Source organism: Herpailurus yagouaroundi, unplaced genomic scaffold, assembly GCF_014898765.1.
Source record: "Herpailurus yagouaroundi ecotype Mexico unplaced genomic scaffold, PumYag 254, whole genome shotgun sequence".
Lineage (NCBI taxonomy): Eukaryota > Metazoa > Chordata > Mammalia > Carnivora > Felidae > Herpailurus > Herpailurus yagouaroundi.
In genome coordinates this window covers 2,850,049-2,983,702 of record NW_024412471.1, presented here as the reverse complement: position 1 = coordinate 2,983,702, position 133,654 = coordinate 2,850,049, and the positions used below count along the sequence as shown (strand labels likewise).

The 133,654-nt window shown below is 44.1% G+C and overlaps 3 protein-coding genes, 2 long non-coding RNA genes, 6 other non-coding genes and 2 pseudogenes across 20 annotated transcripts in view; 6 read left to right on the top strand and 7 right to left on the bottom strand.

Moving 5' to 3' along the window:
• Window positions 1–17,103: 17,103 nt before the first annotated feature.
• On the bottom strand, window positions 17,104–43,525 carry LOC121020966 (neuroblastoma breakpoint family member 6-like protein). Of its 5 annotated transcripts, none has more exons than XM_040461062.1 (9): window positions 43,092–43,525; window positions 34,115–34,323; window positions 32,107–32,206; window positions 30,230–30,465; window positions 26,164–26,215; window positions 25,059–25,222; window positions 23,400–23,555; window positions 22,498–22,617; window positions 17,104–17,576 (listed from the first exon to the last, which is right to left on the bottom strand). In XM_040461062.1, the coding sequence occupies exons 2-9, from the start codon at window positions 34,290–34,292 to the stop codon at window positions 17,566–17,568; spliced, it is 1,017 nt and encodes a 338-aa protein (XP_040316996.1). In that variant the 5' UTR covers window positions 34,293–34,323; window positions 43,092–43,525; the 3' UTR covers window positions 17,104–17,565. The 5 variants fall into 5 exon arrangements, with proteins under 5 accessions (XP_040316996.1, XP_040316995.1, XP_040316997.1 ...); XM_040461061.1 differs by lacking the exon at window positions 43,092–43,525 and adding an exon at window positions 34,706–34,838; XM_040461063.1 differs by lacking the exon at window positions 43,092–43,525 and adding an exon at window positions 34,706–34,838 and having other exon boundaries at window positions 23,400–23,507.
• Window positions 43,526–43,611: 86 nt separating this feature from the next.
• Window positions 43,612–56,210, top strand: LOC121021002 (uncharacterized). The gene is made up of 5 exons (XM_040461107.1): window positions 43,612–43,873; window positions 48,482–48,559; window positions 54,080–54,189; window positions 55,505–55,634; window positions 55,743–56,210. Exons 2-5 carry the CDS (start codon window positions 48,515–48,517, stop codon window positions 56,208–56,210), a joined length of 753 nt encoding a protein of 250 aa, XP_040317041.1. The 5' UTR covers window positions 43,612–43,873; window positions 48,482–48,514.
• TRNAV-CAC (transfer RNA valine (anticodon CAC)) lies at window positions 56,196–56,268 on the top strand. The gene has a single exon. It is a non-coding gene; the product is annotated as a tRNA-Val (tRNA).
• Window positions 56,269–56,579: 311 nt separating this feature from the next.
• Window positions 56,580–70,687, bottom strand: LOC121020968 (uncharacterized). The gene is made up of 2 exons (XR_005786381.1): window positions 69,861–70,687; window positions 56,580–57,658 (listed from the first exon to the last, which is right to left on the bottom strand). It is a non-coding gene; the product is annotated as an uncharacterized LOC121020968 (long non-coding RNA).
• TRNAN-GUU (transfer RNA asparagine (anticodon GUU)) lies at window positions 69,719–69,792 on the bottom strand. Its single transcript has one exon. It is a non-coding gene; the product is annotated as a tRNA-Asn (tRNA).
• A 4,615-nt stretch (window positions 70,688–75,302) lies between the features above and the next one.
• On the bottom strand, window positions 75,303–75,374 carry TRNAH-GUG (transfer RNA histidin (anticodon GUG)). Its single transcript has one exon. It is a non-coding gene; the product is annotated as a tRNA-His (tRNA).
• Window positions 75,375–76,078: 704 nt separating this feature from the next.
• TRNAN-GUU (transfer RNA asparagine (anticodon GUU)) lies at window positions 76,079–76,152 on the top strand. The gene has a single exon. It is a non-coding gene; the product is annotated as a tRNA-Asn (tRNA).
• Window positions 76,153–77,616: 1,464 nt separating this feature from the next.
• LOC121020967 (MARCKS-related protein-like) lies at window positions 77,617–78,733 on the bottom strand (annotated as a pseudogene).
• A 2,008-nt stretch (window positions 78,734–80,741) lies between these two features.
• On the bottom strand, window positions 80,742–80,814 carry TRNAV-CAC (transfer RNA valine (anticodon CAC)). The gene has a single exon. It is a non-coding gene; the product is annotated as a tRNA-Val (tRNA).
• Window positions 80,815–83,013: 2,199 nt separating this feature from the next.
• Window positions 83,014–83,085, top strand: TRNAE-UUC (transfer RNA glutamic acid (anticodon UUC)). The gene has a single exon. It is a non-coding gene; the product is annotated as a tRNA-Glu (tRNA).
• Window positions 83,086–101,207: 18,122 nt separating this feature from the next.
• LOC121021104 (uncharacterized) lies at window positions 101,208–101,972 on the top strand. The gene is made up of 2 exons (XR_005786428.1): window positions 101,208–101,407; window positions 101,790–101,972. It is a non-coding gene; the product is annotated as an uncharacterized LOC121021104 (long non-coding RNA).
• A 10,691-nt stretch (window positions 101,973–112,663) lies between these two features.
• LOC121021001 (thymidylate synthase-like) lies at window positions 112,664–114,611 on the top strand (annotated as a pseudogene).
• A 2,134-nt stretch (window positions 114,612–116,745) lies between these two features.
• Window positions 116,746–133,654, bottom strand: part of LOC121021098 (myomegalin) — a 48,975-nt gene continuing 32,066 nt past the window's right edge. For 2 of the 6 annotated variants that reach the window (XM_040461319.1, XM_040461320.1), the window contains exons 3-10: window positions 129,168–129,257; window positions 126,757–126,992; window positions 125,607–125,658; window positions 124,376–124,563; window positions 119,688–119,921; window positions 118,262–118,393; window positions 117,289–117,363; window positions 116,746–116,977 (exon numbers count right to left, since the gene is read on the bottom strand). In XM_040461319.1, coding sequence (XP_040317253.1) covers window positions 116,886–116,977; window positions 117,289–117,363; window positions 118,262–118,393; window positions 119,688–119,921; window positions 124,376–124,563; window positions 125,607–125,658; window positions 126,757–126,992; window positions 129,168–129,257 — 1,099 coding nt within the window. In that variant the 3' untranslated portion in view covers window positions 116,746–116,885. The other 4 variants (XM_040461321.1, XM_040461322.1, XM_040461323.1 and 1 more) reach the window with 4 other exon arrangements.

Genomic DNA, 133,654 nt, shown 5'->3' with positions numbered 1-133,654 from the left:
CCCCCCCCCCCCCCCCCCCCGCGCCTGTGCACCTTGCCGATCCACCCCAGCTAATACGCCAGATCCCCAGCACCACAAGCCTGGCAGTGTGCAAGTAGCCCAGATGGGCCATGCCACCCCACAGTGAATCCCGCCCCTAGGAGAGGGGAAGAAAAGGCACACACCAGTCTGACTGTGGCCCCAGCAGTGGGCTGGGGGCAGATATCAGGTCTGACTGCGGCCCTGCCCACCAACGCAAGTTATTCAAGACAGCACAGGGGAAGTACCCCGCAGTTCCGCACCACTCCAGGGACTATCCAAAATGACGAAATGGAAGAATTCCCCTCAAAAGAATCTCCAGGAAATAGCAACAGCTAGCGAGCTGATCAAAAATGATTTAAACAATATAACAAAGTGAATTTAGGATAATAGTCATAAAATTAGTCGCTGGGCTTGAAAACAGTATAAAGGACAGCAGAGAATCTATTGCTACAGAGATCAAGGGACTAAGGAACAGCCAGGAGGAGCTAAAAAATGCTATCAATGAACTGCAAAATAAAATGGAGACAACTACGGCTCGGATTGAAGAGGCAGAGGAGAGAATAGGTGAACTAGAAGATAAAATTATGGAAAAAGAAGAAACTGAGAAAAAGAGAGATTAAAAAATCCAGGAGTATGAGGGGAAAATTAGAGAACTAAGTGATGCACTAAAAAGAAATAATCTACGCATAATTGGTATCCCAGAGGAGGAAGAGAGAGGGAAAGGTGCTGAAGGTGTACTTGAAGAAATAATAGCTGAGAACTTCCTGGATCTGGGGAAGGAAAAAGGCATTGAAATCCAAGAGGCACAGAGAACTCCCTTCAGATGTAACTTGAATCAATCGTCTGCACAACATATCATAGTGAAACTGGTAAAATACAGGATAAAGAGAAAATTCTGAAAGCAGCTAGGGATAAATGTGCTCTAACATATAAAGGGAGACTGATAAGACTCATGATGGATCTCTGTACTGAAACTTGGCAGGCCAGAAAGGAATGGCAGGAAATCTTCAATGTGATGAAGAGAAAAAATATGCAGCCGAGAATCCTTTATCCAGCAAATCTGTCATTTAGAATAGAAGGAGAGATAAAGGTCTTCCCAAACAAAAACTGGAATTCGTCACCACTAAACCAGCCCTACAAGAGATCTTAACGGGGATCCTGTGAGACAAAGTACCAGAGACATCGCTACAAGCATGAAACCTATGGACCTCACAATGACTCTAAACCCATATCTTTCTATAATAACACAATGTAAATGGACTAAATGCGCCAACCAAAAGACATAGGGTATCAGAATGGATAAAAAAACAAGACCCATCTATTTGCTGTCTACAAGAGACTCATTTTAGACCTAAGGACACCTTCAGATTGAGAGTGAGGGGATGGAGAACTATTTATCATGCCACTGGAAGTCAAAAGAAAGCTGGAGTAGCCATACTTATATCTGACAAACTAGACTTTAAATTAAAGGCTGTAACAAGAGATGAAGAAGGGCATTATATAATAATCACAGGGTCTATCCATCAGGAAGAGCTAATAATTATAAATGTCTATGCGCCGAATACAGGAGCCCCCAAATATATAAAACAATTACTCACAAACATAAGCAGCCTTATTGATAAGAATGTAGTAGTTGCAGGGGACTTTAATACCCCACTTACAACAGTGGATAGATCATCTAGACACACGGTCAATAAAGAAACAAAGGCCCTGAATGATACATTGGATCAGATGGACTTGACAGGTACATTTAGAACTCTGCATCCCAAAGCAACAGAATATTCTTTCTTCTCGAGTGCACATGGAACATTCTCCAAGATAGATCACATACTGGGTCACAAAACAGCCCTTCATAAGTATACAAGAATTGAGATCATACCATGCATACTTTCAGACCACAATGCTATGAAGCTTGAAATCAACCACAGGAAAAAGTCTGGAAAACCTCCAAAAGCATGGAGGTTAAAGAACACCCTACTAAAGAATGAATGGGTCAACCAGGCAAGTAGAGAAGAAATTAAAAAATATATGGAAACAAACAAAAATGAAAATACAACAATCCAAACACTTTGGGATGCAGCGAAGGCAGTCCTGAGAGGAAAATACATTGCAATCCAGACCTATCTCAAGAAACAAGAAAAATCCCAAATACAAAATCTAATAGCACACCTAAAGGAAATAGAAGCAGAACAGCAAAGACAGCCTAAACCCAGCAGAAGAAGAGAAACAATAAAGATCAGAGCAGAAATAAACAATATAGAATCTAAAAAAACTATAGAGCAGATCAACGAAACCAAGAGTTGTTTATTTGAAAAAAATAAACAAAATTGATAAACCTCTAGCCAGGCTTCTCAAAAAGAAAAGGGAGATGACCCCAATAGATAAAATCATGAATGAAAATGGAATTATTACAACCAATCCCTCAGAAATACAAGCAATTATCAGGGAATACTATGAAAAATTATATGCCAACAAACTGGAAAACCGGGAAGAAATGGACAAATTCCTAAATACCCACACACTTCCAAAACTCAATCAGGAGGAAACAGAAAGCTTGAACAGACCCATAACCAGCGAAGAAATTGAATCAGTCATCAAAAATCTCCCAACAAATAAGAGTCCAGGACCAGATGGCTTCCCAGGGGAGTTCTACCAGACGTTTAAAGCAGAGATAGTACCTATCCTTCTCAAGCTATTCCAAAAAACAGAAAGGAAAGGAAAACTTCCAGACTCATTCTATGAAACCAGTATTACTTTGATTCCTAAACCAGACAGAGACCCAGTAAAAAAAGAGAACTACAGGCCAATATCCCTGATGAATATAGATGCAAAAATTCTCAATAAGATACTAGCAAATCGAATTCAACAGCATATAAAAAGAATTATTCACCATGATCAAGTGGGATTCATTCCTGGGATGCAGGGCTGGTTCAACATTCGCAAATCAATCAACGTGATACATCACATTAATAAAAGAAAAGATAAGAACCATATGATCCTGTCAATCGATGCAGAAAAGGCCTTTGACAAAATTCAGCAATGTTTCTTAATAAAAACCCTCGAGAAAGTTGGGATAGAAGGAACATACTTAAACATCATAAAAGCCATTTATGAAAAGCCCACAGCTAACATCATCCTCAATGGGGAAAAACTGAGAGCTTTTTCCCTGAGATCAGGAACACGACAGGGATGTCCACTCTCACCACTGTTGTTTAACATAGTGTTGGAAGTTCTAGCATCAGCAATCAGACAACAAAAGGAAATCAAAGGCATCAAAATTGACAAAGATGAAGTTAAGCTTTCACTTTTTGCAGATGACATGATATTATACATCGAAAATCCGATAGACTCCACCAGAAGTCTGCTAGAACTGATAACATGAATTTAGCAAAGTTGCAGTATACAAAATCAATGTACAGAAATCAGTTGCATTCTTATGCACTAATAATGAAGCAACAGAAAGACAAATAAAGAAACTGATCCCATTCACAATTGCACCAAGAAGCATAAAATACCTAGGAATAAATCTAACCAAAGATGTAAAAGATCTGTATGCTGAAAACTGTAGAAAGCTTATGAACGAAATTGAAGAAGATATAAAGAAATGGAAAAACATTCCGTGATCATGGATTGGAAGAATAAATATTGTCAAAATGTCAATACTACCCAAAGCTATCTACACATTCAATGCAAACCCAATCAAAATTGCACCAGCATTCTTCTCGAAGCTAGAACAAACAATCCTAAAATTCATATGGAACCACAAAAAGCCCCGAATAGCCAAAGTAATTTTGAAAAAGAAGACCAAAGCAGGAGGCATCACAATCCCAGACTTTAGCCTCTACTACAAAGCTATAATCATCAAGACAGCATGGTATTGGCACAAAAACAGACACATAGACCAATGGAATAGAATAGAAACCCCAGAACTAGACCCACAAACGTATGGCCAACTAATCTTTGACAAAGCAGGAAAGAATATCCAATGGAAAAAAGACAGTCTCTTTAACAAATGGTGCTGGGAGAACTGGACAGCAACATGCAGAAGATTGAAACTAGACCACTTTCTCACACCATTCACAAAAATAAACTCAAATGGATAAAGGACCTGAATGTGAGACAGGAAACAATCAAAACCCTAAGGAGAAAGCAGGAAAAGACCTCTCTGACCTCAGCCGTAGCAATTTCTTACTTGACACATCCCCAAAGGCAAGGGAATTAAAAGCAAAAATGAACTACTGGGACCTTATGAAGATAAAAAGCTTCTGCACAGCAAAGGAAACAATCAACAAAACTAAAAGGCAACCAACGGAATGGGAAAAGATATTTGCAAATGACATATTGGACAAAGGGCTAGTATCCAAAATCTATAAAGAGCTCACCAAACTGCACACCCAAAAAACCAAATAACCCAGTGAAGAAATGGGCAGAAAACATGAATAGACACTTCTCTAAAGAAGACATCCGGATGGCCAACAGGCACATGAAAAGATGCTCAACGTCGCTCCTCATCAGGGAAATACAAATCAAAACCACACTCAGGTATCACCTCACACCAGTCAGAGTGGCCAAAATGAACAAATCAGGAGACTATAGATGCTGGAGAGGATGTGGAGAAATGGGAACCCTCTTGCACTGTTGGTGGGAAGGCAAACTGATACAGCCGCTCTGGAAAACAGTGTAGAGGTTCCCCCCCAGATTAAAAATAGACCTACCCTATGACCCAGCCATAGCACTGCTAGGAATTTACCCAAGGGATACAAGAGTACTGATGCATAGGGGCACTTGTACCCCAATGTTTATAGCAGCACTCTCAACAATAGCCAAATTATGGAAAGAGCCTAAATGTCCATCAACTGATGAATGGATAAAGAAATTGTGGTTTATATACACAATGGAGTACTACGTGGCAATGAGAAAGAATGAAATATGGCCCTTTGTAGCAACGTGGATGGAACTGGAGAGTGTGATGCTAAGTGAAATAAGCCATACAGAGAAAGACAGATACCATATGTTTTCACTCTTATGTGGATCCTGAGAAACTTAACAGAAACCCATGGAGGAGAGGAAGGAAAAAAAAAAAAAAGAGGCTAGAGTGGGAGAGAGCCAAAGCATAAGAGACTGTTAAAAACTGAGAACAAACTGAGGGTTGATGGGGGGTGGGAGGGAGGGGAGGGTGGGTGATGGGTATTGAGGAGGGCACCTTTTGGGATGAGCACTGGGTGTTGTATGGAAACCAATTTGACAATAAACTTCATATATTGAAAAAATAAATAAAGCTGAAATTCTAGACCTTCTAGCAGCCATCTGGGAGCCTGCGAGACTCAGGATCATTCACTGCCCAGGACATCAAAAAGGCGACTCCCTAGAGGCAGTCAGAAACCGCCTTGCTGAGGTGGCAGCCCGAGAAGCTGCCCTAACTAAAAAGTAAAGGTTCTTTGGTGCTACCGATCTTAATAGTGCCCTTGCTTCTGCCGGAGCCCAGTTACACTCGTAAAGATTTAGAGTGGGTTTCAAGAAAAGGGGGAAGTATGATACCAGGACAAAAGTGGGTTCAGGATCCTGAAGTTACCTTACAAATTGTAACTTAACCAAATTGTGCCTTGAGACGGGGGAAAATTGGGTTGATGTTTTGCCTTTTGCCCTTTTGCGAACGCGTTGTACTCCATTTGTCAAGGGATTTTCCCCTTATGAAATTTTATTTGGCAGACCTCCACCTATCCTACTGAGGCTAGGAGACGACGTAAAGGAACAGCTGGAACAGGACCACTTGCTGGCTTCACTCATGGCCCTGCAACATGTACAAAAGGAAATAACTGGGGACTTAAAAGAAGCCTTCGCTCATCCTCCTGTTCTTCCCCACCCCTTTCAACCAGGAGACTTAGTCTAGGTCAAGAGGCATGAGCTTAAAACCCTGGAGCCGCGCTGGAAAGGACCGCACACCGTGATCCTAACTACACCCACGGCCGTGAAGATAGATGGTGTCCGAACCTGGATTCATCACTCTCAGGTTAAGAAAACTGCATGAGGGCAGAAACACCCCAGGCTGATATGGAACCAGAGAACGAACAGCAATGGAAGGTCCAAAGGCACCCAGAGGATCCTTTAAAGATAAGACTAATGCGGGCATAATAATAATTGCCTGGGTTTGTATAATGATAAGCTTGGGAAACTGTACGAGGTTGCACCCCCTATCTTTTTGGCCATACTGATGGGAACTCAGGGACACAGTCACGGGAAAGGTAGTAGCGTCTAATACCTCCTCCACTAGGCCCCGTTTTTTCTTTGACTTATGTGACCTAGTGGGTGAATCATAGGGAACTTTACTAATTATAAACAGCCAATGGGGTTTTTGTTCCTCCAGTCCCAGAAAACCCCTATATGACTACTTATGGATGTGGACACAGGGATCAAGAACAAAAATTGGCAGGTATAACAGGGATGTACGGCTGCCCAGCAGGTAAAAAAGATGAATGTGAAGGAGAGGGTCAGTACCACTGCGCCAAGTGGGGTTGTGAGACGCTAGCCCCCTGGCTAGCAGGACAGGGCCTTGACCCCCTAATTACTCTCCTTAGAGTCCCGAAACCCCAATGTGAGATCTCAGGAACCTGTAACCCAACAAAAAGTATGTTTAAAAAAGGTTTCTAGTTCCAGTACTTTCCCCTCCTTTTGGGACACCGGACACACTTGGGGTCTCCAGATGTATACTTCAGGAGTTGATAAGGGCACTTCCTTTACTATACAGAGGGTTAAGAGAAGAACTCCACCCAATCCAATAAGGCCAAACAAGGACATGATTTTATCCCCCCGCTCCTTCTGACTGTCCCTTCCCAACCTACCCTACAATCGGGTGCCCCCACAAAGTCAGAATTACCGACTACAAGTCATCTCCAAAACCCATTCTCCCCTGAGACACATTGGTTAGAGGTAGTAAATTCTATGTATGCCTGGCTGAATTCATCTCACACCGAGATTGTACAAGATTGTTGGCTGTGTTTAAACCCTAAACCCCCATATTATGTGGGAGTGGCTACAAATGCTAGCATTGGACAAGACATAGAAAAACATGTCATAAAATTGCAAAATCCAAGCATGTCATTGTGCCCTTGGGGTTCGCGACCAATTTTAACGCTAGGAGACCTCCAAAGGCAGGGTTGGTGCATAGTGTCCCAAGAATATAATTGGCAGACCTCCCCTTACAAAAACTCTTGTGCAGAAGTGTACATTCCAAGTAGTTCAGATACCGATAGCGCCCAAGATATAGCATACCGAGGCCCTACTGGAGCCTGGTTTGCTTTCTCATCAGGAATTATCCCCTGCATTGCAGCTGCGTACTTTGGAGTCGGCACCCGAGAGATTTGTATCCTAGTTCACATTCTCCTGCAATTATACCTATAGAGCGGAGAGGCAGGGAGAGAACATTTACTTCTATTAGAAGGACAATCCAGGACAAAAAGGGCAGCCCCAGTCCTTATTCCACTTCTGGTGGGACTAGGAATTGTGGGATCCACAGCTGTTAGAACTGCTGGACTCATCGTAGGAGACCAAAATTTCAAAACCTTGAGCAAGCAAGTAGACCTAGACCTAGGCTACTTGGAAACTTCAATCTCTAAGCTAGAACAACAGGTAGATTCTTTAGCCGAGGTTGTATTGCAGAACAGAAGAGGACTTGATTTACTCTTTATGAAGGAGGGAGGCGTTTGCATGGCCCTAGGGGAAACATGCTGTTTTTATGCCAATAATTCTGGAGTAATCCGAGACACTCTCAGCCTGGTCAGAGATAACCTTAGAGCTAGAGAACAGGACAGACAGGCCAAGAATAATTGGTACCAAAGCTTGTTCTCTTGGTCCCCCTGGCTCATATTGTTGCTCACCGCCATAGCTGGGCCGCTGCTATTGTTACTTCTTGGGTTAACTATCGGCCAGTGCATTATCAATTGGGTAGTACAGTATGTCAACAGACGAGTTGGTGAAGTAAAAATTATGATGATTAGATCCAATTATGTCCCCTTAGTCCTTAATAATGAATCAAGGGATTGATTCATTAACAAGACAAAGGGGGGAATGTAAGGGTTAAATTGTAGTTTAGGGTTAAACTGTAGCTTAACCGCTTTGTTCTGCTTCTGTAAGTAACAGTTCATTGCTCAAGGGATTAAAGAGATACTGGAAGAAGTGGCGCCAGATGCAGGGTCAAGAAGGTCAACCGGTTGCGCCTTAACGACAGAATGTCTAGAATAAACACCCACATCCTGGAACTTGTTCCTTTATGTTGTTCCCATATGCTAAGACAATGTGGTTGGGGCTATAAAAACTCTATATGCTGGCTGTTCGGGGCCGCACTCTGATCAAGAGTGTTGGTTCCGATCGGTCGGCCTTGCCTCTCGTTGCAATAAACTTTGCTGTGACTGTCACTGGTGCCCGTAGCATTCTGTTTCAGGAGTCGTGTGGATGCAACAACAGCAGGCTCTGTGCTGGCAGCTCAGAGCCTGGAGCCTGCTTTGGATTCTGTCTCTTTCTCTGCCCTGGTCCCCACTGGTGCTCTCTCTCCCTCTCAAAAATAAACATTTTTTAAAAAGTGACTTTATTAAAGCATGGGGACAGGACCCTTGGGAAGAAAGAGCAGCACTGGGGTTGTAAAGAGAGACTGGTTATATACTATTGAGTTCAGGGAGGTAAAGATGAAAGGGAGGCCTTTTGATATGCTACAAGAAGACTCCTGAGATGCCAGGGGCATTAACATTAGGACAATAGGAGTTCCTGGAGAAGTGTTATATTCTATATTTGCCTCACTGGGCTCAGGTTATAAAGAAACTTAATTTTTACCGCCATTTCCTTCTTGCCTTTGTTTCCTCACTAAGCAGAGGAAGGTGATATTAGGGGCTCCAGGAAACTATAGGTTTGTGGAGATTAGGCTATTGATAAGATTGCTGTTTTCTTGTCATTTACTACTAAGACATTTGTAAACTGATGGAGACGCATGTCCTGTATGACTGTGATTTCTGTTAACCATTTGTCCCCCCCCCCTTTTTTTTTGTTCTTGGGCAGCCAGGGGTGCCTGAGGAGAATCACACATAACCCACCTTGGGGGTGGGGGAAGTTGTGCTAGCTCGTGTTTGGCTCCCAGCTTGCGTTATGGTCCCTCATCAATCCTACCTGAAGCACAAAGAAAAAGAATTGAAAAATACAGAACTGTAGCAACCTATATAGGGCAATATCAAAAGTTCTAATATATTTAGAGTTCAAGAAGAGGAAAGAGAATAAGGCAGGAAAAAAATCGATATCTAAATGTGTTGAGAAATATGTATTTACCGCACAACACTGTTGGCTAGGGCGTACAAAAGTTTGTCCTGTTTCAGGAGAGGGGACAACCCGAGGACAACCGCAGCCAGCACCTGTGCGTGTGGATTTCACCCACCGCTCACCTCCCTCCCTTCCTCCGGATCTTCTCCGGGCACCTCTTCCCAATGCCCAATCAGCAGTTTACACGCAAAGAGAACCAACGATGGATGCTCGTGGACCAGCACATCTCCAGGGGAGGCACGGAGGCTGGGACTGTCATTCACGGCCCGCAGCGCGCCTTGGGGGCAGTGACAGCAAGAGCGCATGCTCGGCCAGAACCCCGTGGGTGTTTGCATCTCTGCGGGTGGCGTGTAAGTGTGGACACGCTGCCCGGTAATGTGGAATAGAGTGCAGCACGGAGATAGGAGAGAAGAGGGGGACCCCAGGGGGAAAGAGCGCTCGCAGGCAGGAGGGCCTCCTGCGGCGAGCCTGAGGACCTGGGTGGTTGGCGCGGAGTTTGAGAAGCGACCCTAGGATGACATCACCAGCATCCAGCCTTCATCACTGGAGCTTTGGGACTGGCCTCGGAGCCGCTTCTGCATCTGCGTCTTGCAACACGCTGGCGACCCAGGGATGAAGAGAATTCCTCCTTGAAGGGAGACATGGCCAAAACATGACCTTACCGAGAATCTAGCCCAGGCCAAGGTGGGGAAGAGCTCCAAGTCCCAGCCAGTGCATCGCCAAGGCTAGTTTTCTCGCACCCGCTGATTAATTGTGCCTCTGTTAGAGTTGAGCTCACCCACCCTTGGGGGGTGCCATCCTTCTGATGAGGGATCATGGGATGGACTGAGGACAGAGTGCAAGCTACCCCACTTCATTGGATGTGTGTGACATTTCTCAGGCACTCCTGGCTGCCCCAGGACAAAGGAAAGGAAAGAAAACAAATGGCCAGCTGATAGAGATCACAGTCATACAGGACTTGGGTCTCCATCCGTTTACAAATATCTCAGTAAATTACAAGAGAAAGGCCGTCTTCTCAATAGCCTAATGTCTAGAAACCTAGAGACTCGGTTTCCTGGAGCCCCAACATCACCTCTCCACAGTGATATGGGGAACAAAGGCAGAAGGAAATGGCAGGAAACTAAGTCTCCTTATAACCTGCAGCCCATTGACTGATACTTGAGGCCAGCAGAGTAAAATGTTTCCCAGGAACTCCCCACTGTCTTAATGCTAATGCTTTGCTAGAGGGAAAAACCACCTTAGCTGGACAATAGCAAGGCCTCAGGTATCTCCGGAGTCCTCTTTATCACAGCAAAGTCCCTCTGGAGGCCTCCCTCTTGTCTTTACCTCCCCAACTTCTTAGTATATAACCAGTCTTTGTCCACAACCCAGACTTTTCCAGACTGCCCCATGAGGACAGAAGATCTCTGCAATGAGGCGGGAGGGGAGGTGCTCCAGCATGAGCCCCAGCGGTCCCCAACATCCCCCAAAGGATTTGCAGCGACAGAAGTGATGACGGCTTTCAAGGAAGCCTCGGCTGCCCTGAACTGGATTCTGTGTCCTTCCCCTACAGCCTGCCGCCCCTGCCAACTCTCCCAACTTAGTTGATGCCGACATCCTCCCGTGTGCCCCGGCCAAACTCTGAGTTCATTCTGACACCAGCTTTCCTCAGACTCCATGTCCGTTAAGTTGGTAATTAGTGTTGTCTTGTAGATAAAGTGGGGACATTGATCTACACCAGGGATTCTCAACATTGCACCACTGATACGGTAATTCTTCGTTGTGGAGGGGTTTCCCATGAATTCTATGCCATTTTGGTGCACTGCAGGCTGGGGCTTCCCAGGCCTCTGTGTACTCAATGCCAGTAGAAGCCAAACACATCCTCAAGTCGTGATAATCCAAAGTTTCTAGACATTGCCAAATGTCCTAGTGGGAAAAGGGGTGGGGGTGGGCAAGATGACCCTCTATTAAGAACCACTGATAAACTCCTGCCCCTTGTCTGAATTGGGGTTAATAACCCTCTTCATAAATGCAGGAAACTGATTCAAATCTTGGCCCTGAGCTCATTCAGAGATTAAGATTTGAGACTTTAGTCTCAGCATCTTCGGGCTATGCTACCTTTGCTCCTTTTCTTTGCTTTTATCCTAAAATCAGCCTCATTCAAGCCTGGCCTTCCAGGCCAGGCTGGAGTTTGAGTCAACTCAGCAAGGTTCTTCATGACCCTTTTGGAACCTCACACTTCTTTCAGTTCAGCCTGCAGAGAAGATACAGAGATAGCACTTTGTTCTTTACCTGAAACCCAGGGAGCAAGTGAATGATCAGCAACCTCGCTGATTGTAGTCTCTGTGGCTTGCGCTGCTCTCCAGAGCCTTTCGGTCCCACAGGCAGGGAGTTATGTCGTGGGTCACTTCTGGTCATTCAAAACAACCAGATTGGGAGAGACACATAGGAGAAGCCAGCTGCTACCTTGGACATGTCCACGAAGGGCCCCAAAAGAGTCCTGGCCAGAATGAAAGGCAGCCATTCCCTCCTGTTAGAAGGGAAGAAAGCCTATGAGATGTCAGGACCTAAAGTTACCATAAATCAACCTCATCTGAATCCCTGTCTTCCCATGTCTGGTGAAAGTGAGTTGAGTCTCCTTGCCAAAGTAAACAGATGGACAGCCTTGGTCAGGCTACCAGTGAGTAGGCAATCCCCAATCTTGCCTTGAACTTCCTTAGCCAGGATTTCTATGGATTCCAAGGGTGCAACTGAATACTTTTTTCATTTGCCCTTACTTAAAGAAAGGAGGCCCCTGGCTGGCTCAGTTGAAGGAGCATGTGATTCTTGATCTCCAGGTCAAGTTCGAGCCCCGGGGTGAGTGTAGCAATTACTTAAACTTTTGAAGGGAGGAAGAGAGGGAGGAAGGAAGTAGGAAAACTGCTACATTAAGGAAAGCTATCATTCTTGATACCCTCACAACCCCTCTCCTTAATTTTAATTGCACTTTCCCAGGTACATTCCCAGGTGGGACCCATTTTACTCTCAATGTACAGTAGATAGGGCCATGTATGAGGTTAGGACGTTCACAGATGAATATTTGAAGTATAATAGTCATTTTTTAAAAAATATACATTCCAGGGGCACCTAACAGTCAGTAGGGCCTGGCACTCTCGATCTCAAGGTCATGAGTTCAAGTCCCATGTTGGGTGTACAGCTTACTTAAAAAATAAACATATACATTCCAGAAAAACACACTAAGCTCAACAGTATCACATTTACAAAGATGGAAAAGAAGAATTATATATTAGCAAATGAACACTGTCATAAAAGGGACCCTAATTATCTGTTGTTTCCACTAAGGAAAAGATCTCTTTTTCCTAGATCTTTTTTTTCTTTCTTAGTCTAGTCTCTCACTTTCTCAAAATCTGACATTCAGTGCCAAATCCTAACGTTAGTGTTTTGATTCCAGACTATTCTTTCCACTCAGCATGTTTGCCTCTCTTTCATCCTCTTATATTTAGAAAAAAGTCCTCTTTTTTTTTTTTAATTTTTAATGCATATTTATATTTGAGAGAAGGAGAGAGCACAAGAGGTGGAGGGGCAGAAAGAAAGACACAGAATCAGAAGCAGGCTCTAGGCTCTGAGCTGTCAGCACCCACGAACCATGAGATCATGACCTGAGCCGAAGTTGGACGCTTAATCAACTGAGACACCCAGGCGCCCCAAAAGTCAAGTCTTCTCTTAAATCTCCAATTTGCAACATCAGATCTCACACTCAGGTTAGCCAATTAGAGATCTTCCGTAGGCCCCTATGTTCCTAGAAAGAAAAAGTGTAAATAACACAAGGCTTTATTTCATAGTAAACGGTTCCTAAAATCAAAGGCCAGAAAAGTGATCTAAATTTTTTTTTGTTCAGGAAAAATCCAGACTCTGCTGAGTGTTGTAGACACTTAGCCTCTTCCTCAGACTGCAGACAACAGATTTATTCTTCCCAGAGGGTCCGATAGAGAATCTTTGACCACGAGAGTCAACCAGTGCATAGGAGGGCATGTGTCCTACAATGAAATGAGAGGAATGAAATGCCAGCACATCTTAATCTGTGTGATTGTTACATAGAGTTTTACATTTTTTTCAGAATTGAGCTGTTGAAAAAGAAGAGCAGAACTAGAGGACCTGTGCTACCTGATTTAGGACTTAGGAGAAGTTATGGTAGGCGAGGCAATGTGCTAGTGGCAGCAGGGTACACAAATAGGCTGAACTGAGAGCCCTGAAATTGACATCTACTTGGTCAACTGGTTTTCATAAAAAAATAGTTAATGAGGGAAGGAAATAGGTTCAATAAATGGTGTTAGAACTAGTACCTATATAGGGTGCCTGGGTGGCTCAGTCAGTTAAGCGTCCGACTTCAGCTCAGGTCATGATCTCACCGTTCGTGAGTTTGAGCCCCACGATGAGCTCTTTGCTGACAGCTTGGAGCCTGCCTCAGATTCTGTGTCTCCCTTTCTCTCTGCCCCTTGCCCGCCTGTGCTCTCTCTCTCTTTCTCAAAAATAGACATAAAAAAAAAAAAAAACAGTGTCCATATTGATGGGGAATGGAGACATAGAGACCTATGGCAAGGAGTTTGGATTTTAATTAAAACACTCGAAGCTCATCCTCATTTCTCCTAAAAAGCCCCCGTAATTTTAAATATCTCAACCAGAAAAACAGCTACAACAGCACCATTTCATCAACGGAAATGACAGACAAGACTCCCTGAGAGGAAGCATTTTGTAGTAGCTTCTGCACATGCGCAGACGTGGAGGCACAGCCAGGTGTCCCACACACCTGGCTCTAGGAGTGTTTACTGTGGGTGGGTTTTCTTTGCCTTCTGACCACGAGTCAGTGGTAAATCCCTGGTGGCAAAACAGGGTCACAGCCAGTGCTGGGGATTGAAAGCGAACTGAAAGATGAGTCAGTTGCTGTTCAGACAGACACCAGACGCTACAGTTTTGGATCAGAGCCGAGGTTACTGCTGCCAGAACACAGAGTGCTCACCCTGCTGGCAGATGCATTTCCTTTCATATTTCCTCTGTAAGAGTATTCACATTTTGTTGTTTTGTTCTTAGCTTACTTCTGGACAGGAGGCTATAGAAAACACAAATACTTAATGTGTTGTTCTTTTCAGAAATGTTGTTTGATCGGAAGGTAGGATATTGAGCAAGATAACTAGGCTGTCCTCTTCAAAAATGGAATGCCATCAGAAACAACAAAAACATGGGAATGCAAGCTGGTGCAGCCATTCTGGAAAACAGTATGGAGGTTCCTCAAAAAACTAAAAATAGAACTACCCTATGACCCAGCAATTGCACTACTAGGTATTTATCCATGGGATATGGGTGTGCTGTTTCAAAGGGACACATGTACCCCCATGTTTATAGCAGCCAAAATATGGAAAGAGCCCAAATGTCCATTGATGGATGAATGGATAAAGAAGAAGTGGTGTATATATATACAATGGAGTATTACTTGGCAATCAAAAAGAATGAAATCTTGCCATTTGCTACTATGTGGATGGAACTGGAGGGTATTATGCTAAGTGAAATTAGAGAAAGACAAAAATCATATGACTTTACTGATATGAGGACTTTAAGAGACAAAACAGATGAACACATAAGGGAAGGGAAACAAAAATACAAAAACAGGGAGGGGGACAAAACAGAAGACTCATAAATATGGAGAAGATACTGAGGGTTACTGGAGGGGTTGTGGGAGGGGGGATGGGCTAAATGGGGAAGGGGCACTAAGGAATCTACTCCTGAAATCATTGTTGCACTATATGCTAACTAATTTGGATGTAAATTTAAAAAAATAAAAAATAAAATTTAAAAAAACAACAAAAACAAAGACATCGGGGGACAGTTCCAGGTAGGAAGGATGGAAGTGCAATTTAGGAACTTTTATTAGATCCTGGGGAAATATCAGTACCACAATACACACTCTTAATCCTTAATCTCTCTCTCATATTTACATGATATAGACACAGATGTTAAATGCATCTGTATGTATACACATACATGTTTATATAGATAGAACATTTTTTAAACAAAGGGAAAATTATATCTGCAGCATATATTAGGTAACATCACTGGATTAATATTGTACTTAGATTTGATAATTGAATTGTATTATTGTTGTATAGGATAATGCCCTTAATATCAGGAAATACATGCCGAAGTATTTAGGCGCGAAGTGGGCTTACATTTACTAAAGCAATAGGAATGCAGGTATGGGTGCATGTAGACAGAAAAAGCAAATGAATGTTAATTGTTGAATTCAGATGAACAGAATACAGGTGTTAGTTGTATTCTTCCAACTTTTCTGTAGGTTTGAAATGTTTCAATGTGAATAATTTTGAAGGAAATGGACTGTAAAACATGGGAGACTGAACGGCTGAGTCCTGGACTCCCCCTTACAGAAGGGTGTGACAGTCCTCAATACTACTGGTACAAGAAAATGTAAGTCACTAGTCTGCTGTACACACCTATCTAAAGGATCCTTTCCTGCCACATGGGAAGGAAGTTCAAGAATTCCTTACACCTAGATAAATGGGTTAAAAAGGCTTAGGGTGGAAAGCTGCCTCCACAGGCCAAAGCACCCAAGGTTAGCTACCGAGATATTATAATGGGATCACGAGTAACTTGCTATCCTTAAAGGTGCATGCTCCATCAATCTTAAAGAAGACGGCTAATTAGTTATATCCCCTACAGGAAACTACTTTCCATCTGGCACTAGTATCTTATAGTGCTTTGATCACAACTTGAAACGCCACTTGCCCCCCAGACCCTTTGCTTCTTACATGTAACACAGGTTAATGGTTACTATGTGATGGTTTCCTTCTGCACATTCACCACATGTAAAATCTTGAGAGCTCAATACAGAGAGGAAATCCCCGTTTGGGGCTCTTGTCTCCTCCCAGACATTTGCCTCTCTCGTTTTCATTTCTGCATTCGTTCTCTTGCCAGATAAGAGAGAACGTAGAATTCCTGATCTGTGACACTGCCACCCAGGGTTTGTCCTTCTTACACAAATCAGCCTTCTAGCCTGGAAATCTAGTAAGTTTAAGGCTACTTTATGTGTTTCAAAGCTTCAGAATAAGATGTCCTGCTTTTATAGCTGCTTGCAAAAGACAAGTCAATGGGTACTTATTTTCAAATATAAGGAATTTTTCAGGAAAAACAAACAAAAGCCCAAATGAGAGCGGAGTTATCTGAAACCTACCAGTTCCATGTAGATACTCTGTTTCTCCCTGTGTATTCTAAACAGAGACCTCTAGGATGGAACTTCTGCTAGACCTGTACGGGAAATATAAGGGTGAACAGCAAACTCTCAGGATCCTTCTCTGGCAGAGATTATACCATTGTTTCTTTGGGTCCCCAACAATTAGGCATGTGAGACTGCTGCTCTACTTACAGACTTTACAGATGCCTGTGAAGGCAGAATTTTTGCCTGAGTTATCTCAGTTCCCAGAGTGTGAAACACGATGTAGTTTTTGTACCTAACACCAGGTACTCAATAACCTTTAAATTGTTAATATTTTAAGTAACCTCTACACACCCAACAGGGTGCTCGAACTCAGGACCCCAAAATCAAGAATCGTACACTCTTTGGACTGAGCCAGCCAGGCGCCCCTCAATAACATTTAATTTTGGAACGAAGTGATGCACCTGGACTTTGTTGATATCACTCTGGGATGTAAATATAGTGGACATACTGAGTTTCCTTTTAGCTGGAGACAGTTTTGTGATTTTGATTTGTTAAAAAAAAAATGACAGGCAACAGAATGTATATAAAATAAACTCTATTCTCTGAGATTTCTGAATCTTCATCTTTCAAGGAAAATGGCCATGTGCAGAAGAGCTGATGAATAGTCTGCAACGTCATTCTGACTTACTCTTGACCCAAATCCTTGACATTTTCTTCCAGCTGCTGCTGACTCCAGTTGTCCACAGAATGGGGGTGGGGAGAGGAGAGGGTTAGAGCATCTCGAGATTATCTGTGAATCTAGGTATTGGTGCCTCTTACGTAGTTATCAAATTTGCAGGCTGAAGGGCTGTGATTTCTGGAAACTATCTGTTGGGAGTAAAAACCCAAAGTGGCTGAGAAATCTGATTCTTAGAGGTGGAGCCCTCTCGCTTTCAGATTTGGGGCTTTCACTGTTTTGTTGTTTTAGTTTTTCTCATCAATGGGGGAATGATGTTCATGACTGAGCTTTGTTGAAATAAGAACTTTTCATATTTCCACTCCTAGTTCTTACCTGAAACAGAAGGGGGGAAAAAAGCTAAGTTAAAATGAGAATCTTCTATTGGTTCTGCTGACACCAGAGGCTGAAGTGACAGCTAAGGAAGAAAAGAGGCCATGTGCAACCTGAATGCAGTTGGTGGAGAAGCCATGGTCGGAAACTACAGTCTGGAAAGAGTTGTACTAGCAGACTAGCGTTCTAGGACAAACTGGGACAAGTATTCCGATATAAACCACTGCCCTGTGACGTGGAACACAAGGCCCCACCGCCTCATAGTGCTGAGAGCCCCACTCAATGCTGCTGCCAGTGGGTTAGCCAGATCCATACCACCTCCCCCCTCAGGATCAGTTTACTCTCCATTCTACTCTTCTGGAGAAAAATGAAGACCTTTCATACCTTCCAAAAGATGTGCCTTGCTTCAAATATGTACCGTCAGAAGCAGTCAGTTCTACAAATGAGAGGTTATTTTGCATGGAAATCTTGCTCCTAAATACATGTCTTTTTTTTTTTTTTAATAGGAGGGTGGTGCCAAAGGAAGAGCCCCAGAATGTGCAGGGTCCTCAGACACCATCTGTAATACTGTGGTTTATAATAAGAAATGTAAATTTGGTCTTTGTCTCAGTTTCTGGCAGAACTCCTAAACCGCTTGGAATTAGTCTTTTGATATATTAATACGGCAACATTTAGAAAGTGCCAGAAGGATGGAGGTTGATTACCAAGGGAACTGACCATGTGACAGGAGGGTTGTCTCATCCCCCCTGACCTCTGGGGATGAGAGAGGGGCTAAAGATGGAGTTCAACCATCAACAGCCAAGGATTTAATCAATCATGCCTATGTTACGAAGCCTCCATTAAAAACCCAAAAGGATGGGGATTTAGAGAGCTTGTAGGCTGGTGAACACATAGGGGTGCTAGGAGAGTGAAGCTCCCAGAGATAGCATGGAAGGTCTGCACCCTTTCCCCAAGCCCTGCCACGTGCTTCCTGAGTTATATCTGATGTGGGAAACAAAGGTAGAAAGAAGTATAAATAAAATTAAATTTCCTTATAACCTGCAGCCCACTGATAAATACTTGAGGCTGGCAGAGTGTGACACTCCTCCAGGAACTCCCTACTGTCTTAATGTTAATGCTTTGCTAGAGGGAAAATAACCTTAGCTTGACAACAGCTAGGGCTCCAAGTTCCTGTGAGTCTTCTTTAGCACATGAAAGTCCTTTCTGGGGTGCCTGGGTGGCTCAGTCAGTTCAGCGTCAGACTTCAGCTCAGGTCATGATCCCACAGTTCATGAGTTCAAGTCCTACATCAGGCTCTGCTCAGAGCCTGGAGCCTGCTTTGGATTCTGTGTCTCCCCCTGTCTGCCCCTGCCCCACTCGTGTTCTGTCTCTCTCTCAAAAATAAATAAACATTAAAAAATTAAAAAAATTAAAAAAAAAAAACATATGAAAGTCCTTTTGGAAACTTTCCTTGTTTTTACCTTCCCCAACTCCCAAGTAATAACCAGTTGCTCTTCACAGTCCCAGTGCAGCTCCTCTGGTCCTGTCCTCGTGCTTTAATAAAATCACCTTTTTGCACTGGAGAGGTCTCAAGAATTCTTTGTTGGCCATTGGCTCTGAACCCCAAATACTCCAAATCCCAATACTCAAAAAGTATTGAACCCCAGTACTTTTAAACCAGTAATCAGAGCGCCTGGTTGGCTCAGTCCGTAGAGCACGTAACTCTTGATCTCGGGGTCATGAGTTTGAGCCCCACACTGAGCACAGAGATTACTTAAATAAATAATTTGAAAAACATAAAATAGACCAGTAATCTAGTAAGTAAAATATCTCTCTAAGTCCTGTGAGCCACTGTAGCAAATTAAACCCTAGGAGGGGGTTCTCAGTCAACTCTGATTTCTAGTCAGTCAGATGTACAGGTGACAACCTGGATTTGCTACTAGCATCTGGAGTGGGGGTCAGAGGAGTGCAGTCGCACAGGACTAAACCCCTAACCTGTGGAATCTGGTGCTATCTCCTAGTAGGTAACTTCTACCTCTGGCCATTGAGGAAATAGCTAACTACTTTAGCTATTAGTATTAGCTAAAGCCACAGGACCTATAAATGAAAGACCTGAGGCTAAAATCCATGCCTCAAGCCTTTTCACTAAATCTCTAAATTTAAGAAAAGGGAGAAGAAAGGCTCCAATCTGGAAAAAGGTAACAGGCTCTACAGTCTATTGAGTACCATGTTTAGGACAGGAATAAGGCTTTATAGAAAGTTTCATTTAAGTATTCTTGTAAAGAGATTAGAGAGAAAGAAAGAAATCAGAAAGAGAAAAGGGAAAATTAGCAAATAAAGAGCAAAGTTAAACCTTGGACTGATCCATTTATACTCCGTATTTTCTTTTTTTCTAATTTTTTTAAAATGGTTATTTATTTTTGAGATAGACAGAATCCAAAGCAGGCTCCAGGCTTCAAGCTGTCAGCACAGAGCCAGATGTGGGGCTCAAACTCACGAATTGTGAGATCATGACCTGAGTTGGACGCCCAACTGACTGAGCCACCCAGGTACGTCCCTACACTCTGTATTCTGTATTCAGAGCTCCACATCTCTGCTGTCATTGCAAAGCCCACTTCAGGTCCTTTGTCTCCCTCTTTCTCTGCCCCTCCCCCGCTTGCGCGCACGTGCATGCGCCCTCTCTCAAAAAACAAACAAACAAAAAAAACCCACTAAAAAAACCCCTCAAATCTTATCTGATTTTCCTTTATCTGACTAGAGCAGAACATACCAAAAATACAGGTGCCACATGAAACCCTACTTCCAAGGGAGTTTCCTGGGAATTCAGCGGCCATGGAGACTGCCCATTACCAAGAGAATCAAAAAGTTCAATAGAGTTTTCCATACCTTTCCAGTGAAGCCCTTTGTTAAATTGGTACATAAATTTTTACCTCTGGGTGTTCTGGGAATTATTAATTACTAAGCAATTACCACATGCATGTGTAACTGAACCTTGTCTTTTCTCATGTTTATCTATTGTTAGTTAATTCAAGGTCCCTGGACCATTCAAACCTAAGTAGGTAGAGGAAAAATTCCCCCCCCAGTACTCTCTTTTAGGATTTTGCTTAATGAAAAGACTAATCAAAAGCAAAATTTTTCAAATTGCAACTGGTAACCATTAGTAGGTTGTCAAGTCAACACTGTAGACTTTACTACAGACTTTACTTAAAGAATCAGGAAGGAAAATACTAGATAAGACCCATTACATACAGTAAGGGCTTTTTTTTTTTTAACATGACACTGGATCACAAAGAATTGTTTTTTATTGTGTCTTGTGATCAGAAAAATCCGAGAAACTGCTCTAGATAGACTGGTTACAGGTCTAATCTATATATCTACCTCTTCTTTTCTCTTTTTTCCATGCTATACAAACAAGCCTGTTGAGAGAGGAATGCAAATCCCATCAATGACTAGTGTTCGGCTCTCCTAAGAAACTGTACATCTGGGATACTGCTGTATTGGGTGACCGTGGTAGACTGACGGTCCTTCCCTTTGGTAGCCACATATTTGAATCACCTAGGAGCTTTTGAAAACTAATATCCCAAACACACATGAAACCATTTTAATCAGAATCTCTAGTATGGTAGCTAGGCATTTGTGTTAGGCAAAACCAGGTTCTTATAATGACAAAGTGATTTAAAGCTACTTAGGAGACCTGCCCTATTTCCCATGGTTCTCTTTGTTTCTCTCTAGCTGTCCTACCATGGCTTCTTTCCCATTGGACCTAAAGATTTTAATCTTCCTTCTTATGGTCCAGGTGAATCTCTCTCTTTCTCAATTGGATTTCCAAGGGAAAAGTTTCCTTCTGTTTATCTACCTGGGCCTTTACAAACCTCGCCTCTGCATTTCCTTTTTCCAAAGCTAATTCACCACAAAGGCCCCCTCATGTCAAGTAGCTAGGCTTTCCTATGCCTGGACCTGTCAATCATGGGTAAATGATTTACAGGCAGGGTCAATGGGTGCTGTGGGATTGACAGAAACTCCCAGGTCCTTCCAGTTCTCTAAGTCATCAGCCAAGTGGTTCTAGTAATCCGAGGACAATCCTATTCAGAAGAGTCCTTGGAAAAAAGCAGCACAGGCATGAAAAGGTAAAAGGAATCTTAGGTGACCTAAACTGGCCCCTAATAGATTTGGCAGGGATATCTACTGAGGTGGGCATTGCACACAGCAAAAACTCAAAAAATACTGACCCTGGTGTATAGGGGATAGGCTGAAGGTATTTTGCAGGTTTGTAAATATTTTTGTCAATCTGAAGGTAATTTGGTTTGGTTTTGCTTTTCTCCTCAATGGTAAGAGTTGGAAACCATAAAGTGACTGGAATATTATTGTTTGAGTGCAATAGATAGTTTGTATTTTGTACCAATATTTAATTTTCTTTATACAAAATACAAGTTTGTCTTTTATTACCAATATAAGCTATACTTATTTCGATTTTTTAGTACTTTTATTTTCATCAGTTTGAAAATTGGGGTTTTGCTCTTTTAGGCTTATGGCACCTTTCTGGTCCTCATACTTCCTCAATTCTGTTTCCTTGCTCTTTCAGCATTCTAAGACAGAGTTTATCTAATTTTGGCAAATTTTACTCAATCAAAATAAGTATTCTCTTATGTCTTCTCACCTCTGAGGACTGTTCTTTTCTTCTAAGCCTTGCATTAGTGAGGTGTGGTTTGTACCTGAAAGGTGAATTTCCCAGAGCTATTCATTCCTGGAGCCTAGAGTCTGGGGACCTGTAGAGGGAGCACCTAGGAGGTAGCCCTCACTATATTGAGAAAAACTATGAGAATTATGAGCCAAGAGGCTTTGGGTAGCTGTGGCCTCCCCATCATCTTTTGTTTCTATAGCTGGGTAAGGCACGAGAAAAGAAAGCTCTGAGAGTGACCTCCTCTTGTGGTTTTTGACCACTTACCTCTGGAAATATGATTCAGGTGAGCCAGAAGGCTCAGACTTTCTTTCCTGATATCTCTGTTTTCATTGTACAGCTGGGCAAGGGAGTCCAAGCTCTCCCTGTAGAAGTCAGAAGTATATCCTATTGCAGGAAATAATTAGCAGTTTAGGCAAGTTCCACACATTTGCTTAAGATAATGCTTTCTGCAATTCCTTTTCCCCTTCTGTCTCAGCCCAGGAGAAACCTCTGGGGACTCAAAGGTTGGAACTTCAGCATTATGGGGCAGATGCTTAATTTTCACCAGGCCCTGAACAAATGCCAGCTCATTCATTTGTATTATCACACCCAACAGCTGAAATTATGAAGGAGACTTTTCTCATTAAATAGTTGCTCCTTTGATATGGAAAGAGGCCCAGTCACTGTTCTGGCCCAGCCTGAGACTGGGAAATGATGGCCTCTGCGTGAGTGCAATGTAAGAGGAAGATGTGTGGAGAAGAACCGCCTTGAGAACAACGAAGAGTAACCAAGACATTAGGGAGGGGGGTAAGGATGACAGCAGCAGAGACCCTCACTCTGCTGAATGAGGTGCTCAGCAACCTGGGTTCTACTGAATGACTGCACAAGAGGAGAAGAGCAGCAGAAAGTGTACAGCTTAGGAGTCACAAGAAGGCTTTTGGAGGTCAGATAACTGTTAAGATGGAGGGACAGCTCAGTCTTGGGGCAAACCTCTATCTGAGCCTATTTACTCATCTAAAAAGTAGGAATGTTAATACCTGCCCTATTCTCCCTAGTTGGACCATTTGTAAGAATAAGTGAAGTATAAAGCATGTCAAGTTCTTGAAATCTGTGAAGCCCTGCAACACATTACAAGTCCTTAGAAAGATACATATTGCCAGAAGCAGACAGACTTGGGCCTCCCCTACCGTTTCCTTGGTCAGAAATGCTGAGATGATGTTCCAGCTTTTCTTGAAGGCAGGCATTGATGAAAAGAATTTCCCTCAGGTGCTGGTACAGGTTCTGGATCTCATCTTCTGCAGCCATTCCACCAGGACAGGGAATGAGGTAGAAGATGGAGAATCCTTATCACTAATGGGGTGGCCAAGGGCCTCTCAGCAAGATCCCTGCCTTGCACCATTCTTCTGCCAACTTCCGCTTTCATCAGGAAATACCTGGGAACCTCCTGTAGGAGCCTGCAGGCCTTCAAACAAAGCATGACCCAGTGCTAAGCAAACTCCACAGGGCCACCTCCCATACAAGGATATGGGAAGTATAAAGGAGGTTGATATAAGGTGGTAAAATATGGAATCAGCCTTCAGAGTAGGGCTTATCTAGTACTGGGAAAGGTGTGGCCCCTCTTATATAAGACTTTTGGGTACTAAGGAAGGTCTCTACTAAATATCTCTCCCACATGATTTGTGTCTGAACGTCATTAATAGAGGACAACCTCCCACTACATCTCAAAGTGAAATGGGAATGAGGAAGCCTTTGTAAGGGGATTGCCTGAGTAAGAAAAGGCACCCACCACTGGCAAAAAGACAAAGCCTGACATGGCTTATATCACTATTTAAAAACTCAGTTAACAGTGAGTGAATTAATATAGTCTCTTTCTCATGCCTACAAGAAGACATAAGACATATAGTTCTCTAATAATCCAAACTTTTATCCCCAAAGGAAAGTCAAATAGTCAAAAAAAAAAAAAGGGGGGGGGAAGGAAATGAAGGTTGAGACTTTAATCTACACACACCCATGAGGCCGCTATCCTGAGGGGCTCTTACATGCTTGGAGGAGCTACACTGGCTAGGTGGGGCTTTTTTAGGAAAGGGGCATGCTTGTGGCATGGCTGCTAGACCCAGCCTTTTCTTCAGTAGATAGGCTGGCTGTTGGTTTTAGATTAGATTACAGTACTGAGACTAAACCCACAGACATCATTTAAAAATGGTGCTACACATAGGATGGGAACCCTGGCCACTTACCCAAGGGTTGCCAAGAGCTGAGCCTTGTCTTTAGGGAAACCACCTGATGCTCTGGTACTAAGATAGAACCTTATGAGGAAGCAAGCCATCTGAGGGGAGATGGGGACTGCAATCATGATAACCGCACCTCCAAAAATATGGGCAGCACTGCCAGTATTTCTCAGCTAGAAAAGCTTAAGGGACACTCTTCAGGAACTATAATCAGCAAGAACATTCCCAGAAAGGTAAGTTGCTTCATCTTAGAGGAGGTCTGTTAGATTCTGTGCACATGCTGAAATAGTGGCACACAGTCCACCATCATCTCTCCATTCTCCAATCTGGCTTGCCTAGACTCCATTAGCTTGCAGATGCCAGTGGGGGACAGAGTGACTGAGATGAGGTGTGGACCATGAACAATGCAACAAATTACCTGACCCACCAAGGACCTGTATTTGAAACTTGGTCCGAGCTACACGTCCAGCCTGATAGCTTTTTCAAGGTTAATCTTTAGGGCCTGCCTACTAGATGGTCTCACTCAGCCTAAACTAAGGTGGTAAACATGTAGAAACTATTGGAGCTTTATTCTCCAGTCTTGTGTTCCTTTATTCTCTTTATAATGGAAGTACTCACTGGTGACTTCCACAGCAGAGCTGGCTTCCTGCATGTCAAGCAGGAAGGAACTGCTGCGGGGAAGCTGGTGAGAGTCATGGCGACTGGAATGAGTCAAATACTGTTCATCTAGTGAGGCTTCCAGGGCTTCATTCACTTCTTCCTCCTGGAGCCCCCTGCTGAGCCTGGGGAGGATGGCAGGGAGGTAAGACAGGAGATTAAACTGCGGCAACCTGGAACCACAGCTTCGCAGCTGGTCCTGTCTGAAGCTCCTGGAAGCCACACCAGAAAGCAAAGAGGCCATCTGGATGAGAGAGAAAGCATAGCAATCCACTTTGATGGGTTCATGAGCCTAGAACTGGGATAGAAGGGGGCAGCAGGTGCTCAGTGTACTGACCTCATAACATGTGGATGAGGAAGTAGACTCAACTATTCTAAAAGGCACTTATGACACACAGAGACCTAGAATATTGGTTTTAAAATGCTGCGGACAAATTTTGTTTACCATCGTAGGAAGTCATCCACTGAATGCTGGCTCCTGAGACAATGTCTCACTTTGATTTTTTTTTTTTTTTTTTTTTTTTACCATACACGTTTTTAGAACACAGACACCAGGGATCTCTGGCTAGTTTATCTTTAGGTCAGACTGACTTTAGCTAACTAAACTTGATGAATTACTAAGAAATGGTAACCAATACAAGAACTTACCATGAACAGACAACATTGTTTAAAAGGGCGCATCATTGGGGCACCTGAGTGGCTCAGTTGGTTAAGTGTCTGATTTCAGCTCAGGTCATGATCTCACGGTGTGTGAGCCCGAGCCTCACGTCTGGCTCTGTGCTGACAGCTCAGAGTCTGGAGCCTGCTTTGGATTCTGTGTCTCCCTCTCTCTCTGCCCCTCCCCTGCTTTCACTCTCTCTCTCTCTCTCTCTCAAAAATAAACATTAAAAATAAATAAAAAAAAATAAAAGGACACATCACTATATGATGAATGAATGAAATAGGTACAATTAGTGGTTTCGGTTTTTTTCCCCCAGATCTGGGACTTTGGCCTCTTGGTCACTTGCTTCTGGAATCTTCCCTATACTTCACCATTCCATTATCAGCCCTTTTGTCCTTCAGTTACCAGGGTGCCAGTGGCTCCTGTCTATCTTCATCCTTCTTATCATTGTGATTTTCTGAGAACCAAAAAACAGAAACAGCTAGTCAGAAATTGAGCAGATCCCATTTCACACATTACAAATATTAGGGCCTATATGATCAGGGACGTAATACTCTACATGTTTGTTTAGAATGCTCTGGCAGAGAAGGCTTAGGACTGTATCCTGGTGTGGTGAATAATCACCATGGCATCTGCTACCAAGTCAAGGCAAAAAGTTTAAAATGTCTGCTGTTCACCAGTGCTTGGAATACTTGTTCAGTTGCCTTCTGGACTTCTCCAGTTGTAACCTTCATTTTTGCCCCATAGCAGATGGCTAAACTGCGGTTGTGTGTCCTATTAGGCTTTCATAAAGAACTCACTGCAGCCTCTAAGGAGCAAAAACTTCTGGAGAAACCACCTAACCCTTCCAACCCAATGACTGGACAAAGGCACCTGTGCATGTCAGCGAGTGGAGAACATGAAGAGAAACTTCTCTTTTTTTCTTTTTCCTCTTTCCTGACCCGGCTTAGAGACCAGCCCAGTTGCAGAACTGCCTAAACCTTAAACCACAAAAGAGAATCTAGCTCTCTGATCAAAAGAACTAGGAAAACGGGATCTCTTGCCTGAAAAGTGTGAAAAGTGCCCCCTTTTACTTTCTATTTCTCAATTTTCTTGCCTCCTTGCTCTTAAAGTAGCCCCAGTCATTCAGAACTGCAATACAGTGAGGGGGCACCTGGGTGGCTCAGTCAGTTAAAGCATCTCTGACTCTTGACTTTGGCTCAGGGCATGATCTCATGGTTCGTGGGTTCCAGACCACCCTCCCACCCTCCCTACCCCTGTCCCCCAGAGTCAGGCTCCATGCTGACAGTGCAGAGCCTGCTTGGGATTCTTTCTCTCTCTTTCTCTCTCTCTCTGCCCCTCCCCGGCCCTTGTGCACTCTCTGTCTCTCAGAATAAATAAACTTAAAAAAAAAAAAAAGAAAAGAAAAGAAAGAAAGAAAAGCAAAACAGTGTGAGAAGAGAAATCTCTGAGAGAACTCACTCTTTCTGAACAGAGGAACTGGGAAAAGGGACCCTGGGAAACTGGAAAGTATGGAAGAAATACCAGAGAGAAGAGAGTCTGGAAAACTGTCTATGAGCTGATAAAAGTCCCAGGGCTCATCCCCAGAATATGTGTGGAATACACTCAAGGAATCATGGCAAAGGATGAGAAAACTGAATTACCACACAAACCAGGAACTAGTCCAAAAGAAACCTAAGGAATGTATTTGCTAGACTGACCGAAACAGCATATCAAAGGCAATGAACACTGATTTGACATTGGATACTACCTGTAGAAGGTGAGGCAGAATTTGGTCTGAACCTAATGAGGTTGATTGCCTGCTAAAAAAACAATTCCAGAAGATTTTAACAGGACCCAGGGTCTTACAATACAATATTCAAAACATCCAGAGGACCCTATAAAAGTACTCAACATAATAAAAACATTATCATTTCACTAATGAATAAAAATCACTTGACAGAATTAAACATCTACTCAGAAAATAAGGAATAAAAAGGAACTTCCTCAAATAAGTTGGAAACATTTCTTGGCTGGACTATGCCTACTCATGTTTGCATTAGGAGACATAATTTTTTTCCTCTGTTGTCAGCAGTTACTATCATAAAATAAAAAACAAAAGATTTGTTTGTTCATTCAAATATGAATAAAAGAAACAAAAACAGAAAGGGAACTTCCTCAACCTGATAAGGTACTATGATCATTAGAAAACTCAATATTAATAAGAATATCAATTTTTCTCAAACTTTTCATAGATTGAAAGCAATGGGACTCAAAATCCCAGAAGGATTTTGTTGTTGTTTACAGATAATGGCAAGCTGATTGTAAAATTTATATGGAAAAGCAAAGAACCTTATTTTTAGGTAGAGTGTTCTTAGATATAACTACAAAAGCATGATACATAAGTTGTACTTCATAAAATTAAGAAATTCTGCTTTCTGAAAGATACGTTAGGAGAATGAAAAGCCACAAACTGGGAGAAAATATTTGCAAGTTAAATATCTCATAAAGTACTTGTATCCAGAAATGCAAAGAACCCTCAAGACTTGATAATAATAAAACAAACAAATCAGTTTTATATTATTATTTTTTTATTTTTATTAAAAAAAAATTTTTTTTCAACGTTTATTTATTTTTGGGACAGAGAGAGACAGAGCATGAACGGGGGAGGGGCAGAGAGAGAGGGAGACACAGAATCGGAAACAGGCTCCAGGCTCTGAGCCATCAGCCCAGAGCCTGACACGGGGCTGGAACTCACGGACCGCGAGATCGTGACCTGGCTGAAGTCGGACGCTTAACCAACTGCGCCACCCAGGCGCCCCCAAACAAATCAATTTTAAATGACAAAATATGAACACTTGGTTCACCAAAGATACAAGGAGAGTCAACAGGCATATGAAAAGAACCTCAAAATTATTAGTCATCAGGGAAATGCAAATTAAAACCACAATGCATGGGTGCCTGGGTGGCTCGGTCGGTTAAGTATCTGACATTGGCTCAGATCATGATCTCACGGTTCATGAGTTCGAGCCCCGCATCAGGCTCTGTGCTGACACCTCAGAGCCTGGAGCCTGCTTCAGATTCTGTGTCTCCCTCTCTCTCTGCCCCACTCCCACTTGTGCTCTCTCAAGAAAAATGAATAAACGTTAAAAGAAAAATCTGTTTTAAACCACAATGCTGGGGCGCCTGGGTGGCACAGTCGGTTAAGCGTCCGACTTCAGCCAGGTCACGATCTCGCGGTCCGTGAGTTCGAGCCCCGCGTCGGGCTCTGGGCTGATGGCTCGGAGCCTGGGGCCTGTTTCCGATTCTGTGTCTCCCTCTCTCTCTGCCCCTCCCCCGTTCATGCTCTGTCTCTCTCTGTCCCAAAAATAAATAAAAAACGTTGAAAAAAAAAATTTAAACCACAATGCTATGCCCTCCCCATACTTATTACAATTGCTAAAAAGACAAAAAGCAAAAGAACAACAACCTGAAAATATCAAAAGTTAATATTGGGGAACAGCTGTAACTTTTACACATTGCCAATGGGATCTGAAATGGTATAGCCACATTGGAAACCAGTGTAGCAGTTTCTTCTAGGTTAAACGTGCATTTACCACATGACCCAGCAATCCTACTCCTAGATATTTACCCAAGTGAAGTGAGTGAAAACATATTTTCAGGGGCTCCTGGGTGGCTCAGTTGGTTAAGTGTCCAACTCTTGGTTTCTGCTCAGGTTATGATCTCACAGTCGTGGAATCGAGCCCCAAGTGAGGCTCCACACTCAGTGCTTGGGATTCTCTCTCTCTCTCTCTCTCTCTGTCCCTACCTCTCCCTCTGCCCCTCTCCCCCACTCATTTTCTCTCAAAATAAAGAAACAAACATTAAAAAAACCCCACATATTTTCACACCAAAACCTGCAGGTGAATCTTTAGAGCTATTATTCATAATAGCCCCCGACTGGAAATAATCCAAATGTTCTTCAGTGGATGAATGGATAAATAAAAGTGGTACATCCGTATAACGGCACAGTACTTAACAGTAAAAAAGGAAACCAACTACTGATACATTCTGGAGATGGAAAATCTGTAGGGACAGAAAACAGATCCAGTGATTGCCAGTAACTGGGGTTGGGCACAACGGCTGACTACACAGAGGCACAAAGGAACTGTGAGTGGTGATGGGACTGCTCTACATCTTGATCGTGGCAGTGCTTACAGCACTGTATGGATTTCTCAAAGCTCACAGAACTGACACTACAGTGGGCCAATTCAGTGTAAATCAATTATCCTTAAAAGAAAGAAATGTCTGTGGGGGCTCACCTTGGGCCCAGGTGAGTGCCCCTAGGTAGTTCTACCTAATAGCATCACTATCAATAGGCTGAGAAGGGCACAAAACAGCTGGACAACTGGCTAAAATGTCACTCTTAGAGTCATGTGGAAGCATGGAGACTTATGTGAGGCTAGGACCTTGGGAGGAGCTAAGGGTCTCCAGAACCCGTAAGCCAACTTACCAGTGATGAGTTTGCTGGCAAGGCTCTCTGCCAGCTGGCTTCCTTGGGCCAGCTGCTCACAGAATCTCTGTCCCTGGTAGTAGGGAATGTCAGCACTCCTGAGGAGGCCCTCAAAAGACTTGACTATGCTCTTCGTATGCTGAATGAAAAGATAACAGACACCTTTCCCTTCTCGTATCTTCTGTCGTAAGTGGGTCAGCTCTCGGGCATGAGCCTGAATTAGGGTATCATGTTTCCTAAGGTAGGAAAGGAAAGTAAAATATAACAGTGCATGTAGTGAACGATAGGTTGTGGGAGTTTCAACAGAGACATCTCTTAGAATGCCCCTAAGGAATTCCCCAACTTGAATTCTTATACAAGTCATGTGACTTGGCCTGCCTGTGGCAGAGGGAATGAGGAAACAGCATTGGGTTTGTTTGTTGTTTTATTAGCTTTGCTTTGAAAAGATGGCCCTTTAGTTCCTCAATTCAGCCCACATCCATTTCCATGGAATATATACTACCTAGCATTATACAGAAAGTTGCACGCACACACACACAAACCAGATATGGAAGTGTTGGATGGGTATGTGTGGTGTTAATTCAAAGGATGAAAAGGAAAATCAATGTAAAGGTCAAGAAGGATAACATTCTTTTGAGTGACGTGAAAAGGAGTAATAATCAGTAAGGAGGCACTTAAGAGTAAATAAAGTTCTGAGTAACAATTACATCACTCTAAGTGGGTTTTCACCATTTTCTAATTATTATACAAATATTATGCACAGATTCCAATCTAAAAGTGTGAGCTCTGTGAGGCTAGAGACAGTGCCATGTAGTACCCAACTTACAGTACCCAACAGAGTGTACACACACAAGTAGGCATTCGGTTAATACTTAGAACCACATAATCCTAAAGCTGGACTAGATATTTAGGTCTACCTCATCTGATGCCTGAATCTCCTCCCTGCTGTCTACTAAATTATATTCTACAGATTGTCTTTCAAATTCTATTCCATAGAGCTCTTAAAAAGTGTCAGAGTTGGTGAAGGCATAGACTAGGGAGCAACAGAGGCTCCAGACCTATGCCTTCTTCAATCAAGTATCTCTGCTTTAGGAAGTTTTATACATTTGAGCTTCTCAGATTCCCTTTCAACAAAGGGTTAAAAGACATCTGGAATCCCACAATCTCCCCTATATTTGAAACAATCTGAGGATGGACAAGGCTAGTCCTCAGCACATTAATAATCCATTTTCCCAGACTGCTTGATTATCTATCTGTCCAACAGCCCTACCAGTTAGTACTCCACATAGTATGGTACTTAGAAAAAAAATCAAAATTGAGAAGGAGAAACATTTTTATCATGAAAAAGGCACTTTGGAAAACTTGGGAAAATCTCTCTCATGGTAGAAAATGTTAGTCCATTAATGACAACTATCACTCCCGTAAAAAATAAAAGCAAGTATAATGATTATAGAAAATATTTGTTGAGAGCTTCATATGTATAGGAGATGGTTTTAACCTGTAATCATGTGTCTCATCTTCATAACCCTCTGAGGTAGATACCGTTGGTATTTTTATTTTGCAGGTGAGGTAGCTGAGGTAACTGAAATGCAGGAAAGCTGAGTGAATTTGCACAAGGCCACCCAGCTGGAAGCCACATTGCTAGTATTCCATCACAGGCATCTGTCTCCATTTTATTCTTATGCTATTTAAGAGAAAACTCCAGAGACCAGACTGTTCTCCCACCCATTCTCACAACCCCGCCGGTGGTCTTTGTCTGGTTCTGTGCCTGCCAGGTACTCTCCTGCCCTTCTCCTTGCACACGTGCTAAGTACTAGCAGCCCGCATGGCCCACTTAAGACCGTAATTCACACCCTCCCGCACAGGCACCTCCTTACCCCAGCCTTGCAGCTGGGCTCCTCTTCTCTGCCAGCTCTCCCTCAAACCGCGCTCCCTCCTCTAGCACGGATTCAATGAGGGCTTTGTGCTCTTCACTCTCTGAAAAAAACAGACACACCTGCCTCAGTGGAAAGCTGGACACGCTGCTCTGGTCACTGCCTTCACACGAGGAGGCAGGGTCCACCCCAAGGACAAATGTAACCCCATTACCAGGCTCTCTGCTGGGATTTCCACATTTCATTCCTCAATCTCCCAGGCTACATGGCATTTGATTGCTCCCCATCTTAGATATGGGGAAAGAGAAGCTCATGGGCAGGTACTTGCTCAACTGGATTCAACTGGAATGAGACAATCCCTGAGGAATTCACATCCCCTGAGGTCTGACTCCAAATCTTGGGCCATTTTACCAAGCTTGGTAGCCTCTGAAATAAACCATTAACCTGGGGCATGAAGTAGTGATTTCCTGTGTTTAGGATGTCTCCGAAGATTGTCGGACTGATGGTTCTCCCACGTTGAGAGTTTCAATAATTCCCTCAATAGTTCAAAAATTTAAAAGTTTATCTGGATACAAGGGTTTAAAATGTATATGGAGGGGAAAAATCTGAAAGACGTATGTTCAAATGCAAACAGGTGTTGTGTTAGGTTAGAGGGAGAGAATACCCAGTGCTTGCCATTGCACTGTCCTAGGTTTTTGAGAATTATCATGTAATCATTACAACTAACTGCAAAGGCAAATATTCTTACTACCATCACAGGTGAGAAAACTGAGGCACAAAAAGGATAACTTGGATTTGGACCCAGAAGTCTGGCCCCAGGGTACATGCTCATAATCACTGTACTGTATTATCTTTACACTAAGATCTAGGGCAAGATCTCTTTACTAGCTCCAAAATATTTGTCCTACAATTGTGATTTTATAATAAGTGATGTAGAAAAAAAGCCCTTTATTCTTCCACACCCCAAAGCTCATCTTTTTCTTCTTTAATAAGTAGGCATTTTTTACATTTTTTTCTCCATGTAAGTTGGATAAGCAAATTTCATCCTCTACTGATTTACTGAAAAATTGTAGGAATTTGAAAGCAAACTCAACTTCAATGTCAGCAAGCATCCTCCTCTACCGTTCCTGTCTCTCATGTGTCCTCACTTCCATCATGTTTCCTTCAGTCACTACAGCTTCCCACTGCTACCCCCCCAACCCCATGACAAACACGTGTGAGACTGTCCAAGGATTTCCAAATGTGAAAGCTGAGCATGGAGAGGGAAGGGCCAGCTCCTACACAGACCTGGTCTGCTGGACTGGAGGCCTCACCCACTTAGCCTCATTCTCATTTTGGCCCTGCATCTCAAAGCCCAGATCCTGGACCAGCTTGTTGTCTTCAAAGTTCATATTCAAGGGAGAGATCAAAAAGGTGTTATAGAGTCTCTGATTTTCCTGGAAATACGTTCAATCTCACAGAATGTAAGGGGCGGCTTCCTGGAACTTATGTGGGAAAAGAATCTGGCTCCAGGCATCAGGACTTCCCTCGGTGTTTGCTATTGATGTTCTCATCTCCAGGTATCTGGTTGAGTGGGAAACAGCTTTAAGCTCCCATAAGACAGGGAGGGTATGCTATTACACTATTACGCTAGTATGGCTAGCACAGTGCTTTGCAAACGGGTACTTAGAAAAAGTTGAAACTGAATCCTGAGATATTTAAGCCAACAGTGTTACTATATGTTTATAGAGTCTGATACATGTTCCTGAGAGAGAAAAGACAGTTTAATGCCTGAACCCACAGTTTAGCCTCTATGCCTTCCTACCCTCTCACTATAAACTTCATTCCTTTGTGCCTCAGTGTTTCCATCTTCTGCAAATTGAGAGTAACATATCCACTTCTACTTTTCCAGGAGTATAGTCAGGATGAGATTTATTTTGATGGAGAGAGAAGAATAAAGTTTGGGGAGTGTTTAGTTTCTCAGAGGGAAGATGGGCAGTCACTCTGGTGACTGTGACCACACTGGGCTTACTGTATTTCTGCAGCTGATTGGCCAGGGAGTAAGCAGTAGCCTTGGATGTGAGGAATTTCTCTGTGAGGTCTCGGAAGCTCTGTTTGGTTTTTGCCAGCTGGGAGCGCAAGTACTGGTTGGTTTCCAGGATGCTCATTTCTGTCCTCGGATCAGAGAAAGTGGTGAGAGATTCTGCCATGCTGCAGCTGTGGCAGAAGTAGAGCCAGAACCTAGGAAGCAGAAGCCCAAACAAATAATCATAAACAAGTGAATAGGTTATGGTGACAGTTGCACTGCTGGTAAATTACTACACGCGGACCTAGGTGGCTCAGTTGGTTAAACATCCAACTCTTAGTTTTAGCTCCGGTCATGATCTCACAGTTTGTTGAGTTCAAGCCCTGCAGTGCAGAGCCTGCTTGAGATTCTCTCTCTCCTTCTCTCTCTGCCCCTTCTTCTCAAAATAAATAAACTTTAAAAATTTTCTTAGAAATCATTGTACTGTACAACTCTAATAGGTGAGTTTTATAGTATGTAAATTATACCTCAAAGTTTCATTAAGGGGAAAAAATGGACTTAAACACGCTAAAGTATGCAGATGTAATTCATACTTACTTTGGGGCTAAACTCTGTCAGCATTCCACAACTCTAAGAATTCTCAACCACAAAAATAAGGCATAAGATAGCAGAGCTCAGAGCCAAGGCTACCATGCGCAGCTTAGGCTCTGATAAGAGTGCCAGAGGAAGCATCCAGCCTGCCAGGCAACTGTCTGGAGTCACAATAACAGAACTGGAAAGTAGGGAGTGTCATGGAATCTTAGGAGCCCCAGTCTTCCAATTGCTGAGGCCATACTGATATATAAGATCACCTGGTCTGTTCTGAAGGTCACCACCAGTGGGGACCACCCCATCCCCCAGCAGCCATTTTCAGTATTTGTGTGGCCATGTACTGATACCATGGACTTAGCTCTTTCTAAAATTTAAGGATATTTTTCATTGTTTATTCTTGTAAGTGCACAGAAAATATGAAGGAATCAATATTTTCCCAAAATCTTTCATTATCTTAAGGACTGTCCTGAAGTCACTTCACTTTTCCTTCATGAAAAATTTAAAACTTTTAGATAGTCTTGGTGTTCTTTTTGCTTCTCTAGTTTTATTCCACACCGGTTTAATATTATAGGAAAAATTTCTGAGTATAACTCAATGTGTGAATAATTAATTTATAAGGATTTCTATCCTGTATCTCAATTTTCTTCTTGCCACAGGCTTATGTTTGCTTCTTTTCCCTCACTGAGGAAGCTTATTGGCTTTGCATTAAACTTGAAGTCAAGTTTGACATCCTTCTTCCTAGCTCCACCCTCTTCCTGTATGTATGGATTGCTTTGTGTCATAATCTTAATATACCTATTTTGTTGGGTTTTTAAAAATTATTTATTTATTTTTGAAAGAGAGAGAAATAGGGAGCAAGCAGGGGAGGGGCAGAAAAACAGGGAGACAGAATCCCAAGCAGGCTCCGTGCTGTCAGCACAGAGCCCCTTGAGGGGCTTGAACTCACAACCCATAAGATCATGACCTGAGCCGAAACCAAGAGTCAGACAACTGAGCCACCCAGGAACCACTCTATATACATATTTTGGGATTGTCAGTTATGAATATCATTCTAGCTCCACAGGGTATCTTTCCCACTTGTCAAAGTCACTGAAAGAGTTTTTGTATATGTCTTTGAATGCATGTTGTGGCCACCTTGGGCTGACTTATAAACTGATGTTATTCTTCATATCCAGAGCCGTTTTTGTAGAACACTGACTGATAGTTTGTGTTGACCCATATCTGTTGACTTGCGGTTGTATTCTCAGAGCATGGTAAAAATCAAGGTGATAGGTCAATGGTGGTTACTGGTGGTCCACATCATTCCTGTACAATGAGATTTAGTGACACAGAGGCTAAGGTTTTATTTTTATTTATTTCTTTATTTCTTTATTAACATTTATTTATTTTTGAGACAGAGAGAGAGCATGAACGGGGAAGGGTCAGAGAGAGAGGGAGACACAAAATCCAAAACAGACTCTAGGCTCTGAGCTGTCAGCACAGAGCCCGACACGGGGCTCGAACTCACAGACTGAGAGATCATGACCTGAGCCAAAGTCCTATGCTCAACCTACTGAGCCACCCAGGCGCCCTGAGGCTAAGGTTTTAAAGAGCCACACAGGTAAGAGAGAAAGTGATCCTTTGACACCTCCTTATTTCCTACAGATCATTTTCTTCCTGGTTTTGTGAGCCTGACACTAGAGAAACTTCTCTGGAGTATCTGTCTCTTCCCTTTAGCTACTTTGCTTTTCCAGGCTAGTGGCCCACACATGCGTGACCATGGCCACCTCCATCTGTGTCACTGAACACTCATGACCAAGTGAAAGAAGACCAGACAGACTACCCATCCCACTTGCCCACTTGCAACTAGGCTATGTGATAGTATTGGTTTGTGAGATGTCTCAAATTAAGTGGCTTCAGTCCTTTTAAATGTATTGAGGCTTCTCTTATGACTTAGTGCATGTCGATCCTGGAGACTGTTCAAAGTGCAGTTGAGAGAAATTGTATTATTCTGTGCTTATTGGGTAGAGTGTTGTATAGATGGCGGTTAGGTCATGTTATTTAAATCTTCTATTTCCTTGTTGGTCTTCTGCCTGGATCTTCTACCCATTATTGAAAGTGTGGTATTGAGGTCGCCAACTATTACTGTTCAATTGCCTATTTCTCCCTTGATTCTGTCAGTTTTTGCTTCCTGTACTTTGGGACTCTGTTAGATGCAAATGTTTTTATTAGTAGTATAACTTCCTGATGGATTAGGCTCTATATCATTATAAAACGTCACTCTTTATCTCTCCTAGCATTTTTTGTTTTAAAGTCTCCTGTCTTTTTTGTCTGTTACTAGTTTAGTCATTCCAACTTTCTTATGATTGCTATTTGCATAATTATGCTATATGGCAAAAGAGATTTTGCAGATGTAATTAAGTTGTCCTTAATTGGGGGTTCTTATCCAGGTGGACTGACATAATTACATGAACTCTTTAAATCTGTGTCTAGAGGTCAGAGAGATTCAAAGCTTGTCAGGGATTCAACGAGGGAGAAACTCTTCATTGCTGCCTTTGAAGATGGAAGGGGCCACAGGCACAGAAACCAAATCCTCAGTCCTACAGCTTCATAATTAATGCTACCTACAAACATAAGCTGATGATTTAAAAAAAAATTGTTTTTAATGCTTATTTTTGAGAGAGAGAGAGAGAGAGAGACAGAGTGCAAGCAGAGGAGGGGCAGAGAGAGAGAGAGAGAGACAGAATCTGAAGCAGGCTCCAGGCTCTGAGCTGTGAGCACAGAGCCCGATGCGGGGCTGGAACCCATGAACTGCCAGATCATGACCTGAGCCAAAGTCGGATGCTCAACCGACTAAGCCACCCAGGCACCCCCCCCCCAAGTTGATAATTTTTTAAAATACATTTATAGTATGTGCCATACAGAGTCAGACAGACTCTCACTGTCTCCGTGCATCCTTCTTTTCTGCTTTGTACTTGCACATTACTATATCTGTCTAGATTTAGGAATAACTGCCAGTGCTTCATTCAGCCTTTTCTCCTTTTTTGCATGTGCTATGGCTCTCTGGAGCCAAATGGCACCACTGAGGGGGCTGAGCACAGGGCAGCTGGCTTTATTGGAAGCCACAGGCTCCTGATTTAGACTGAATTTCACCTGCCTACAAGGCCCAAGCACACTCCTCACAGCTTCCTGTCAGCAATATATGGATTACTGCCTAAAAGCCTTGCCCTTCCCTGGACCTGTAACGTCTTTAGTATTATTGGGGTATCTGGCCCACCCCAGAGCTACTCTCCTTCCTGGAGGTTCAGTTACTGCATCCCTACTGCATAGTGAGAAGCTACCAGGTGGCCAGCCGGAGGCCCAGCATGCAAATCAAAGTTAAATGATGATACTTTCTCTAGATCACTTGGAGTTGTAGGCAAATGTGGCAAGGATATTATTTCTAAATGTTTTACACTACAGAAACACACCAGAACTTAACCTCCCATCTTGGAAGATACAACCTGGAGGAGTGGTTGTTATACTTCAGACCAAGCTCTAATCCTTCCAGAATCACAGTTTGGCCCCCAAAGCTGTCAACCTATGGTTTAGACAAACTCTTGAATATCTTTTATTCCAAAATAATTGCCAGGTTCCCTTTTTGTTGTTGTTTGACAGCTTCTAGATGCTAGATCTCTGCGTAGACTAGATTTACAAATCTAGTAAACAGTCCTGTTTAGTAAAATAAACAGTCCAGCAGAGGTAGTAAAAAGGATTACTGTTCTAATCTTGCATGCACAAGAGAGTCCCACAGATGCTCTGCAAGGGCAGCAAATGAACTGTGTTAGGGTCAACAGCAAACACACACATTGGCCAGGAATCAAACCTGGGTACATGAAGCCACAACTACTGCCACTGGACTATCAATGGTCTGAATTCAAGGTTGCCTGCATAGTTCATAACATTCCCAATAGTTCAGGTTCAAGATGCAGTGACCCCATAGCTCCCAACTACAATGAGAGCCCTTCTGTTTTTGGAGGTTGGTCTGGAAAGAACCAATTGGAAGAGAACTACACTGAAAGAGGCTAGAAATTCCCAGCTGACGTCTGCAATCCAAAATTGCCCCTGAACAAAGGTCTCCATGCTCCAATGGTACCTTGGAGACATGACTACTAAGAATTCCTCTAAGACCAAGTTCTAGGACATTTCCTCCAGGAACTTCCTCAGAGGAATCTTTAGTGGTCTTTATTCCAGCTGCTACAGAACAGATTTGAAATTAATTCAGAAGCCAGAAGGTCAGGCACACCAGAGTTGTTACTTCCTAATTTCTGAGCACAGGCAGAGGCTGCTTGGTTCTTTCATTATGAATCCATGTTTCAAAGCTAACACAAGTATAGTGCCCACTGCCTCAACTGAACCCTGTCCCTGGAGGTTGGGCCCTGCAAATCTTCTCCCATCACCTCTCAGGGTCAGTATGGTCCTAATGGCCAAGGGAGAGAGGACTGCTCTTGGTTGATTAACTCCTTTGATCAGTGTGGTCCAGATGCCTTCAGGACCTTGATGATTGGGAATCAACATGTTAGGGTGGTGCAAACTTTTGGGAATTTATCTTCAAGGAGTAAGACTCAGACAAAGCACAAACTTGGTCTTCAGCCACCATATGTGTTGCTGTATATTTTTCTATACTTGGGAAGTAAACTAGTGTCACCATTTGGAACACATGTAAGTGTTCTCCAGCCATCCTACCCTTGTGTGTATACCATAGAGAAAGTGTTGCCTGATTCCATGATGAGACATGGATAGGAAAGATCTTTTTAGCTCGTAGTGTCCAGGAGGTGGGAACAAACTAGATGTCTGTAAATGTGGGAATAGATAATAAACATGGTAGAGACATGCCACAGTATTCTATGCGGCAGATGGATATGATGAACTAAATATTGAAAACAGTGCTAATAGGGAATTAGGAAATAGAAAAAATATTTATGGAATAATCTTACTGAATCAGTTAGAGCTCAGTTTAGGAAATACGTTATCAGAAAACTATTGATTTCACCTTGGAAGGGCTGGCAAAGTAGAACACAGGTGGAAGCACTGGTACATGAAATTCAATGCCTTTCCTACCTGCTGCCTAGGAGTCAGGAAGTTTTGACTGCTGCCAATACCACTGCCTCACACACACTCTAAATTGGTGACTAGCCATGAGAATAAGGCTGCCAGCCACGAGTATCTCTAAAGAGTCATGGTTCCATAACCTTGCTTGCCATCAGCAACAGCAATAGGAAGATTGCCTCTCCTCACTTTTGCCAAAAACACATGAGTGCATCTAATCGGTAGAACATAATTTCTACCCAGAACCCAACCTGCAAATAAGTCTGAGAAGTATGATTCTTAGTTTTCTAAACTCTTCAACTAGAAGGAAGGTGAAATGGGTTTTGAATGAGCCAATCCACATTTAAAGTGGTTCTAAGCCAATCCCCCCTAAAGAGAGGACGACATATTTTTTTAAAGACACACACATTTAAATATGCAAAGAGAAGTTAGAATTAAAGGACATATACTAAACTCCTTAGAGTATGTGCTCCCAGGGGTGGGGGGGTGGGGGATGGGAGTGGGATGAACCAAGAAAATAATGAAAGACAACAAGGAGGAAAGGGCATTCATTGCTCAGGGCACCCACCATCAAGTGTCCTGAATTAAGGAACAAAGTTAGCTTTATCCTCTGTACCTGGGATCTATGAAATCCATGAACTAATCAGTGACATGAAATTTCAAAAAATGCAATAGGAAAACAAAATTCTTTCGAAACAGACCAGTTAAAATAGGCAAGGAGAAATTATTAAGGACAGAAATCACACAGAGGTAGTGGAAGTGAAAACAACTCTCAGCAATCTCCAATCAACACTAAATACAACCAATTATAATGGATCCAAATCCCCTCAAAGTGGGTGTAAAAGTAAATTTCAGCTACAGCAGTGTGTTAGACAGAAAAAGACTACATATTAAGAACAGTACAATCTGTACCAGGCTAATTGTAAGCAAAAAAGTGAAAATATGACTCTTAAAGACAGAGGGGAGGGAAAAGTTTTTAAACTGGTTGAAGAAACAATATTTTAGCGTCTACAGGAAACATCAAATTGTTTTTCCCTGGCCACCTTCTCTGGCCAAGATGGTGTCATGAAGGAAAGAAATCTTGGAATTTTCACTTTTATTCATCCTGTATAGGTCTCTGCAAAACTTCACAGCTTAAAAGCAGGGCTATTTGATCCTTGGTCTCTCTAGACACTCAAAAGAAGTTTCAGAGGTGAGGAACTCAGTTACCACCCAGATTTTCCTCAGTAACTCAGCACATACCCAAAGATCCAGCCTCCTGAACCTTCACTGGGTGAAGAACTGGTGAAAAAATGGGAGGAAAGGGTTTGGGAGGCACTCACTAATGAGAAGGCAAAGAGATAGCTTTAGCCAGGGAGGGAATTAACTTTCCCTAGGTTTACACTAGCTTAAGGACCAGACACAAGAGCTGATTTTTTTTTTTAAGATTTTATTTTTAAGTAATCTCTACACCCAACATGGAGCTCAAACTCACAATCCCAAGACCAAGAATCACATGCTCCACCAACTGAGCCAACCAGGTGACCTATTTTCTGATGCTTTTCTAGAAGTCTATTAATCTACTTGGAAAGAGATTTCCTCCCCACCCCCAGAATTAGGCTCTTTCAAATCAGATATTTTGATTTGAGTGCCATTACTTTATGTTACAGTGCTGCCTTACAGAAATCCCCCAGGACAGCCTTTGCTACAGGTATTTTCTATATGCTACCTCTGTTTTCCAGAGAGAACTGATGTGTAAAGCTATTTTAGAATTGCTTTTTCAAAGTCCTTCCAGACACTCTTTCTGATTAGACCTACTCCAGCAATTGTGAAACAAGCATCAGTGGTTCACTAGTAGAATTCTGGCCTTCTATGCGGGAGGTCTGGGTTCCATTCCCAGTCAAAGGAGGGTTTTCCTTGCATTTTTATGTGTCCAGTGTTCTCTCTGTTGGATTATCTATTGCACTAGCAGCACAAGTTATTACAGGGTTGAGAGTCTCAGGAGGCAATGCTAAAAAGAAAAAAGGGCAACTATACCCCCTTAGGTTAATTCCAGAGCAAAACACATTGAGGTCTAAACAAGGGATTTTTTAGAGTTCTGTCTTTGAAAGGACAGGTTAGTATGGTGGGTCCTTTTGAATACTTGAAACCAAAGCCATTGTTACTTTTTTTCTGCTGGCAAATATCTGGAATATAGTGTCATCCGGTCACTGATTAGCATGCTGGATCTTGGGCTGGGCTGACCACTGAGCAGTGTCTCCCTATAGAGTGACTATCAAGAAATGGGCAGTCCAGGAAGGAGAGAGGCTGTGGGGCCCAGCAGACACCCCCGTGGCTGGGGAGACATTAGCAGCCCAAGGAAAGGTTGTGTGGAGGAATTGGCATGGACATGAGGGAAGCTACAGAGAGGGGCCTCAGACTTTTCTGTGCAGGTAGGCCCTAGACTTCGGTGGTCCTGGCAAATTAAGGACAAGAATGAGCCCCAAGTGGAGAGCAGCCTGTACAAGAAAATCATGTTTATTTTACACTCCCCCAAGCAAGACCTTTTTTTTCCGATGTTTATTTACTATTTAAAAATTTTTTTTTCAACGTTTATTTATTTTTGGGACAGAGAGAGACAGAGCATGAACGGGGGAGGGGCAGAGAGAGAGGGAGACACAGAATCGGAAACAGGCTCCAGGCTCCGAGCCATCAGCCCAGAGCCTGATGCGGGGCTCGAACTCACGGACCGCGAGATCGTGACCTGGCTGAAGTCGGACGCTTAACCGACTGCGCCACCCAGGCGCCCCTATTTACTATTTTAAAGAAAGCGCACACAAATGCAAGGGACGAACAGAGAAAGAGAATCCCAAGCAGGCTCGGAACGGCCAGCACAGAGACCACCAGGGGAACTCGCTCCGGTGAACCCTGAGATTAGGACCCAAGTCACAATCAAGACTCCCACGCTGAACCGGCTGAGCCACCCAGGTGCCCCATCTAAGTAAGACTTTTGGTACGTGGCTCATTTTTAATGCTTACATATTAGCAGCACTTGGGGGAAGGCCATGACTATCACTGGCTCTGGAGCTTTGGAGGAGACTCTGGAAAAGGAAGGCTCTTGGAGTCAGCTGGTTTGTTTAAACCAGTTTTCATCGACTCTTTTCCTCAGCAAAGAGTGGACGAAGTTGCCTAGGGGAGGCGCCCGGCCTTAGACCCTGGGGTCCCTAACATCCCCCAAATGATTCCGAAAGACAAGGGACGCAGCAACGGAAGTGGCGCGGACTGAGACGGCTTTCGAGGCAGGCGCCGTGCCCCTAGACCGGACTCGGGTCCCTCCCAGCCCGCCGCCCCTGCACTTTCCACCTACTTCGGCTGCTGCTCTGCACGCTCAGGGCCCACACAGAGTGCTCTTCGACGCCGGCCTTCCCCTCACGCCACACGCCCGCTTTGTCCGAAAATCCTGCTGCTGCTTTTGTTAGTTGCCGTCTCGGAGCCACACAACCGGCTTGCTGATTCGGGCAAACGACTCTCCCGACACAGGCGGGGAGAATGACGCCATTCGCGACCCCCGCTCCACTAGGACTTCGGGGTTTGGGGCCTTTACCCTCGGGACCCGGGGCTGGGCCGCCGTTGAGGCTTTCTAGGCTCTGCCCTTCAAACTAGCCTCTTCCGGGCCCGGCCTCCAGGGTCAGGGGCAAGGCCGGGCCCCCTCGGCGCGCTGCGCCCTCTCTCTCCCTCTGCCGCGCCCCGCACCCTTGCGTGCGGCCTGCGGATGAGCCCCCCGACGGCGGCGTCGATTCAGTGTGTCCGGCGCGGGCGACGCGCAGCTGCGCGGTGCACGCGGATGCACGCGGATGCACACGGCGAGCTTGCGACCCCGCCCCCGCTGCCCTCGCGGCCCCGCGGGCGTCACCCGCGGGCCGTAACGTCCCGGCCCGACTGAGCTGCCCCGACGCCTGGGAGGGAGGGACCCGGAGGAGAAGGGCAGCCTCGCCTTTCAGCCCTGTCCAGTGTTAGGCTCCCGAACCGTCGTGGAGGAGACAGAAACGGAGAGGTGGAAACAGAGCCCAGGGGAGGGAGGAACTCCACGCGACTTTCCTCCTCTGCAAACAGCCCGAAGATGAAATTGGTGTCGCGTAGCTGGTGAAGGTGAGTTCCGTCGGGGGGGGGGGGGGGCGCGGGGAGGGGGAGAGGAGCCAAAGCCTTGGCCCGGCTCCCAGTGAGTTCCTTTTGGCCCTTGAACGTCTCTCCCTGGGTTTCTTGTGGATTCCAAGGATGCACCTGGCAGGTTTATTTTTAAAGCACGTACTTTAAGATTACTTTAAAATCTTTTGGCGAAGGAAGCAGTGTCTGATGAGTTTTGGATGAGGACTTTCGGGTGTGGGGAAAACTAGCAAAAGCAATTGTTAGAGGCCGCTTTTAGACAACAGGCGTGAGCAGTGGAATGTAGAAAGGGCCCACAGCGACTCTCTGGCTGAATACAGTCAGGCCCACCAGGCAACCCATCTCAAAATACCCATAGGCCCTAACTAACCAATAGGCTACTTAAAACCAGGCACAGTTCCCAAAAAAGGGAAAATGCCATACGTTCGCAAACTCCTCACCTTCCCACCCACTGCCTCACTGCAGACAGTCTGCTTTGCTGAACTATCTGTAGCTCCCTTGCGGTGTATTCAATAAACTTCTATTTTCTTTGTTTTGCCTCACGTGAATGCTTTCACTGCCAACAACACTGACCCCCTCCCCCCCTGCATTGGGTCGCCCCACGTTTAAGGGCCTCCATCCCATTAGGAGAGGCCACAGCAACTACAGTTGAGAATGTCACACACCTAGAGGCACTTCAGCCAGGTGGGTTTGACTCCTACTTGGGCCTATCTTACTTTCAGTGAATTGAGGAACTTATTTAAATATGCATTCGAAAAATATCTGTGCATCTGGATGGCTCAGTTGGTTAAGTGTAAGACCTTTGGTTTCCATGCAGGTCATGATCTCATGGTTCTGGGGGTCTGAGCCCCGCATCAGTGCAGACCTGCTTGGGATTCTCTCTCCATCTCTCTCTCAAAATAAACATTCAAAGATCTAGAGATATGTATAGATCTAGTACATTGAGTACACCTTTTGCTATTTTTACACAGATGGCAAAGAAGAATCAATGATAAAGCATCAAAGCCTTTAAATTCTGATGTTTCTCTATTAAAGTTTTTCCTGTCTTATTCATAACCTCTTTTTATCCCAAATCTGACATCCACGGCCAAACCCTAAAATCAGTTTACTGGTTCCAGCCTATTCTTCCCCATATTGTATCTCCCATACAGTATCTAAGCCTCTCCCCTATCTTCTTTCATATGCCAAAAAGAAAAAAAAAAAAGTCAGCTATTCTGGAGTTGCCAATTTGCTCATGTTTGACAGTCGGCCTAGCAAATGGGACTCCCCATAAGATTCTTTCTCCTCAAGCGCACCTGGGTGGCTCACTTTGGGGGCGGACTGGGCTGATGAGTGTTAGATGCTTGGTTTGGACTCAGGTCCTAATCCCAGGGGTTGTGGGATCAGCTTCTGCACTAAGGATGGAGCCTGCTTGAGTTTCTCTCTCCCACTGCCCCTGTCCCCAGGTCACAGGAGTGCGCTCTCTCAAATAAGAAAATAAAAACAGACTGTCCCTAGAATGAAGCAGAAAACTTAAACAACACATTATTTTTCATGATCAGAAATGATATAAGTTTTTATTTACTGTGAGAGAGAGTGCGCACGAGAGAGAGCAGGAGCAGGGCAGGGGCAAAGAAAGAGGGAAAGAGGGAAAGAGAATTCCAAGCAGACTCTGCACGGTCCCCACAGAACCCAACTTGGAGCTCAAACTCACAAACCATGAGATTGTGACCTGAGCCGAAACCAAGAGCCAGACACTCAATGACTTAGCCACCCAGGCCCCCATGATCAGAAGTAACTTAAAGGCCTTGAAAATGAACTAACTTTTATTTCAAGAAACAATCTAGAGGAAATGCTAAATTTTGTAGACATTGGGTCTCTCCATTATCTTTGCAGACGACTGAAGATTTATTCTCTTCAGAGAATACAAAAGAGTATCTTTAGCCATATGATCAACCAGTACATGTAAGGACACAGATACAATATTGAAGTGAGAGGAGCAGAGTAAAGCATTCTTTGATCTGTATGATGATTTTATATATATATATATATATATATATACACACACACACGTACATATATAAATAAAATTTGAAATATATATGTACATATAGATGTGTGTATATTATGCATATTTCAAATTTTATTGAGCTGTGTAAAAAAAGTACAAAACTGGCAAACTTACACTACCTGACTTTAAGACTTACCATAAACTCTTCTAAGCAAACTTTTTTTTCTTCAAATTTTTAACGTTTATTTATTTTTGAGAGACAGAAAAAGAGCAGGGGAGGGGCAGACAGGGAGGGAGACAGAATCAAAGCAGGTTCCAGGCTCTGAACTGTCAGCACAGAGCCCGATGCAAGGCCTGAACTCCCAAACCATGAGATCATTACCTGAGCCAAAGTCAGACACTTAACTGACTGAGTCACCCAGGTGCCCCTAAACTAAGAAAATGGAAATTAAAACCACATTGAGATTTTATTACACTCAAACAAATAAACAAAATAAAAAATAAACATATAAACAAAATAAAAAATCATACATGACTTGTGTTAAAGAACAGTAAGGCAGGCTTTATTAAGGAGGACTACTAAAATGGGGTTTTGTAGTAGGAGAGACCAAGCTCAGCTCTGAATACAACAAGAGAGAGTGGGAACGTATAGCCCAGAGCAGGACCAGAGAGAGGGTTAATGAGTGAACATTTACTAAGAGGAAACCTCAGGGGTAAGGGGGGGGGGAGATTCTGGCTAAACCAGCCCAAGGGGCTCTTGCTGAAGGCCTGCCAAAGTCATCAGGCCTCCCAGGACGGAGGACAAGGAACCTGACCAGATGTCATGGAGGGGGTTCTGGTTAAAATGACTTAGCAGGATTCTTGCTAAAATTGGACAATGCAAAGACAAACTCCGAAGGCTGAAGGTCAGGGCCCGCTTGAGAAGAGAGTTTAGAGGACCCTGACAGTTCTGTCAAGGAATTTTTTGTCAACAACCAGAACGCTCATACATTGTTGGCACGACTATAATGGTGCAACCACTTTGGGAAACATTTTGTCAGTTTCTTATGAAATTAAACATACACCTCTCCCTCTTTGGTTCCATCAAATCCTCCCTTAGGTATTTATCCAAAAGAAATGGGGTGGAAAAGTGTCTACAAAAACACTTGGGGGTGCCTGGGTGGCTCAGTTGGTTAAGCGACCGACTTTGGCTCAGGTCATGATCTCACTGTTTGTGAGTTTGAGCCCTGAGTTGGGCTCTGTGCTGACCCCTCAGAGCCTGGAGCCTGCTTCGGATTATGTGTCTCCCTCTCTCTCTGTCCTTCCCCTGCTCATACTCTCTCTCTCTCTCTCTCTCTCTCTCTCTCTCAAAAAGTGAATAAATTAAAAAAAAAAAAAACACTTGTAATGAGAATGTTCATAGCAGCTTTATTCGTAACAGCTCAAATTGGAAACAACCCAAATATCCATCATCAGGAGAATGGTAAAGAAATTGTGAAATATTTATGCAATTATGCTGAGAATCCTTCTCAGCAATAAAAAGGAATGAAAAGCTGATCTACTCAATGAAATGGATAAAATTCAAAGACATTACATAGAGAGAAGCAAGTAGACATAAGCATACATACCCTGTGATCCCATTTACAGTAATTTCTAGAAGGAGTAAAACATATTTGTGAAATAAATAAGGATAGTGGCTGTCAAAAGATTAGGAGGATAATGACAGTAATATTCATGATTCTGCTTTTAACATGACTGATCTAATAGTAACTAAGTCAAAACACATCTGATAATAGAATGAAGTAAAATGCTCTTAATTAGTCCCATTTTATAGAACAAAGAAGGGAGACACTTGAAGTGTGTTTAGCCAAAGCCACACAAGGGCAGAACCATTGTTTCTTTTTTTTTAATTGAAATATATATTAATTAGTCTTAGTTTCACGTGTACAGTATAATGATTCAACATTTCTATACATTACTCAGTGCTCATCATGACAGGAGTGTTCTTAATCCCTTTTATCTATGTCACCCACCCCCCACTCTCCAGGGCAAACCATCTTTACAACATAGAGCTTGCCCTCTTGAGCATACATTAGTTGGGTCTTCTTAAATTTCCCTACATCAGGATTCCTCAGCTGTTGGGATGGGAAGAAAAGGGAGAAGGAGAGGGCAAGTGAGGGAGGGATGTAAGTATAAATTCTTTCATCCCCTCCCCATCTCTTCCTCCCTCTGGGTCTCTCTCCCCCACCCCCTCCTCCCTCCTTTCTCTCCCACCCCAGCTCAGACCCTCCTTCCCTATTCTGTTATATAACAAAAACAATTCCCACCTCTCTGGATCCGGCTTGTGTCCCGACACAAGACCTCCTAGGAGGTCTCACTGCCCTTTTCCAAACATCCCCTTCCCCCCTCCCCACCCCCCACTGATTTGCCCCACCCTCAGGGGTCCACGCCACCTACCACAATGCGGACACAACTCTCCTAAAGGAGGCAGGGGCCTCCTGGGCAGAGGGTCCACTGTAGGCCTTTCCTGTTGCCTGCTGCTGGGGAGGCTGAGGAGTCAACCTGGATAAAAGCTTTTTACAAAGAACTTTGGGCTTTGAAAAACTTTTCATTTCCATTCTCAGGGTTCTTCATGGGGCTAAAAGCTACAGACAACAATGTATTCAACAAGTCTTAACAGAACTTCCTGGTATCAGACTCTGGTGAGTGTCAGACTCTGTTCTCAGGGAGGGGCAACAAGACGGACCTTCAGAACGACCCCTGCCCCTGGAGCTCCCGTGCTACACATAGGAACCAAAGCAACACATCTACACAGAGGCCTCTTGGAAGGGTGGGCAAACTCTCTCACTGGGTGAGGGCAGAGTGACAGAAAGAGCCATCATGGGAGCCCACCAGGCCTTGAGCTTCCTAAGGACCCTATGTGGCTCAGGTCCAGAGTATCAGAGCCCGCGATCTCTCTGAAGGCACTGGCAATGAACAGGTAAGGGGCAATTTGTGGCAAAGCCGTTCTGTGCTTTTAGTTTCATAATCACCCGACATACCAGTTTCAAATGGGATAAACAACACCATTTATCTCTCTAATCTATTTTTTGAAGCTTTGAAATTTGCAGTTTTCCTACAGGACTGGCAACCGTACATCCTGGGTGGAAGTGCCAACACAATGAAATCAAAAAAGCCACCCAGTAAAGTCTCAGTGGTGCAATTGGTTAGTGTGTTCAGCTGTTAACTGAAAGGTTGGTGGTTTGAGCCCACCCAGGGACAGGCTGCTTCACGTTTACCTCAATTCCCCTGTTACCTGCGGTTTTGCACCTGCACATTTCCTCACATAAAGTACACAACATTACTGTATTCTGGGTCCTAGCCACCTCACAGCACCTAAGTGTTCAGAGCGACCCCACCTCCCCAACCTCATTCTCCGACGGTATCTGCTGGCCTATCAGCTTTATACCTCTACAACGCCAACTTCTCAAACAGATAGAAGAACCCGGGTTCTGCCTAGTGTGGTAAAACTCTGTAGTCCGCCCTGAAAGATTGGATGAGTAAGTGAAACTTTTTGTGACTTCCATCTTTTTTCTTTTTTTAATTTCTAAACATGATTGCCTTCATTGTTCAAGCTGCTTGCTTTGGGAAAGTTGGTCTAGGGGGCTGATGTTTTTTTGAAAAAAATGCTAATTGTTCATTTTTTAGAGCATTTTAGGTTCACAGCAAAGCTGAGGGGAAGGGACAGAGATTGCCCACACCCTTCCTGCCCTCACCCCTCCCCCCCCCCCCCCACACAAATACCCTGCCTGGTTGTCAACACCCCCCACTGCAGTGCCTTTGTGCCTTTGTGACAACTCAGGAATCTATCCAAAGTCCATAGTTTACATTAGGGTTCACTCTTGCAGGGTGGGTTTGGACAAACGTATCCGGAAATGTGTCCACCGTTATAAGTATCACACAAAGTAGTTTCACTAGCCCAAACATCCTCTGCGCCCCCTTTCTGGCAACCACGAATCCTTTTCCCGTTTCCATAGTTTTGCCTTTTCCAGAAGGTCGTGTAGTTGGAATCACACAGTATGTAGCCTTTTCAGATCGGCTTGTTTCACTTACTAATACGCACTTAAGATTCCTCGATGTCTTTTGTTGGATTGGCAGTTCATTTCCTTTTAGTGCTGAAATACTACTTCATTTGTGTGTGTGTGTGTCACAGTTCCTTTATCCCTCCACCTGTAAGGGACATCTTGGTTGCTTCTAAGTTTTGGCAATTGTGAGTACAGCTGCCGTAGGCATCCGTGTGCGGGTTTGTGTGTGGGCATAACTTTTCAACTTCTCTGGCTAACAGGGGGCCCGAACGCTGGCTGCTATATTAAGAACATTTTTGGTTTTGTGAGAAATTGCCAGACTGCCTTCCACGGTGGCTGTACCATTTTGCGTTCTCACCAAGCAGTAAGTGAGAGCTCCTGTTGTTCCCCCATCTTCGCCAGCCTTTGGTGTTGATGTGCCTCAGTTCTTTTTCATGGGGAGTAGGAGGCCAACCATGGTGTCCCGTCCCCAGGGAGTGCCTGGATTTGGGCATTGCTCTATCAATAATGTTGTGATCAGTGGATCCTCATCATCATTGTCCTCTGCATTTGTTTGATAGAGGCATTTCTTCCACAGTATGTGTGATACGTATTTAACCTCTTCCATATTGCTTTTGAAATTAAGTTGGTTTTATGGTTTTATGATTACGAATTCCTGTACCCATATTTTTGGCCACTTGTGCAGGTACTTCTACAGCGTACAGAACTGGAAGTGCAATGACTGTAGTATAGTGTTCATATGCTGCTAATTTGGGGAAGTCCTGCAAACTTGCCTTCCACGGGAGCAGTACCAAATCACAGTCCCAGTTTATTTCCCAGCCTATCAATGTGCCGTTCTTCATTACCTTGCCCACACCGCAATCTTCCTGAACGCCTTACACATAAGACTTTTTTCTTTCAAGGCCCTGAAATCTCGCTCAGCATTAGATTCATTTTAGTCCACCTCGTCCGTCCCTAGCACCAGCAGCTCCTGTGTGTGTACTGATGTCTCCGCTTCCCCTGAGCTGTGATCATCGAGAGGAGGACTGTCGGGTTTTCCCTTGGCTGGTAACGAAGAACCATTCCACGTCCTGGTTGGCCACGGTTTTCATGCACTGATGACCCAGCCCCAGCGTGGCTCTGGGCTCCTCTGAAGGCTGCCTGTGCCCATGCCTCAAGGGAAGGCTTGTGGAGGGAGGCTCCTGGGCTCCGCTCATTACCTCCCTCATTGACTGTCACAACACTACTATCTCCTTTTACGTTCTAGTTACATCCTGCCTGTGGCTATTCCTAGTGGTGTTTCCGTTACGACGCTGATACACAATTGAGTCTAAAAAGAAATTTACTAAGTAGAAGCTGTAAATCAAAGTATGGAAACTCTTCGGTAATCGGTGATAAAGGTACATGGCTGTGGCCAACTATGAAGGTGCTGTGTTCCTTAATGAGCTTTGAGAAGCATGATTTTTGTCTCATTTTTATGCGATCTCCTCTGTCCCCCTTGTCACTGCAGGCGCACCCCCTCTTGCCCTGAGGCATTAAGTAGGTGGGAGGGCCTCAGCTGTCTGCTCCACACTTTGAACATAAAAGGCACACTTGACGGGATTTGTTTTCTTTTGTTTTTGTTTTTGTTTTGGGGAGCCTCTCTAGGGAACTTCCTTGTTCAGACCATTAAAAAGAATCAAGATTCAGTAAATACTTTGGTTGGGAGATGTGATTGCATCATCCTGGGAGCCATGGAGTCTGTTTCTGGGGAGGACTAAATCGTTTTGTTCTTTCTCTTCTTCATTCCGTCCATTAGTTGCCAGTGTTAAGTAGGCCTTACTTTTAACCTTCTCTTTCTTTTCAACATCAGGGAGGCTGAGCCAGGAGGGGACGGCATATCTTGGTGAAGGCTTCTCAGTGCGCGCTGGCAGGCTGGCCAAACACGAGGGCTCTGGAGGCAAACTGCCTGGCCCTGAGTGCTGGCCCTCCCCGTCACAGGGCTGGGCCCCTTGGAAAGTCAGACCAGCCTTTCAGTGCCTGAGTGTCCTCACCTGCAAGCAGGGGTGCTGATAACCTACACCGTCTCGGGGTTGTTACGGGGACTAGATAGGTTATGCTCGGTACAGCACCGAGGAACTGAGTGCTGCTCACACGGTGACGCTCGCTCGGAGAAAACTGCCAGTATCATTGTAACTAAGACTTCCGTTTTCACTTCTAACTGCACCACTGCTGACTTTCAGCATTCCCCAGAATGAATGAGGAGTGTTAAATGGTTCCCATGGGCTCTTCGCCTCTATCAATGACCAGCACCTGGAAAACTGGTCGCTTGATAATTTCCATGGTGAGTTAACTGATGGGACAGTGCAGCAGGGAACTGGATCCAACTTGATCAAATTCTCGGACCTTGGACAGGCGTGATGAGTGTTCAGCTCCAGGTAGACAATCTTTTGCCCGTGCTTCTAGCAAGAGCTTTTGATATCCAGTCAGACTTACCTGGGAGTATTAAAAGAAAACTTCAGCTATGCACCAGTGACCCCCCCCCCACCTTATTTTAAGAAAAAAAGGAGGAAGAAAATGTGATTTATCTGGAAATTGTAGATTTCACCTTTCAGTGATGATGGAGTATTTGTAGCAGAACAGCATTCGCCCTGAAAAGAAATGAATGAAGTTTGAATGGAAGGAATTCTGCTTGAAGATTTGGAGAACTATCAATGCAGATAGGACCCACCAGTCTTTCACCTCAAGGGGGGAGATGAGAGAGAAGAGAAACTCAATGGAATGAGACTAATTTTCTGCGTTATCCCCTCAGGGCATTTGCCAGTTCTTGGCAGGAACAGGAGACTGAGAAACTGGAGAGAGGGAAGCTACTAAGAGTCAGAGAAAACAACATGCTAAGTGATCTCATAGGTCTGGACAGAGAAGTTGGGGGGCTGGGGGGTGGGGGGGAGGAGAGGAAGGACATATGGAACTGTTCAAGGATTCAGACTTGAGCAGCCAAGATCCTGGAATGGGTTAAGTGAGCTGGGTGCTTGGTACAGAAGTTCCCCACAATACATTTGCAAATTAAGCTATGTGCATCAAGGGGCTTGGAAGGCCAGCAGAGTGTGGCTGAAAGAGAGTGGAATTTGAAGCACTACCATGGTACTTAGGGGATAAAAACTGAAGCTCAGGATTCATGGAAAAGGAGGGGCCCAAGGAAACATACCAAGGTCACAGGTGGGAGCCCCGGACGTCTGCAGCACAGCAGTGTGAGCAAACTAGCTGTAGATTGAGGCTTTCCCTGAGGGCGAACTAGCTGCAAATCAGCTTCGTCAAGGATTAGAGGTGATGCGCCCCTCTGCTGCCTGCTGGGGGAGAAGGTGAAAGATCTTCAGAGAAACAACATCTCCAACCTGGCTGTCCTTCACACCACGGGTTCATCATTCAATCACAGTATTCTAGGATTGTAAAGGAAGAGAAGCAAGAGAAAGAAGGCAAACCGTAGAAATTGCCTCTTGAGATCTTGAGTTCTCAGATAAGAACTCAAAGCGGTAGGTTTTAGGGGAGCCTGGCTGGCTCAGTGGGTAGAGCACGTGACTCTTGATCTCTCTGGGTTGTGAGTTTGAGCCCCACGTTGGGTGTACAGGTCACTTGAATAAAATTTCTTTAAATTACTTAAAAATCAGGGGCACTTGCGTAGCTCGATCGGTTAAGCATCTGCCTTGATTTTGGCTCAGGCTCAGGTCATGATCTTAAGGTTGGTGAGATCTATGGGGCAGAACCTGCTTGGGATTCTCTCTCTCTTCCTCTTCCTCTGCCCCGAGCTTGTTCTGTCTTGCTCGCTCTCTCTCAAAATAAATAAATTGAAACTTGAAAAAATATATTACTTAAAAGAAAAAAAAAAGGTAAAGTGGTATGATTCAGCTGTTCAGAAAATAGATGACAAGATAAAATATTTCATCAGAGAAATAGAATCTAGTTTTAAAATCACATGAAAATTAAATATATGTAATAGTTGGCATTTTAAAAAAAGTCAGCAGGTCAGTTTAACTGTAGCTTGGACTCAATGGTAGAGAGAGTATGAACCTCGAAATTTGTAAGTAGAAAGAAACTCTGCAGACTGAAGCATACAGAGCCAAAAGGAAGAAATATTAAGAGCGTAACAAAGATAATGAGCCATGTCATGAAGTCCTAACACGTGTGTAATTAAAGTCTCAGGGGTTGGAGGACCAGAAAGTGGGGCAGAAACTATATCATGGAGAATCGAAGAAAAATCATGATGGTCTCTCCAACCACATGTGCAAGAAGTTCGGTGCACTGCAAGCCAGGTAAGGACAAGAAGGTCACACCCCTAAACTGCTGAACAACCAAGGGCAGCTGAAAACAATCACAGCAGCACCCAGATTGGGGTGTGGGGAGGAGAGGACACTCCTATGACATCGTCCAAAGATTGGGAGCTGAAATCTCAGCAAAAACATGAAAAACAAGACCTCAATGAAGGGCCAGAGCAGTATGATTTCCAGCCACCACGTGCTGTCCCCGACCCAGTATCTTTCAAGGGTGAGTGAAGTGAAGACCTTTCCACATAAGCTAACGAAAAAGAAATGCAAAGTGCAAAAGGTAACTCTTCAGGCAGAAGTAACTGCACAGGTCACGGGGGAACTGTGCAGAAGGAAGGAAGGAAGGAAGGAAGGAAGGAAGGAAGGGCAATGAATAGGTAAAATACATGGCTAAGTCAAATAAATATGACTCTCTGAGCAATGGTGGTAATGCCTATGTTTTTAAAATGTATGTTGAGGGGCGCCTGGGTGGCTCAGTTGGTCAAGCATCCCACTTTGGCTCTGGTCATGATGTCATAGTTCACGAGTTTGAGCCCCGCGTTGGGGTCTGTGCTGACACCTCAGAGCCTGGAGCCTGTCTCGGATTCTGTGTTTCCGTCTCTGCCCCTTCCCTGCTCACGCACTGTCACTGTCTCTGTCAAAAATAAATAAAATAGATAAAATGTATTTTGAAATAAAATTAATGCCAATAACTCAAAAATGAGGGTAAGTGGAGTTAAGATATTCCAAGTATACAGTGCAATAATGTGATAAACGTGTAAATGCTTGTACTAACAGCCAGACTAATATATGCAACATATCCATCAACCCGGGAAGTTTCCTGGCAAATTATTTCAAAGAGGGAACCACTCTTCTCTGCTAATACTTCCTGGAAATGGAATCACCCAGGAGTATAAGATAGGTACATATAACTATGCGAGGGGCTTATCCGTGTTACCGCCTAAACCCTAGTTTGGATGTTTTTACTACAGAGTACTTAATCCATTCTAAACATATACAAGGGTTTGTGTATCACCTCTGTTGAGGGGCATTTGTGTTGTATCCGGTTTTGCCTAGTATGAATGATGTTGCACGAACGTTGGTGTAGAAGCCTCTTTGGATGTTGGCATTCATTTTTCTGGGGGAGTGAATAGCAATATTCCTAGGTAACGGGGCAGGACAGGTTTTTCACTGTATGAGAAACTGCCAAATATTAGGAAAGTCGTGCTAAATTACAGTGCAATCAAGATCACGCAGTAATACCGTACACACTCCAATGCGGGAGGGAGAGAGGAAACAGCTTTAAAAATACCTATTTTTCTAGACTTTTCGTCTTCACTTTGTTCCCAATGCTGAAGGCCCCCCTGAAGGTGGCTGTGGTCACACCGAGTCTCACCACCAGCCTATTCGGGAGACTCCAAGGCAGCCCACCCAAGAATCACTCAAAACGCCAGGTAGGAAGAGACCTTCCCTCCCCAGTCGTGGCTCTGCCACTCTTCCGCTCGGTGCCACTCAACTCGGTTTCTGGCTCTTCCTTTTCATCCCTCTGGTCCGTGACCTAGATTTCACTGGAGCGTGTTGGCCGCGGACCTCCTGTCAGTGGCTTTAAAGCAGCGCAGGCAGGAGCCCGAGGGACCCCCTTCGCCCAGAGGACACCAAAGAGACTCCGCTCTGCCGGGAGGGCCGCGGGGTGGCGCAGAGCCAACGGGCTGGCGGAGGAAGAGCGCGCACCCGACGTCTGCCCCGGGGCCCCTCGTCCTGGAGGCGGACACCCTGCGTTCGGTGCGATTCCCGAGGCCAGGCTGCTGAGGGCGCTAGGGTCCCGTCCTCGGGGGCGGGTGGCGGGGCGTTGCGGGGTCCTTTGCCGGGGCCGCTTGGGGGGCGCGGGCTCCTCGCTCGCAGGGGCGCGGCTGTTTCCAGGGCCTTGGGCGGTTCAAGCGAAGTCGGCGGGCCCGATATTTGTGGCCGAAATGCCGCTTTTGGGGGTTAGAGCCGGAGACCAGGCCGCCTGCCTCGTTTCCGTAGTGTAGTGGTTATCACGTTCGCCTCACACGCGAAAGGTCCCCGGTTCGAAACCGGGCGGAAACAGCTTCCTTTTACCACTACCCCCCCCCCCCCCCCATCTATTATCCTTTAAAACGCAAAAAGAACGAGGGCCGGAGTCCCACCGCCACCTGAAAGCCTTCTCAGCACTCGACCACCAGGCCTGGCCGCTGTGTGTCTGCTCCCAGTCACCTTGGAGAGCGGGCCACACCCACTTAGTCACTCCAACAAGGGCACGCAGGACGAGGCCCACTTCAGGTTACCTCTACTTCCACGCATCGGCTGACCTGCTCATCTGGCGCCTCCGTCTGCCCGACGGGCTCACAGCGACCGTGGCTCTGCAAAGCAGCACGTTCTTCCCTGGGCGGCACATTTGCGCAACAGGTGTATTTATTTGCCTGACAGAACGCAAAGAACACAAACCAGCTGCACCTGGGACCCGAGCCAAAGACGCGTAGGTGAGGAGTTTCAGGCTCCACCTAATGAGCCCATGGGGACACCAAAGGAGCCCGTCCCCGTGCCATCGTCAGGACAGCTCTGGAGCTACTTCGGAAGTCGCCAAGTAGAGGGACTCCGCCCCTCCCCCCCGCTGAGAGCCGAGTCCGCACCTTACCCATCAGCAAACGAGGCTCAGAAAGAGAGCACGGCCTTGGCTCTGCCACACACACGGCTCCAGCTGGACTAGAGTGTGGCGCAGGCCAGTCACCTTGTGGTCAGGGCCCAAGGGGTCGCTGAGGCTGGAAGAGGTGGTGAGCAGCAGGGCAAGGGCTGGGAGCCTTGTGCGGCTGCATTCAGCCCTGCGCCGCTGGGAATCGCCTCCGCTTGTGCTCTGTCCGCCTGGGAAATGTCACCTTGACTTTCAGGGTTTTCATCTGCAGGGGCCGAAGCAGGGATCCTGTGTGGGTGGATTCCCCGGGATCGGATCGGTGGGATGGGATTTGGATTTTTCACCGCTACTGCTCAGGTTCGATTCCAATCCAGGAGACTTTGTGGCGCTGTCTCCATACTTAGGATTTGCCTTTTCATCCCCCAGAGTCTGGTGTGCACCCAGGGACGCTTGCAGAAGTGGCTGTGCACTGAGCCCCTAAAATACGGGAGGTCAGGAGTCCGGGTCCTTGTAATGGCCAGGCTGGGAGAGGAGAGCTTGGGATGAGAAGCCAGGCCAGCGGCTCCCCTCTATTCACCTCAGAAACCCAAGGTCTCACTTCAAGCGTTTTCCTTGAAAGAGAACCTGGGACTTGACTTCGTCCCGCCTTTCAACCAAACAGACTCGGGCTTAACAGCAGTGGCAGGACCGATGGTTTTCAGGGTTAGAGCAGGAAGCCAGGCTGACTGGTTTCCATAGTGAAGTGGTTATCAAGTTCGCCTCACACGCGAAAATTCCTCGGTTCGAAACAAGGTGGAAACAGCTTCCTTTTCTTCAATGTTAATCCTCCTAACAGAAGGAAAAAAGGCAAGGGATTGGGAAATTGGGAAGGACTAGCTGTACCTGTGATTCTCAGGAACCATGAGAAAAAGTACAATTACTACTCACCACTATCTATGAGCCAGTACTCATTTGTCTTCTCATAAGCAGGTTGAAGAGGAGGCCAGGGTGTTACCACGTTCCCCCCACCCCCGGAAACACAGCAATACCCAATTCAGGTTGGACTTTATATCAGGAAATGCCTTAAAATTCCCTTTGTTTACCTTTTAGCGCCTGAATCTTCTCCATATGCTCACACTGGATAAAAAGATTGTGTATCTGAAGTATTGCCTAAGGGTAGAGCTCAATTTCCCTTGACTCCATAGCAAAATCGCAGAAGTTTATTTCCTTGACAAAGCCAAGGTAAAGATATCTAAATCTGTACCTGGATCTCAAGCCAAGGATTTCCAGAGTCAATATTTCCATATGCATACCAATTAAAAGTATATATTTTTGTATGTTACCGAACTAAAGAACCCAACACTCTCAAGGATACTATATGTGTTTTTCAACAACACAATCTTATTTACATATGCAAAGAGAAAGTGTGATGAAAAGACTTTCAGTAAATCCCTGAGAGTGTAAGCCATCAGAGGTGGACAAGGGAAAGGGTGTGGGGAAGCAGAAACTAACTGAAAGACAAGTATGAAAGAACCTTGCTTAGAGCGCCCATGTTAATTTTTTCCTGAACTAAGGCACAGAATGCCTGGTCTTATGTACCCAGGACCCATAAATATATTGGGAAATATATCAGGAAAATGGAGTTTTCTTAAATGCTATAGGAAAACAGAAAATTGTATCTGTGTAAACCAGTCTAGTGAAAAACATAAGAAAAAAAAATTTTTAATACATGATATAGAAATGAAACCAACTGGGTCAGGAATCCCCAACACAAGACTACACACTGCTAATTATAATGGCTTCAAGTCTTCTCAGGTTGTTATAAAAGTAAATTTCAGTTACAATAGGATATTAGAAAAGGGCTAAATATTAAGAGCAGTACAAACCTGTACCAAGCTGAGCACGAAAGAACTAAATATGATTCTTAGACAAAGGCAGAAGGCAAAAAAGTATTACATTGAGTAGAGTTGTGTTAAAAAACAAAATTTGAAGGTCTAATTGTCTTTAAGTAATTCATGAATCGGGCAATATCCCAGCTAACAAGTAGAGGGGAGCTTTGCAAGGTTTTTATAGGAAAGAGAATGGGACAACACGGTATTAAGCAAAAGAAAAGAAAGGATGTTTCAGACTGGGTCATCTTTCCTTAGGGGGAGTAGCTAGGATTCTAATTAGGTGGATTACTTCATCTTCCTTTAGGGAAAGGAGAGGGCCCAGGTGACAGATTAACTCATTGGTGCTGACCAGAAAGTTCCAGATTTATTGGCCTAAAATTCTAAAGTTTTTTTTTTTAATGTTTATTTACTCGAGAGAGAGGAAGGGAGAATGAGTGGGGGGTGGGGGGTGGGGGCAGAGAGAGAGAGAGGGAGACACAGAATCCAAAGCAGGCTCCAGGCTCTGAGCCCTCAGCAGGGCTCAGACTCACAGACCAACTCCCAAACCATGAGATCATGACCAGCTTAGCCACTCAGGTGCCCCTACTGGCTTCAAATTCTACTCTTGGAGAGGCAGAAACTGCAATTAAGTCTTGGTTGGTTGTCCTGGGGACAAGTGACACTATCTTGGGCCTGTGTTTTTCTTTTTAACAGGTGTAATTGTCTTAGGTCTATCCATAATGTAGTCAGACTGCTTTGCACCGAACTGGCTTCCCTTCATGGCCAAAGGTATGATAAAGGAAATCTTGAAGTGAAGTTTCACTATTTGCTCTTTGTCTCTAAAACAAAGGAGATTAAAAGAGGAATCATTCAATATTTGGTCTTTTCCAGAGACTCACAAGAGACATCAAAATAGAAAGTACAAGTATTGTTACAGGCAGCTGGTTAGGTTCCAAGAGGATGTCTGGAGGCAAACAATGAGGAGATCAGAGCCAGACCAGAGGTCAGGAGAGTCATAGGCCCTTCCTGGCAGCACTCTAAAACAAAGCCACAAAAAGCTATATCCAACCAGACAGGCCCAAGATAGCTGATGAAGTAGGTTGGAAACCCCTGGCAAAATAACGAAAAAAAGATGAGAACTCCTGCTTCCAAGCTATTCCCACCCCAAGTAATGAACATTCTACCCCCTCGTTCACAACTGTCAATAAAAGATAGAAACCTAAACCCCAACTTCTCTGAACTTCTCTCTCCCCACCTCCCTCTCCCTCCTGCTTCCCTGCTCTCTATCCCAAGAGTAATAAACTTTACTATTTGTGTCCCTACTATGCTGTGTTGCACGTCTATCTCATGACAAGACCAAGAACTTTGCTAACCTGTTTGGGACGGGCCAGGTCAGAGCCTCAGGGTCTCCCCAGGTCACCTGGCAAGAGTATCACGCAGATTTTCTTTAGCAACTTGGGCACATTCCTTAATGTTCAGCTTCCTGAATTGTCGCTGGGTCCTGAACACCTTTTTGGAAGAACTGGTGACCATAAGTCTACGCTAGCGGATATCCTAGAGGATCAACAGCTGGGTTTGCAATCCAGTCCCTGGACCAGGCTTCCAGTATAGGATAGAAGGCCCCAATTGATAGAATTTTTATGTTCAGGCTCCTTGACTTCCAGAAGCTGTTGGAAGCAGACTTCAGCAATCCTATTGTGAAATTTGTGATGGTTAAAAGGGCTGAATTTTGGTTGCACATCCCCATGGCTCTTAGCCTAGTAAGTAGTGATTCACTCCTACCTAGGGATTATTCCCTGCAGTCATTCATTCAACCTGTTTTCATCCTATTCTTCTATCCTTCCCTTGAGTGGGCATTACTCTCAAGTAATTTATTCCTAGTGTCCCTTTGTTTCCACATAGAGATCTTATGATTTCTTTGATTTCTCCACCTCTGCATGTTCATAAGTCTGGCTAAAGTTAGAAATCCACACCAAAGACAAGTCACACAGCTGGACACAACCCCATCTACTTTCACAGGATCCCAGGATCCAATTTTGAGGTCTACAGCTGGTGGTTACCTTGGTGTGGGAGCTCTTGTGGGGCAGGCAGGTTTAGAGGTGCAACAGAAGGATTGAATAAACACAACTATCTTCCTTTCCAGGGAAGCAATTCCCTAAAGAATTTTTTGTCTTATTTTTAATTTTTTAAAAATGTTTTTTAATTTAGAGAGAGAGAGAGTGAGCAGGGGAGGGGAAGAGAGAGACACAGAATCTGAAGCAGCCTCCAGGCTCTGAGCTGTCAGCACAGGGCCAGCGCAGGGCTCAAACTTGTAAACTGTGAGATCATACCTGAGCTGAAGTCAGCTGCTTAACAGTCTGAGCCACCCAGGCACCCCAGAAGCTTTTGTCTTTTGCCAAGTCTAAGTGACCTAGGCAAGATTTCATGTTGCAACCCTTGTTGGGTAAGAATTCCCAGATGTATGTTGGAATATCTAAGCTGGTTCCTTTACTTACTTTCTGATTCTTGTCCCACTGAGATTTGAACTTTGCTTCTGAATTTCTAGTCCAGAGCTTTGATCCCTGGACCTTAAGATAATGTTGGGAGGAGATGGCTTATAAGACTTTTGGAGAAACAAAAATTACCTATCATAGAAAAACATGCAGTATGGATTTACTCTGTGAACCAGGTATGGTTATAACGTCCAGTGAATTTTCTTAATCTTAGAGTGCCAAAAATTCTTCCCCTTACATCTGTTTCTAAAGTTCAGAGTCTTACCAATGTATCATATGCTTCTTGACTTCTCCTCCAATTGACGGAATCACAGGGAGAGCTAAACTATGCCTTTGGAGTAGAAATCCAATATAAAATGATGTAACTTCCAACTAGGTCCCTTTGATTATTGGGTTTGACAAAGAAGTTCCACTGGCTCTCATGTTCAGTATGTGAACCATGCCTAATGGTTTCAACAGGGGTTGGATGGGGGATAAAGAAGAGGCTGATAACTATGGAATGATACTTTAGGGGAGCAGAGATGAAATTTTATTTCTACTCTTTCCCTCTCTTGTCTGTATATTTCCCACCTATTATCTCTTATTCTTAGCCCTAAAGAGCCATTCAGGACTGTTTTTATCTTATTTCCAAGCAAAATTTTATTTATGCTGATTTTATTCTCTATCCTTCCTAACTGTTCTGCTAGGATCTCTCTACTTTGTAGACTGCTTCTCCTGTCTGTCCTGCTAAATTCCTTTTCCTGTGTGTCTCAGAGAAAGAGACAGAGAATTATTCTCTTATTCATTTATCCATTCTTTAAAGCTAGGTCTTGAGGATATATTAGGTACTTACACACACACTTGGCTTTCTAGGAACTTCCAATATTTTGGAAAATAAGGACAAGTAGACAGTTATTTCATTAGGGAATTCTTAATGTAAAAATGTAAATAAATACATCAGAGGGCATCTAAGTCAGTTTAGAGGGTCAGAAAAATCTTTCAAAGGAAATGACTTCTGGAATGAGATTTGAAAAATGAGAATGAATCAGAACAATGAAGAGGAGGCGGGGAGAGACGGTTCCCCATAGAGGGAAGCACGTGCCTAGAAGTGTGAGAGTGACCAACACGTGGAGATCTGAGAACTGGCAAGAGACTAAGATGATGAGCATGTCGGGATATAGATCATAAGGTATCAGCCATTTTAGAGAAGGAATACAGGGACACTACATGGAGTTGGGCTGCAGGTATGTAGATTTAGGGTGTAGAAGGGTCACTCAGAATGCAATGTGGCAAAATATTGGAGTCAACTAGACTGGCTGGAGGGAGGCCAACTTTATACTGGTTGTATCAAGGGAGGTTAAAGTGCAGGATACCAGGTGTTGGCCAAACATACAGGTACTTTCCTAACCACCAGATAGAATGTCTGATGTGAGCGAATGAGCTCTCCTCACAAGACATTTGAGCAGAAACGACATGATGTGTCAATAGTCGAAAAGACTCTTGCAGGGGCCCTGGGCGGCTCAGTCGGTTAAGTGTCTAACTTCCGCTCAGGTCATGATCTTGCGGTTTATGAGTTCAAGCCCCGTGTCTAGCTCTGTGCTGACAGCCTGCTTGGGATTCTGTGTCTCCCTCTATTTGCCCCTCCCACACTCACACTGTGTCTCTGTCTCTCTCAAAATAAATAATCATTAAAAAATATATATATGTATATATAGAGATTCTTGCACCAGTTGCCTCTTTCAATCGTTTCAACTCTAAGATCCTTTTTTCCTGTGCTTGACAATTTCTTCACCAAATAGGTTTGTTAGTTTAAGAGGATTTTACACTCACCTTAACCTGAATTATCATAAGATCTTATCAAGTGTCCTGAATTACTGAGGAAAAATGATTAGTTAACTGTGCCTTGAGGAAATCTGGAGGGCACACCAGGCCAAGACATGTGCTTGTGTAGAGGGTACCTGGTCCAGGATTGGGGTCAGGAAGGGGCCAGCCTGACTCTAGGGAAGGATTTGTATAAGAGAGTTCTGGGAATTAATATTGGATAAGAAAGAGAAGTCACAAGTTAGAAGAACTACAAAGGCAGGGCGAGGAGTTTTGAGTTTGTATAGCAGATGGTGGAGAGTAAGTTTTCATAAACAGAGTGGGGACATAATGAAAATAGAACTTTTGGGTAATAAGATAAGACATTTGATAGTGTGGAGATGCTAGAATCAGAGAAAGTAATTAGGAGAGTGCAGACATGAATGATGAGACTGATATAAGGGACTATCTGGATGACTAAGTGTAAAAGATGCATGAAAGACATTTTATTTTTTTAATTTACATCCAAGTTAGCTAGCATATAGAGCAACAATGATTTCTTTTTTTTTTTAATTTTTTTTAATGTTTTATTTATTTTTTGAGAGAGAGAGACAGAGTGTGAGTGGGGGAGGGGCAGAGAGAGAGAGGGAGACACAGAATCTGAAGCAGGCTCCAGGCTCTGAGCTGTCAGCACAGAGCCTGAGGTGGGGCTCGAACCCACAAGCTGTGAGATCATGACCTGAGCCGAAGTCAGACACTTAACTGACTGAGCCACCAAGGCGCTCCAACAATGATTTCAAGAGTAGATTCCTTAGTACCTCTTATCCATTTAGCCCATCCCCCCTCCCACAACCCCTCCAGCAACCCTGTTTGTTTTCCATATTTAAGAATCTCTTATGTCCCCCTCCCTGTTTTTATATTATTTTTGTTTCCCTTCCCTTACGTTCATCTGTTTTGTCTCTTAAAGTCCTCATATAAGTGAAGTCATATGATGTTTGCCTTTCTCTGACTAATTTCATTTAACATCATACCCTCTAGTTCCATCCTTGTAGTTGCACATGGCAAGATTTCATTCTTTTTGATTGGCAAGTAATACTCCACTGTATATGTATATACCACATCTTCTTTATCCATTCATCCATCGATGGACATTTGGGCTCTTTCCGTACTTTGGCTGCTATAAACATGGGGGTGCGTGTGTCCCTTTGAAACAGCACACCTGTATCCCTTGGATAAATGCCTAGTAGTGCAATTGCTGGGTTGTAGGGTAGTTCTATTTTTAGTTTTTTGAGGAACCTCCATACTGTTTTCCAGAGTGGGTGCACCAGCTTGCAGTCCCAGGATGAAAGACATTTTGAAGAAAAACTTAAACATTGGTGAGAATGAGGATGCATAGAGGGGAGGAGAGAGAGGAGCCCCATGTTTACCTCCTGAGCTGACGAGGCTATTTGAAGACTTCAGTTGGCCACTGTGTGAGAATATACATTCATTTCACAGTAAGAATATAAATATGTCTGATTATGGGGTACTGCCCCAGACCCCACTGGAGGGGTATATGATGTAAGGACTATGTGCTGTATTACTCCTTAAAGAACCACAGAATTCTGGTTCTGAACACTTCTGACCCCTACTTTGCTGATAAAGGAATTGGACCTCTACTACATTACTTAGTGCTATTAGTATCCACAGTATGGAAATCGATGTATGTTTATGTCCGTGAATGTGTGAAGGGTGGCCAAAAATTACACACAACAAGAAGTTTGAAAGGTTTCAGAACTCCGACAAATTCACACAATTAGGTGTTTGGTCTACAGTTGTCCAACTCCCTAGCTCATGGTATCTAGAGCTTTGAGGCCCTGCTTCCTCCTCCCCTTTCATTTTATTCCTATGGGGAAAGATCAACAACTCTCTCTCCCAACCCCTCCTATCTTTGTAGAACCTTCTCTTTAGGTTAGAGTACTAGAGATAATAGTAGCTGAATAATAGGTGTAATTTTGTCTGTCAATCTAAAGTGCTCTAGATTCAAGTGGGTGATTTTCATCACAGGAAAACTCTATGTTTTACCAATTCACCGCTAATGGAGTGCTTTGTAGAGATTTTAAAGAAATCTCATACTTAAACTGAATTTTTTTGTTGGTAATTATATTGTGGACCAATTCTGAAACTCTTTTGAATTTACTATAAGACAACAAATGAGCAAATATGCTGATACTGTGGGAATCAGTGTTCTCACTGTGAGAGAAGCAAAAATATGTCATGGGAAAGGAAGAAAGAACTGTGTGGTAATGGTTTGGAATCAGAGATGTCTGTAGGGTCTCTTGTCTTTATTGCTGAGAGGCATTGACACCACAGTATCAGTGAGAACAGCTGCCGTTCAGATCTTGGGTTCTAAAAATCATTGGGGCGCCTGGGTGCCTCAATCGGTTGAACGTCTGACTTCGGCCCAGGTCATGATCCTGCGCTTTGTGGGTTCATGCCCCACGTCGGGCTCTGTGCTGACAGCTGGGAGCCTGGAGCCTGCTTCGGAGTCTGTGTCTCCCTCTCTCTCTGTCCCTCCCCTGCTTGCCCTCTGTCTCTCTGTCTCCCAAAAATAAATAAACATTTAAAAAAATTAAAAAATAAATAAATAAAATGAAAAATAAAAATCATTACCCCCTGTAATGACCCAGGGATTTTGAGAAATGGCTGATTTTAGGTCTGGCTGCAGAAAGAATGAAATCCTAGAAAATATAGTTGTGTTATAAATCAGTAAAATACCCAAGACTAATGTGGACATGTCAATGGCACATAGATAGGTAACTGCCTTGGGGGAAGTCATATTGGCCACATTTGTCATCTGTCACCTAGCAGAGATGGATCTCTGTCAAGTAAGAAACAAGTTTATCATAAGAAGTTCATTTCACGATATGAAAACCCAAACCATGGGCAGTTTGTAAAGCAAGTGACTCTTAATCTCAGGGTTGTGAGTTCAAGCCCCACACTGGGCATGGAGACTACTTAAAACAAAAAACAAAAAACAAAAAAAAACAAAAAAACAAAATAAAAAACCCAAACCATCCACACTGATGTTACTGATGGAAGGGAACATCAACAATGTACAAATAAGATAGTTAGGTAGACAGATAGATAGACATTAAATCCAAGGACCTGACTGAGTGTGTAAAAGCCAAAGCTTTCATTTTTACTGATGAGATTCAACAGAAGGACCAATGGAATATGGGCTGAAAGATCCTTGTCTACACAGATGCATTGTCAGGTACCAAATTCTATTGGCTCTGATGAGTTGTATAAATGGGATAATTTTTGCAGAAACAACCAAACACTGGCAAGGAAAAGTGTGAAGTTAGTCGCCCACATGCTAATTCACCCTTCTACAGGAGGGGAAACAGTTATTAGATTGTTTGCATCCAAATAAAGGCAAAAATACAATTTATAAAGAAAGGGGAGGAGGATCATATGTCTGGGAACAGTCAGTTTTTTGTCCTACTGGATAAACTGCTTGGCAGGAAATTATCAGAGAGACTACTCTAGTCACTCTTCTCTGCATGCAGTTTATTGGAAGACTTTCTAAATATCTTGGAAGTTTAGCTGCTGAACATATGCAACAGTGTATCTCTGGATAATGTCCACATGTCTTTCTGTTGTACCTCTCTTAGTTAAGTCAGGAAGGCACCACTCCCCTTCTATACAATCAGATGTATAGAAAGTTTGTTGTGCAGGCAAAAGTATGAAGAAAAAGGCCCTCTCACTGAGTTTGAAAAATATATCCGAACATAAATCGGTGCAACTCTTACTAAAGTCAAACTAAGAAAATATAGAGAAGCCTTTGGCTTCTAGCAGAGGGGAAGTAACAGAAACCATATTTAGCTTCATTTGAAAATAAAACAAACACAAGAACAGATAATATACATGAAATGATGGTTTTCAAGATCCTGGAAATCAGGCAACAAAGGATAGCAACCCCCAAGAGATGGGAAAGAAAGAGGTGAGACCTATGGTTGTCCCAGCTTACACTGTCAGGTGCAAAATCGTTTCCAGATGTGGTACAGGAAGGGATCGGAGGCAGTCAAAGAGACTGTATTGAGGAGATGAAGCTGAGGTCTGAGGAGAAACAGCCAGAGTTCATAGGACACAATACCAGTGAGGAGACAGCTGGGCAGAGAGAGAAGTCAGGAATTCCATCTCCAGGACTCTGTGGATCATGAGCTCAGTCCCTGATCAGTGAGCTCATGCTTGTGAAGAAACTATCTGAGGTCACGGGAAGAAACATATGAAAAGATTATGGAACAGGGCCTGGCATTCCCATAGGGCAGGAAAGAGTGCCTGTTCCCACTAGGTAGACTGGAACTATGCATAATTTGTTCTGCTTCAGTAGTAAGAAATAATCAGTCCTAGAATGAACACTGTTCCTGAACCACCTAAAAAATCCTAAAAGCAAGACCCAACAGGATCAGTTTATAAGTCACTTAACTATACCCCAGAATAACAATCAAGAATATGTATAGAAATACCAAAATAGCCAGTACCCAAGAAGCTAAACTTTGACAATGTCTGCGATCCAATCAAACAATGCCAGGCATATAAAAACGTGACCCATAAAGAGAATAATCAGTCAATTGAAACTGAACCAGAATTTACACGATGTTAAAATGATCAGAGACGACTTTAGGACAGTTATTATCACTTATATATGTCCAAAGAGTTAAGTAGAAATGTGGAACATATACAAATGGCCAGAATGAAACCTTAGAGATAGAAACTAAATAAATCTACACCTGAAACAATAAACTCACCAAATGGAATTATCAGACTAGACACTGCAGAAAAAAAGATTAGGAACATAAAGATATGAACATTTGAAGATATGCAAAATGAAACTCAGAGTAAAAACAATTTTTTTTAAATGAGCATAGCATCAGTGAATAGTAGGGCAACTTTAAAAGTCCTAAAACATGAATAATGGGAGTTCCTGAAAAGATCCGGGGAGTCAAATGAACCCTGAGCACAAGAAACATGAAGAAAACCACATAAAACCATATCATAATTAAATTGCTCAAATCCACTGAAAAAGATTAAATCTCCAAAGCAGCCAGAGGAAAAAGACATGGTCCATACGGAAACAAAAATAAAGGTCAGAGCTCTTATCAGAACCAGCGTGAGTGAGAATATAGAAAACATCTTTAAGGTTTATATTTTTGAGTCAGAGAACGAGTGGAGAGGGGGCAGAGAGAGGGCGACACAGAATCCAAAGCAGGCTCCAGGCTCCGAGCTGTCAGCACAGAGCTCTTGGGGCTCAAATCCAAGAGCAGTGAGATCATAACCTGAGCCCAAGTCAGATGCTTAATGGACTGAGCCACCCAGGTTCCCCCAGAAAACATCTTTAAAGGACTAGGGTTTCCCCCTAATGGAATGTGGAATTCTATGCCTGCCCGCCATCAAGTTCTTTCAAAAATGAAGGTGAATAATGACATTTATAGACATAAAAATGCTAAAAGACTACATCACCAGGAGGACTCCTCCAGGAAGAAGGACATTGATACCACATGGAAATCTGGAGTACCGAAGGGATGAAGGACAACAGAAATTATATCTGTATGGGAAATTTTATTTTTTTTTTTAAATTTTTTTTTCAACGTTTATTTATTTTTGGGACAGAGAGAGACAGAGCATGAACGGGGGAGGGGCAGAGAGAGAGGGAGACACAGAATCGGAAACAGGCTCCAGGCTCCGAGCCATCAGCCCAGAGCCTGACGCGGGACTCGAACTCACGGACCGCGAGATCGTGACCTGGCTGAAGTCGGATGCTTAACCGACTGCGCCACCCAGGCGCCCCTGTATGGGAAATTTTATAAGATTTGTTATTAGTTAAATCTGTTTAAACACAATGACAGTTTAAGGGACCTCTGGGTGGCTCAGTCAGTTAAGGGCTTGACTTCAGCTCAGGACATGATCTCACTGCTTGTGAATTTGAGACCTGCCTCTGACAGCTCAGAGCCTGGTGCCTGCTTCAGATTCTTTGTCTCCCTCTCTCTCTGCCCCTCCCCTGCTCACACTCTCTTTCTCTCTCTGTCAAAAATAAACATTAAAAGAATGAAAAAAAAAAAAACCATGACAGTTTCGGCAAAAGTATAACAATGGATTGTGGATTTTATAACATATGTAAAGTAAAAAGCATGGCAACAATAGCATAAAGGTGAGCAGGGGAGAAATGGGAAGAGGCATGGGATCAACTGGAGGGAGACTGGTAAGTTACACACGTATATGCTATGAAGCCCAAAGCAGTTGCCGAAATAACAAAAAAAGATTTATAACAAGACCACAAAGGAGATAAAATGGAATCATGTAAAAACTGTGGTAGAGCAATTGCTTTTCCAGGACTCTATGGAAATACCTGTACAAGCGGTCAAAGATATGTCGACAGGAATGAAGACTACAGCATTATTTGTAATGTTAAAAATATAGAACCAAATTAATTTCAAAAGCACACAGAGTGTTAAACACTAGTACAAACGATAGAAGAAACTTCTATGGAAAGTGAGGCCCAGGACAGCTCTGCTTGTTCTTGCTTTTTCATGCATATGCTTTAAATAGCTCTTCCCAGGATCTGGGATGACCTTCGCATAAAGGATCTAGACGGTGCAATAAAGGATCCCGAGGTGCACAGGACCCCGAAGTGCTCCAGACGCAGAATGGTAATATAAGTGAGGTCTTCTCCTTCTTAAAGGGAAGGAGATCACAGGACAAAAGCTTTTCAAGGCCAAACATTACGTCCCTGGGTGGGCTCGAACCACCAACCTTTCGGTTAACAGCCGAACGCGCTAACCGATTGCGCCACAGAGACCCGCTCAAGTCTGGCTTTTCATCCCAATAAAGAATGAGCATGCCCTCCACGCGGGGAGAGCCACCCACCTCGGCAGGACCACCGTGCAGGTTCCAAAGCCTCGAAAACCCGGGAGGACGAGTCGACGCGGCTAGTTCCTCGCGTTTGAAATCCTTGCCTCGGGCGATTCCGAAGGCAGAAGGGCAGCCAGCCGGACTGTTCGTTGCTGTGGCGGGAACCAGAAAATTAAAGGGAAGGTTATGGGGGGCGGGACCAGGAGGAGGTGGGAAGGAGATCAGGGGAAAACACGAAACGTGGAAAGGAGAAGTATGGACGAGACGGAGAGACCTGCCCGGACGGGAGATGGGAAAATTGTTTTGTGGAACAGAATGGGGAGGGAGAAACGGAGAAGAGCGTGAAAGAGGACAGCACGAACATCTGTAGGTGTCCAAGAATAAAAGGGCAAAGGAAGTGTGAATATGCTTACGTAAGAACAAACTGTAGGTATCTGGCAGTGGCGGCCCGCAGGCCTGTGGTGCATGGTCACTGTGCAGTGGTTAGGGCGTTTGTGGCTGCAAGTTCAAACCCGGTAAAGGCAGAGTAACGTCTGACCCATCTTTTTGGGTTGCTCGTCATCCCAGCGCCAGAGTTAGCAGCAGTTGGAGCACAGCATACTTCGGTGCAGAGTACACGGCTGACCCCACAGAGCCACGCGGCCACAAGAGGAGTAAATGCCACGGTGCACGAACTGGCAGGCCGCCAGCCAAAGCGAAACTTTGGGAGTTTCCTCCTCTCACTACCCAGCAGAAAACATCCCAAAGGTGAAATACCGCCTTCAGGGAGGCTTGCCTGTAGCCTCCACTAACGAAATAGTGCGGTCATAGCCTTTTTTTTCTGGTAAAGATATTTCAAATATCTGTGTGTGTGTGGCGGAGGGGGTGGGGAGGGGCTTACACTAAACGAGAACGAGTTTTTGAGTTTAATAAAATGCCAACAAGCGGTCCTGGTCTACCTCAGCTTGTCTTCATCTGCCATTCATTACTAGTTTTTATGGGAATAGTAAATTACTGAACTATAGTTCACATAGAGTAAAAATCACAAATCTTTAGTGTACACTTTGTTGAATGTGGGCAAATGAAATCATCACCCAAATCAAGTTACAAAATATTGCCATGATCCCAAAAGTGTACACTGATCCCCTTTCCAGGCAATTCAGACCCTATCTCACTTAGTTATCACTTGGAGGTCTATTTCCTATAGGTTACAATTGCTTGTTCTTGAAATTCAAACAAATAAATGCGTATTTTTTTGCATTTGTCTTTTTTTCATGCAACATTATGTTCATTAAATATGTCCATACTGTTATGTATATCACTTCTTGATTTGGGTATTATTGGAGTAACTTTGGTGTTATTTAGTATTAGTGCTATTGATGAATATTCTTAGTGTTTTGATGCATAGTCTGTGCCGGACTTGCTGTGTACTTGTACATTCATAGAAGTACTGCAGTTGCTGGGTCATGGAGTTTAACTTTATTAGAAATCACTGGGGTTCCTGGGCGGCTCAGTCAGTTAAGCCTCTGATTTTGGCTCAGGTCATGATCTCATGGTTTGCAAGTTCCAGCCTTAGGTCAGGCTCTGTGCTGAGAGAGCTCAGCCTGCCTCAGATTCTGTGTCTCTCTCTGCCCCTGCCCCACTCATACTCTGTATCTCTTTCTCTCTCTCTCCAAAATAAAAAATTAAAAAAAAAAGAGATTGCCAATAGTCCTCTAGAATGATTTTGAACCAGCAACTACAGTTGCAATTGCTCTACATTCTTATCAGCATTTGGTGTATTAATTATTTTAAATACAGCCATGCTGGAGGGTGTAGAATGTTATATCTCCTTATATTTTAATTGTATTTCCCAAAGGAGTAAAAATATCTGGAATATTTCTGATAACTTTTGGTCATTAAGATATCTTACTTTCTGAGGAAAGACTATTCAAATATTTTACCTATTTTTATTTGGTTTAGTTTTTTACCACTGATTTATAAAAATAATTGAGACATTTTATTTATTTATTTATTTATTTATTTATTTATTTATAGGGACAGAAGGGGGGGGGGCAGAGAGGGAAAGAATCCCAAGCAGGCTCTGAGCTGAGAGTCCTATGTGGGATTTGATCTCATGAAGCATGAGATCGCCACTCAAGCTGAAATCTAGAATTTGAAAGGCTTAACAGACTGAGCCACCCAGGCACCCCTGAGACATTTTAAAGTAATAATGTGACTAATATATTTTCTCAATTTGTGACTTGACTTTCATATGGTGATTTCTCATGAGTATAAGTGTTTAATTTGGGTGAAATTTTTTTAGCTTTATTTTTTTGTTTATATTTATGCCTTTTTATGTTCTATAAGAAATCTTTGTACCAAATATTGTGAATATATTCTCCCAAATTCTCTATGAGCTCTAGAATTTTAGTCACAACTTAAAAATCTGTGATATGTTCTTCTCAAAATCAAAATAGTCTTAGGAGCTATCAATGACAAGGAATAGAAAATACTTCTAAAATGCTCTTAAGAGAATCTATTAGGGACTTGGGATGATGGTGTTAGCAATACTCCATGTTCACAGGAAGATTCAGAAATTATCCTTCAAACCTGTCAAGTGCTGAGTGAAAATGACTCTTTTGGAAATCTCTACAACGCAGTTTGCCCCTGGTTGCAAGGGCTGTTTACTGGATCTAGTGAAAGTCTGCATAGATAACCTGCACAGGTATTTTCTGAATTACAGTCTTCCCAAGGCTATCTCTAGTGAGTGATTCTCCCATAATATTTGGCTTCCTTTAGATGGCATTCTATTCTATTTTTTTATTAAATAAAAAAAAATTTTTTTTTTTGAGAGAGAGGGTGCCAGCAGTGGAGAGGCAGAGAGAGTGGGAATTCCAAGCAGGTTCCAGGCTCTGAGCTGTCAGCGCAGAGCCCTACCCTGGGTTCGAACTCCGGAACTGTGAGATCATTACCTGAGCAGAAGTCAGACGCCCAACCGATTGAGCCACCCAAGCACCTTGATTTTATATTTTTTAGATGGCATTTAAAAAAGCCCTGAGAGCCTATCATGTGCGCGCACGCACGCACACACACACACTTACACTTGTCATATTTGAACACTTACCTCCTTCACACATTCCCCTTCCTCACTCCTCCTGGGCAGGGACCTGACCCACAATCTATCCAGCACCAATTCCAGAAGATCCCGGGGTGGATCCAACATCCCCCAGGATTGACAACTCTACCAATTCCGTATCTCTCCTACTCCAGACCTTAACGACAAGCATTTGCAGCTACCGCACGCCCACGTCATAAGGTGCCTTTGCGCGCCAGGTTCACGGCTCTAAGCCCCAGGAGCCCAAGGCCTCTTTGATGCTGGTGTCTGTGCGGGAACACCGAGGCTGGGTGGGTCAGGCGCGATTCTCCCTCCTGGCGTCGCTTTCAGCCCTGCTTGGGAAATCGGGTCTGCACCTTCGTCTTCCTGGATCTCCTCTTTCGCGACGGAAGTGCATGCTTCTAACTGCTTCTTGCACCACACCCCCTGTCTGTCCAAAAGGTGCCAGAGCTACACCTGCTCTTTCCCTGCAGCCCGCCTGTCTGCGGGAGCTCCGGCGCCAGGATCTGGCCCAGCGAGCTCAGCACCAAGCTGGGAGCTCCTCGCAGGCCAGCAGGACAAAGGCCACACGGCGTCCGCTGGTGGGAAAGCACGCGGGGCGTCACCTGAGGGCCTCCGCTCGAGCGCCACATTCCCTTTGGAACCAAGTCGGAAGGAGGCACCCCTTCCAGGAGCAAGGAGGCCAGAAACCTGTCTTCGCACGGAGGCTCCCGGGGCCAGCGCGCCCTTTGTCTTCCTGCCCCGGCTGGCCATGGTTCCTCGTCTCTCACCCGGCTTCTCCTTCCCGCTGCTTCTCTCCCACTCCCGCTGTGTCCTTGGGGACAGGAAGCCGCCCTCTCCGTCCTCCCAGTCCTCCCCCCGCCGTCTCCCGCCGCCCCCCCCCCCTCCCCACCCCTACCCGCACCCCCCCGCGGAAAGGACCCGTCGCCTCTCCCATGCTTGCGGAGCAACCTTTTGTAACAACGGGAGGAGAGAGGAACTGCGGTCGGAGGCAACCGGTTCCCGCGCTGGTTCTCACGGCCCAGCCCGTCGAGGGGCCCGGCTGGAGCCCAGAATCTTTGCTTCTCCTTGAGCTGCCAGAGCCTGCGGCGCCCGGAGCTGGCCAAGTCAGCGTCTCTCCCACCGCACCCCAGGGAAGAGCTGGAATATCCTGTGGGGGTCGCTCTTACCCAGAAGAGACACCTGGCAAGCGGTCCAACCGAAGCCCGGACTCTGCGCCCCGGGCCACTTCTCGGCGTCGCTTCCGTCGGCGCGTGCAGCCCTCGCGGGGCCTTGGAGAGCGGAGGAATGATGGAGAAGGACGCACTCTCCAGTGGCAATAAAAAAATCCCACTTTCCCCCAACTTGCCTCACCGTCCTCCCCACTCCTCCATTCTAACATCTCCAGGAAAGAAGAATGGTGGTCTTGCTTTTCTTGCAGATTTGTTTTTGTCCATGACTCCCTTTCCTTTAACGGACATGTATTCACATATCCACAAATTACTAGTAGAATGACATTTTTACCAGCCTTTCCCCAAGTACAGTATATTGAAATTACTTAAGTATCTGTCATTGGTCTTTAGTTTTACGCTGGTATACTTATCATTACACCATTATCATTAACACCAGAATGAAAGTGTGACAAATGCAATAACACATATAAAAAACATGATGTTGCTTGATAATGGTTAGTTAGAAAAAGTGTATATTCATTCATGTGAATTTGAAGAAAGGACAAGCCTAATCTGTGGGGGTAGACATCCCTAAAATAGCAAGGATGGATAGGCATTACCTGGAAAGTGTATCAAAGGGCCATGCTTGGATGAGAGAAAATTTGTCTCGATCCTGGTGTGATTAAACATTTCAATATTTAAATAGCTGTCCATTAATGATTTGGGCATTTTGTTCCGTGAATACACATTACTAATTTCCTTTTTAGGATAAAATTGACTATCCAACGTTAGAGACTACAACGTAGACCACGACCAGTTTGGAGTGTATTGCAAACTCTTTAAAATCTGTTCTTTTTGTGTACAGCAGTCTCACTAATGTTTGAAATAGTTCCACCAAAAACAAAACAAACCAAAAAAAAAAAAAAAGAAAAAAAAAAGAAAAAACAACTCTCCATAAGACTAGACCATTTCCTTAGTGGAAGCTACATACAGGGATCATTGAGAGCTTCCGCTTCATCTTTAGATATTTTCTGTTAAATTGGGAGATGTGGAGCGCGTCCAGGGTTTCTCTGAGACAGCGCTGCATAGAGCTTAGTGCACTATTGTTTGTTTTTTCCTTCCTCCTGACCGTATTGCACTTGGTGGTGGCCTGCGAAAAGTGTGGCTGTTTGCGTGCAGGTAAGGAGAGCGGCCCGTGTGGTTTCAAACACAAAGTAAAATGGAAAGCCTTGCCGTGACTCGGATTCGAACCGAGGTTGCTGCGGCCACAACGCAGAGTACTAACCACTATACGATCACGGCGCGCCACTCTGCCGGCGGTGAACTCAGTTCTTGCTCTGACAAATGGGATGAAATTCATTCCAGTTACTGTGCTGCTTTGTTGTTGGATAACTGCAGGTACTCGTGCTGTTCCCTCGTGTCTTGCCTTCGTTTTCACCCTCCCCATTCGAATTCATTTATCATCTCCCCGGCATCCAGCCCAGCCTGTGCGTCTGCACAGGCCTCTGCGGGGTATCTTTGCGGTGTCCATGCCTCCTCCGCTTCTTTCCCTCCTCCATACGTTTCTCTTTTTGATGCCCCCACCTCTCACTCCGGCTCCCACCACACCGACCGCGGCTGAGCCGAGCATCATCAGCACAGATGGGCGGGTGAAGACGGCACAACCCGAGGAGCCATCACGAGAACCCACCAGGCGTTCAGCTTCTCTTGGGCACCTCTTGCATCAGGCTTGGGGAGTCGCAGCCCTGGGCGTCTCTGGGGGGCTCTGGTATCTGACGCGAGCGTGGAACAAGGTGTGGGGGAGGCTGTTCAGCTGGCTGCCCTTCTGCCTTTGGAATCGCCCAACGCACGGGTTTCAAACGGGACGAACACTGCATCGCATCGCAACTCTTCTCTGATTTTCCGAGGCTTTGGAGCCTGCAGTGCTGTCCGGAAAAGGCGGTTGGCTCCCCCTAGCGTTGCGTGAGTGCTTGCTCTCTGTTCTATGAAAACGCGTGCTTCCACGGGTCTCTGTGGCGCAATCGGTTAGCGCGTTCGGCTGTTAACCGAAAGGTTGGTGGTTCGAGCCCACCCAGGGACGCACCCATCGTTTTTTTTTTTTTTTTTTTTTTTAGATTGTGAAAGTCGTTTCTTTCTATCTTGTCCATTCCCTCCGCTAAAGGCAGAGAAACTCCTCTGCAGAGAAACTCCTCTATTACCCTCCTGTCCTTACTCGTCTTGTGCACAACAGAAGGACCTAAGTCAAGATCATCACGGATCCTCAAAGACCTCGGGAGGAAAAGAGGTCACCAGGAATCCTCAAGAGTAAACATCGTTACCCTGAGTTCGTTTCAACAACGAGGCTTCTTTGCTTGTACTAATATTTATTTAAGCCTTTCCATATAGTTACCAAATTTTAATTTCCATATAGTTACCAAAATTAATTTGGTTTTATGCTTTTACTATTATAAATAATACTGCTGTCATATCCAGTCAATACTTGTATACACATCTACATGGTAGAATGCAATTGTTCTATCATAGTCTTTAGTCTTTACATGGTTTCTATAGGATTCCACTTTTTCTCCTTTGATGGTTTATTAGCTATAACTCTCTCTTTTGTTATTTCAGCTACTGCTTTGGGCTTCATAGCATATATATCTGTAACTTACCACAGTTGCCTTTAAGTGATCTCATATCTCTTCACATTTCTCCTCTGCCAGCCTTTATGCTAGTTTTGTCATGCATTTTACTTTGTGTATGTTATAAACCTCACAATCCATTGTCATTACCTTTGTTTAATCTGTCTCTTGGTATTAGGGATTTAAGTAATAAGAAAAAAATCCTATATTTTCCCATGGAAATATCCTTTCTGTTGTTCTTTATCTCCTTGGGTACATACAGATTCCCATCTAGTATCAGTGTCCTTCCCAGAGGACTTTTTAAACATTTCTTGCAATGTGAATCTGTTGGTGATGAAGTCTTTCAGCATTTGTATGTCTGTAAATGTCATTATTCACTTTCATTTTTGAAAGACTTTGGGGGGGGGGGGGAGGCAAAGAATTCCACCGTTGAATTCCTCCCCCATCCTTTAAAGATGTTGCTCAACTGTCTTTTTTTTTTTTTTTCTAAAGGGACATTTATTCCTTTTCCAAATGTTACAGTAAAACCAGGTGGAAGAGAATGTTTATAACAGTTAGAAAAAAAAAAAGTACAAATCTAGGGTTTGTCCATTAAAAGTTATTTACAACAATGGGAGGGGGAAAAAAGACAACAAAAAGTTGTTTTACATTATAGACCTCCCCCTCCCCCCAAAGCCTAATACTTGCTTACCAAGTCAAAAAAGAGACACAGTCGATTCACAAGCTGGAGTAAGACATTTATAAAAACCTAGACAGGGGCAGTGTCCTCCCCAGCCCAGGTGCCACTAGGCACAGAACAAGAGACTAAAAACTCAACAGGGGTGGGGGGGGGAGGGGGAGGCTGGACACTCAGGGTTTGAGGGTGTAGGCACCCCACATCTGGCTCAGGGATTTGGGAAATAGGGAAAATGTCTTTTCTACTTGGAAAAGAATTGGGGAAGAAAACCAGCAATTGCCTTCTGCAGGGGTGGGGACAGGACAGGTAAGGCCAGGAGCAGGAGCATTTCACATCACTGACCTAACTTGGGAAACTGCAAGGGACCACCTTCAACTGGCCTTAAGAGGAAGGCCAAATGGATGATGGGAGAATCCACAGGAGGGAAAAGGAGAGGGAATGTGGCTGGGAGGGAGCAACAGCCCCTTCCTTTCTGGGCACAGGAAGGCAGTCAGGGGACTTGGTCCAGGCAGTGACCTTACAAGGACAGCACAGTTTTTGCAGCTTAGAGATCACCCACCTGCCCCCACCCAGCTACTCATTCTGCTCGCTGGAGGGTGTAGGGCCACTCTCCCGCCCAGAGGGAGTGGATGGCCCTGCAGCCTGGGCCCCTACCTCTTCTTTGGTGTCTCCTCCCTTGGAGGCAGCACTAGCCTCTGCCCCCTTGGCCTGGGGCTCCTGGCCCTCCGGGGCGGCAACAGCCTTCCCTTCCTGGGCTGTGCCTTCCTCGCCGCAGGCACCGATCTCCCCCTGCTCCTGCTCTTCCTCTGTGGGTGAGGAGGCAGAAGAATCACCCCTACCCTCCTTCCGATTTCTCTTGAAGGACAGACCACTCAATTTGAAAGCCTTCTTGAAAGAAAATTTCTTCTTCTTCTTGGGGGTCTCCTTGACGGGGACATCCGCCTTGACCTCACCGCCCTGGCTAGGGGATGCTGGCTCGATGGCATCGCCAGTGGCCCCGGCTGCTTCCTCTGTTCCGTTCATGGGGGGCAATTCCCCTTCACCCTTGGGGAGAAGTCTCCATTGCTTTTCACGTGGTCATTCTCCATCTGTTGGCCTTAGCAGGGGAAGCGCCTGCTGCCTCCTAGGCGGTCACGTCGCCCCGGGGAGCCTTGGAGCTCTGGCTGCCCATGATGGGGGGAGGTCTGCTGGGGGGCGCCCGGAGCCGCCCCGGGCTCGCGCTGCAGGGGATAGTTCAGCCAGGTCGGCCTGGCCGGCGGAGGGGTGGGGCTCGCGCCTGAGGGGGAGGGGGAGGGGGAGGGGTGGGGGTGGAGAACCGAGCTGCACCCCCTCTCTGCGCCCGACCCGCTAGCTGTGCCCAACACCGCCCAACTCCGCGCCAGAATGCCCTCAACTGTCTTATCATTTCTGCTCGTTCTGATGAGAAGTCTGACATCATCTTTATTTTTTTCTGTATGTACCTTAACCTTAAAACAAAATTGCCAGTTGTTTTACCAGCAAAAGATCAGTTTGTTCAGGAATGGCAGAGAATTACAATCCCAGACAAGCAAGCTAAAGCAAACCCATAGACAAGTGCACAGAACAAAAGAGAGGTATGCTCTTTTATACAGGAAAGCGGGAAGTTGGGAAGACTATTATAAATAACTACTTTGGCTCAAACTAGGAGTTTTAAGTATAGGGGCTTCCCATTGGCTGAGTTGTGACTGTTTCATTGGCTGGGCTGTTGCCAATGAATGAGAAAATGAGAAAAGATGAGAAAAGCCTCTCATCTTTCTGCAGGGTAGTCCACCTTTTACAGTTGGATTTGGAACTGAGAGCAAATGGTAAGGCATGAGAGCCGGCCCCCCCCCCCCCCGTTGAACCTCCCCACTACATTTCAGTAAGGTTTCCCTTAGCGAATTTTCATAGTACCATGTCTTTTTTCCTCTGGCTGCTTTAAAGGTACCCACCCCCCATGGATTTGAGCAATTTAGTTATGATGTAACTTGGTGTGAGTTTTTAAATAGTCCTTGTGTTCTTTCATTGTATCCATTTGGCTCCTTGGGTGGGTGAGCTTATAATTTTCATTATGACTGAGGGGCGCCTACATGGCTCAGTTAAGCCTCTGACTTGGGCTCCGGTCATAATCTCGCCCTCCGTGGGTTCCAGCCCCGCATCAGGCTCTGTGCTGACAGCTCAGAGCCTGGAGCCTGCTTCGGATTCTGTCTCCCTCTCTCTCTGCCGCTCCCCCACTCACACTCTCTCTCTCTCTCTCAAAAAGAAATAAAACATAAAGAATATTAAATTAAAAAAATTTTTCATTATGATTGGAAATTTTTCTCATTGCTTCTTCAAACATTTTTACTTCAAAAAATTTTCTCCTGCAGTCTTTTCAGGGATTCCAATCACTCATATATTAGGCCTTTTAAAGTTGCCCTACTATTCACTGATGCTATGTTAAGTTAGAAGCTTTCTGGGAGCGCCTAGATGGCTCAGTCGGTTGAGCGTCCGACTTGGGCTCTAAGTCATGATCTCGCGGTTTGTGAGGTCCAGCCCCGAGTCTGGCTCTGTGCTGACAGCTGAGCCTGGAGCCTGCTTCGGATCCTGTGTCTCCTCCTCTCTCTGCCCCTCCCATGCTCATGCTCTGTCTCTGTCTCTCAATAATAAACAAACGTTAAGGAAAAAAAAAAAACCTTTAAAAAAAGGTGTTTTTTTTTTTTCTTTGCGTTTCACTTTGGATATTTCCATTGTTCATGGCTTTATGTTCCCTAATATTTTTTTTACACAATGTCTAATCTGCTCTTAATTCCATCTGGTGAATTTATTAACTCAGATGTTATAGTTTCCTCCTTTAACTTTGATTCTGGTCATTTGTGTATGTTCCACATTTCCAATTTAACTCTTTGGGCATATGTAACACATAGTATCTATTTTAAAGTCTTCTCTGCTAGTTTTAACATCTTGTCAGCTCTCGTTCAGTTTCAATTGCTTATTCTCCTTTGGGTTTTGTTTTTCTGCCTCTTGCATGCCTGGCAGACATTGTCACAGTGTACCTTCTTGGATACTGGCTACTTTGGTATTCCTATAAATTTTTTTGAGTTTTGTCCTGGGGCACAGTCAAGGGTGTGGCCTGCTCTCCAAGGTGACTGGGAGCAGACACACAGCGACCAGGCCTGGTAGTCGAGTGCTGAGAAGGCTTTCAGGTGGCGGTGGGACTCCGGCCTTGCTTGTGTTGTTTTTTTGTGTGTTAGTTTTCTAAATGGAAACGCAACAGCGCCCGCCGAGGCCGCCTTGGCTCAAGCCACCGTTCTTTCTGCATTTTAAAGGACAATAGATATATGTGTGGGGGGCGGGGCGGGGGGGAGTGTGGAGGAGGGGGTCGTAAAAGGAGGCTGTTTCCGCCCGGTTTCGAACCGGGGACCTTTCGCGTGTGAGGCGAACGTGATAACCACTACACTACGGAAACGAGGCAGGCGGCCGGGTCTCCGGCTCTAACCCCCAAAAGCGGCATTTCGGCCACACCCGTTGGGCCCGCCGACTTCGCTTGAACTGCCCAAGGCCCTGAAAGCAGCCGCGCCCCTGCGGGCGAGGAGCCCGCGTCCCAGGAGCGGTCCCGGCAAAGGACCCCGCGCCTCCCCTGAGGACGGGACCCTGGCGCCCTCAGCAGCCTAGCCTCGGGAACCGCACCGAACGCAGGGTGTCCGCCTCCAGGACGAGGGGCCCCAGGGCAGACGTCGGGTGCACGCTCTTCCTCCCCCAGCCCTTTGGCTCTGCGCCGCTCCGCGGCCCTCCCGGCAGAGGGGACCTTCCGATTCCTGCCGCCATCGCTTATTCTACTCGGCTCCTTTAGTCCAATATTTTAATCATGCCTGTGTGTTTTAGTCAGTACCGTAGCAAAGGCCACATCTTAGGACATTTGGCTGTTTTGAAATATCGAACACGAATACAGGCCAATCCACGATTCCCGGCCTGGAATGAATTCGTTCGAAGACCACATAGAGTAAGTATAAATCTATTCAGGAGCCAGGGACAGTGCACGCAGATTTCATGATTATTCGATTTCCTCCTCATCCCTCTTGAGATTCGTTTTGAAGAACAGTTTTGTTTTACCTTTCACAATACCTGACACTTCTTTTATTTGCCTTTTATAATTTTCCCGTTCAACAGGTCAAGGAATGCGATTTTTAACCTAGGACAGGTCAAGAGGTAAAGGCGGTTTTCACAGAAAGCATGTGCCTGGAGGGGTTTTCAAGCTCACCTCACAGCAAAATGCTAGCCGACCAATGCTGGGAAAGACTAATGTTCTTTCTTTCTTTGTTTTTCTTTCTTGTCCCTCTCCCCTTTTCTCTTTTTCCTTTAGAAGTACAGCTTAAGTTTGGCGAAGAATATGCCATTTTCTCCAGCGGTTGATCTTAGTGCAATGGTTACCGTGTGGCCTTCTCGCTCAAAGTTCAAGTGCTCCAACCCGAAGGAAGTGCGGGCAGCATACTCACTGGACACCAGCCCACAGTGCTCTGCTTTGTTCTGCTTTGGCTCAAAATGCAGTTAGGGATGCGCCATTGTCACCAGCAACCGGAGGACCTGCTTCCAAAAGATGTGGCCTTCAAAGTAGCTTTCCATCATTGAATTTCTTTAGGTCACCCTCCCCCCTTTCCTTCCCTCCAAATTCTATTTTTCTCCTACCACCCCCAGCCAGGGGAGAGGATTCACTGTCTTTCTGTCGTGTCCGGACCCTCTGTGGTTGTACGTGGACAGGAGGAAGGAGTATTTGAACCTTCCCCTCCAGGAGCAAGACGTGCAGTCGGGGCTGGAGAACCACAAACTAATACACTTGGATCAGCTGGGTTCCCGCAAACCCAGTCGAGCGGTCCTTGGAGCCTCTCTGTTGGCTGAAACGGAAGGCACGTGGGATTCCACACCCCGCAAGAGGAGCTACGCTGAGGGGCCCCGGCCCTAACCCCTTGCCCTCGAGGACAGGCCTGGAAGAGGGACAGAGCCGCCCCCTCACTCCCCCCCGCAACACCACTCCCCCCGAAAAAGAACAACGGCGGCTCAAACCCACGATCCCTAGACTTAGGGATGAGGGAGCCAAGGTGCCAGCGTTAAACTGATCTCCCGCCTGTGTCGGGAGAGTCGTTTGCCCGAATCAGCAAGCCGGTTGTGTGGCTCCGAGACGGCAATTAACAAAAGCAGCAGCAGGATTTTCGGACAAAGCAGGCGTGCGGCGTGTGGCTGGGGGAACGGGGGCGGGGGAGGGGGGGGTGGGCGGGACCCGAGTCCAGTCCAGGGCTGCCGAGCCTGCCTCGAAAGCCGTTTCGGTCCGCGCCGCCTCTGTCGCTGCGTCCCAAACTTTGGGGGGATGTTGGGGACTGCGGGGTCTCACTCTGGGCGCCTCCCCTCCCGCCTCTTCGCGGCGACCTTGTGTCCACACGTAGCCACGGGTGCGGCCTGGACGGGGCGACTTGTGGACCTGGCGGGGCCCCGGGGCGCAACCGCTGTCCCGCACAGTGTAAGGTCTTTCTTGTGGGGCATTTTTTATAGAGGGGAACGGCCTTAGGGGACAATTACTGAGAGGGATGCGCGTCACCCAGAGCAAACAGACGGGAAATAGCCACCGCTTAACGCGGAGAGTACTCATGCTTCTTAAAAAGAAGCGGCTGGCAGCTCCCTGGTGGTCTAGTGGCTAGGATTCGGCGCTTTCACCGCCGCGGCCCGGGTTCGATTCCCGGTCAGGGAAGACCTTTTTCTAATGGTTCTACATGCACGAATCTGGATCTTCATCCCCACGTGGGGGGCGGGCAGAGGCAGGCCTCCGGGTCCAGGCTGTCTCCAGGCTCTGCTGGCAGTTCAGAGCCTGGAGCCTGCTTCAGATTCTGTGTTTCCCTCTCTCTGCTCCTCCCCCGCTTGCACGCTGCCTCGCTCTATCTCTCTCAAAAATAAATAAACATTGAAAGATTTGGTCAAATAGAATTTTAAAAAATGACAGAAAGCAAAGGGCCCTCTATTTCTGAAAGAAAGGCAAGAGAGGAGCCTTGCAGCTTGAGAGGAATGAAAGGGAAAGACAAGGGGGAGGTGGGGAGTCCCACTGCTCTTGGCTTGCAAGGAGCTCTCTCATGCCTCACAGCTGTGCAAGTCCCCAGTTTCTGCAGCTTCCAGAAGCTCCAAGGTCCAAGGGATAAAAACTTTCAATTTGTGCTTTGGTCAAAATCAGGAGTCCCGCCTGAGATGTGGGATTCTGAATCCAGGATGTGAAAATCCTGGGCCCTTCCAGGGGAGAGGCAATAAAGCCCCGAAGCAGGGGCCTCTGGAGAGCTGAGCTCTCATTTGTCTGAAGCTGTCTCAGTTCTTTCTGAAGACTTTGCTCCTGGTATATTATGCATATGAATTTTGCGTATCACATGCCCTAAATTTGACACAGCAGAAAGCTCTGTATTCAGGAAGGGGTGAGGAGCCACTACAGTGGAGAAGTTGCCTTACATGTGAAAAATGAAACTAATAATAACACTGTTAGTTATATTTGAAAGGAAAAAAAATATCCTTTCAGAAACTGAGTAAAAACTGTTTTCTTTGAAAAACTTTATTCTTTTCTGAAGGACCTTGCTTGAAAATGCAAGAAATATAAGAGACCTCATTTGCATCCTTGGACTCCAAAGAACCCTGGAAATAGATTCAAGCTGGCTGAAGGGGGCAAGAAGAGTTGAAAACCGGGTTTGAGCATACCAAGCCTGCCTTCTAAGAAAGCATACACAGTTACAAAGAGCCAAATTCTGGCAATCCAAGAAAACAACTTTGCAAATTCTATCTTTATTTCTAGAGCTCCACATGAAAATATTTCAGTTAAGTCCACCAATACTCCACTCATTAGAGCTTTTCGTTATCCGATTTAAATGATAAAAGCAACGAGAATGAGATCACTGATCAAATGATAGCAAAACCCAACAGTGGAAGGAATCTACCTGAAAAAACTCAAAAGGAAGCCTTTGATTCTAAGTGGGTTTATGCCACCAAGCACTGAGTTTATAGTCCAAGGGACAGGTGACCCTGAAGTCTTTGTGCCATACTCTGGAACATAGAACTAGCTATGGTTGGTGTTTCTTGCTACAACTAGCTGTTGGTGTTTCATCCTATGCCCGTCCAGGGTCCTCTAACTCTGTAAGTCTGGGGAGGCTTTGGACCTTGGAGACGTGACTAGGGAAGTCATATCATGGAACACATTTGGGGGCCTGTGAGAATCCCTGTTAGTTAAGTGATTTCAGGGCTAGCCTGGCAGGCCAACTGTCCTCCCCTAACTTGTTCCTTACCTCCCTCAGAATGAAAGATTCTGCAAATCCCATCTGCAAACTGAGAAGACACCAGAACCCAGTTAAATTTTACTTCCCCTTGCTTGAAGTGAGGTGTCTTGTGGACGCAGAAGCTTCCTTCCAACCAATTTTTACTGCTGTTTCTCCTTAGCCCCATGGTGAATGCAAGAGCTTCAGTTTTTAGCATACTTCCCACAGCTAACTTCACAGCTAACTTCACAGACATCAGCAGTGTCACTTCAGGTTTTTTCTTTGGAGGAAAAGCAAATATTCAAGCATTACTTTTCTAAGCATTTTTTTTCTACAAAAAAGCCCTGGGATTGACAATGAATGCTATCCTTTGAGTTGATTTCTAGCCAGGGAATAAATGTAAACAATATCCCACAAGCTTAAGGGCGACAAGCTCGAAGGACATACTCCAGGGGCAGGAATAACCGAGAATCTGATGAGAGGAAAGTAGAAGGATGGTGAAGCAAGTAAGACAGGACACTGAGGCCTACCAGGTGGTTCAAATCTTGTCTTATTTTGTTGAATAACTTATCAGTGTAAATGCCTGATCCAACAAATGGTCAGGAGGGAGTAAGTTGTGTGTGTGTATGTGAGTGTGTGTATGTGTGTAGGCGTGAGAAAGTCACGTAGCAGAGATGCAATTTGCTGAAGTTCCCAGTCTTATTTCTTTGTGAGGTGCCATTGTTCTATTGTGTTTAACATTGTTGTAGTTGTCATTGTTGTAGTGACATCCTCGGTTAGAACTGAGTTACAATAAGTGAAGTGGTCCTGGAAGAATATGAGCTTAGGTATGGGTTCTGAGAATGTGTTCTGGATTATCTGCTATGGGGTCTTAGACCTGTTTAGATTTGAAGGTATTAAGGACCCTGATGTCACGGAATACTGTCAGTTCATGGCATGCAGTAGCAAAGCATTTACTCAAGAGGCTTTCACTGTTCACTTGCTTGGTTGACCGAAAACTTGCACCAAAAGTGGCCTATTGTAAATGAAGTTTAAACGCCAGAACTTCTTTGGTATATTACAGAGGAAAGTATCCAAAAGCTTAGGGAGATCAGGATACTAGAGAGGATTTATCATGTAAGACAAGCTCACTCACCCCTATCTATATTCTCTGGAAAGGTCGAGAAGAACACACTACTTTCAACAAGGTTGTGAGAAATATATTCAAGAGGGCTGTCTCTGCATCTTCAAAGGACTCTGTAGTGGCTATTTCTTGAAGGACAGTGGGAGCTGCTGCCATTGAACTGTGATTCCTGAAATTAGTGGGGATAATGGAAAGATGGCATTGAGAGGGTCACATGACAATGATAAATCTCTAAAGAAAAAGTGGTCACAGCTAATACAACGGGTAGCAGACCTGAAACACTAATCAGAATGGCTTACCACTCTTTATCATGAACTCATCAGTGTCCCCAGATCTGAAATAGATGGGTAACCTATTAGAATTTTACTTGATCTGTATAAACAGAAATATTTTAGGTCTAGTGAACATAGGTCTGACTTGAGTCACAAAAACCACAAATCCTTAACAAATTCAAAATCATAGAGCCCTTTGAATGAAGGAAAGATAGGTTCCCTCAAGGAAAGATGCTATTTATACAGCTAAAAATTAACACTCTCAGACCTTTAGCCATATAGCATGATCATGCCAGAGTCATCTGAGTAGAATGCTCTAATAGTAAAAGATGAGTTTATAAGAGAATATTTGAAAATTGTGCCATAATAAATATTACTTTATGGTAGCTATTATTGGTTATGTTTAATTGCCAAAAAAATTATATAAAGATTATCATTATGGTTGATTATCATTATCATTAAGGATTATCATTATCATTATCATTATGGTTGATCAGTGAAAATCAGAATGAAGCAAGTTTAGAGTTTGAACATCTGACTGTCATGAGATTTACCTTTACTAGGAAGCACAGAGTAGCTAACGACATATTTAAGCAGCATTTAACAATTTTATAGGAGCATATAATGAAATTCTTTATAGCAGTATTTGGTATTTTTAACTTTAGCCATTTCAGATACGTGGAATGATATCTCATTGCAGTTTTAATTTGCATTTGCCTAATGGCTAGTGATGTAATGGCTTGTCACGTGCTTATTTGCAGTCTTTATATCCTTTCAGGGGAAATATCAGTTTATATCTTTGTTAATTTTCTAATTGGGTTGTTACTTTACTGTTGAGTTTTTTTTTTTTTTTTTTTTATTTTTATTTCTGAGACTGAAGAGACAGAGCATGAGTGGGGGAGGGGCAGAGAGAGAGACACAATCAGAAGCAGGCTCCAGGCTCTGAGCTGTCAGCACAGAGCCTGATGTGGGGCTCAAACTCATGATCTGTGAGATCATGACCACCTGAGCCGGAGTTGGATGCTTAACCGACTGAGCCATCCAGGCGCCCCAAAATTCTTTTTATATTCTAGATACTAGTCTTTCGTGGATATATGGTTTGCAAATATTTTCTCCTTGTCTTTTCATTCTCTTAACAAAGTCTTGTAGAGCAACGGTTTTTAATTTTGATGTGGTCCAATCTATCAATCTTTCCTTTAATGGATCATGCTTTTGGTGCCAACATTTGGTGCCGTAACTCTTTGCCTAGTCCTAAATCCCGAACAGTTTTAAGTTGAAGCTCATTTTTTTTTTTTGCCTATCAATGTCCAATTGCTCCAGTATCATTTGCTGAAAAAGGCTATCCTTCCTCCATGGGATTGCTTTTGCACCTTTATAAAAAAAAATCTGTTGAACGTACGCGTGTGGGTCTATTTTGTGGGTTCTCTATTCTGTTCCATTGATATATCTATGCTTTCACCAACACCACACTGTATTGCTTACTATATATAATAACCCTTAATTTCAGGTAGAGTGATTCCTCTCACTTTATTCTTCTTTTTCAAGATTATATTAGCTGTTGAGAGTCTGTCACTTCCTTATAAGTTTTATAACAAGCTTATCTATGTCTCCAAAAATTTTTGCTGGGATTTTGATAGGAATTGCACTAAACCTATAGGTCAGTTTGGGGAGAGTTGATGTCTTTAATATCTTGAGATGTCCAAACATGGACAGAGTATATCTCTCCATTTATTTAGGTCTTTTTTATTTCTTTCATCAGTATCTTGTCATTTTAAGCACACAAATCCTTTATTTGCTTTGTTAGATTTATACCTTAGTAATTCATTTTCTTTGGAGCAATTGTAAATTATATTGTTTTTAAACTTCAATTAAATTAAATTAAATAATTCCCAAGTACTCATTGTTAGTGTATAGAAATTCAGTTGATTTTTGTATGTTGATCTTTTATCCTGCAATCTTGCTGAACTCATTTATTAGTTCTGGGTTTCTTTTTTTTCCTTGGAATTGTCTACATAGACAGTAATGTCATCTGCAAATAGGGTTAGTTTTATTTCTTCCTTACTAATCTGTATGCCTTTTATTTCTTTATTCTTGCCTTACTGCGGTGGCCAGAACTTGCAGTATGATATTGATTAAAGTCATGAGAATAGACATCATTTTCATGTTCCTAATCTTTGGGGAAAAGCATTCAGTCTTTCACCACCAAGTATAATCTTAGCTGTAGGTTTTTTGTAAATAGTTTTTATTAAATTGAGGAACTGCCTCTCTTGTCCTATTTATCTGAGAGTTTTATTCATGAATGGGTATTGGATTCTGTTGCATACTCTTTCTGCATCAGTTGGTGTAATAGTATGTTGTGTCTTCTTTAGCCTGTTGATATAGTGAAATATGTAGAGGCCGCTTTTAGACAACAGGTGTGTGTGAGCAATGGAATGTAGAAAGAGCCCTCAGTGACTCTCTGGCTGAATACAGACAGGCCCACCACCGGGCAACTCATCTCAACATATCCATAGGCCCTGACTAACCAATGGGCTACTTACAACCAGGCACAGTTCAAAAAAAAAAAAGAGGAAATGCCTTACTCATACTCCTCACCTTCCACATTTAAACACAGCCCCCACCCACTGCCTCATTGCAGACACTCTGCTCTGCTGACCTGTCTGTAGCCCCCTTGTGTATTCAATAAACTTCTCTCCTTCGCTCTGCCTTGGGTGAATCTTTTCACCGCTCAAGCCACCAGCTTCCACTGTAGCAGGATTTTCACACAGAGATGGGACATGGAGGCTCTTCTTTCCAGGAAGCAGTTTTATTCATGCCACCACAGGCTCAGTGGGCTAAGACCCCAAAAAAGCAGAGCCTCAAGTGCAGTGGGGCTTTTATGCAATTTCGACTTCTTTGTCTCCTGTATATGGTGACACATAGAGTCTGATTGGACACAGTCCAAGTTGCAGAGTCTGTTAGAGTTATGCATATGTGTATAGGAGTTCATTGGGCCAAGTTGCATGTTGCCTTCCTTTGTTTTGAGAAGGCCTCCATCACATTCCTTAGGGAGGGGCTCTACCACACCACCTGATGGTCACCCCACACTTGGGGGCCCCCATCCGATTGAAAGACAGACACCATAAACTATATCAATTAAGTTTTTAGTGTTAAGCCAACCTTGCACACTTGGAATAAATCCCACTTTGTCATGGTGTATACTTTTTTTTATACATTGCCGGATTCAATCTGCTAATATTTTGCTGATAATTTTTGCATTTAAGTTCATGAGGGCTATTGGTTTATAGTATTCTTTTGTACTATCTTTGCCTGGTTTAGGTATCAGGGTAATGGTAGACTCATAAAATGAGTTGGAAAGTGTTCCTTCTTCTTGTATATTTCAGATTAGATTGTGTAAAATTGATGAAGTTTTGGGGTGATGGGGGGTTCATGGGATTCAGAGCTGACGGCCAAGAAATAATTCTTGAAGACACCTTTGGTGCAAAAAGGTGATTTATTAAAGCATGGGGACAGCATCCTTGGGCAGACAGAGCTGCGCTGTAAGTATGGGGGCGACCCTTTTATGGAGTGTGGGGAGATGAAGTCAAGAGGAGGTTTCAAGAGATACTTTCACATACTAAAGACTTATTGGAGACCTTGCTGTTGTCAAGCTAAGGTTGTTTTTCCCTCTAGCAAAGCATTAACATTAAGACTGTAGGGAGTTCCTGGACTTTAGTCTATTGATGGGATTGCCTTTTTCTGGTAAACTGGTGGAGACTCTTACCAGTTTTTTGTCATTTCCTGTTTTTGGATAGCCAGGAGAGTCCAAGGAATACCATACCTGTCCCACCTAGTATGTGGCGGGGGAGGGGGAGTGTGCGTGGGGGGTGTTAGCTTCTTCTTTGTCCTAGGTTTGCTTCATGCCCCCTCATCAAAATTCATGTTACTTCTTCTTTAAATGTTTCGTAGACTTTTCTGGTGAAACCATCTGGGCTGGGAGACTTGCTTATGGGGAGTTATTTAATTACAAATTCAATTCTTCAGGGATGCCTGGGTGGCTCATTTGGTTAAGCATCCAGTTCTTGATTTTGGCTCTGGCCTTGATCTCAGCATCATGTCATGAGTTCAAGCCTCATGTTGGGCTCTGTGCTGGGTGTGGAGCCTACTTAGAAAAAGAAAACAAATTCAATTCTTCAATCTTTATAGGATTTTCAGATTGTCTATTTCATCTTGGTTCAGTTTTGCTAGCTTGTGTTTTTTGAAGAATTAGCCCAATACTTCTAAGTTTTCCAAGGTGTTTTTTGTTATTCACAACAAGCCTCTTTCAACCACACCTGAATTTATGTTAATGGAGGGACTTTTGGAAAGCCCCTAAGGATGAGGACTGGTTGCCAGTGGAACTGTGATTAGAAGGTTGGAACTTTCAGTCCTACCCTCCTACCCTTAGGGAGGGGAGAGGGCCTGGAAATTGCCTCAATCACCAATAACCCATAATTTACTCAATCATGCCTACATAATGAAGCCTCCATCAAAAATCCCAGAACCATAGGGCTCTAAGAGCTTCCAGGCTGGCAAACACAGGGAGGTGTTAGGAGAGTGGCAACCCCAGAGAACGTGTGGAAGCTCTGCGCCCCTTTTCATATACCTTGCCCCATGCATCTCTTCCATCTGGTTGTTCCTGAGTTATATTTTGAAATAATAAACAAGTAACCTAGTAAGTAAACTGTTTTCCTAAGTTCTGTTAGACACTCTAGCAAACTAACTTAACCCAAGGAAGGGATTCTGGGAAACTCTGGGTTGTAGCTGGTGGGTCAGAGGCGTGGTTAATAACCTGGACTGGTGATTGGTATCTGAAATGGGAAAGAGACAATCTGAAGGGACTGAACTCTTGTGGGATCGGACACTAACTCCATTAGTCAGTGTCCGAATTGAGTTAAATTGTAAGACACCCAACTGGTGTTGCAGAATTACTGACGTGTGGAAAACTCACATAATCTGGTGTCAGAAATAAATTAGTGTTGTAATACTGAGGCTAGAGGAGACACACCAGGGATGTTTTTCCTTTACAACAAGTTCACTTTGGGTAAGTTACTCTCCTAGCTCTCACTGCTTCACTTAGGATGTTCTTTGAGGAGTCCGATGATGCTACAGGCATTCCTTAGGGTTCCCTGATTTTTTTGAACCCAGCCTGAAGACCATCTTTATTCTTGTCATGTTGGCTACCACATGCTCTGCCATTATCTTGGCTTTCTTCAGATACTTTTCATCCTCCAAATTTGCTGACTTTCTTCCATTTTCTCTCTCAGCTCTGGACTCTCAGGGCATTGGCTCAGCTCAGGCTATTAGAGGAAACACACACTGTAGGGCCCAGGTCGGGTCCCAGCAGCAGTTCCCAGGGCATGTTTAATACACATTACAGTTCCCCACGGACTCAGAGAAAACTGAGTGGGAGAAGACCTCGAAGAGCTAGAACAATAACCTTATTTTACTGACGAGGAAACAGGCCCAGAGACTAAGAGATCTTCCCAAACTCCCCCACCACTAAATGGCATCAGAATCACCACACAAACCTTGGCCTCAAGCTTCTCTGTCCAAACAATATAACACACCTCCCAGGAACCCACATCTAAATTTCAGGGGACCTTGGAACAAACATAGGTATTTCCACTGTTAAAACAAAGAGCCTTTCCTGGGACATATTTTAAAATGTTTATTTTTGAGAGAGACAGAGACACAGTGTGAATGGGGAAGGGGCGGAGAGAAAGGGAAACAGAATCCAGAGCAGGCTCCAGGCTCTGAGCTGTCAGCACAGAGCCTGACACAGGGCTCGAACTCACACACCGCAAGATCACGACCTGAGCCAAAGTTGGACACTTAACCAACTGAGCCACCCAGGGGCCCCTCCTGGGGCATTTTTAAAATCACACTTCTATAGTCCTATTATTTATACTCAGTCAATTTTCAGTTGTGGCTGACACAATGGGATGAAGGAACACAAGTATTAAGTAAAACTTATCACAGTCATAATTAAAATGTATTGATGTGATTATCTATAAAATACTGGGCTCCTGTGCCAGGAAACCATCTTCCTGAGAGCAGGCACTCTGTCTGCCTTGTTTATCCAATCTCCCCAGTGCCTCCACAAGAAACTGCCAGATAAAACATTGTTGTAAATAGTTGTTGAATGTATAAGTAACAGTTACCAGGAATAACTAACTCTTACGGATATTGTCCACAAATCCCATCCTGGGTCTGTGCTGAAGAAATAAAAGCACAGCCTTGGGAAAAGCAGTCTAAGATGTGAATACCAGCTTCATCACATATCGCATATGCTTTTGTAAGGGCTAAACTGTAGCGTAAGGCTAACGCTTAGCTTGAAAAATAACAACTTTGTTCTGACACTGAAGGCCAAAAGATAACAGCCTTGCTTTTACTCTTGTAAATCATACTTCATACTCTTGTGAATCAGGCTTTACCAATGAAGGAAACAAAAGCTCAAAAAAAGAGCATCAGAGACAAGGTCAAGGAGATCCACTGGTTACAACTTAGCGACAGAAAGTCTAAAATAATCACCTCATTCAATAACTGTTTCTGACTCATCTGGCAACTGTTTCTAACTCATCTGGGAACTGTTTCTCTGTTCTGTTCCCAGATAATGATAAAACGATGTGATCGGCTTTAAAAACTCTGTACCCCGGCTGTTCGGAGCCACACTCTTATCAAGAGTGTTGGTCCCAGTCAGTCGGCCTTGCCTCTCGTTGTAATAAACTTTGTTGTGACTGTCACTGGTACCCGTAGCATTCTGTTTCAGGAGTCGTGTGGATGCAACACTTTAGTGGATGATTTCACTATCCTCTTTTTTTAAAATGGTTTTATTATTTTTGAGAGAGAAAGAGAGAGAGAAACAGAGTGTGAGCAGGGGAAGGGAAGAGAGAGACACACACAGAATCTGAGGCAGGCTCCAGGCTCTGAGCTGTCTGCACAGAGTCCGACGCAGGGCTCAAACTCATGAACCTAAGCTGAGCTGAGACCATGACCTGAGCTGAAGTAGGATATTAAACCGACTGAGCCACCCAGGTGCCCCTTCACTATCCTCTTTGAGCTTATTCTGCTTACATAGAGCAGGAAAGAACAGAGAAAGAATAGAGAAGGAAAAATAAATAAATAAATTTAATTAAATAAAAATAAAATAGAAGGAAGCATTAACCAGGAGAGTTTCTGGATGTTCAAATTAACGTCAGTAGAGAAAGCTCCCAATCCCAGCATAATAGTCATTGGTGTGCTTATTAAAAATATCTGGGGGAATATGTGAAAAACTCACAGCTAATATTATACTCATTGGTGAAAACTGAGAGCTTTTCCTCTAAGATCAGGAACAAGACGAGGATGTCCAGTCTTACCACCTTTTTTTTTTTTTTTTTTTGAGAGAGGGAGAGAGAGAGAGAGAGAGAGAGAGAGAGAGAGAGAATCTTAAGCAGGCCCCACACTCAGCATGCAGCCCAATGTGGGGCTTGATCCTATGACCCTGGGATCACAACCTGAGCTGAAATCAAGAGTCAGATGTTCAATCGAGTGAGCCATCCAGGCACCCCTATTACCGCTTTTACTCGACACAGTCCTGGAAGTCATAGCCACAGCAATCAGACAAGAAAAAGACATAAAACCCATCCAAATTGGTCAGGAAGGAGTAAAATTTTCACTATTTGCAGATTACATGATACTATATATAGAAATCCCTAAAGATTCCACCAAAAACCCATCAGAATTCATACATGAATTCAGTAAAGTTATAGGATACAAAATTAATATACAGCAATCTGTTGCATTTCTATACACTAATAGTGAAGCAGCAGAAAGAGAAATTAAGAAAACAATTCCTCTTACACTGTTGGTGGGAATACAACTTGGGCAACGACACTGGAAAATAGTGTGGAAGCTTCCTCAGAAAGTTAAAGATAGAGCTACCCTATGACCCAGCAATTGCACTACTAGGTATTTATCCAAAGGAAACAAAAATACTGATTCTAAGGGGCACATGTACTCCAGTGTTTATAGCAGCACTATCAACAATAGCCAAATTATGGAAAGAGCCCAAATTTCCATCAACTGATGAATGTATAAAGAAGATGTGGTATATATATATATATATATATATATACACACACACACACATACATTCAGTCATCAAAAAGAATGAAATCTTGACATTTGCAATGATGTGGATGAAACTAGAGTGTATGCTAAGCGAAATAAGTCAATCAGCCATAATTCCACATATGACTTCACTCATATGTGGCATTTAAGAAACAAAGCAGGATGAACATAGGGGAAGGGAAGGAAAAATAAAATAAGATAAAAACAGAGAGGGAGGCAAACCCAAAGAGACTCTTCACTATAGAGAACAAATGGAGGGTTGCTGGAGGGGCGATGGGTGATGGGATGGGCTAATTTGGTGACAGGCATTAAGGAGGGCACTTGTTGGGATGAGCACTGGATGTGATGTGTAAGTGATGAATCACTAGACGCTACTCCTGAAACCAATACTACGCTATATGTTAACTAACTTGAATTTAAATAAAATCTTGGAAGAAAAAAAATTCCATTTACAGTTGCATCAAAAAGAATAAATATACCTAGGAATAAACTTAATCAAGGAGGTAAAAGACCTGTACTCCAAAAACTATAAAATGTTGATGGAAGAAGTTGAAGATGACACAAATAAATGGGAAAAAATCCCATGCTCATGGATTGGAAGAACAAATATTGTTAAAATGTCTCTAGTACTCAGAGAAATCTACAGATTTAATGTAATCCTTATCAAAACACCAACAACATTTTTCACAGAACTAGAATGAATAATCCTAAAATTTTTATGGAACCCAAAAGACCCCAAATACCCAAAGCAATTTTGAAAAAGAATAAAATTGGAGGTATTGCAATCCCAGATTTCAAGATATACTACAAAGCTATAGTAACCAAAATAGTATGGTACTGGAATAAAAATAGACACATAGAGCAATATAACAGGATAGAGAGTCTAGAAATAAACTTATGCTTTACTTATGGTCAAGTAATCTACAACAAAGAAGGCAAGAATATACAAGGGAAAAAAACATTCTCTTCAATAAATGGTGTTGGGAAAATTGGACAGTTACATGCAAAAGAATGAAACTGGACCACTTTCTTATGCCATGTACAAAAATAAACTCAAAATGGATTAAAGGCCTAAGTGTGAGACTTGAAACCATAAAATTCCTAGAAGAAAACATAGGCAGTGACCCCTTTGACATCAGATGTAGAAATATTTTTCTAGATATGTCTCCTTTAGCAAGGGAAACAAAAGCAAAATTAAACTATTGGGACTACACCAAAATAAAAAGCTTTTACGCAGTGAAGGAAATCATCAACAAAACAAAATGACAATCTACTGAATGGGAGAAAATATTTTGCAAATTATGTATCCAATAAGGAGCTTAATATTGATAATATATAAAGAACTTATACAACTCAACACCAAAAAGCCAAATAATCAAATTAAAAAAGGCAGAGGATATGAATAGTCATTTTTCTAAAGATGGCCAACAGACACATGAAAAGATACTCAACTTCACTCACTATCAGGGAAATGCAAATCAAAATCAAAATGAGATATCACCTCACACTCGTCAGAATGGCTAAAATGAAAAACACAAGAACTAACAAGGGTTGGCGAGGGAGGATGTGGAGAAAAAGGAACCCTAGTGTGTGGTTGATGGAAATGTAAGCTGGTACAGCTACTGTGGAAAACAGCATGGAAATTCCTCAAAATTTAAAAATAGAACTACCAATATGATCTAATAATTCCACTACTGGGTATTTACTCAAAGAAAACAAAAGCACTGATTTGAAAAGATATGCACCCCTATGTTTATTGCAGTACTATTTATAATAGCCAAATTATGGAAGCAGCCCAGGTGTCCATCCACAGAGGAATGGAGAAAGAAGATGTGGTACAGGGGTGCCTGGGTGGTTCATCGGTTGAACATTTGACTCTTGCTTTCGGCTCAGGTCATAATCTCAGGGTCATGGGATTGAGCCCTGTGTGTGGCTCTGTGCTGAGCACTGAATGTGGAGCCTGCTTAGGATTCTCTGCCTCTACCCCTCTCCCTGACTATTGCGCTTTCTCTCTCTCTCTCTCTGTCTCTCAAAAAAAAAAAAAAAAAAAAGATATGGTATATATATACAATGGAATATTACTCAGCCTTAAAAAGAACAAAATCTTGCCATTTGCAAAAACATGGGATGGAGCTACAGGATATAATGCTAAGTGCAATAAATCAGAGGAAGACAAATACCATATGATTTCACTCATATGTGGAATTTAGGAAACAAAACAAACAGAAAAACGAAGACTCTTTTTTAAAAAAAATTCTTTAATTTTTTATTTATTTTTTAGAGAGATAGATCACAAGCACGGAGGGGCAGAGAGAGCGGGAGACATAGAATCTGAAGCAGGCTCCAGGCTCTGAGCTGTTAGCACAGAGCCCGACGCAGGGCTTGAACTCACAGACTGTGAGATGCTTAACTGACTGAACCACCCAGGCGCCCCCCCAAAAACCCAGATTCTTAACTATAGAGAACAAACTGGCAATTGCTAGAGGGATGGTGGGTGGGGGGATGGGTCAAGTAGGTAAAGGGGATTGAGAGTACACATATCGTGATGAGCACTGAGAAATGTATAGAATTGTTGAATCATTATATCGTACACCTGAAATTAACATAATACTGTACTTTAATTATACTTGAATTTACAAAAATAGCTGGGTATAGAGCCTGAGAAACCACATTTGATACAAATTCCCCAGATTTTCATGCAAAGGAAAAACCCCATTAAGCAAACAACTTGAGGTGATGACCCCCAAAGCCCTAACTGCAGTAAGAGTGACTCAGCTGAAGCAGGCAAGTCCTTTGTTCGTGGTGGTCTTTCAATGGTAGTGTCCCTGTTTGTAGGAAAGAGCGTTCCACCTGATTTGGGAAACAAAGGAAAACACTGCTTCCCTAGTATGGGTCTTTGGCTCCTTCCGTTCCATTTTTTTTTCCTTCTGCTCTGTTAGGTGATCTCAGCTCTCATATGGATCATTTCTTCATGAAGTCTTCTGTTATTGTCTTCTCTTGGTGAAAGAGAGAACAGAGATTAGTCTGGATCTCCATAGTTCTAGGCTTTTTGCTAAGTCACCTCGGTGGGCTGAAAGAAATCATGATTGATAAAAGTCAGGTCAAAAAAGAGGATCCCAGAGGAACATGAGATCGTTAGAGCAACCCCTCATGGGAGATAGAACAATGGCATGGTTAATGTCAGATCTATTCAGATGGGGAGGACTTATCAACTAACTATGCAGAGGATGCTGTGAGAGGAGGATGAGGACCATCCAGAGGAATGTGAGACCAAAGAAAAAATGGATTAAATGAAGATAGAAACAAATGGGTTTTTAATTGGGTGGGGAGGAGGATATTTACTGTTGAGATAGAGTCTCTGGAGAATCCTATCTGTAGTCAGAAGCTTCATTAGCACCCAGGACAATTAAGAGGGCTTGATTACGGAGCAGGAGCCTCAACAGCCAGAGCTTAGAGCCTGAGGCACTGCTTGCAGTCCAAGCTCCAACAAAATTGCCAGTTAATTGGCGTTACAAGCACAGAAGTAGAATATAAGGAGAGCTTCCTATCCAGGGAGGTTCTTTCCTTTGGCTGTCTAGCCAAGCCAACACCCAGTGCAACGGCTCTAAAAGTGTACACTCTGGGCTTTGCTTATTTTAATAGCCATCTGCAGTCTTCTGGTACCTTTCTGCCCAAACTGCCAACCAACCACCTTAAAAAATCTACAATACTACTGCTTGTTCAATCCTCTATATACAAGTACAATATCTTTCACCTCCTCCCCTCCATTTTCGAGGACTGATATAAAGTCATCCCTCATTCTCTCTTAACCAAAACAGATTTTATGGCTTTTTCCTCCGATAAAAAATTAGAGAGTTTTAGATATTTCTTCTTCTTCTTTGAGTCCTCTCCAGTTTTTAAATTTTCACACTCTTCAAAAAAATACTAAAACATAAATGTAATATTCTACTTAATGATGACTAATTAATCCAGTAAAAGGTTTTATCCCCCTGACTTTTGATATTCTTCTTGATATACTCCAATACCATTGTCCTTTTCCTCACAGTGGGCTATATTGATGTTTCATTTAAATTGAGGTCAGTTTTGACCTTCTAATGTCTCACTTCCCACTACCACTTCTGCCTGTGGGATGCTTTTGTGTTTGCTTTGTTTTTTTGTTTGCATGGATGTTATTCTTATACTTGTTGGTTTTACATTTCATTTTGGCTGTCTAAGGTCACTTTACAATTAATCTCCTTTAAGATAGTGGCGGTCACCCATTTTGATGACGACCTGCGCATCTGATGACATTCTTTTATTCTTTTATTCAGGTCACCAATACACCGAACGTGACAGGGCTCAGGAGGAATCTTGACTGATTTGCTGGAGGGAGGTTGCCACAAAGCCCCTGGATGTGGTCCAAGAATGTTACCTTTCTATAGAGCATGGTAAAATCTGGCCCTTGGGTATTTGGGGCGTAACCCATGATCTGCATGTGAGTGGCGTTTAGTGATGTTGCCACTGAGCTTGTCAAGGGATGCTCAAGTGTGGCAGGGGAAGGACTTATCTGACCCACCTTGTCTCTCCGTTCTAACTGAGGTTGAAGCCTGAGACTGAGGAGGATGTCCTGGAGTAACCATCTGTCTCTGTGGCTCTGCTGCTAGACTGTTGGTACCACATGTTTGATCCTGAGTGCCTCCACACGTGCAGCAAAATGATTTTTAAAAAGCGAAGTCAGAAAGACGAGGGAAAATCACTTTTGAAAGTTGTGCCTTGGGGCGCCTGGGTGGCGCAGTCGGTTAGGCGTCTGACTTCAGCCAGGTCACAATCTCGCGGTCCGGGAGTTCGAGCCCCGCGTCGGGCTCTGGGCTGATGGCTCAGAGCCTGGAGCCTGTTTCCGATTCTGTGTCTCCCTCTCTCTCTGCCCCTCCCCCATTCATGCTCTGTCTCTCTCTGTCCCAAAAATAATAAATAAAACGTTGAAAAAAAATTAAAAAAAAAAAAAAAAAAAGAAAGTTGTGCCTTACTCTACCCTGCTCCACATCTAGCTATGCCGTGCTATTGCATTGTGAAATGTCTCAAACACATTTCTGAACTCTCTTCTCCAGTAACAATGGGACCTGCCATTGTGTTGGAAAAAGACATTTTTTTTTAAATGTTTATTCATTTTTGAGAGAGAGAGTATGAGCAGGGGAGGGGCAGAGAGAGAGAGAGAGAGAGAGAGAGAGGGATAGAGGATCTGAAATATAGAGGATCTGAGCTGATAGTAGCAAGCCTGGTGGGGGGCTTGAACTTGTGAACAATGAGATCATGACCCAAGCCAAAGTCAGATGCTCAACCGACTGAGCCACCCAGGTGCCCCTAAACATTAACTCATTTAAAACTCCTACTAACTTTGAGGAAGTGTTATTATTGCATCTAGTTTATCAGAAAAGAAGCTGAAGATTACGGAGGCCAAATAATGTATTTGCTCAGGTGCTCAGGTTTTGAGGGTGCCACAGGAAATTGCACCCAGACTACTTACCTCTAAATACTAAGGAACATCCCCTGCCCAGAAGATAATGTCTTCCTTTAATGATGACTGCCAATTTTTTAAGTACTCTTTGTATACATGCTATTGAATTCTATCAACTGAAAGTAGATTAGGATTTTTAAAATATTCTTTATATTTAATCTGATAGAATATTAATATCGGAATTACACCAAAACCATCTTCACAAACTCTCCCATTTTAAGATGAAAGAATATAGGTTTGGGACGCCTGGGTGGCGCAGTCGGTTAAGCGTCCGACTTCAGCCAGGTCACGATCTCGCGGTCCGTGAGTTCGAGCCCTGCGTCGGGCTCTGGGCTGATGGCTCAGAGCCTGGAGCCTGTTTCCGATTCTGTGTCTCCCTCTCTCTCTGCCCCTCGCCCGTTCATGCTCTGTCTCTCTCTGTCCCCAAAAATAAATAAATGTTGAAAAAAAAAATTAAAAAAAAAAAAAGAATATAGGTTTGATTTTTTTTCCCAGTGGCAAATAATGGGTTTTTTTTTTGATAATATAGTAGAAATTCTTGATTATAAAAGTAGCATAGTAGATGATCAGCAATCACATAAGGTCGTTTAACATTTGTATTTAATGTTCGATTACAAATAGTATTGCCAGCTCTAAGCTCAGCTGATCCCCCTGATGATGAGGTGACTTTATGAGTCAGTTTGCTTAAGGCTCAGAGCCAGTGGGTGGTGGTCGCGTTACGAGGGTATTTAGACAGACTCAGAGCCCGGCTCCCTGATACTTTGTCTCTTCGTCACTTATGCTGGAGTTACTCCTATTCTAGCAACAACAGCCATTAGTGACCAGGCCACATCCCAAATGGCTGTGTTTTAGAATCGGCATCTGTTCATCCTTTGAGTCCCTCTCTCATTCAAGATTGTCACTGAAACCAGAGGAAAAGGAACAGAGAGACCTATTCACAAGGGCAGAAGTAGGCCTAGTTAGGGTAACAAACTTCAGTGAGGAGGACTTAAAGCTTTTCAAACATAAGAAGTGATGTTCATGCAGGAATTTAGGGGGGGACCAGATGCTAGCTATGGATCTTGAGAAGAGAAAAGACTTCTGGGAAGAAAGGAGAGAGCCTGTGTTGAGGATGTGAGATGTGTTGGTTTTGAAGCTGCTGTCTGTTGGGGCGCCTGGGTGGCTGTTGGCTCATCTGACTTCAGCTCAGGTCATGATCTCAGGATTCATAAGTTTGAGCCCCGTGTCAGGCTCTGTGCTGACAACTCGGAGACCGGAGCCTGCTTCAGATTCTGTGTCTCCCTCTCTCTGCCCCTCCCCTGCTCACATACTCTCTTTCTCTCTCTCTCTCTCAAAAGTAAACATACAATGAATTTGAAGCTACTGTATGTCAGCTTCAAACACTGATTTCCTGAGTACCTACAAACCAGCTCTCTCCCATTTGAGTCTGCTAATGGGAGCACTAGAAGGCAGGAAAATGAGAAGGATTTGCTTCTTCCTGTTTGCTCACTGTTCCTTTTCTACATCACTTCAGCAATAGTGCTTCATCTTGGCAGTTGTTTCCAGTAGTTACAGTTGGCCCCAGATTCTAGTGTTTTCCTCCTATTCCCAGAAGGATTTTCAGTGTGCCCCTTCAGAGATATCCGTGCCAGCAGCCCTGTGCCTCCTGTTCTGAGTCCTGGCGGCAAACGGGTGCCTCTTCAGAGCTCTTGCAGCAGTGTGGCGATGTCCCCTCTGGATCTTAGTGCTGCAAGGGTCTTGTTTAGACTCTGGAGGTTCTACCAAAGGTGGGCTTCCCCTTCTCCTCAGCTGCGAGCTTTGCAGGGTCCCTCCTTCGAATTCCTGAGGAGCCAGCATCAGCCAGGTACTGAGCCTCCTCCCAAAGGTTTGGGTCCTGATTCTGGGGGCTTTGTCCCCTCTGATTGCCTGAGGTAACAGCAATGGCTAGACGGCAGCTTCACCTCACAGCTCCAGGTTCCAGCTTCACGGGGCCTCTCTTCCAAGCGTCCAGACTTTACAATCCCCTTATATATATTCTTTCTGGTTTTCCGGCCCTAGGTATGGGAGCTATTTCCTGCTCTTTCTAGCTATGTTAATTTGGTGTTGGCTTTTTGAATGTTGAGCCTCCAATATCTGTTGAATTCATTCCACGTGGTTTCTGTTTCCCAGAGAGCTGCTCATCTCAGTAGTCAATGCCTGGGCCAAAGCTGTGCGACTCGAAGAATGATCACCTGACCTGAGCTCCTCCCATCGGATCGTTTAGCTATCTCCTACTTTCTTACGTAGGAAAAGGAGCATCCTCAGGAAACCTCATCCACCGCATGGTTTTCCAAGATAGCTATCACTGGGGGAGAACAAAACCACGCTATTTCTGCAGGAGAACAGACAATGACAATCCACGTTCTATTTTTGACAGTCCAGAGTGCTACATGTGTGGTCAGTCTCGAAGTGACTATTATACAGCACTGGGCGAGTGGGGATGCCTATGTGCCCTCCCTGGGTCTGGGTGCTTCTGTGAGTGCTCCAGGATCACTGTCCTTGACTTGAGCTCTCAGGGCTGGGGCATTGACTCTAAGCTGGAAAGGTAAGCCAGCAGGCCCTCTTTGGTGATGGGTGAGAGCGTGTCCATCTAGGCTGCCAAATTCTGAGATTCGACAAGGGCTTGCTCTTAATGTTACATCTGCTGGCCCATAAATGCTCACACCCCAGCTTTGGGGCAGTGGTTGGTCAGACTCCCACTCCCTCCCAGCCCCCATCCTTTAACATAGGAACTTCTGCGGAGAAATAGCTCTCTTGTGATGGCACTCAGGTCCCCTTGGAGTTCCACTTCCCGACCAACCCATCAAGGATTCTGAGGATTCCATCTTTCTTTTGGCATTTCATTGAAGAGACAAGGAGAAAAAAAGAAAAAAAAAAAGGGAGAGAGAGAGAGAGAGAGAGAGAGAGAGACAAGGAGAACTAGTCATTTTCATGTCCAGTGTGCAAATGCTCCTAAAACTGTAGCTGCAAAGGGTAAAAAAGGGAAAAGGTGGGCAGAAGAGAGCAAAGAACAGGAGTGTGAGAGCAGAAGATGAGTTAGAGAAGGAAACAGAGGAAAGGAGTTGGAGCAGGGGTTGGGATGCTTTTAAATACAGTGTCGCCTCTTTTCAGATCCAAATGGCATTTTCTGCTGTCAAGGTCCATATGAGACCATCAGAAGAGCAGTATGGCTTCCCCATCCGGGAGGCCCAGGACCTGGGTCTGGCGCTTTCTTGCTTGTGTCTGTTGTGTGCAGCCTCCTGCGAACTACTGTGGTTTGGCTCTGTTCTGCCATCCTCTGTCTTTGCCTGCAGCTGCGTCTAGAAGCTAAGTGCAGAGGAGCAAAGTGACTCCCTTCAGGATGGTTTCCAGGCAGCTTCTAAACATACATCTCTTTTGCTGTCCAACTCTTCTTTCTTCCTTTCCCCACTTGTGCTCCCCCAGGCTACAGGGACAACAGGGAAGACAGAGCCTCCCTGGTTTGCCTACACGGTCTCACTGTCCTGCAGCCCGATTCCAGGACTGGCCTTCTCGCTGTACCCATGGAGCTGCCTGTTGGGGACTGTGAGCTGTCACCCCTCTCAGCTGGGTTCAGAAGGCCTCAATTTATTCTCAGCCCTGCCACCATTTTCTTTGTAGTCTCAACTTCCTCTGCTGTTAAGTGGGTCCATACGTGACTCCTTTATTTCCCACCACCAAGTGCTCAAAGTGTCCCTGACTTCATCTTGGATTTCCAAGAACAAACTAAAGGAACTGTTTTATGACCAGCCCTGCCCCCTTTACCACGTCCACTGTTGGGACCCAGGCCTGCCATGGACCAATGATCTCTCTCTAGCACTCCTCCTCTGGGAAGTCCCTGTGCTCCAGGTGTCGTCAGGACTCAGGTAGAGCAGCCCAAGGTTTTCCTTGTTTCCTCCTCTGACCTGTCCTCCTTCATCTTCAAGGTTGGTTGTAGTCATTCAAAGGCATAACCTTCAGCACTCTGCTCCAGATGACAAGCGTGGTTCATCCATTCGTCATTGCTCTATAGGACCCACTGCTGGAATATGCCATGATTTATTTCTCCTTTGTCCTATTGATGAGCCCTCATGTAGCTTCTAATTTTTGACCTTAACCCACTGTGCCACTATGACTATTCTACTAAATGTCATCTGATGAAATAGTATGATTTTCCATTGGAGGCCCCTTCTAGGTCTTCTGTGGTATTTTTTTTTTTATGTTTATTTATTTTTGACAGAGAGAGAGAGAGAGAGAGAGAGGGCGAGCATGAGTGGGGGAGGGGCAGAGAGAGAGGGAGACAGAATCTGAAGCAGGCTCTAGGCTCTGCACTGTCAGCACAGAGCCTGACATGGGGCTCGAACCCACAGACCACGAGATCATGACCTGAGCTGAAGTCGGACGCTCACTCGACTGAGCCACCCAGGCGCCCCTTCTGTGGTATTTTGATATGTCTCTTACATTCTTTGAAGTCTTCCTTGGCTACGGTGGTCTAGACAAAGCCCATCTTGACAATGATCTTAAATGAGCGGCCCCAGGGTCAGGTGAAGGCTAAAAGCAGTGCTCACTGACCCTGTGCCAGTTTTCCCACCATCTAGCCAGCATTCCAACACCACACAATAGTGTTCTCATACTAGTACTGGAGGGGATCCAGACAGCAATGCAGTGGGCCCATTTAGGGGCTGCCTGATTTGTCATAGGGGCAGGGTTTTCTTTACCTTGAGTTGATTATTTGAGCACAGGAGCTAAAGTAAAAAGCTGGTGCTACAGCCAGTGCAAGTTTACCTAAGCCTCATTAAAAAGCAGGATCACAAATTATGTATGCAGACTAAGTGCATTTTGCTTACCATTGGTTAATGATAATCCAGAAGTGGAAATGGCTTCCTAACTTTCCACAGACCCCAACAGGACATAACTGACTTTTTCTGGGCTGTTCTGTAGGTTTGCAGAGACAGGGCCCAGATTCTGCTCATGAGACAGGTAGCCCTCAGAGTTGAGAGACTAACCAGGCTGCTACTTCCTGAAGTTTTCGAGGGTAAGATTGTGTTTGTTTGTTGCCTGGCTTCCAGAAGTCTCAGTTCACAGGACTAGAGTATCTGGCAGCATCCACTGAGGTTTGATCTGCAGACAGAAAATGGAAGAAACCTCAATGAGAGTCTTTTAGTCTTTATCCTACTGATGGCTAGAGTGAGAGCCATGTAGTCCTAAAGACCAAGACCAAGAACAGTGAGAGGCTGTAGAAGACAGGCTGAGTGGTGAGCAGCAGCCTGGAAGGGGGAAGCATTACCGGTGAATTCGAGGATAAGTTCCCTCCTGTGATGCAGGACTCCATGTTCACTGCCAGGAGTTGGTGATATCCTGCTCACAGCTTCTGCAGACTGGGTAGCCCTACCACTTTTTCCTCAGCTGCCAGTTTGCTCTCCAGACCCTATTTTTATTTTATATTTTTTAACTTTAGAGAGTGGGGGAGGAGTAGAGGGGCAGAAGGAGACAGAGAATCCTAAGCAGGCTCCACATTCAGCACCGAACCCAATGTGGGGCTCGATCCCACGACCCTGAGATCATGACCGGAGCCGAAATCAAGAGTCAGACGCTTAACTGACTGAGCCACCCAGGTTCCCCTCCAGATCCTTCTTTTCTAAAGAAAGTGATGGCCTTCTCCCTTTTGCAGGAAGAAGAGAGGTGCTTAATCTTGAATATGCACATTTACAAACAGCCTGTTACACATGAAAAGATGTTCAACATCGCTCCTTATCAGGGAAATACAAATCAGAACCACACTCAGATATCACCTCACGCCAGTCAGAGTGGCCAAAATGAACAAATCAGGAGACTACAGATGCTGGAGGGGATGTGGAGAAACGGGAACCCTCTTGCACTGTTGGTGGGAATGCAAATTGGTGCAGCCGCTCTGGAAAGCAGTGTGGAGGTTCCTCAAAAAATTAAAAATAGACCTACCCTATGACCCAGCAATAGCACTCCTAGGAATTTATCCAAGGGATACAGGAGTACTGATGCATAGGGGCACTTGTACCCCAATGTTTATAGCAGCACTCTCAACAATAGCCAAATTATGGAAAGAGCCTAAATGTTCATCAACTGATGAATGGATAAAGAAATTGTGGTTTATATACACAATGGAGTACTACGTGGCAATGAGAAAGAATGAAATATGGCCTTTTGTAGCAACGTGGATGGAACTGGAGAGTGTGATGCTAAGTGAAATAAGCCATACAGAGAAAGACAGATACCATATGGTTTCACTCTTATGTGGATCCTGAGAAACTTAACAGAAACCCATGGGGGAGGGGAAGGAAAAAACAAAAAAAGAGGTTAGAGTGGGAGAGAGCCAAAGCATAAGAGACTCTTAAAAACTGAGAACAAACTGAGGGTTGATGGGGGGTGGGAGGGAGGGAAGGGTGGGTGATGGGTATTGAGGAGGGCACCTTTTGGGATGAGCACTGGGTGTTGTATGGAAACCAATTTGACAATAAATTTCATATATTAAAAAAAAAAAAAACAGCCTGTTACATTTTACAGAGAACACACCTCTTCATTAGATTTTCCTTTCTATTTAAAGAGAAGGGAAAGGGTCAAAAAAGAGCCCAAGAATGTAAACGCTTAGTTGGCCTTTAGAGATCAAATAAGTCCAGTTCCATCATCCACAGATTAGGGGACAGTGGTTGGAGGAGGCTGAGGGAGTAGCTAAGGACACACAACCATTTGGTGAGAAACGAGAGTCTAGTAGAAGAGACATGAAAGCCTCCAGTCTGGAAGGAGCCAACAGTCATGAGAGGCACAGGGTCACCTTTGTGGGGACAAGGAGTAAGCCTTCACAGAAGTCTTGTGTTCTTTTGGAGAGGTTCAGGAGAGAAAGGAATCATCAGAGAAAGCAAAAAAGAATTGGCAAAAGGATTAGCCTAACCCATGTCTACCAAATTTTTACCCAGAGATCAATATTCTCCAATGGGACTTTATATCTCATTACACTATAGGAACATTCTAAGAATAGCATGAAAAACTTCAGCTGTTGCATTTTAAGCCATCTCTCTCTCCTGTCATCCTCTGGATTATTCATCAGACAGTGGTTTCTTCTTAAGTTTCTTATGGCATGATAAAGGACAGCATAGAGATAAAAATGCTTTCATATGTTTCAATTCCTATTTAGAGAATTGTTGAGGCAAGTAAGTCCTCATAGTTCTCTTTTAAAATATGCCTAAATAGGGGCGCCTGGGTGGCGCAGTCGGTTAAGCGTCCGACTTCAGCCAGGTCACGATCTCGCGGTCTGTGAGTTCGAGCCCCGCATCGGGCTCTGGGCTGATGGCTCAGAGCCTGGAGCCTGTTTCCGATTCTGTGTCTCCCTCTCTCTCTGCCCCTCGCCCGTTCATGCTCTGTCTCTCTCTGTCCCAAAAATAAATAAACGTTGAAAAAAAATTTTTAAAATATGCCTAAAGAAAACTTTCTTTCTTTCTTTTTTCCTTTCTTTCTTTCTTTCTTTCTTTCTTTCTTTCTTATTTTAAGAAAACATTTTAAATCCATGTTTTTCAAGCTATGTTCTCAATTCATGGGTGGATTAGGAAATCAACTTAGTACAAAATTATGAAAGTTCATTGCACATGGTAAGGGTAAGTATAATTTTGCAAAATTATAACTATTTACATGTATGAACTGAATCACAGTGTAATATGTGTTTCTTACTGTGAGTTGTGGTCAAGCAAATGTAAGGAGCATGCTTCTAGAAGAAGGATATCTGTACAGGAAACACTATTGACATGGTTCATCTGTTGCTTTTCCACTGATCCTTGTTCCAGGCTCTCTCACCATCACCCCTGAGAGGCGAATGCAAACTGCATAAAGGGCCTGATTTTCAGTCTCTGCTGTGAATGAGATGCACACTGTGGGGCGGTTTGTAGCTGGCTTATCTGCAATGCTAGGCAAATCTTATTCCTGGCTGTTTGTTAAAAGCATCTGTGGAGAATTTAGAACTCTATGCCAAGCCCCATCCCAGATCAAATAAATCTGAATTTCTAATGATAAGTTTTGATATCCATTTTTATTTATTTATTATTATTTTTTTTTAATTTTTTTTCAACGTTTATTTATTTTTGGGACAGAGAGAGACAGAGCATGAACGGGGGAGGGGCAGAGAGAGAGGGAGACACAGAATCGGAAACAGGCTCCAGGCTCTGAGCCATCAGCCCAGAGCCTGACACGGGGCTGGAACTCACGGACCGCGAGATCGTGACCTGGCTGAAGTCGGACGCTTAACCGACTGCGCCACCCAGGCGCCCCTGATATCCATTTTTAAAACCCCTCAGATGAATATAAGTTACAGCCAAGATTGCGAACATAAATTCCTTAACCTCACCCTTTCCTTGGCTTCGCCTTCTGTCTTTCCCGCGATAGCACGAAGATAATGCTCTGCCTCTGACAACAAATTATTCTCTCCCTTAGGGCCATGGCTGTCTTAACAATTCTTGTTTCACCTTCCTGCATCTCTGTGCATGTTTATAAAACTGGCCCATGGACTTCCTTTATCCAAAGCTAAATCGTACCTAAGTCCTCTTTCACGCCTTCAAGATTCAAGTGAGTTGCATTTTGCTGTATTGAAAACTTGACATAACAAAGGCAAAGTACAAAAGAATGACAGTAGGAGGGTACACAGAGCAAGGAGTAAGGAGACAAAGAGGGGGACAGGTGGGGGTAGAGATGGACAGTGGAAGGACACAAACCGGAGTATGAGCAAATTGTGGGATGTTCATATAATAGAACAGTACTCAACCATAAAAAAGGAACTACTAACTGATAGTTCAACAACATGGATGGATTTCAAAAGTGTTATGATGAGCTAAAGAAGCAGGTTGCAAAGCAATAAATACTTTATGGTTCTCTGGATATGTAGCGGGTGGGGAGTAGGCTGATGTGATGATGGTGGACTGGTCTCAATCCTTGACTTCTTCAAAATAGCATGTGACCTGGTCATTGTAATAGTACAACTAAGCAGAATTGCAGTTTGGTCCCAAATTTGATATGGAATGTGTTTTCCAAAGCAATTCTCATTCATTCGTTCATTCATTCATTCATTCTTCTGTTGTTTCTTGTTTCCTCCATTGCTCTCCTCTCCCTGAACCCACAATTACCCATCTTAACAGGCGGTTCAGGCACACCTGAGATAGTTTTCTCCCTGTCATTGCCCCCTCTGACCTCAAAAGTTGCTGAACCTATAGGAGCCCAGGTGGAGTGTTGGAAGCCCACCGCTTCCCTTTTCCATTTTCTTGGCACTGGGTGGTTGAGAATGAACCTCTTGAGGCTCTCCTCTTGAATATTGGTCTTCAGTTGCCCATCGTTCTTGGAGGGAACTCTCCTGTGTGTATAATTCTCCCTGAAGCCCCAGAGTTAAAGCCCTCATTGGCTCTCCCTGGGAAAGAGGGACAGACTATCAGAGGTAAGGACACTTAAGACATCTGATGCTCCAGGTCTTGAAACCCTGCCCTCTTCATCTATTTCTGGACTGACTTCCCTCCAGTACACACTCTCAAGTCCTCCGGGTGACAACAGCTTCCAACGAGGCCATCAGATGCAGCTATGGAGCACGTGGAAGACCTACGACAGCACAGGTCTAGAACCTAATGCTAAGGAGAAACCTAACTCCAGGTCAGGATTGCCATGAACTCTGACCAACAGTTCCTCTTTAGGCCTAGATATGGGGGCTCTTACTTTCAGTTAGAGCACTTGTGAATCAGATGAACATGTCAGGAATTGGGGGTGTCTGAGGGCAGGTTTAGTAAAAGCAGACCCTGAGGTGAGGATTTACATGCACGTGATTTATTAAGACAGTCCTCCCTGAGCATCTGGAATAGAGCGAGGGAAGCAGGAAAGCAAAGGGAGGAAACCAAGAAACATTTCAGGCAGAGTCTCGTTGACAGTAGGTTGGTGTGATACTCAGGAGAACTCTGGAATTTGTTGTGCCTCATAGTTGTCCCAGTCCCAGGCGACTGTCTCACTTCTTCCCACCCTGCACCTTTAAGCTTTCCATTGCACAGAGTTCTCAAGCGCAAAGTCCTTATAGTTTGCAATGGCTCCCCCTTTGCCCATCAACACATTGCACCTCATGCTTCAACCATGCCGAATAAACTGTGGCGCCAATATGGAACGCGTCAAGAGAACCCTGCAGCTTTCAAACTTAGCCCCTTTCTGAAATATTTCCTATTTTCCTAAGAAATGACCCCATCTGCCTTTGTGCCCTCACTGTACCCTAGACAATTTTTGTCACTATGCTTACAGCGCTTCCTTGGTTTTTGAAGTCATGTTACCACTGGTGTGAGGACTTCCTGAAGGCAGAGGCTCTCCTTTACTCATCCATGACACTCCAGTGGCTCTCCCCGTCCAGCATTCAGAGCCTGATTTCACTCAATCACTAAGATTGATTAGAGCAGTGGCAACTGCTAGCCTTATCCCCACTCAGTCTGGAAACCAAATGGCTGCCAAACCTGTAAACCTTCCCATTTGTGTGACTCATAAGGATGGAAATACCTTCACTTTGTTCTGATTTACTGGTTTTGTTCTCTCTCTGAATGTCCTGTGCTCACGGATGTATGCCTGGTGACTAATTAAGGGTGATCAACACAGCATCTTATGTGTTTATGGGCATAATAAATGTGCTACTAATAACAGACTCTCCTGTGGCTCTGAGGCAGGGTGAGGAGAGAGAAGTAACAGTACAGTTACATCTGAAACAAAACAGAGCTCAAAGTGCACACAGCACACAGAGATGGAAGAGGCTGACAGGATGCCAGCTCTGCCTATTCTAGATTCTCCAGGAAGCAAATGCTGACTAGGATTAAATGTGCAAGGGCTTTATTAGGGAAAACACCTGTGTGAAAGAAAATAGGAACATACTCAGGGAGGATGGCAAGGCCTTCAGGCCACAAAGCAAATCTGAATACAAGAGAAAAGGAGAGAAGGCTGGGGGGAGGGGCCCAAGACTCAGCCACGATTTATAAATTCATCACGGAGTCAATGAGCCAAAGTCAGCCAACAAAGAGTCCTGTGTTGCCCAAGGAATGGGGCTGTCTTAGCATCCCCACTGCGCCCAGCTATTGGCAGGGAGCAGTGCATGGGAGGTGTGGCCTCAGAGACCATTTTAAAGCCTAGCAACGGGGGCCCTTGGTCAATTAAGCTCCATGTATTAAGAAGGTCTGCAAGGCAAATTCTCATGGCCAAACCCTGAAGTAATACCTCACAAAAGCATTAGTAATTGACAAATATGTGGGATAGAAAAAAGAATAATGGTAAAACTGTTGTGTCTCCTTCCAACCGGAAGGTTTCATTAATATGAAAGCTACTGTCACTCCAATTTCTTTTGCTCAACCTCCACTTTGAGCTCCATGTGGCAATAAGGAAGAAGTGGACCCAAGAGCCACAGATGTGATCACCTCTGTGCCCTGGGCTGACCTCGTGAGAAAAGCCATCTTGTCAACAGCATCTTGATTAAAATGATCCTTTTTCTGATAAGTATGGCTTGGTTTCTTGCTCATGCCTTGATGGTAGGTGACTGTGCCCAAGAGTAACTAAGACAAAGGGCTGGCTCACACTGCAGTAGAGAAAGAGAGAAGACTGGAGAGGGGAAGACCTAACCAAACATCCCTCCATTAAAACAAAACAGAAGCTAACCACATAAGGAGATTGGGTTGCTGAGGGCAATGTCCACATCCTTGGGAAGACAGGGGAGATCGGATTGAGAAGGAACGCTGAGAGGATAAGGTCTGAGAAATCCCTCCCGAGAAAGTAAAGATTTAGTCCACAGTGATTGGAGAAGGCAAAAAACTGATGCATATCAAGTGGAACAGTAATGCATGTAAAAGCATTTTGCAATTTTAAAACACTGCCAAACACAAGAGATCTCAAGTATGAGATGCATTGCCATTATTAATTTGGTGATTTTTCTGTAGACTATAACAATGCTTTCAACCACAAGATGAGACAGATTTTATTATTAGGGTGTTAGGAGATGAAGAATTTGAGACTGGCTTAAATACCTGAGGGCCCACATTGTTTGCCTCAAGCAAAACACAAAATAATAGTGGCAATCCACACCCTACCACAGATGGTGGAGACAATCAGCTATAAGTAATACAGTGAAGACCCATGAAATCTGATTTGAATCTTTGGGGCCAGATGTTTTTAAGATGTCAGGATTTGTTATTTTTTAAGGAAAGTAATAAAGAGTACAGTCTTTATATTCTATAACCCCTCCAGTGAGGACTGGGATTGTATCCTATGATCAGGTATACTGGAGTCTCTAAATGTAGGTACCATTTGTCTTGCCCTAGTCACTTGCAGCTCATGAAATGAGGGCCACTTTATTTGGAGGCTTTATCTGAAAGGACAATCTTCCTGGAAATGCAAGCTCTTCTGTCGCTTCTCTTTCCGGTTCTATGAAAACTACTGTCACTCCTTTTGTTCTACCTTCAGTCTGAGCTTTTGAAGCTGGGATTGAGAGGATCTGAGAGCCTTCTCAGAATTCCTCGGAGTGCTCTGATGAGCCCAGATTGGGAAGGGGATAAAGAAGAGGAGAATTTGGCTTCTTAGCACTTGGGAGCTGTCAGCAAGAAGGTGAGCCCAGTCACCGCCCACACTGACATTAAGATCTAAGGCAAAGCTGGGGGCACCTGGGTGGCTATTTATTAAGTGTCGGACCCATCTGCTCAGGGCATGGTCTCGTGGTTCGTGGGTTCAAGCTCTGTGTGGGGCTTTGCACTGACAGAATGGAGCCTGCTTGGGATTCTTTCTCTCCCTCTCTCTTTGCCCCTCCCCTACTCGCTCTTGCTCTCTCAAAATAAATAAACTTAAAAAAAAAAAAAGATCTAAAGAAAAGGTGGAGGGAGGATCACTATTGGTATCTGAGGTGGAGCTGCTCACTAGGGACATATAATGGCCCTTAGTCACCCTGCACTTATCTGGGTTCAGTGAAATAAGAGTGAAAGCTGAGTTCCAGGAAACTGAATTTAGTATGCAGGCATCAGGGGATGTGCCAGGTACGTTTGTAGGAGATTGGTGAGGGTTGCAGGGAGCTGCTGAAGTAGTGCAGGTGCCCTTGTGATAAACTCCTGATAAAGGTAGTATCCTTGGGGTGCCTGACTGGCTCAGCCGGTTAAGCCTCTGACTCTTGATTTTGGCTCAGGTCATGTGAATAATCAAATGTTAAATTTAGTTCATGAGATCGAGCCCCATATCAGGCTCTGCACTGACAGTGCGGGGCCTGCTTGGGATCCTCTCTCTTCCTCTCTCTGCACTCCATCCTATGCTCTCTCTCTCAAAAATAAACAAGCATTAAAAAATAATAAAATCAAGTTAGGCCATGACCATTGTAGAGCACATGGGCCTAATTTTTCTCCCTGGCTCAGCTCTCTGAGGCCAATTCTTCTGACTTGCTAATTTAGTCACGTGGCTTACCTTGGTGAACCCATTTGTGTTATCAGTGACCATCTTTTCTATGTGCTCACATACCATCGAGTTAATATCAATTTGTTCCTGGTTTGCAAAAGATCAAAACAAAACTCACTCTTCTATAGATATTAAAATATATTATTTCCATCATTCTGAAAATTTGACAATTGCTATTCTCCAGGCTTGAGGCAACTCTTGTGATCTTCATGACTTTGAATGACTCCATCGTTCTCTTGGAGTTCACCTGGGTCTGGCAAATGGTCTCCATTAACACTTTCAAATTTTATCCTACTACCTTTTGATGTGTGATAGTTTTTCTGTTCTTTCTAAGCATGTGATGGGGTCAAGGAGTCCCACAGTCCCACTCTCAATAGCTCTAACACTCCCTGAGTCTTTGCAGTCTAGTTGTCTGAAACAGAAATAGCTAAGAGAGGTCACGGCAGACACAGTGGGAAAAGAGGTGTGGAAGGGCCCGCACTACCTTGCTCACCGCCCCCCGCTGGGGTCCCATCCGGGCCCTGCAGCTGTGCCAGCACCACACTGGCCCCCAGCTCCCACCTGCAGCGCTCAAGGTCTCAGCCCGCCTGTGTGGAAGTGGGGCAGGATCTCTGGCCACCACCAAACAGGGTGCTGCAGTACTTGGTGCAGATGGAGCACATCCTGCACTGTGGGCTCCAGAAGGATGACCACACAGGTACCAGCATGCTGCTGGTGCTGGGTATGCAGGTGCACTCCAGGCCATGGGATGAATTTCCTCTGCTGACAACCAAACCTGTATCCTAGAAGGGTGTTTTGGAGGAGTTGCTGTGGTTTATCAAGGGATCCACTAATGCTTGGGAACTGTCTTCCAAGGGAGTGAAAATCTGGGACTCAAATGGGTCCTGAGACCTCTTGGACAGCCGGTATTCTGCAACAGAGAAGAAGGGGACTTAGGCCCAGTTTATAACTTTCAGTGGAAAATACAAAGATAAGAATTCAGATTATTCTGGTCAAGGAGTAGACCAACTGCAAAAGGTGACTGACACAATCAAAACCAACTGTTATGACAGAAGAATCATCCTGTGTGGGTGGAATCCAAAAGATCTTCCTTTAATGGCTCCTCTCTGCCATTCCCTTTGCCAGTTCTACGTGGAAAATGGTGAGCTGTCCTGTCAGCTGTACCGGAGCTCAGGAGACATGGGCCTGGTTGTGCCCTCCAGTGTCACCAGCTATGCCCTGCTCACCTACAGGGTGGTACACATCACAGGCCTGAAGCCCAATGACTTCATACATACTTTGGGAGATGCACATATTTACCTGAGTCATGTTGAGCTGCTGAAAATGCAGCTTCAGTGAGAACCAAGGCCTTTCCAGAAGCTTAAGATCCTTTGAAAAGTTGAGACAATTGATGACTTCAAGGTTAAAGACTTTCAGATTGAGGGGTACAATCCTCACCTTACTATAAAAATGGAAATGGCTATAGCACAAAAACAGACACTCAGATCAATGGAACAAAATAGAGAACCCAGAAATGGACCCACAAACGGCCAACTAATCTTTGACAAAGCAGGAAAGAATATCCAATGGAATAAAGACAGTCTCTTCAGCAAGTGGTGCTGGGAAAACTGGACAGCGACATGCAGAAGAATGAACTTGGACCCCCTTTTTATACCATACACAAAAATAAACTCAAGATGGATGAAAGACCTAAACATAAGACAGGAAGCCATCAAAATCCTAGAGGAGAAAGCAGGCAAACACCTCTTTGACCTTGGCTGCAGCAACTTCTTACTCAACACACCTCCAGAGGCAAGGGAAACAAAAGCAAAAATGAACTAGTGGGACCTCATCAAAATAAAAATCTTCTGCACAGCAATGTAAACGATCAGCAAAACTAAAAGGCAACTGACAGAATGGGAGAAGATATCTGCAAATGACATACCAGATAAAGGGTTTACTATCCAAAGAACTATCAGATGCAACACCCAAAAACCAAATAATCCAGTGAAGAAACAGGCAAAAGACATGAATAGACACGTCTCCAAAGAAGACATCCAGATGGCCAACCAACACATGAAAAAATGCTCAACATCACTCATCATCAGGGAAATACAAATCAAAACCATAATGAGATACCACCTCACACCTATCAGCATGGCTAACATTAACAAGTCAGGCAACAACAGATGTTGGTGAGGATGCAGAGAGAGAGGATCTCTTTCGCAATGCTGGTGGGAATGCAAACTGGTGCAGCCACTCTGGAAAACAGTATGGAGGTTCCTCAAAAAGCTAAAAATAGAACTACCTTACAACCCAGCAATTGCACTACTAGGCATTTATCCAAGGGATACAGGTGTTGTTTCAGAGGGGCACATGCACATGCACATGCACCCCAATGTTCATAGCAGCACTATTGACAATAGCCAAAGTATGGAAAGAGCCCAAATGTCCATCGATGGATGAATGGACAAAAAAGATGTGGTACATATACACAATGGAGTATTACTACTTGGCAATCAAAAAGAATGAAATTTTGCCATTTGCAACTATGTGGATGGAGCTAGAGGGTATTATGCTAAGTGAAATTAGTCAGAGAAAGACAAATATGACTTCACTCATATGAGGACTTTAAGAGACAAAACAGATGAACATAAGGGAAGGGAAGCAAAAATAATATAAAAACAGGGAGGGAGACAAAACATAAAAGACTCTTAAATATAGAGAACAAACAGAGGGTTACTGGAGGGGTTGTGGGAGGGGGGAGAGGCTAAATGGGTAAGGGGCACTAAGGAATCTACTCCTGAAATCATTGTTGCACTATATGCTAACTTGGATGTAAATTTAAAAAATAAAGTAAAAAAAAAAAAAAAAAAAAAAAGGAAATGGCTAAAGTGCTTTAATTTTTTTTTTATTTTTTAAAATGTTTATTTTTGAGAGAGAGAACGTGAGCATGGGAGAGGTGGGGGGGTGGGGGGTGGACAGAGGATCCGAAGTGATGTGGGGCTTGAACTCACCAACCCATGAGATCATGACCTGAGTTGAAGTCAGACGCTCAGCCAACTGAGCCACCCACGTGCCCCTACAGTGCTTTTCAGGGAGGTGTTTGAAGGATATTCAGTCTTTGGGGGTTGGACTGAATGCCCAGGTAAAAGCTCGTTTGCCCTAAAGAAAGAAGGAACGAGGTAAAAAATCTATTGGTGATCAGTGATTATTAACTTTTAAGGATGTTGCCATTGGCAAACATAACCTTGCCAGTTCTCTTAGGAACAAAAGGCCTGGAGTTTGGTTAACTCCCCAAAGATGTATGAAAATGCTGAGACTGGGAATAAAGTCAGGAGAGTGAAATTTATATACATGAAAAATGTATACATGCATTTCAATCCCACATTTTTATGAAGGTCAGTGAATTTCAAGAATTACATATAAGCTATTCCCCTAAATTTGAGCAAGCTGAACAATACTAGCAGTCTTAGTAATGTACAGTTGTAGTTATAAACATTTAAAGTTATATTTGTTTTATATATTGTCATAATAAAGAAGTGCTCTGCAAAAAAATTAAGTAACTAATAGCGAAATCTCATTTTTTCTTTAACCTTTTCTATGAACTTCTGGCCATTATGGGTTTCGTTCTTTCCTCACAAATTTTACTCTTTATAGGAATTCAATAAATATATGTAAACGATAATTTTTAAATAAGAATTTATTAATTTGATCCATTCATTTAAAGGTGATGTCGATGCCTCCAAGTTCACACCCAAGAATGCTGTTGATAGGGCTGGGAAAGTTCTGGAGAACGTTCTTCCGGACCCTCCAGACATCATGTCACAAGGTGTCCTGAGCAGAGCAGTAAGAGTGACTCTGAGCGCATGTGTGAGGGGTGGCCGGGGAGACCTCTGGAGCTGACTGGGCACTGCCTACGGAAGGAGAGACAGAGCTGCAATGACATCAGGAAGGGCTCAGGGAACTCTACACTGACTGCTCCAAACAGAAACTGACATCCCTTTCCTTCCTTATTCACACTCAGCTGGAAGTGGAAAGGGAGGGAGGGAGACACCAAGCTGGTATCCAGTTCGCAGCCAGTGACTCCCTGGTTATTGCACAGAGCAAGGGACAAATACATGAAATGTGAATTTCCCAGAGCTAGTGACTCCTAGAGTTTAGAGTCCAGGAATGTGTAGACAGGCCCTTATAAGAAGCAGCCTTATCCAAATTGAAAATAACTTACAATTTTGGCCCGTGTGGGGCTGGGCAATTTTTTTACTCTCCAGCCTCTTCTGCTTGCTTCTGCAGCTGGGTACTGCTGTGGAAAGGTGGAACATGAAAGTGACCAAGTTTGGGGTTTGCCCTCTGTCAGCCTGAAGGCTCCAGTTTGCTTTCCCAAAGGCCCTTTTCTAGTTGCAGAGCTGAGGCACAGACTCTGGGTTCTACCCATGGAAGCCAGAGGTGGATACTGTCACAGGGAGTAAAAAAACAAAAAACAACAAAAAAGTCATACATCTGGGAAACAGATGCTCTCAAAGATGTACTTTCCTGTATACACCAAAGTTTCAGGCTCAGCCATGCAGAAAACCTGGGGGCTGCCTGAACTGGGAAACGGTTGTGATGTGGCTGAGTCACACCACGCTGGACCAAACACTCATGCACAGTGGCTGCAGTTGCGGGACGGACTTGCCCACCACTCAGTTGCCGCTGTGAGGTTGTAGGAGCCCTGGTCGCCATTCTTCTGAGCTTGGCAAGGGAGAAGGGATGTGGAAGTACCAGTCTCCAAGTGAGAGCATCGTGTGGAAAGCACAGGAACATGGGCCATTTGCATATGGGAAGTGGCAGGTGGTACCCAGAGCCTGTGGTGGTGGCGTGAAGGTGGGATGTGGTCCACCCTCGGCTGACGTGGGCATCATGGCAAGTCTTGGTTCCACCACTTGCCAGTCAGGCCAGAAGCCAGGTGTGGCACCAGGATGTACAGGGAGTCACAAGAATGGGCATCATGTCAGACAGTGCTGGGCGTGAGACACAGCCCTGCCTTGGGCAAGACAGTGTCTTCATTTATAGAGTAGGGACAATGACGCCTGCCCTGCTTCCCTCTCTGGTGGACTGTGAGGAAGACTAGGGTACAGCACACTGATGTGCTTTTTAACTGCAAACCTAAATGCCCTTGTGAGACTCTAGATGTGGACGGAACCAGTTTTGGTCTTTCCTACTTTTTCCTCGGTCAGCATTGCTGAGCACGTCTCCCAGCCTCTCCTGCAGGCGGTCGTTGATGTAGACGGACTCCTCCAGGCGCTGGCGCAGGTTCTGGATCTCAACAAGGTTCTTTTCCAGTAGGTCAGCCCCTGTTGCATCCCACCAAGACATGGGAGAGGTAGGAGGTGAGGAAGGCCACTTGCTCACAGGCAGCTATGGAGCCTGCCCAGGACTTCTCTGCAAGATCCCTGCCCGTCCCCGTACTCCTGTCAACTTCCTTCTCTCACCTGGGCACCAGGAAGCACCAGGCAGCTTTGTTTAAAGAGCTCCTGGGCTTTCAAACACAAGATGGCCCTCTGGAAGGAAACTCCACAGGGCCTCCTCCCAGATGAAGGCTGAGTACATCTGAGGGAGATGGATCCTGGGCTGGAAAACAAGGGTGGAAACTGCTACAGGTCTCCAGGCAGGACTGGCCAGTTGGTCTACCTCCTTTGGTCACAGTCCAGAGGCCTCCTCTCTACCTCATACCTATCCTACCTGATGATCCCTGACTGAAAACCTTTACCACCCATCCACTAATAGAAAGGCTAGAGTAAATGCATATGAAATTAAATCAGGCAGTGAATAATAAGGGATGCTGAGTATTTTCCTTTAACCACTTTTGGTGAAGAGTGACAAGGAAGGGCCTGGGGAGGTATCAGGACCTGAAGGAGGAATAGGAGAGAAAGGAGCACCTCTGAAGAAGTCAGAGGATGCACAAAGGGAAGGGGAAAGAGGCCAAGAATAGGCTTCATCCACTAGGACATCTTGCTTAGGGTAAGGTTTTTCTGAGAATTTCAAATGTCTTATTGTTACACTGTCTCAGTCCCAGGAACTGAGCTCCTTCAAGCCATTCTTCTCCATGGGTGCACCCTGGGTCACTGGTGCCAGGATGCCTGGCTCTAAACTACTAGCAAAATTTGAGAGGCAAGACTGACTCAGTAATTGCATACAAAGGGCATGTGTGTATAACTGTAGAAATAGTCTCCCATCCTACAATAAATAGCTCTTGACCGAAGGAAGATCTTCCCCAGGGTAGCTTGAGCTGGGAACTCCAAGAACAGTCTACATGTAGGCCGCAGAAGATTGTAGCACAGGGCAAAGGGAGCATATGAATACGAGGCAACTCATCCTGTCTGTAGAGCACCTCAGAATGCCCCTGACTTCCGGGATTCTCCTGCTCAGCGTGAATCTCTGGGTAAGGGGAATGGGAGACGCACTTAGAAAGGACCAGCACTGGGCTGGAATCTTGTTCTCTGGCTGAGCCACAGTATACTGTCCCTTCATCTCACCCACTTCTGTGAGCCAGGATCTAACAGGGGAATAAGAATCCTTGGGCCCAGGAAGAATGTGTTCGCCCCCATCCATAGGCTCCATTGTCACCATCTACTCTTTTGTGTTTACCAGAAGGCTTGGAGTTGGGCCGGTACAATGAGGAGAAGGAGGAGAGGCACCCAGACGCGTTCATTTTCTGAGGCCTCGTCTCATCCCATGGGCCACTGCTGCCATGGTACCCAGGTTCTGGTGTCCCACTCAGTTGTGTGGTGCCACTCAGAGGATAGGAGGGCTGGGTGGATCTGGCATCTGAATGGTCGCTGAGCAATGATGCTGAATCAGCAGGAGTGGCTGCGCTGACATCTGTCCAGAAAGGAATGTGAGGAAGAAATGGATGGGAAGTCAGAAATAAAGCGTTTTAAAAATAATTATACTGGGTTGAATAGTGTCCTCCAAAGTCATGTCCATACCTGGAACCACAGAATGTGACTGTATCTGAAAATGGGGTTGCCGCAGATGAAATGATTTAGGACAAGATGATATTGGATTAGTGTGGACCTACATTCAATATGACTGATGTCCTTACAAGGACAGGAGAGGAGACACGGATAGAGTCACACGGGGGGAGGAAACCACACGACAAGGGAGTCAGGAGGCAGACACCAGAGAGATGTTTCTACAAGCCAAGGGAAGCTCCCAGCAACCACCAGAAACTAGGAAGAAGCAAGGAAAATGGAGCATGGCCCTGCTGACACCTCGATTTCAGACTTCTAGCCTTTAGAACGTGGGCAAAACAAATGTCTGTTGTTTTAAAACACGCAGTTTGTGATACTTTGTTATAGCAGCCTTAGAAAACTAATACAGTAATCCATGGAATTCAGACCAGAGCAGATGTGAGAGACACCCCAAGCACAGGCAGTCATTTCTCTAACATCAGCCATAGCAACATTTTTCATGATAAGGAAGGGAAACAAAAGCAAGATTAAACTATTGGGACTACCCCAAAATTTAAAGCTTTTGTGTAGTGAAGGAAACCATCAACAAAACAAAAAGACAACATACTGAATGAGAATGTTTTGCAAGTGATGTATCCAATAAGAGGTTAATATCCAAAATATATAAAAAACTTATATAACTCAACCCCCAAACCCCCCAAGCAATCCAATAAAAAATGGACAGACAACATGAATAGACATTTTCCCAAAGACATACAGATGGCCAATAGACCCATGAAAAGATGCTCGACATCATTCATTATCAGGGAAATGCAAATCAAAACCACAATGAGGTACCACCTCACACTCATCAGAATGGTTAAAACAAAAAACATAAGAAATAAGTGTTGGCGAGTGAGGATGTGGAGAAAAAGGAACTCTTGTGCACTGTTCATGGGAATGCAAACTGGTGTAACCACTGTGGAAAACAGTATGGAGGTTCCTCAAAAAATTAAAAGTAGAACTACCAATATGATCCCATAATTTCACTACCTGGTATTTACACTAAGAAAACAAAAACACTAACTTGAAAAGATACATGCACCCCTATGTTTACTGCTGCATTATTTACAACAGCCAAATTATGGAAGCAGCCCAAGTGTCCACCCATGAGCGGGGGAAGGGGTAGAGAGAGAAAGAGAGACACAGAATCTGAAGCAGGCTCCAGCCTCTGAGCTGTTAGCACAGAGCCTGATGCAGGGCTCAAACCCACGAACCCTGAGATCTTGACCTGAGCTGAAGTCAGACAGTTAACCAACTGAGCTACCCAGGTGCCTTGAAGATGTGGTATTTATATATAATGGGATATTACTCAGCCTTTTGTTGCAAAGTCTTGCCATTTGCAACAACATGGGTGGAGTTACAGGATATAATGCTAAGTGAAAGAAGTCAGTCAGAGCAGACAAATATCATATAATTTCACTCATATGTGAAATTTAAGAAACAAAACAAATGAACAAAAAAAGAGAAATAAACAAAAAGCAGACTCTTAAATATAGAGAGGAGGTGGGTGAAGGATGGTGGCATAGATGAGATTAAGAGTACATTACCATGATTGGCACTGAGAAATTTATTGAATTCTTGAATCACTATATTGTACACCTGAAACTCATATAACGCTGTATGCTAACTATACTTGAATTTAAAAAAAGGAAAAGCAAAGAAGTGGTGGTTAGATGTACTATCTGAGGGTCACAATATATGCACAGGAAAAGTAGAGGGGCCGCTCTCCTGCCTTTCTCTATGGAGGCACTTCAGAAATGTTTCCTTCTGTAGCAGAAATCACTGCAGATCTTACAAATCACAAGGTTAAGGACATGAGCATTTTGCTAGTCTGTGAACAGGTAATATATTCACTGGACAGTCTATGCCCTTGCCAGTGACACAGTGGCTAATCCTTCCTGAGACTGTTCTCGATTGGGGGTTGTTGGAGGAGGAAGAGAAAGGGAAAATGGCCTCCGGTTATGGCCGTTGTGCAGAGAACTGAGACAGGGTGACGCTCCTGGTGGCTCCCACTCCTCCTGCCTCCTACTCTGGATGCCTACTGAGGCTGAGGGGGTCTCTGAGGAAGGCAAGTGGTGATTTGGATCTCACCCAGAATGGCTCAAAAGACTGTAAAAATAATTCTTAAATATAGCTTAAATTGTCTGGCAAGTTTCTCCTCTAAGCAGATAGGAGTGAAGTCCTTGTTTTCCAACCAAGTCAAGTTCCTCTAAGGAACTATGCACTTGAATCAATATCCAGTAGGTCTTCTCCTTCCATTATGTATGGTCTTACATAAAACCAGTTATAATTAGCATCACTGTGAAAAAAAAGCGTAAGGTAGCCTACCATTAAGTCTTTAACACAATGCCCAACAATGTAGGAACTCAATCAAAAGGTGATTTCCAACCCCTTTCTTCTCTTTGTTTAATGTAAACTAAATTCATTGTTTCTTTGTTCTTTTTCTTTTCCCACCCCCTTTCAAACCTCCTTTATCCCCTCCCTAGAAAACCAGCTGACACTCAACCACGGCCACAGGAGTCCCAGGTCCATCGGTGACAGTGATCAGCATTTCACGTCCCAGTCTCCCCTCGCCACATGCACAGAAAACATGCCCTATGCTGTACGCAGAAAGCAACAGGGAGCAGCCTCTTGTGAGAAGGGTTTCACCTCACCGGGAAGCTGCCCCACCAGTCACACTGCTTGTTAACTGTTCTACAAAGTTTGGTCCAAAAAACAGAGGAGGAGCAGTGATAAGCCAATGCCCCTCTGAGAGGATAATGACTTCAGATGGAACAAAGAAGGGTTTCAATCTCCCTCAGAGAAGAAGAAGGTGGCAGAAAATAGGGGTGATGCAATGCGATGAGGCCACTTGAGATGTGGCCTTCCCTACCAGTTGTGGTAGGAATTGTCGGTGAGGGGGAAGGTGTGTTTGCCCTTCTGCTGTCTCCCAGGGTGGCCCTGAGTTTGGGTCAAGTGACTCTGGGCAACTGAATTCAAGGATGTAGGTAAAACTCCCCTGGGCCCCTTGGAAGATGTCACATACACATCAAGGACAGCTCATTCATTCATAAATCCGTGGACAAAAGTGCAATGTCCATAGGGACTTGTCTCATCTGCAGAGGCTACACCATTGCCAGAAAGAGTGGAGTGGGGAAAACACCGGCTCCAGAAACCCAGCAAAAGATATGTGTGAAGAGGTGACGCCCTCCCTGCTTGGTCCCTGACTGCTCAGGCTGCCGTGCAGTGGACGGTCTGAGCTGTTGAGTCAGGCTCACAGTGAATGCCATCCCAAGCTGGCCACTCTTCAGTAAGTGTCCTGACTTCACTGAGCCTCAGTGTCCTCAGCCTTGTAAAACTGGGACACCACCAACTACTTGAGGGGATGGTTATGCTGATTAAATTAAAGGCAAGATGCGTAGTTAGTAATGTGAGCATACCAGATGTTCAATAAATGTGAATTTCCTTTCTTTCCTTGGTTGCTATAATCCCGGGGGAAACATTATGCTGCTCTGATCCTCAGGGTAAAATGAGAAACAGGAATAGTATCAGGTCAAATCCCAATATGGCTCATTCATTGCTTAAAACAGTCAATTCAGGAAAAAAAAAAATCAGACTAAGGTTGGTTTCTCAGTATTATTTACACCAGAATTTGATTGATACAGTTCCCTAAAAACAGAAATGCTTTTCTCAGGAGGAAAATTAAAGAGAAAGCTGAGCAGGAAAAAATGAAGGTTTGATTTTAAATGTATGCTGTTCCTCCTCCGCACCGAGGCTACCCAAGTGCCCTCCTTGGGGAATTCTGGGGAGAGGCAAGTTGGCGATGGGTTCAGCCTGAACCTGAGACACGTCCCAGATACTGAGGGTTCAGAGGACATTACAGCTGAATTATTAGAATGATGGATGGGATCTATAAATCCACAAATGATAAAGAATGTTTAGTAATAAACAGAAAATAAGAACTGTGACTGTTTACCCCAGAGATTCCAAGATCAGAGACCCAATATTAGTGATGTTCATGCCCATGGCCTGAAACATGATGTGATGGGATTGCAGTGATAAGGGAGCATTTGCCCCTTTCCCTTCCCAACTCATGACCCCACCCCTCAAGTCCAATACCGTGTATGTGTCAGAGGAGGTCTAGTGGCTGATGACGTGTGGGGTTAGGAATGGAGAAGAGCTGCCTGACACCCTTGGGGCCTGTGCTTGGCACCGAGTCCCAGACCTGTGCCCCACCAGGTACATCACAGGGGATCTGTAGGGCCTGGCTGCAAAGATACCTACTCTTGGTGTAGACAAAGGAGCAAGCACCTAGCAACAGGATGCTGTCTGGGTACTCACTGGCCACAGCCACTGCAGGGTGTACTTCTTGCTCTTCATGAAGCAGGGAGGTGCTGCTGGAGGAGTGATGGGCAGCAGACTGGGCATGGCTGCTGGACTGGATCTGGGGCAGAGTCTGGGGCTGGGCCTGCTGTTTGGTCTTTAGAGCTTCTGGCACTTTACCCTTTGTATGCATCTCCCTTAAGATACTGGCGGGGTAAGAAAGACAGAGGGAAAATAAAGGTCACCTGAATGACATAGCTGTAGCAATCTGGCAGCCCATGGGAGAAGCCCCAGAAGTCAAGGAGACTGTTCCTTCAGAGGAGAAGGCAAACCATTTGTTTGGGGGTGGAGAGTGGGGGACAGGGGAGGACAACAGTTGCCCAGTGCCTTGGCCACAAACATCCTGAGGAAGAGAGAAGACCCATTAGGCCCCTTAAATAATACTCATGGTTCCTTCATAAGACACCCAGAGGTTCGCACTCTGTGAACACGATGTGCTCAGTAGTATTTGCAGTGGCCTGTTTAAAACTGCTTCCCAAGGCAATGAGGCTTCCTAGGTGTCTTGTACTTTCTAGACTTCCTTCCCTAAGTATGGTCATGGAGTATAAATCTCTTTTTTTGCAAGAAAAATTTGTAGTTATTTATCATGTGCCAGTACCTCTTGGGTCACCCTTAAAGAAACCAGATATAATCTCACTCTGGTCTTTACTTTTTTTTTTTTTTTTATATCTTTTTTTTTTTTTTAATTAATTAATTATTTTTTTTCTCTTAACGTTTATTTATTTTTGAGACAGGGAGAGACAGAGCATGAATGGGGGAGGGTCAGAGAGAGAGGGAGACACAGAATCTGAAACAGGCTCCAGGCTCTGAGCTGTCAGCACAGAGCCCGATGTGGGGCTCAAACTCACGGACCGCAAGATCATGACCTGAGCCGAAGTCGGATGCTCAACTGACTGACCCACCCAGGCGCCCCTTACTCTGGTCTTTAAAGATCTGAGAGAAATCAGAGCTGATCCCGGGGGTACAGGAGACTCCTAAGGTTAGAGCAGCTCTGTATTGCTAAATTGGTGATTGAATATGAGAATGGGACCAAAATAACAATAAATTAAAAAAAAAAAAGAAACGAGACCACTTCATCACCAAGGAGACATAATGATAATCAGCCATCTGTTTTTTTATGGGATGTGAGAGCTCCTGCTTATAAATCCTTCACCAGATTGTTTCACAGCCCCTGAGAATCTAGAGTTACCTGAGGGTCCGCAGCATGTGTCCTGTTTGATTCTTCTCACTTATGCAGTCATCTGAAAACCAGATTCAAAAAGGACCAGTCATAATTTAAGCAGGTCTTATTTCCCAGATTACAGACAAACTCTGAATTTTCTCTGGGATGAGATGTGACTATTTGATGCTCCAGTCCAAGATACTCTGAATCTTCTCAGGAGACATTGGCTTGAGACTTTGGAGAACTTGTCTGGTGGGCTTTCCTGAGCCCACCACAAAGGCCATTATCTTTACTTGCTCTGCCCTGGATCAGAGTCAAAAGCTAAATGTCTCTTTTCCTACAGGTCTTGAGCTACTTGTCTGGTGGCTCTGGACCACTCCAACCAGAGTCTCCCAGTTCTGCCACAGAGCTGGTTCCCAGTCCTGCCTCTGTGTGCTTGGCCACAGTTTTCATGCAGAACCTACTCCTATCTCTGTAGAGGTGACAGACATCCCTGTCCCACCTCTGCATCTGCCACCAGGAGCCCACACAGTGGCCTCAAGCCTATGCGTCCTTGGTGCTCCAGGGACTATTCTATGAAAAAGGCACCTGAACTAATGTTCCCACAACCAGGTACCAGTCTATACAGTGTCTAAACTATGCCCAAATCAGCATGGTTGTTTGATCATGTTTTGGAAGTGCACTGATTAATATTGCTGATCTGATCCCTGGGACAATCATGCTGGTATTATTTGACCTAACTTTTTTTGTGAGGAAACAGAAATCAAGAGAAATATGAACGTGTCCGGAGCTGGCAATGAACACATACAGGCTAGAGCCAGGGTCTTCAGATCCTGGTTTGGGGCTCTGTTCACAGCACCCAGCTGCCCCTGTTCTACTTCCCTTTCTGCCAGTTAGTTTCAGATAAATGCTATCACCTGCCAGAGATGCCTTTTGCCCGAGTGGCCATATCCCATGAGAGATGGCAGGGCTGTGGCCCTCATCTGGGCATCCTCAATCCGGTGTACTTCTTCTCAGTGCTCCTCACCAGCCAGTCCTGACTCCACCATGCTTCCAAGGTGGTGACTACAGAGCGGGACATCAGATTGAAAAGTCACTTGTCGATGGATATGGGCTGGTCTGAGCCTTGGTCCTTGGGAGGGACTGAAAGTCTTCCTGGGCCCTGGGGCCGGCTTACCTGTGCTGAATTTGCTGGCAAGGCTCTCTGCCAGCTGGCTCCCCTTGGCCAGCTGCTCACGGAAGCGCTGCTCCATGCAGTGGTCAATTTTATTGCTGCTGAGGAGCTCCTCAAAGGTTTTCACTGTGTTCCTGACATGCTGAATGAGAAGGGAAGAGAAAGTTCTCCCCACTCTCATCGTCTGCCGCAGGTGGGTCAACTCTCGAGCCTGATCCTGGATCAAGGAATGGCATTTCCTAAAGAGGGGAAGAAACAGTAAGTGAGGAAAGAGGTGACTGACAGGTTGTGGTACTTCAGCAGAAGACACTTAGAGAATTTCACCCCCAAAACCCCTACACTGAATTAGCACGTGTTTAGGGACCTGAATGTGGCAAAGGGAATGAAGAAAGGAAAACAAAGCCTTCTTCTGTTTGAAAGCCTCCTTCTAAAAGTGTCTTTCCCCAGGCCTGTACATCTGAAAATGGAATCAGCTTTTCTTCCCTAGTTCTGCTTTAAAATCTGTTCCCAATCCATCTCTTCAGTTTAATAAACCATTTCAGTACAGTAAAAAAAAAAGTCAGGCTTTAATTGGAAAGTCGAAAGGAAAACCATCATGTGAGAAGAGACCACTTGTTCTCTCACCAGGATGGACCTATCTATGTTTTTCCTATAAATAGCTAAGGCTCCATTGCTAGGACATCTTCAAGCTCCTTTAGTCTACCCACTGTATTCTACCATGTCTGTATGCTCTGGTGTAACTAATTAGTGCAGTGTTTTGCTTGTAGGGTTCAAAAGAGTGATCTGAAAAATGATCTCCAAGAAATGATCTGAACCAATTTAGTATCCCATAATATCCTGCCCAACACGACTACTATTTGTCATAGAGGAGAGTAGAAGAGGAGGTTTTAGTTCATCTTGTTCCTGAGGGAGGCAACACAGCTGGACGGATGAAGCAGGAAGCAGCAGGCCTAGACTGTAGCCCCAGTATGCTCTATGCTCCCACTGCAAACTTGGAAAGTCACTTTACTACTTTGTGCCTCAGTTTCATCATCTGCAAATGAGGGCAAAAGGACTATTTCACCTTTTTAGAAATATGGTCAGGATTGACTTTAAGTTAATTTTTATTTATTTTGAGAGAGATAGCAAGCAGGGAAGGACAGAGAGAAAGGGAGACAGAATCCCAAGCAGGCTCCACACCATCAGCGCAGAGCCCACTGTGAGGCTCAAACTAACAAACAGTGAGATCATGATCCGAGCTGAAATCAAGAGTCGGATGTTTAACTGACTGAGTCACCAAGGCGCCCCAAACTTTATTTTAAATGTTGGGATGAGGACAGCAATCCCAGTAAAGCATTTAACTTATCAAAGACATATTATCATTACTTTGATAATGGTGAGTTTATCAGACCAACCTGACGTCCCCTCGGTTTCCGCAGGTGTGCCAGAGCAGAATCAATGGCTTCTGATTTCACCAGTTTCTCTTGGAGACCTTGGCAGTGTAATCTGTATTGTGCTAACAGGGAGCATGGGTGCTAGTTATTTCCTGAGGAGGTGAAATTTTCCTGAAGCCCAGAGTCACTGGTTTAGTACATTAATCCAGGCATTGGAAAGAGCCAGGATGGCGATCAGGACAGGTCACCCTCAGGAAGCATCAAACTCTATTTGAACCTTCTAAATGATGCTATACTTTATTCACATTTCTGACCAACATTTCTCACATCATTAGGCAGATGCTGGTTCCTAGACTAAGAGCTCTTTCAGAGCCTGGAGTATTTTGGTCATCTTATGGACACAGCCGAACACAAAGGAGGCTCTCAGTAAACATTTTTCCAATTCTGGAAAAGAGAAGTTCTTACAAACCTCCACTCATCTCTCACTGTGTTCCTGTCCTAAATGTCCTCTCAGGGATCGTATGCATTTTCCACTGATGCAAAAAACCCTTGCCCTTAAGAAAGATCCTGTCCTCACTTGGGGAGCTCTGTGAAATATCAGTGCCCTCAGACTTGCAGAATATTGTCAGTCCTGGGTCCCTAACCTTTCCTAGTTAGCTTCTCTACTCTATGAACTAAGATTAATGCTCAAGAACCTCTTCCTTGGAAAACAAACGTGAGGAAGCCTTTACTGAAATTAAATGGGCATTACCGAATCTTCCTTCATTGGGACTTACTCACTATACTAAACCTTTTACGTTGTTTGTTCAAGAATGTAACAATCAGTTTTGGGAGCCCTTACTCAAGAAATGAAGGAAAAAATAGACCTATAGCCTATTATAGCTTACAACTGCATCCAAAGGCCAGGGCATACCCAAATTGTTTAAAGGGCGTAGCTGCATCTGCTAAAATTATGGAATTCTTGAAACTTGTTCAGGAAATGAAATAAATCTATAGGTTCCTCATGCTGTAGCAAGTTTGCCAAACACTGAGCATACATACCATTTCTCAGCTAGTAGACAACATCTTGTGAGATCCTCCTCCTGTCTCCTGAGTGTTCTTTCCTGCGTCTCCTCAAATCTTGCTACCTTCCTACCCTTATCAAACAAAGGAGAGACTCAAACTGTTGAATTGGTCTCCTCAAATCAAACTCCTAGATTAGATTTACAAGAAACCCTATTGGCCTGTCTGGATTTAGTACTCTATGCCAAAAACTCTGAAGGAAAATATCAAGACAAATATGCTGTCACTACGCAACATGAATTACTAGAAAGAGGAGCCCTTCCTTTATTTAATTCAGCCCTACCTGCAGAGTTGTTTGGCTCTCACTGGAGCCTGTGAATTGACAAAAGAAAAAACTGCAAATATTTACACGAATAGCAGGTATATCTTCAGAGTAGTTCATCACTGTGGTATGCTCTGGAAACAAAAACTTTTTTTTTTCCTCCCAAGTAGTCTCTACACCCAGTGTGGGGCTCACACTCACAACCCTGAGATCAAGAGTCACGTGTTCCACCGACTGAGCCAGACAGGTGCCCCCCAAAACAAATGGCTGACTTTCATGCTAAGGTTCCTACTCAAGAGATTCCTAAGGTACCAGAACTTTAAATAAACGCCATAAAATGGCCAAGGGACAGATACTAAACCTTTTGGTAAAGCCATTCTCCTGAATTTCCATAACCTATACTCCACTGTAGATCCACATCAGATTACTTAAGACAACTGTGTAATAGACAAAAAATGGTATTTGATGCTGAAAACCAAAAGTGGCACCAAGAAGGATACAGATTTATCATAAAAAGAGGATTTGGGGAGGGTACACATGACTGGCTGGTGCCTCCTGAATCCCTCCATCACCACTCTTGCAAGTGCTTCATGTGACTACCCACCATGGAATTGACCAAATGTCGAATTCTGAAAAATATTAGTGGGGTGATTGTTCTAAATTCGCACGATGCGTTTATATTCAATGATTAACCTGTCAATCATATAACCTGGGAGAAACCATTTAACCTAATTCCAGGGGCTGCTCCCCCACTGTCTGGACCATTTGAACATTTTCATTTGATACTTTTTCAAAATTCTCCTTCTGTGGGCTATCACTATGTACTTGTAATGGTATATCTATTTTCTAGATGGGTAGAAGGATTCCCATGTTGGCAAGCTGATGATCACCACAGTCGCAAGGAAATTATTAGAAAATCCTTTTCCACTGTGGGGAATCTCAGATGAAATTTCAAGTGATAAAGGACTCAGTTTACCTGGATAGGTTATAAAACAACTAAACAAGGTTATTCAAACGTTATGACACTATCATTGTCTCTATCACCCTCAGTCTTTAGGGAAGGTTCAATGTACCAATGATATCCTAAGAGTAAAACTGGCAAAATTGACTGAAACCACAGGAACACCTTAGCCTAAAGTGTTACCCTTAGGCCTTATGACAGTGAGATCAACACCTTTTGGGAAACATAAATGAACACCTTATGAATCCATGCCTTTAATGATAAAGCCCCATGCACATCCTGCCCTTGTAAATTCTAATATGACTTTAAAGTACTGATACAATATTCAAAAACTTATATTCAACAGGTCAAGGAGGTTTTTAGAGACCTTCTGTGCCTGGTGAAAACTTTATACTTCATACACTGGAACCTGGAGACTGGGTATTCTGAAACAGATATAAATGAAAAACAACACTTGAACCTCTATGAAAAGGGCTCTACCAGGTTCTGTTTTTTTTCATACACTAGTTAAATTACAGGGTATTAAACCTTGGGTCCATGTCTCTCAATCCAAGAGAAACCCCCTCCCCCTCAACTCTTGGACTTGTCAACCTACGGCTAACTTAACATTAAGGATTTCCAGGAAAAAAAAATTTCCCTTGAAGCAGACAAGGCAAAGAACTCAGAACAAGATTCTGTTAGATCCCCTATCTTTTTCCAGGACTCATTTTAATAACAATTACTGTGATATTACTGCTTTACAAATTAATACAGAACATTCACACCCATGTTCCTTTTTCTGTTAGGGATTTTCTCTACTCACTAAGGCCTACCATTCAATGCATACCTTCCTTTACTAATCAAAATGATTGTTGGTTATGTAGACACTTAAATGCTCAGGAAGACTCTCAGTGTTAGAACCAGCTCCTATACATGCTTGGATGACTGGAAAATGGCTTTACAAAAAGGTTTGGTATCCATGCCTTGGCCATTCAATTAATACTTACAGCCAGTTAATCTGGTACTGGGAGGAACTTTGGAAGCCAAAGGATGGCCCATAATCATTGCAAACTTCATTGTTGGCAATCTGTCTATGCACAGCAAGCCTTCATGGTACTGGACGTAATTTAGGGCATGTTCTAGACTCACTCTATAATCACACACTTTGGTTTGACTCAGACAATGGAGATTAGACTTCCATATACAACAGTAAAGATTTTAAAATAGATAATGACCGTGATATTTTTGTCATGCTATTAGGAAAATTACTGAATCCAAACCTAGCTTATTCTGCAAAACAAGCAAAAATTACCTTGGGCCACTTCTTGCACATGCCTCTGAAAATCACAGATGAAATTCAAGCTGTTCCCCCAAATTGGCATGAGGTGGTCACTTTTAAACAATCCTCAATCATTAGGAAAACTCTAATGATGTAACCAATCATTGGAAATAATAAATAACCTATGCATTCTCACTATATAAGGTGTCTTATAACAATATACCTTTGAGCCTCATTCCACTGTTGGTTTGAGAGCTCCCAGTGGCAAACTACTTTTATGTGCACAATAAACTCTAACTAATATTTTAGTGATCTAGTGGTTTCAATCTTGCTATTTCTAGATTTTTGACATTCAACTCCCTCTAACTTTCTCATTTATACCAACTTTGGCTACCCAGGTCCCCTCATCACCTCTCATTACTCTCTTTTTCTAACCAAGAAGATGCTCCTCCCATCTGTTCTTTCAGCTCTGAGACCTCAGGATATAATATTGACATAGTGTTCTCTTGCAAAAAACACACACGTGGGGAGGCCTGGGTGGCTCAGTTGGTTAAGCATCTGACTCTTGGTTTTGGCTCAGGTCATGATCTCACAGTTCATGAGTTCAAGCCCGCATCAGGCTCTGCGCTGACAGCATGGAGCTTGCTTGGGATTCTCTCTCTCCCTCTCTTTCTCAAAATAAATAAATAAGCTTAAAAAAAAAAACCCCACACACATGTGCACACACACATACACAGATACAGATGTGCACAAGGGGCTAAGACTTGGTCCTGATTGCAATTACTAAGTTAATAAACCCTTTAACATCCCAGTTCAAGATGTGGACAATACTAGTGCAGGAAAAGGCCTCATCTTATTTTATAGATGAAGACATTGAGACTCACAAAGTGTAAGAAATGTACCTGATATATGTTGATAATATCTCAGTAAAGTTGGAGTGGGGAGAAATACACCTGAGCTTCCATCATTAGTTGGTGGAAGGATCATTATTACAAATTTTGGTTCCAAACTCTCACTCTAGTGTTCTTTACCAGTACCATGCATCCTCTTGCTCTGAGTTTTAGGGGTCTCTGAGATAAACAAGGCTATTCCACTTTTAAGGCAAGGCCTTTTTTCTGTAATACACTTATTATTCTGGATTCTATAGGTTTATTATTTATTCCCATCCAGTTTCTCGATAATAAATAATACTTATTACAATGACAATTAAAATTTATTTAGGTAATTTTTAAAAAATATGGTTATTCGAAAAGATCAGTAAACTCAATGAGGCTCTAGGCAGGCTAGAGAAAAGGAAAAAGAGAGAGAAGATCACAAATTAGTAATACCATAAATAAAAGAGAGGATCACTCTAGAGCTGATGCACACTGAAAGGATAATTAAGAAATGCTATGAACAACTCTATGGCCACAAATTTGATAACCTAGATGAAATGGTCCAATTCCTTGAAAAGCACAATCTGCCAAAGTTCACACAAGAATAAATAAACAATATGAATAGACCTATGTATATTAGACACATTGAATCAATAATTAATAACCTTCCAAAACAGAAAGCACTGGGCCCAGATGAGCTCAGAGTGAATTCTACCAAACATGTAAGGAAACAATTATACCAATTCTCTACAGGCTTTCTATAGGAAATAGAACCAGAGGAGATATTTTCTAACTCATTGTATGAGGTTAACATTACCCTATTATCAAAACCAGACAATGACATTATAAGAAAAAAAAAAACATCTTACAGAACAATATCTCTCATGAACACTGGTACAAAAATCTCCAGCAAAACATTAGTAAATTGAATACAACAATGTATTTGATGAATTATGTAACACACCAAGTGAGATGTATTCCAGATGGAGAGCTGACTTCAACATCTGAAAATCAATTGCTGTAATTCAGGCTAATGAAGAAAAATCATATGATCATATTAATAGATGCAGAAAAAACATTTGACAAAATACAACACCCATTCATGATGAA

Excerpts from the sequence above, each read along its gene's own strand:
- LOC121020966 (XM_040461062.1), bottom strand. The coding sequence starts at position 34,292 with ATGGCAGAATCTCTCACCACTTTCTCTGATCCGAGGACAGAAATGAGC. Across the intron at positions 32,207-34,114 it reads CAATCAGCTGCAGAAATACA|AGAGTGAAGAGCACAAAGCC; the intron begins GTAAGCCCAGTG and ends TGTTTTTTTCAG. Across the intron at positions 22,618-23,399 it reads CATTTCTGACCAAGGAAACG|GATATACTTCTGACTTCTAC; the intron begins GTAGGGGAGGCC and ends TTCCTGCAATAG.
- LOC121021002 (XM_040461107.1), top strand. The coding sequence starts at position 48,515 with ATGTATTCAACAAGTCTTAACAGAACTTCCTGGTATCAGACTCTG. Across the intron at positions 48,560-54,079 it reads CTTCCTGGTATCAGACTCTG|GGGTTGGAGGACCAGAAAGT; the intron begins GTGAGTGTCAGA and ends TTAAAGTCTCAG. Across the intron at positions 55,635-55,742 it reads AGAATCACTCAAAACGCCAG|ATTTCACTGGAGCGTGTTGG; the intron begins GTAGGAAGAGAC and ends TCCGTGACCTAG.